At 39.5% G+C, this 144,179-nt stretch overlaps 3 protein-coding genes and 4 long non-coding RNA genes across 9 annotated transcripts; 3 read left to right on the top strand and 4 right to left on the bottom strand.

The window, feature by feature from the left end:
* Positions 1–39,363: 39,363 nt before the first annotated feature.
* Positions 39,364–42,818, top strand: LOC309505352. Of its 2 annotated transcripts, XR_014208396.1 has the most exons (4): positions 39,364–40,151; positions 41,299–41,402; positions 41,490–41,666; positions 42,710–42,818. It is a non-coding gene; the product is annotated as an uncharacterized lncRNA (long non-coding RNA). The 2 variants fall into 2 exon arrangements; XR_014208397.1 differs by having other exon boundaries at positions 41,299–41,666.
* A 29,331-nt stretch (positions 42,819–72,149) lies between these two features.
* Positions 72,150–88,489, top strand: LOC309504509 (uncharacterized protein). Of its 2 annotated transcripts, XM_082177659.1 has the most exons (15): positions 73,279–73,461; positions 81,427–81,549; positions 81,709–81,777; positions 81,848–81,916; positions 82,021–82,089; positions 82,170–82,542; positions 82,649–82,934; positions 83,008–83,031; positions 83,121–83,330; positions 83,403–83,494; positions 83,572–83,676; positions 87,048–87,235; positions 87,384–87,546; positions 87,620–87,863; positions 88,035–88,489. In XM_082177659.1, exons 1-13 carry the CDS (start codon positions 73,412–73,414, stop codon positions 87,454–87,456), a joined length of 1,731 nt encoding a protein of 576 aa, XP_082033785.1. In that variant the 5' UTR covers positions 73,279–73,411; the 3' UTR covers positions 87,457–87,546; positions 87,620–87,863; positions 88,035–88,489. The 2 variants fall into 2 exon arrangements, with proteins under 2 accessions (XP_082033786.1, XP_082033785.1); XM_082177660.1 differs by lacking the exons at positions 87,620–87,863; positions 88,035–88,489 and adding an exon at positions 72,150–72,651 and having other exon boundaries at positions 87,048–87,256; positions 87,384–87,466.
* Positions 76,360–77,873, bottom strand: LOC309504539. Its single transcript, XR_014208118.1, has 2 exons — positions 77,429–77,873; positions 76,360–76,858 (listed from the first exon to the last, which is right to left on the bottom strand). It is a non-coding gene; the product is annotated as an uncharacterized lncRNA (long non-coding RNA).
* LOC309504541 lies at positions 88,276–90,131 on the bottom strand. The gene is made up of 2 exons (XR_014208120.1): positions 90,054–90,131; positions 88,276–89,977 (listed from the first exon to the last, which is right to left on the bottom strand). It is a non-coding gene; the product is annotated as an uncharacterized lncRNA (long non-coding RNA).
* Positions 90,132–92,685: 2,554 nt separating this feature from the next.
* On the bottom strand, positions 92,686–113,888 carry LOC309505316 (uncharacterized protein; the record flags this gene model as incomplete). The annotated part of the gene is made up of 9 exons (XM_082178691.1): positions 113,297–113,888; positions 108,825–108,886; positions 95,231–95,576; positions 95,058–95,180; positions 93,993–94,152; positions 93,667–93,891; positions 93,492–93,583; positions 93,134–93,238; positions 92,686–92,697 (listed from the first exon to the last, which is right to left on the bottom strand). Exons 3-9 carry the CDS (start codon positions 95,573–95,575, stop codon positions 92,686–92,688), a joined length of 1,062 nt encoding a protein of 353 aa, XP_082034817.1. The 5' UTR covers position 95,576; positions 108,825–108,886; positions 113,297–113,888.
* On the bottom strand, positions 100,639–105,346 carry LOC309504685 (uncharacterized protein). Its single transcript, XM_082177899.1, has 2 exons — positions 103,138–105,346; positions 100,639–102,837 (listed from the first exon to the last, which is right to left on the bottom strand). The coding sequence occupies exons 1-2, from the start codon at positions 103,757–103,759 to the stop codon at positions 100,853–100,855; spliced, it is 2,607 nt and encodes an 868-aa protein (XP_082034025.1). The 5' UTR covers positions 103,760–105,346; the 3' UTR covers positions 100,639–100,852.
* Positions 113,889–141,519: 27,631 nt separating the features above from the next.
* On the top strand, positions 141,520–142,649 carry LOC309504828. The gene is made up of 2 exons (XR_014208189.1): positions 141,520–141,649; positions 142,407–142,649. It is a non-coding gene; the product is annotated as an uncharacterized lncRNA (long non-coding RNA).
* The last annotated feature ends 1,530 nt before the right edge of the window (positions 142,650–144,179 follow it).

Genomic DNA, 144,179 nt, shown 5'->3' with positions numbered 1-144,179 from the left:
CGCTTATCAAAAGTGTGAAGTTTGGCGCAGATTGGACATTGCCTTCTTGAGTAACAACAACATCCTGTTTCATTATATTAGCATGCTTTAGCACTTAGCTTAGTATTGCTAGCATGTTTTAACATGTTTCTAGCATGTTTAGAAGTCAATGGCATTTTTAACATGTTGCTAGAACGGCATCAACGTGTTAAACATGACACTTCCTGTCACCAGTAGGTGGCGCTATTACTATAACTGAATATTCTCATGTAGATGTGTTCAGGCCATGACTCTTATCAAATGTGTGAAGTTTGGGGCAGACTGGACATTCCGTGCCTGTGTTACAGCAAATTCCTATTTAATTGCAGTATTAGCATGCTTTAGCACTAAGCTAAGTGTTTGCTAGCATGTTTTAACATGTTTCTAGTATGTTGTTAGCATGTTTAGCACATGCTGGAACTTTTTTATATGTTATCAGGAGTCCACAACAGTGTTTAACATGTCACTTCCTGTTGCCAGCAGGTGGCGCTATGACTGTAACTGAATATGAGCATGGTCATGTGTTCAGGACAGAACGCTTATCAAAAGTGTGAAGTTTGGCGCAGATTGGACATTGCCTTCTTGAGTAACAACAACATCCTGTTTCATTGAATTAACATGCTTTAGCACTTAGCTAAGTTTTGCTAGCATGTTTTAACATGTTTCTAGCATGTTTAGAAGTCAATGGCATTTTTAACATGTTGCTAGAACGGCATCAACGTGTTAAACATGACACTTCCTGTCACCAGTAGGTGGCGCTATTACTATAACTCAATATTCTCATGTAGATGTGTTCAGGCCATGACTCTTATCAAACGTATGACGTTTGGGGCAGACTGGACATTCCGTGCCTGTGTTACAGCAAATTCCTATTTAATTGCAGTATTAGCATGCTTTAGCACTAAGCTAAGTGTTTGCTAGCATGTTTTAACATGTTTCTAGTATGTTGTTAGCATGTTTAGCACATGCTGGAACTTTTTAATATGTTATTAGGAGTCCACAACAGTGTTTAACATGTCACTTCCTGTTGCCAGCAGGTGGCGCTATGACTGTAACTGAATATGAGCATGGTCATGTGTTCAGGACAGAACGCTTATCAAACGTGTGAAGTTTGGGGCAGATTGGACATTCCATGCCTGAGTTTCAGCATCTTCCTGTTTCATGGCGAAACATCGAAATTTGTCAGGCCGCCGAGGACCCGCCCTTCGACGAAAACTCAAGATCTTCGCAATTTAACGTCGCAAAGGCCTTAAGATTACACTCACCAAATTTGAAGATGATCAGATTAAAACTGTAGGAGGAGTTCGTTAAAGTACGAGGCATGAAAATGGCAAAAACTGCACAAAAATCTGAGAGGAAGTTGAAAATGGCTGACTTCCTGTTGTGTTTAGGGCTACGCTCCAAGATACTTTTTTGTAGGTATTAGGTCCTTACATTTATGTACCGAATTTCATAAACGTACGTGGAACATAGCGGGAGGCGCACTCCGTTGAACTTTTATAGGTGGCGCTATCGAGCCATTTTGCCCCGCCCAATTCTGAAACCTATATCAGATGTAAATTTTCGCCAGTTCTGACGCGTGTGCAAAGTTTCGTGAGTTTTCGAGCATGTTTAGGCCCTCAAAAATGCGATTAAATGCGGAGAAGAATAATAATAATAATAAATATAGCTGCGAGCAGCGATTACGGGCCCAAGCCGGTGGCACCGCAACCCCGGTCCCTTTAGTTACCTAAAGGCACCGGGGTGGCGGTGCCGCCGGCTTTGGCCCTCCATCGCTGCTCGCAGCTATATTTATATATATATATCTATATCTATCTATCTATCTATCTATTTATATATCTATATCTATATCTATATCTATATATATATATATATATATATATATACACACACACACACACACACACACACATATATCTATCTATCTATCTATCTATCTATATATATATATATATATATATACACACACACACACACACACACACACACACACACATATATATATATATATATATATATATATATATATAAGACAGAAAATATTACTTGTCTTACCTTATTCTGATTTTATGATACACTCAAAATATTCCACTAAAAATCCTTTAAATTTAATGTAAAAATAAAAACGAAAGTAAGTGTTAGGCTCACGTAACCCTTTCATTAGAATCAAAATGTTTCAACAGTTGCGATGTATTTCGATGCTAAACTATTCTTTATTATAGGCTTTGTACTTCACTCGTGTTCCAATATCGACGGAAAAAATCATCCTCTTCACACGCGCAAAAATGTGCTTGGAAAAATCACAGTGGAGCAGTGCTTACTGTGAATGTACGAATTGTACTACTGACTATTTAAACAGAGCAGTGTGTATATGTTAGTTTTACTATTTTATTATATTTTATTAAGGCTATAATGAACAGGCTGCGATGTCAAGTTTGCAATGCTGGAATGTGTGTGTGATTTAACAGTAGACACATAAAAACATAATTGGCACATAATTTTGTTCATACAGGACATCATTCAAACTGCAAAGTGTTTAATTATATTTATATACACTCGCAATAAAACACACCATTGTGCTTTTGTAAAATAAATTCAAGCAATCCACCCCCCGAAATGGCGTTCATTTTAAAACTAAACTAAAAGCTCTTAGCTAAACAGGCATTCATAACTGTGAGCGCCCACGGCGAGGAACGAGCAGAACAGAGTGAACGTTTTTTAGTTAATTCCTACTTCCATAGGAATTCATTGAAAATGCTTGCTCTACTCAGCACCATTATTAAAGTCTGTGCAGACATCTGTATTTTACTTTAAGTTAGCGATTTAAAAGCCCCCAGCGGTGTCACACGTCGATTAACCGACATCCCTAATATATTTATATATATATACAATAGGCCTACCTGAAAGAGAATTTGGCTTGCCCGACCAGAGTAGCCTGATTTGAACATCAATGACAAAAAATAACTTGGGAATCACTAAAACGAGAGATTATTCTAATTTTATTACATTCATTTTAAGCTGCAATCAACAGTTGATAATAAATGTATTACTGATCAATGGTAACAAGGTTGCGCTGCTGAGGCTCGTGCAGCTTCTCCAGGAGAAACGTAAACAAATGAGCGCAGCACACAAAAAAGAAACCCAGTTAACAACATACTGACTATAAAAATTACAAATATGGAGTTTTTATATATTTTATAACCTATGATAGAGTTAAGCAACCTCACTTGACGAGTAGGCTACTGTTTCCTGAATACAATCACGATTGAAACTGTGACATTGATTTCATACAACAGGTTAATAAACAGTTATAATTAAGTCACTTACATTTTAGATGCAATATTGACTGTTTTTGTTCTGTTTCAGTAGCAAAAATAGTTCAACAAAGATCACAGCAGAACCGTTGCGCATCTCACGGCAACTTGTTTTCTCATTACTGAATGATTCAGCATTTTGAACGAATCGGTTGACTCAAAGATTCAATGATCAATCCATAAACATCTATCTCAATCATGAATGACTCAGTCATTCGAACGAATCGTTTGAACGAATGAATCAATGACTCGCTCATTAAGACGGTCGCCTGGCGACACCTAATGGCGGTTTAGTGTTATGTTTAAAAGTATCATTCTTTCCAACGTGTGTGCACCATTATCAATGTCCGTGCGGTCGTCCGAATTTTACTTTCACTTTTATATTAGCGATTTAAAAGCACCCGCTCGTGTCACACGTCGATTAACCGATGGGAAAATATCCTCACAGTCATATACCTAATACATTTATATTTAAATACAATATAGGCCTACCTACTAAAAAGTTTAATATACTATTTTTATATCCTTTTGGACACAAGAGGGCAGTATAGCCCTATGTTTGCTTTTTTGTTGAACCAAATAGCACTAAATAGCCTGTTTTTAACTTTTTTTATACTTCTTGAATTGCAAAAACAGAATAAAATGGGTTTAGTTCTAATATTTGTATAATTTTATATAAAAATAAACGGTGTATAATTACATTTGTAGAAGATATGAGATGTTTTCTGATTCCTTTTTTGACATTACTTTAATCCCTCGCCATATCAAAACCGTTTGAGATATTCAATATCCGTTCACAATTTAGCATCTTTAATGTATTTTCATCATGTTGAAAAAGTTTGGTGTGAATAAAATTAACCACTTACCAGGACTGGGTAAAAATTCAGAGGCTGATTTTGCAAAAAAATCCACATTCAGACCAAAATATCTGACTTCCTGATGGCCGGAGCTAATGAATGTAAATTAGAAAGTTGTCCGGCTTGATGAGTACAATATACAAACTATTTTTTTTTTACTGTAGTTAAAACTAACCCGCCCACTTTTGTCAAAAGCATGTTGAAAGTGACACACTTCCTGCTGCCAGTTGGTGGCGCTATAACTTTGACTCACAATAGTTACATCCATCTGATCGGCCTCTTACCACGAACACACTGCTGAAGTTTCATCAAGATCAGTTAATGTATGCAGAAGTTATTCCACTTCGTGTTTCTCTTTTCTCGCCATAAATTCGTTTCCTCGCCACGGCCAAACCGTTCGAGATATCAAAAATCCGTCCGCAATTTAGAATCCTCAATGTCTTGACTTCATGCACACCGAGTTTGGTGGGGATTGGATGAATTCTCTAGGAGGAGTACTTCGCATTCCACAGCAAGCGTTTTCCAAACAACCCATAATAGCCGACTTCCTGTTGGGCTGGCGCAAAACTTAGAGCACGAAAGTTGTTCGGCCCGATGAGATCTATGTGTGTGCCGAGTTTCATATTAATTCATGCAAGCTAGTTTGATCTATGGAGCAAGTTTTGGGACCCCATTCCAGGGGGCGCTGTTGAGCCCCCCTGCCACGCCCGGGTACCAGCTTCAGCCAGGCCCTGATGGCCGCAGGTTCCGACTTGTATGTAAAGTTTTAAGAGTTTTTGAGCACATTAAGGACCCCAAAAGCCCCTGAAACCTTGATTAACAATATAAAAGCAATAGTCAAATCCCCCCTCCCCTCACACACACAGAAACACAGAGAGAGGGAGAGAAAATTCTTCAGAAAATCCACATTCAAACCAAAATATCTCTCTTCCTGTTGGTCGGGGGTTGTTAATGTAAATTAGAAAGTTGTCCGTCTTGATGAGAACAATACACATACCAAGTTTTGTTGCTGTTGATAAAACTAACCCCCCCACTTATGACTAAAGGTGGCGCTACTGAGCCCCTCACCACGCCCGTTTCTGAAACTTTGCACATGTCTACGGGCTAATAAATGTGATGTGTCTGTCGAGTTTCATCCAATTTCAAGTATGTTAAGAGTCTCAAAAGCATCAAAAAAGAATATTAAAGTTTGAAGCGTTGCCATGGCAACAGTATTAAAGATATCAAAAATCCTTTCACAGGTCTACATCTGCCGTGTGTTTACATTATACACATAAAGTTTGAAGCAAATCGGGTATAAATAAGAGGGTGATTTCAAAGCATTTTGAAAGGGACACACTTCCTACTGCCAGTTGGTGGCGCTATAACTTTGACTCACAATAGTCACATCCATGTGATCGGCCTCTTACAACGAACACACTGCTGAAGTTTAATCAAGATCAGTTAATGTATGCAGAAGTTATAACACACTTCCTGTTTCCATTATTCGCCATAAATTTGCTTCCTCGCCACAGCCAAACCGTTCGAGATATCAAAAATCCGTCCGCAATTTATCATCCTCAATGTCTTGACTTCATGCTGACCGAGTTTGGAGGCGAATGGATGAATTCCCTAGGAGGAGTACATTAAATTCCACAGCATGCGTTTCCAAACAACCCATAATAGCCGACTTCCTGTTGGGCTGGCGTAAAAAGTAAAAGTACGAAAGTTGTTCGGCCCGATGAGATCTATATATGTACCGAGTTTCATATTATTACATGCAAGCGTGTCTGATGTATGGACCAAGTTTTCGGACCCCGTTCAAGGGGGCGCTGTCGAGCCCCCCTGCCACGCCCGGGTACCAGCTTCAGCCCGGCCCTGATGGCCGCGGGTTCTGACCCGTGTGCAAAGTTTCAAGAGTTTTTGAGCATGTTAAGGGCCCCAAAAGTGCCTGAATAGTCGTAAGAAAAATAATAATAATAATAATAATCCTACCGAAAACAATAGGGCCTTCGCCCTTTCAGGGCTTGGGCCCTAATAATAATAATAATAATAAACAGAGCAATTCCAAGAGGGTCCTCACACCATCGGTGCTCGGGCCCTAATAATAATAATAAATATAGCTGCGAGCAGCGATTACGGGCCCAAGCCGGTGTCACCGCCACCCCGGTGCCTTTAGTGCCGCCGGCTTTGGCCCTTCATCGCTGCTCGCAGCTATATTTATATATATATATATATATATATACACACGTACACATGTACATATATAAATAATGGATATATATATAAGGGACAAGACACAGAGAATTTTACTTGCCTGACCTGATTAGAACAAAAAAAAAAAAAAAAGATAACTAGGGAATCACTAAATCGAGAGAATTATTTTGATTATATGATACACTCAAATAATTCCACAAGGTTCTTCACAATAGTCACATCAATGTGATCGGCCTCTGACCACGAACACACTGCTGAAGTTTCATCAAGATCAGTCAATATATGCAGAAGTTATAACACACTTCCTGTTTCTCTTTTCTCGCCATAAATTCGTTTCCTCGCCACGGCCAAACCGTTTGAGATATCAAAAATCCGTCCGCAATTTAGCATCTTCAATGTCTTGACTTCATACACACCGAGTTTGGAGGGGACCGGGTGAATACTCTAGGAAAAGTACTTCACATTCCACAGCATGCGTTTTCCAAACAACCCATAATAGCCGACTTCCTGTTGGGTTGGCGTAAAACTTAGAGCACGAAAGATGTTCGGTCTGATGAGATCTATATGTGTACCGAGTTTCATGTTAATTCATGCAAGCGTGTTTGATCTATGGACCAAGTTTTCGAACCCCGTTCCAGGGGGCGCTGTCGAGCCCCCCTGCCACGCCCGGCTACCAGCTTCAGCCTGGCCCTGATGGCCGTGGGTTCTGACCTGTGTGCAAAGTTTCAAGAGTTTTCAAGCACGTTTAGGGACCCAAAAGCCCCAGAAACCTTGAAAAACAAATGAAAAAGTAAATCTCACTGAACAGACAAATCACCCCCACCCCTCACACACACAGAGACAGAGAGAGAGAGAGAAAATTCTCCAAAAAATCACATTCAAACAAAAATATCTGACTTCCTGTTGCTTTTAGCTAATGAGTGTAAATTAGAAAGTTGTCCGGCTCGATGAGAACAATATACGTAGCGAGTTTTGTGACTCTTTGTAAAACTAAGCCCCCATTTTTGACTAAAGGTGGCGCTACTGAGCCATTCCACCACGCCCGTTTCTGAAACTTTGCATATGTCTACTGGCTAATAAATGTGATGTGTCTGTTGAGTTTCATGCATTTTCAAGTCTGTGAAGAGTCTCAAAAGCATCCGAAAAGAATATTAAAGTTTGATGCGTTGCCACGGCAACATTATTAAAGATATCAATAATCCTTTCACAGGTCTACATCTGCCGTGTGTTTACATTATACACATACAGTTTGAAGCAAATCGGGTAAAAATAAGAGGGTGATTTCAAAGCATTTTGAAAGTGACACACTTCCTGCTGCCAGTTGGTGGCGCTATAACTTTGACTCACAATAGTCACATCCATGTGATCGGCCTCTTACAACGAACACACTGCTGAAGTTTAATCAAGATCAGTTAATGTATGCAGAAGTTATAACACACTTCCTGTTTCCATTATTCGCCATCAATTCGTTTCCTCGCCACGGCCAAACCGTTCGAGATATCAAAAATCCGTCCGCAATTTAGCATCCTCAATGTCTTGACTTCATGCTGACCGAGTTTGGAGCCGATTGGATGAATTCCCTAGGAGGAGTACATTAAATTCCACAGCATGCGTTTCCAAACAACCCATAATAGCCGACTTCCTGTTGGGCTGGCGTAAAACTTAGAGCACGAAAGTTGTTCGGCCCGATGAGATCTATATCTGTTCCGAGTTTCATATTATTACATGCAAGTGTGTTTGATTTATGGACAAGTGTTCGGATTCCGTTCCAGGGGGCGCTGTTGAGCCCCCCTGCCACGCCCGGGTACCAGCTTCAGCCCGGCCCTAATGGCCGCAGGTTCTGATCTGTGTGCAAAGTTTCATGAGTTTTTGAGCACGTTAAAGGCCCCAAAAGCCCCCGAACCCTTGAACAACAATAATAATAATAATAACAAATATATATATATATATATATATATATATATATGTTTGTATAATATATATATATATACACATATATAAATACATATATATATATATATATATATATATATATGTTTGTATAATATATATATATATATATATATATATATATATATTATATATATATATATATAAATATAGCTGCGAGCAGCGATTACGGGCCCAAGCCGGTGGCACCGCAACCCCGGTGCCTTTAGTTACCTAAAGGCACCGGGGGTGGCGGTACCGCCGGCTTTGGCCCTCCATCGCTGCTCGCAGCTATATTTATATATATATATATATATATATATATATATATATATATATTATACAAACATATATATATATATATATATATATATATGTATTTATATATGTGTATATATATATATATTATACAAACATATATATATATATATATATATATATATATATATGTATTTATATATGTGTATATATATAAATATTATACAAACATATATATATATATATATATATATATATATAAATATTATACAAACATATATATATATATATATATATATATATGTGTGTATATATATATATATACACCGTTCAAAAGTTTGGGGTCAGGAAGATTTTTTATGTTTTTAGGAGAAGTCTCTTCTGCTCACCAAGGCTGCATTTATTTGATTAAAAATACAAACAAAAACAGTAATATTGTGAAATATTATTCCAATTTACAACAGCTGTTTTCTATTTTAAAATATTTTACACTGTAATTAATTTATGTGATCAAAGCTGAGTTTTCAGCATCATTACTCCCGTCTTCAGTGTCACATGATCCTTCAGAAACCATTCTAATATGATGATTGATGGTCAATAAATATTAATTATTATTTTCAATGTTGAAAACAGTTGTGTACAGATTTTTTTTCAAAATGCGTTGATGAATGTAAAGTTCAAAAGAACAGCATTTATTTCAAATATAATTTTTTTAACATTATAAATGTCTGTACTGTAACTTTTAATCAGTTTAACTCATTCTCGATGAATAAAAGTATTGATTTATTTTATTTCTTTTCCCCAAAAATAAAATTAAAATTATTACTGACCCCAAACTTCTGAACGGTAGTGTTTAATGTTACAAAAGCTTTAGATTTCAGATAAATGCTGTTCTTTTGAACTTTCTATTCATCAAAGACTGTACACAACTGTTTTCGACATTTAAAATAATAATGAATGTTTCTTGAGCATCAATCATCATATTAGAATAATTTCTGAAGGATCATGTGACAGTGACGACAGGAGTAATGATGCTGAAAACTCAGCTTTGATCACAGGAATAAATAACAGTTTAAAATATATTAAAATAGAAAGCAGCTGTTTTAAATTGGAATAATATTTTACAATATTACTGTTTTTGTTTGTATTTTTAATCAAATAAATGCAGCCTTGGTGAGCAGAAGAAACTTCGCTTAAAAATCTTACTGACGCCAAATTTTTGAACAGTAGTGTATATATATTATATAAAAATGTAAGGGATAAGACACAGATAATTTTACTTGCCTGACCTGATTAGAACAATGAAAAAAACTTAAATGAAAAAATAACTTGGGAATCAATAAAACGGGGGCGCGATTGAACAGTGGACACATAAAAACATACTCTGTCATTTTGTTCAGAACATCATTCAAACTGCAAAGTGTTAACTTATATTTTTGTACAGTAGCAATAAAACACAACATTGTGCTTTTTTTAAATACATTCAAGCAATCCGCCCCGAAAATGAAACTAAAATGCTCACGGCTGCACAGGCATTCATAATGGTGCGCGTCCTCAGCGAGGAACGAGCAGAACAGAGTCAACGTTTTTTAGGTCATTCCTCCTTCCATAGGAATTTATTGAAAACGCTCGCTCTGCTCCGCACCATTATCAATGTCCGTGCGGACGAACATATTTTACTTTCGTTTTTAAGTTAGCGATTAAAAAGCCCCCAGCGGTGTCACACGTCAGTTAACCAGTGGTAAAATATTCTCACCGTCACATACCTAGTATATTTTTATATAGATATAATAGGCCTACCTGATTTTGAACACAAGAGGGCAGTATAGCACTATGTTTGACTTTATTTATTTATTGTTTAGACTAAACAACCATTCTGGCAGTTTTTAAACTTAAACATTCTTAAATTGAAAAAAAAGAATAAAATGAGTTAAGTTCTGATATTTGTATACTTTTATATAGTAATAAATGGTGTATAATTACATTTTTAGAATATATGAGCCTTTGAGTGTTTCCTTTTTAGACAATACTTTAATCCCTCGCCATAGCAAAACCGTTTGAGATATTTATTATCCGTTCACAATTTAGCATCATTAATATATTTTTATCATGTTGAAAAAGTTTGGTGGGAATAAAATAAACCACTTAGATAAAGGTGGCTAAAAATTCAGAGGCTGATTTAGCAAAAAAATCCACATTCAGACCAAAATATCTGACTTCCTGATGGTCAGAGCTAATGACTTTAAATTAGAAAGTTGTCCGGCTCGATGAGACCAATATACGTACTGATTTTTGTAATTGTGGGTAAAACTAACCCCCCCACTTTTGTCAAAAACATTTTGAAAGTGACACACTTCCTGCTGCCAGTTGGTGGCGCTATAACTTTGACTCACAATAGTTACATCCATCTGATCGGCCTCTTACCACAAACACACTGCTGAAGTTTCATCAAGATCAGTTAATGCATGCAGAAGTTATTCCACTTCGTGTTTCTCTTTTCTCGCCATAAATTCGATTCCTCGCCACGGCCAAACCGTTCGAGATATCAAAAATCCGTCCGCAATTTAGAATCCTCAATGTCTTGACTTCATGCACACCGAGTTTGGTGGGGATTGGATGAATTCTCTAGGAGGAGTACTTCGCATTCCACAGCAAGCGTTTTCCAAACAACCCATAATAGCCGACTTCCTGTTGGGCTGGCGTAAAACTTAGAGCACGAAAGTTGTTCGGCCCGATGATATCTATATGTGTACTGAGTTTCAAATTAATTCATGCAAGCGTGTTTGATCTATGGACCAAGTTTTGTGACCCCGTTCAAGGGGGCGCTGTTGAGCCCCCCTGCCACGCCCGGGTACCAGCTTCAACTCGTCCCTGATGGCAGGGGGTTCCGACTTGTATGTAAAGTTTCAAGAGTTTTTGAGCACGTTAAGGACCCCAAAAGCCCCTGAAACCTTGATTAACAATATAAAAGCAATAGTCAAATCCCCCCTCCCCTCACACACACAGAGACACAGAGAGAGGGAGAGAAAATTCTTCAGAAAATCCACATTCAAACCAAAATATCTCTCTTCCTGTTGGTCGGAGATCGTTAATGTAAATTAGAAAGTTGTCCGTCTTGATGAGAACAATACACATACCAAGTTTTGTTGTTGTTGATAAAACTAACCCCCCCACTTATGACTAAAGGTAGCGCTACTGAGCCCCTCACCACGCCCGTTTCTGAAACTTTGCACATGTCTACGGGCTAATAAATGTGATGTGTCTGTCGAGTTTCATCCAATTTCAAGTATGTTAAGAGTCTCAAAAGCATTAAAAAAGAATATTAAAGTTTGAAGCGTTGCCATGGCAACAGTATTAAAGATATCAAAAATCCTTTCACAGGTCTACATCTGCCGTGTGTTTACATTATACACATAAACTTTGAAGCAAATTGGGTAAAAATAAGAGGGTGATTTCAAAGCATTTTGAAAGGGACACACTTCCTGCTGCCAGTTGGTGGCGCTATAACTTTGACTCACAATAGTCACATCCATGTGATCGGCCTCTTACAACGAACACACTGCTGAAGTTTAATCAAGATCAGTTAATGTATGCAGAAGTTATAACACACTTCCTGTTTCCATTATTCGCCATCAATTCGTGTCCTCGCCACGGCCAAACCGTTCGAGATATCAAAAATCTGTCCGCAATTTAGCATCCTCAATGTCTTGACTTCATGCTGACTGAGTTTGGAGGCGAATGGATGAATTCCCTAGGAGGAGTACATTAAATTCCACAGCATGCGTTTCCAAACAACCCATAATAGCCGACTTCCTGTTGGGCTGGCGTAAAAAGTAAAAGTACGAAAGTTGTTCGGCCCGATGAGATCTATATGTGTACCGAGTTTCATATTATTACATGCAAGCGTGTCTGATTTATGGACCAAGTTTTCGGACCCCGTTCAAGGGGGCGCTGTCGAGCCCCCCTGCCACGCCCGGGTACCAGCTTCAGCCCGGCCCTGATGGCCGCGGGTTCTGACCCGTGTGCAAAGTTTCAAGAGTTTTCGAGCACGTTAAGGGTCTCAAAAGTGCCCGAAAGGTTGACAGAAAAATAAGAATAAGAAGAAGAATAATAATAAATATAGCTGCGAGCAGCGATTGCGGGCCCAAGCCGGTGGCACCGCAACCCCGGTGCCTTTAGTTACCTAAAGGCACCGGGGTGGCGGTGCCGCCGGCTTTGGCCCTCCATCGCTGCTCGCAGCTATATTTATATATATATATATATATATATATATATATATATATATATATATATATATATGCGCGCATCTCACGGCAACTTGTTTTCTCATTACTGAATGATTCAGCATTTTGAACGAATCGGTTGACTCAAAGATTCAATGATCAATCCATAAACATCTGTCTCAATCATGAATGACTCAGTCATTCGAACGAATCGTTTGAATGAATGAATCAATGACTCGCTCATTAAGACGGTCGCCTGGCGACACCTAATGGCGGTTTAGTGTTATGTTTAAAAGTATCATTCTTTCCAACGTGTGTGCACCATTATCAATGTCCGTGCGGACGTCCGAATTTTACTTTCACTTTTATATTAGCGATTTAAAAGCACCCGCTCGTGTCACACGTCGATTAACCGATGGGAAAATATCCTCACAGTCATATACCTAATACATTTATATTTAAATACAATATAGGCCTACCTAGTAAAAAGTTTAATATACTATTTGTATATCCTTTTGGACACAAGAGGGCAGAATAGCCCTATGTTTGCTTTTTTGTTGAACCAAATAGCACTAAATAGCCTGTTTTTAACTTTTTTTATACTTCTTGAATTGCAAAAACAGAATAAAATGGGTTTAGTTCTAATATTTGTATAATTTTATATAAAAATAAACGGTGTATAATTACATTTGTAGAAGATATGAGATGTTTTCTGATTCCTTTTTTGACATTACTTTAATCCCTCGCCATATCAAAACCGTTTGAGATATTCAATATCCGTTCACAATTTAGCATCTTTAATGTATTTTCATCATGTTGAAAAAGTTTGGTGTGAATAAAATAAACCACTTAGCAGGACTGGGTAAAAATTCAGAGGCTGATTTTGCAAAGAAATCCACATTCAAACCAAAATATCTGACTTCCTGATGGCCGGAGCTAATGAATGTAAATTAGAAAGTTGTCCGGCTTGATGAGTACAATATACAAACTATTTTTTTTTTACTGTAGTTAAAACTAACCCGCCCACTTTTGTCAAAAGCATGTTGAAAGTGACACACTTCCTGCTGCCAGTTGGTGGCGCTATAACTTTGACTCACAATAGTTACATCCATCTGATCGGCCTCTTACCACGAACACACTGCTGAAGTTTCATCAAGATCAGTTAATGTATGCAGAAGTTATTCCACTTCGTGTTTCTCTTTTCTCGCCATAAATTCGTTTCCTCGCCACGGCCAAACCGTTCGAGATATCAAAAATCCGTCCGCAATTTAGAATCCTCAATGTCTTTACTTCATGCACACCGAGTTTGGTGGGGATTGGATGAATTCTCTAGGAGGAGTACTTCGCATTCCACAGCAAGCGTTTTCCAAACAACCCATAATAGCCGACTTCCTGTTGGGCTGGCGTAAAACTTAGAGCACGAAAGTTGTTCGGCCCGATGAGATCTATATGTGTACCGAGTTTCATATCATTACATGCAAGTGTGTTTGATTTATGGACAAGTGTTCGGATCCCGTTCCAGGGGGCGCTGTTGAGCCCCCCTGCCACGCCCGGGTACCAGCTTCAGCCCGGCCCTGATGGCCGCACGTTCTGACCTGTGTGCAAAGTTTCAAGAGTTTTCGAGCACGTTTAAGGCCCCAAAAGCCCCTGAAACCTTGAAAAACAGGAATTTTAAACAAATCTCACTCAAAAGACAAATCCCCCCACCCCTCACACACACAGAGACGCAGAGGCAGAGAGAGAGAGGGAGAGAATTCTCCAAAAAATCCACATTCAAACCAAAATATCTCACTTCCTGTTGGTCACAGCTTATGACTATAAATTAGAAAGTTGTCCGGCTTGATGAGAACAATATACATAACGATTTTTGTGACTCTACTTAAAACTAAGCCCCCACTTATGACTAAAGGTGGCGCTACTGAGCCCCTCACCACGCCCGTTTCTGAAACTTTGCACATGTCTACGGGCTAATAAATGTGATGTGTCTGTCGAGTTTCATCCAATTTCAAGTATGTTAAGAGTCTCAAAAGCATCAAAAAAGAATATTAAAGTTTGAAGCGTTGCCATGGCAACAGTATTAAAGATATCAAAAATCCTTTCACAGGTCTACATCTGCTGTGTGTTTACATTATACACATAAAGTTTGAAGCAAATCGGGTAAAAATAAGAGGGTGATTTCAAAGCATTTTGAAAGGGACACACTTCCTGCTGCCAGTTGGTGGCGCTATAACTTTGACTCACAATAGTCACATCCATGTGATCGGCCTCTTACAACGAACACACTGCTGAAGTTTAATCAAGATCAGTTAATGTATGCAGAAGTTATAACACACTTCCTGTTTCCATTATTCGCCATCAATTCGTGTCCTCGCCACGGCCAAACCGTTCGAGATATCAAAAATCTGTCCGCAATTTAGCATCCTCAATGTCTTGACTTCATGCTGACTGAGTTTGGAGGCGAATGGATGAATTCCCTAGGAGGAGTACATTAAATTCCACAGCATGCGTTTCCAAACAACCCATAATAGCCGACTTCCTGTTGGGCTGGCGTAAAAAGTAAAAGTACGAAAGTTGTTCGGCCCGATGAGATCTATATGTGTACCAAGTTTCATATTATTACATGCAAGCGTGTCTGAATTATGGACCAAGTTTTCGGACCCCGTTCAAGGGGGCGCTGTCGAGCCCCCCTGCCACGCCCGGGTACCAGCTTCAGCCCGGCCCTGATGGCCGCGGGTTCTGACCCGTGTGCAAAGTTTCAAGAGTTTTCGAGCACGTTAAGGGTCTCAAAAGTGCCCGAAAGGTTGACAGAAAAATAAGAATAAGAAGAATAATAATAAATATAGCTGCGAGCAGCGATTGCGGGCCCAAGCCGGTGGCACCGCCACCCTGGTGCCTTTAGTTACACTAAAGGCACCAGGGTGGCGGTGTCACCGGCTTGGGCCCTCCATCGCTGCTCGCAGCTATATATATATATATATATATATATATATATATATATATATATATATATATATATATATATATATATATATATCAGACAAGTAGTATTCTCTGTCTTGTCACTTAAAAAAAAATAGATAGATAGATAAATTAATGAACATATATATATAATATATATATATATATATTTTGTTTTAAGTGTGTGTGTATATATATATATATATATATATATATATATATATATTTTTTTTTTTTTTTTTTTTTTTGGATGCTAAACTATTGTTTATTATAGGCTTTGTACTTCACTCACGTTCCAATATTGAAGGGAAAAATTATCCTCTTCACATGCGCAAAAATGTGCTTGGAAACATCACAGTTGAGCGGTGATTACTGTGAATAGTATGAATTGTACTACTGAATATTTAAACAGAGCAGTGTTTTTATATATTAGGTTGACTATTTTATTATTAAGGCTATAATGAACAGGCTGCGATGTCAAGATTGCAATGCTGGAATGCACAATATGTTGTTGTTGGTGTGTGTGTGTGTGAGTGTGTGTGTGTGTGTGTGTGTGTGTGTGTGTGTGTGTGTGTGTGTGTGGAGCAGTGTGTATATGTTAGGTTTACTATTTTATAATATTTTATTAAGGCTATAATGAACAGGCTGCGATGTCAAGTTTGCAATGCTGGAATGTGTGTGTGATTTAACAGTAGACACATAAAAACATAATTGGTACATAATTTTGTTCATACAGGACATCATTCAAACTGCAAAGTGTTTACTTATATTTATATACACTCGCAATAAAACACAACATTGTGCTTTTGTAAAATAAATTCAAGTAATCCACCCCCCGAAATGGCATTCATTTTAAAATTAAACTAAAAGCTCTTGGCTAAACAGGCATTCATAACTGTGAGCGCCCACGGCGAGGAACGAGCAGAACAGAGCAAACGTTTTTTAGTTAATTCCTACTTCCATAGGAATTCATTGAAAATGCTCGCTCTACTCAGCACCATTATTAAAGTCTGTGCAGACATCTGTATTTTACTTTAAGTTAGCGATTTAAAAGCCCCCAGCGGTGTCACACGTCGATTAACCGACATCCCTAATATATTTCTATATATATACAATAGGCCTACCTGAAAGAGAATTTGGCTTGCCCAACCAGAGTAGCCTGATTTGAACGTCAATGACAAAAAATAACTTGGGAATCACTAAAACGAGAGATTATTCTAATTTTATTACATTCATTTTAAGTTGCAATCAACAGTTGATAATAAATGTATTACTGATCAATGGTAACAAGGTTGCCCTGCTGAGGCTCGTGCAGCTTCTCCAGGAGAAACGTAAACAAATGAGCGCAGCACACAAAAAAGAAACCCAGTTAACAACATACTGACTATAACAATTACAAATATGGAGTTTTTATATATTTTATAACATAGAGTTAAGCAACCTCGCTTGACGAGTAGGCTACTATTTCCTGAATACAATCACGATTGAAACTGTGACATTGATTTCATACAACAGGTTAATAAACAGTTATAATTAAGTCACTTACATTTTAGATGCAATATTGACTGTTTTTGTTCTGTTTCAGCAGCTAAAATAGTTAAATATCACAGCAGAACCATCGCGCATCTCACAGCAACTTGTTTTCTCATTACTGAATGATTCAGCATTTTGAAACGAAACAGCATGTTGACTCAAAGATTCAATGGTCAATCCATAAAACTCTGTCTCAATCATGAATGACTCAGTCATTCGAACGAATCGTTTGAACGAATGAATCAATGACTCACTCATTAAGACGGTCGCCTGGCGACACCTAATGGCGGTTTAGTGTTATGTTTAAAAGTATCATTCTTTCCAACGTGCACCATTATCAATGTCCGTGCGGACGTCCGTTTTTTACTTTCACTTTTATATTAGCGATTTAAAAGCACCCGCTCGTGTCACACGTCGATTAACCGATGGGAAAATATCCTCACAGTCATACCTAATACATTTATATTTAAATACAATAGGCCTACCTAGTAAAACGTTTTATATACTATTTTGATTTCCTTTTGGACACAAGAGGGCAGTATAGCCCTATGTTTGCTTTTTTGTTGAACCAAATAGCACTAAATAGCCTGTTTTTAACTTTTTCATACTCCTTGAATAGCAAAAACAGAATAAAATGGGTTTAGTTCTAATATTTGTATAATTTTATATAAAAATAAATGGTGTATAATTACATTTTTAGAAGTTATGAGATGTTTCCTGCTTCCTTTTTGACATTAATTTAATCCCTCGCCATAGCAAAACCGTTTGAGATATTCAATATCCGTTTACAATTTAGCATCATTAATATATTTGTATCATGTTGAAAAAGTTTGGTGGGAATAAAATAAATAGTTTAAGAGGAGTGGCTAAAAATTCAGAGGCTGATTTTGCAAAAAAAATCCACATTCAGACCAAAATATCTGACTTCCTGATGGCCGGAGCTAATGAATGTAAATTAGAAAGTTGTCCGGCTTGATGAGTACAATATACAAACTATTTTTTTTTTTACTGTAGTTAAAACTAACCCGCCCACTTTTGTCAAAAGCATGTTGAAAGTGACACACTTCCTGCTGCCAGTTGGTGGCGCTATAACTTTGACTCACAATAGTTACATCCATCTGATCGGCCTCTTACCACGAACACACTGCTGAAGTTTCATCAAGATCAGTTAATGTATGCAGAAGTTATTCCACTTCGTGTTTCTCTTTTCTCGCCATAAATTCGTTTCCTCGCCACGGCCAAACCGTTCGAGATATCAAAAATCCGTCCGCAATTTAGAATCCTCAATGTCTTGACTTCATGCACACCGAGTTTGGTGGGGATTGGATGAATTCTCTAGGAGGAGTACTTCGCATTCCACAGCAAGCGTTTTCCAAACAACCCATAATAGCCGACTTCCTGTTGGGCTGGCGTAAAACTTAGAGCACGAAAGTTGTTCGGCCCGATGATATCTATATGTGTACTGAGTTTCAAATTAATTCATGCAAGCGTGTTTGATCTATGGACCAAGTTTTGGGACCCCGTTCAAGGGGGCGCTGTTGAGCCCCCCTGCCACGCCCGGGTACCAGCTTCAACCCGTCCCTGATGGCAGGGGGTTCCGACTTGTATGTAAAGTTTCAAGAGTTTTTGAGCACGTTAAGGACCCCAAAAGCCCCTGAAACCTTGATTAACAATATAAAAGCAATAGTCAAATCCCCCCTCCCCTCACACACACACAGAGACACAGAGAGAGGGAGAGAAAATTCTTCAGAAAATCCACATTCAAACCAAAATATCTCTCTTCCTGTTGGTCGGAGATCGTTAATGTAAATTAGAAAGTTGTCCGTCTTGATGAGAACAATACACATACCAAGTTTTGTTGTTGTTGATAAAACTAACCCCCCCACTTATGACTAAAGGTGGCGCTACTGAGCCCCTCACCACGCCCGTTTCTGAAACTTTGCACATGTCTACGGGCTAATAAATGTGATGTGTCTGTCGAGTTTCATCTAATTTCAAGTATGTTAAGAGTCTCAAAAGCATCAAAAAAGAATATTAAAGTTTGAAGCGTTGCCATGGCAACAGTATTAAAGATATCAGAAATCCTTTCACAGGTCTACATCTGCCGTGTGTTTACATTATACACATAAACTTTGAAGCAAATCGGGTAAAAATAAGAGGGTGATTTCAAAGCATTTTGAAAGGGACACACTTCCTGCTGCCAGTTGGTGGCGCTATAACTTTGACTCACAATAGTCACATCCATGTGATCGGCCTCTTACAACGAACACACTGCTGAAGTTTCATCAAGATCAGTTAATGTATGCAGAAGTTATAACACACTTCCTGTTTCCATTATTCGCCATCAATTCGTGTCCTCGCCACGGCCAAACCGTTCGAGATATCAAAAATCTGTCCGCAATTTAGCATCCTCAATGTCTTGACTTCATGCTGACTGAGTTTGGAGGCGAATGGATGAATTCCCTAGGAGGAGTACATTAAATTCCACAGCATGCGTTTCCAAACAACCCATAATAGCCGACTTCCTGTTGGGCTGGCGTAAAAAGTAAAAGTACGAAAGTTGTTCGGCCCCATGAGATCTATATGTGTACCGAGTTTCATATTATTACATGCAAGCGTGTCTGATTTATGGACCAAGTTTTCGGACCCCGTTCAAGGGGGCGCTGTCGAGCCCCCCTGCCACGCCCGGGTACCAGCTTCAGCCCGGCCCTGATGGCCGCGGGTTCTGACCCGTGTGCAAAGTTTCAAGAGTTTTCGAGCACGTTAAGGGTCTCAAAAGTGCCCGAAAGGTTGACAAAATAATAAGAATAAGAAGAATAATAATAAATAATTCTACCGAAAACAATAGGGCCTTCGCCCTTTCAGGGCTTGGGCCCTAAATAAATAATCCTACCGAAAACAATAGGGCCTTCGCCCTTTCAGGGCTTGGGCCCTAATAAATAATCCTACCGAAAACAATAGGGCCTTCGCCCTTTCAGGGCTTGGGCCCTAATAATAATAATAATAATCCTAACGAAAACAATAGGGCCTTCGCCCCTTCAGGGCTTGGGCCCTAATAAATAATCCTACCGAAAACAATAGGGCCTTCGCCCTTTCAGGGCTTGGGCCCTAATAATAAATAATCCTACCGAAAACAATAGGGCCTTCGCCCTTTCAGGGCTTGGGCCCTAATGATATTTTGGTGCCAAGTTCACCACTTAAACAGGAAATGTTCCCGGTTAAATTTTTTTGCAATCCTGTCACCTTGTGTTAGCTTGTAGTGTGATCAAACAGTTTGTGTGTTGACATGTACGTGATTAATCCTCTCGGAAGTGTTTAGCCATTAGGCTATATCTGTTGCTAAAGTGGAAGTTGTCTCAAGTTGTCCAGCAGAGGGCAGCGGATTCCTTTTTAAATGAGAAGTCCCGCTCCCTATTCTGTTCTCAGTTATGGCCTAAAGTTTATTATAGATGCAGAATATTAAAAATGATGGGGCACCGTGTCTGTCTGACAATCTTTAGGAATAGACAATATGATATGATATGATATGTTCAATCGACACCACTGTCCTTCAGTCTAAAATGAAATGCACCTGTGCTTATGTAGGCTACTATTTTAATTCGTTTTTTTCTCTTTTTTATTTTTTACTTTTTATATTTTTATGTTTCCTTTTCATGTAAAGCACTTTAAATTGCCATTGTGTATGACATGTGCTATATAAATAAACGAGCCTTGCCTTTGCTACGAGGGGGAAAACATCAGTGGCTCTGAAGAAGTGTCCACGAGTGTAAGTTCGAGATATTATATGGCCACCGCTACTCTACTAATTCCCATCCCCCTCTGTGACCTGTGACGTCTTACTGTCAATCAAACCTGTTGTTTTACACCGTGTGATCGATCTTCTGCTGATCAAGGTGACAATCTTTCCACTTTTTTAATCCCCTGAGGTCGGCTATCGCGCCGGCGCGATGGGCTCGTTTTTTTCCTTATCAGATCAAAAAAGAATCAAAATACTAATATTAATTTTTATCTTATATGTTTGTGTTTTACATCAAACGATCCTGTTAAGTGTTGCAAGTGTATTGCCGCATATTGCCTTTCCAAACAAAAAGTGTTTCACAAAATTTAAATCAATGTATCGTTTTATGTGAATGATTAGGTAGGATGATTTTCACATCATTTTGAAGAAAAAACTCTAGGCGACGACATCCATTAGTCAAAAGTCTTATTGACACATATTTAGTATGTGTTTTGTGGCCTTATTTCAGAAACTTTCATTTTTTGTTTTTTCAATAACCATGCATAAACATTATTCTCTCAAAAATGAAAACATGTACATACATGTTGTTCACATATTATGGTAGCCCTGTTTGTGCTAAATAGAGTGTAATTACACCTTTGCCATTAATATGTTTATAAGCAACTGAAAAAAGCACAAATGTCAGGGCATGTCAGAACATCTCAAGGACCCCAAAAACACCTGAGACCCCAGAGGGTTAATTATTTGCATGATATTTCAAGTTATGCCTGTACTTATGCAATCACGTGAGCGGTTTCGAAACTGGGCTACTGTGTGGATAAATAACAGTTTCATGTGTAGTAGTCTACAAATTGGCTTTGAAGTGATCGAGCGTTTATACACTGTGTTGTTACCTTGTAACACTTTTGCTACAGCATTTTTTTTTCTGCCATATATAATACCATTCGTACATTAACATTTTTACAAAAAAAATACCATGCTTGAACGTCATGTGGCGAAACAATGATTCATTTTGTAGTCTTTAGTATTCTCTTGTTTAAACGTTATTTTTGATTGTGTATTTATCAACATCTGTGGCTCTTTTTAATTTATACTTTTGTAACATGGACACTGAGGCGGCATTAGAATCCATATGCGGAAGTTTATTGAAAATATAAAACAACAAACACGTGGAAACAGGCAGAGGGTCGATAACAGTAAAGCAGTCCGATCTTTCGACAATCCAAGGAATAATCCAAGAGACGTTAGTGAGAAACCAGGCAGAGAAGTCAAACCTTGAGATCAGTCCACACAAGCAAACAATCCAGAAAGGGAAATCCGTAAAATCAATGGTTAGAGAACTAGGCAGAATCATACACATGCAGACAATCAGAATATCAGGAAAAATGCTTGGTAAGGCAGGTTAAACTGGCAATACTTTGCGATGTGAAAGCACATGGTCACAGCTTAAGTAGTCCTAAACAGGAAGTGAATGTAGAAGCAGCAGAGGGAGCGCTCAGTCAGTACTCGGGTGATGGCTCCCTCTGCTGGCTTGGCATTACAACTTTTTGAATGATGCTTATTTGTAGGTTTTCTAAAAAGAATCAATTATTGATTTTTGACGTGCGACAATGGAAGAAGGTAAGGCCCTATTCACTAGAAAACTGCCATGCAAAGTTTGGTCCCACTTCATCAAGTGTCTTTAAGGACGTCGTCAATGAATGAATGAATAACTTAATTACATTTATATAGAGAGAGAGATCAAATGATTCTATCCTCAAGTCCTTTTTTTAGACAATTGCTTTGAGTGATAACCATATGGAATAAGTTAGCACTGGGGCTTCTTGGACAATAACCCATCTCATAATTCACATTCATTATTTCTTTCTAGAGTCCGTGAGACACATCAGAAGGCAATACAAGGATGTAAGACGACATGTTGTCCAACTCATTAAAGATAGCAAGGAAGACATGAGGAGGCTAGAGCATCGTCTGCTGGATCTGGGCACATGTACAAACAGTAAAATATACATTCACATACGCTTTTTTAATATTATTTATATTTATTTTGTATAATGCAAGACACATTTAAAATTGTAGTTGTGTTGTCACCCTGAACTAAATAAACAAATAATCTATCACTGTGTTATCATCCACCTTTCCACAGCAGAAACTGTGTCAGAAACTCAAGTCAGCCCACGCACAGAACAGTGTAAGTTAGAAATATTGCGTCTGTGATAAACTATGGGAAGGTTCTTTGAAAAGTGACATTATACAGTCTGTATGTTTTTAAATACAGGCATTACAGATGCATGGAGAGGAAATAATGTTTGTGATGGTCTCCAAAATTGGGCCGTACAAAATCTTCTTTTCTGACCTTTATAGTACTTCTCCTGGGGCCTCATTTATAAACGTTGCGTACGCACAAAAGAAGGCGTACGCCGCTCTCTACGCAATAATTGGTATTTATAAAAAGCAAACTTGACGGGAAAATGTGCGGTCCTTCACGCAAGCTCTGACCCAGGCGTACGCACAAAAACGGGTGAAATGAGAAATGGCGACACCGTCGGCAGAGGGAAGAAACACGTGAAAGTGTGTGAAACTGTAAACCGTTGTGTAAAAGAAATGGCAATACTGCCTCTCATAAATAACATGAAGACTTCACAAAGCAAGTCTTACAATTAACAGCCTACATGAACACCCGTTTGATCGATCTGCAGTGTAAAATAAACAAAATCAAACGAAGATTACAACAGAAATGCAAATTAACACATATTTGCAAAAAGAAAAGTGAAATATGTTCTGCAATAATATTGGCATGTTAAGCAATTCATCCTCATAACACATCTGTAGCTTGTCAGATGCAATCAAATGGATGGTAATAAAATGCCATGATGCCATCACAATGCGTAATGACGCACAATGGCTGATCTTGCGCTCTTAGTTGAGTGAAGTCAGAGCCCATCTTCCTGTTAGACTTTCTCTGGTGGAGTTACGTTTCTTGGTTTTCCTCTCTGTGTTTGCCATGATTTCGCAATCTATGAATATTAACTTGTGGGCGTTTCACAGACTATTTATGGGCAACTATGGGCGTGACATGAAGCCGCAAAAGCTGCGCTACATTTAGAATTGATTGTGATTTATTAAGGGAAAACTGCGTAGGATGTGCGTGCGCACGGTTTTATAAATCCGAATATTTCTGTGCGTACACACGTCCTATGTTTCATCCGTACGCCACTTCTGACGCAAATCCTACGCAAAGTTTTATAAATGAGGCCCCTGGTCTGGAGCTCGAGAGTGAGGTACACAAACAAACAGTTGCTTGACTTTATTATTATGTATAATAAACACAACATGTATGCATCTTCATGTGAACCTCATTGTCAGAAGGTCATCAATGCCTTCATCTATCTGGAAATCCAGAAATTCAACATTCGGTCAGCAGAGCAGGCATTCTACATAGACAGCTTTGAAGGTTGGTTTTATTCAGTGTAAATACGATAAGGTCACAAAGGCTTTGAATTCTAACAACAACAAAAATATTTCCAGATTGACCCCTCAGTGTACCACTTCATCATTGGCATCACAAACAAGCACAACCACTGGACAGTTATGGTATAAGATGGAACTTGCTTTGTTTTTGAAATAAACCAAACTAAAATGGACCATTAGTGTGCATAACTACATCTCTCTATATTCTAAAAATCCTGAAAGGTTATCCTGCCATCACAGAAGAAGGCATTGTTTTTAGACCCAATGGGAGAAAGTCAAATCGATATAATGAAGTGCCAGAAGGTGACAAGGTATGAATAAATAAAATCAAAGGCTTTTTTCAGTAATGTATTTGAAACTACAATGCATAGCGCTGTCATTTGTTCAGGCATGAAAACAGGTCAGGGGTAAAAAAGGTGAGAAGGATGCGGCAGCAAAAAATCCAATCCAATCAACCTATAAATAAATATATATATATATAGTGCTTTTTAATGTTAAATTCATCAATCTGGTGCAAATTAAACAAAGAAAAATTATTTTAGTTACAGTGTCTGTCTACATTACTACTACATAATAATAGTTATAATATTAATCCCATGATAGTAATAGCCATATATTGTAAAACAAATGCACTGAAAAATAAAGGAAACTTTCATAATTAGTTTTGCACTAATTTCTATACTTGAAAGAGTATATTTCTATACTTCACATTAAAGGTGTGATTGGGATAACCCAGTGTCAATCAAGAAAATAACCAATGGGCCGCTGATCTACGTGTTTCATGGGGTGTCAGAAAAAAAACTAACGCTGACTTTTTATTGACTAATGCATTACACACTAATTACGCACTAACCCAGCAATTAAGCAAAACAAAACGAATGGGCCGCCGATGTACGAGTTTTATGGGCCGTTAAGACAAAAAACGAAACAAAAAAGTATGAGATGTATCGGCCCAAAAAGCACGTCGGCCCACCGGGAATCTCCCGGTAGTCCCGATGGCATTAGCCTACATGCCTGGACATCACACAAAACAAAATCCTACCTGTAGCCTTTCACCATCCACTTATTTAGCTGCTGTTGCAACAATTGACATGCCATCTCCTTTCCCCTCTTTCTTTTTCTATGTTTACCCCCCGACAGCTTTTTTGCATTATCCATCTTTTTCGACGACAATTAACTCACTACTCGTTCCTGCTCGCTCCGCGCTCACGGCGCCCGCTCGCGATATTATCCCGCCCTCTTCTATGTCAAAATTAAAAATAATGACATTGGCAACATCTCTGTCTGTATCTGACAGGACAGTTAACATTGTAAGCTAACTTACCTCAGGCTTGCTTTCCGACGTGCGGTTCTTTGTTCGGCAGTGTGTCATCAGACTCGCGGTGTTAAAGACTTTGAAAACAATTCTGCTCTACTCTGACTCGGATTGGCTGTCAGGTTTCGGCATTAGGAATGATGATTGGTTTTTTAAAGCTGCTAAGTTTATGGTAACTATAGAGATATAGCGGGTAAATGCTGGCCACGACCACGACCACGACCCCCCCCCCCCAATAAATATTTTCTCATCGGATCTGCACAAATCACGTAGGTGACCCATTTTGGTTTTAAAACGGCGAATTTCGCCGAAAGGTGAGGAGTTTTCATGCCTGTTTGTTACATTGTTGTTTGTCTATATAAGAGCATTGATGCTTCAGAGAGGATACGACACCTCAACCTGGATGTGCGAGACGGTTCCTCATCCCAAACAGAGGATTCCTCATCCTGTGGAGTTTTTGCACTGAAGGTATCAAAGGTGTACACTGTAAAAATCTGACAACTGCTCAACTTATTTTGATGAGTTAAAGTAATGTAAAAACATATGTTTTCCTGACTTATTGATCACATATACATATATATATATGGGTGTTTCTGCAACTACGGGCACTTTTAAGTCCGAGGAGTGAAATTTTAGATTTATGTTAAAATTTGTCATTTGATGTTTCATAAATATAAACGTAGTGTCAATGCACACCTTGACATAAATAATTATGAATAAATAATATGATTTAATGTAAAATTATGAAGCATTTATAGGTCCAAACACCATTTTTGCTCATGTCCCACACCCGTGGTTTCAATGTTGAGATACTTAAAATTAGCTCATTCTTTTACAATATGACATTATTTCAAAAATTCTTTGTATTATTTACTGATCATTTTTATGATTTTTTTAACTAAATGTGCCTGTCCCACACTTTTGAGTCCTTACCGCAACAATGAAAAAAAGCTTTTATTATGAAATTTTATCGAACACAAACAAGTCTAGTTTCTATGGAAACAGAAACTATCACTTGAGCACATTGCTGACAGACTGGACCACCACACTACCTCACTCACAAGATAACAAAAAAATAAGGTAAACATCATCTTTTCTGCTCTAGTATTTATTGTGCGTCCTTACCATTCAGCTTATTAATTGTGTATTTATAACTACATTTTAAAAATAAATGTATTTTACTGTTGAATTCATGTATATTAAGATGTTAAGATTCAAAACTAATGTGGTAGGCCTTGATAGCTGCCAATTAGCTAAAATATTAGCAAAAACGTAATTTCCGCAACATGTCTTTACCGCAGCAAATTTAGGTGTTGCGGTAAAGACCTTGTGTTGCGGTAGAGACAAATTCAAGGTGTACTGTATATTAAATGACAAATATTCAGTATATTATTAGTACTGAAGTATATATTTGTATATTTATTAGTATATATATATAAACATGCAATTTTTTACATTAAAAAAACCGACTCAAGATGTCATTACCGCAGCACTGCTCTATTTTCATTTTTTTTCACATTTTGATTTGCAAAAAAAATATTTTTACACTTAAGTTGAGATGATTAACACCTTGAAATTGCAACATCTGTCATAAAAAGTTAATTATGTTATCTTTTGTGTGTATGGAAACAATTGACATCTAAGGTTACTGTAAATTTTTTACATGGCATAGAAAAAAACATGAATTTCCCTATTTTGTATATTATTTTTTTATATCAGTATTTACAAAACTGCATCAAATTTGAAAAAGCTATTTAAATATGTAAAAAAATATATAGAAATTACTAAAGAAAAATTTATAAAATGAACGTTATTGTAACATTGCGGTAAGGACACTTTTTAAGAAGATGAGGAATCTCTTGACTATTTGTTGTTGGACATGCGTGGTTCCATTAAAGAATTTCAATAGTGTGCCATTGAAAGATTCAAAAGAAAATGTGGATGTAGCCCACAGAGGTCCCCAGTTTCTCACACTTGCAGAAATGTGTGTCATCAAGTGCACATTAAATGACATATTTTCCGTGCCATACAGTTTTTGAAATTCCATAACGAATTTCTTCAGTGCTTTTTCTGCATTATCAATATCAACCATTTGTATCTTTTCTTGAAGCAAAGTATAAATGCCAAAAACAAGAAGGAAGAGATGGTTCCAGTATTTATTAGAAAGAATACCACAAAGCACTGGTAAAGAATAGAATAGAAGAAAAGATCTCCATTCTGAGGCCTTCCAAAATTTGCGTTCTTTTACAGAACGTGGGACTCTAGTTAACTCTCTTGGAGGCTGGATTGCTAGTAACTGCTTATCAATTTCTTCGGTTTTTGTGCCCATGTACCATGGTTTATCATGGTTAGTGGAATCCAGCCATAATGTCATTAGCTGCCGAGTTACTCCTAGGCAAACACTGTGCTGGTATTCAGGAACAAACCCATTGATCATCTGAAAGTTTGCTAGTTTCATTAAAGGAGATGGTCCTTTCACTCCCATTACAGGCTGCTTAGGAGTACCAGCCATAGCATGTTGAAAATGCTCAGATTCACATCTGAGAAGAGGTTCAGGACTTATATAAGAGTATGAACCCCCTCCTTTATGGTAGCAAAAGTCACAGCCATATATGCCATTGAACTGTTTCGTGTTTCGAATTTGTGGACGAGCAACTGAATCTGAACTACAAATCAGTGCGTGCACTTTAGATGAATGTTGCTGGCTCTGTGTGTCTGACCATTTAATTCCATTTTGCTCCAGTTCTTGAAGCTCATCAACAAATGGAGTTAACAGAGTTGTCATATTGGGTTTCTTCTCTCCAAACCAAATACATGGTATGCAGATATTATTTTTGCGTTCTTTTGGGTCAAGTTCAATTATCTGACACTGAATTGGCCATAGCTGACAACTGGAGCTCTTGAAAACTGGGATACCATCACAGTTCCACAGTAAACTCACATCCTCTTCACTAATTTTACCACTCCTGATTAGTTTTTCATACTCTATTCCGGAATGTATGTCATTAATAATGCCATTACTTGACATTTTTCTTTCTAATGTATTCTTAGGATTTTCCAGAATGTCCTTAATTTGGCTAGATAATTTCAAAACCAGAAAATACAAACCATTTTTTAAATTTGTGTCAGCATCGAACAACATGTGACATACAGAACATTGTGTCTGACCATTAACCTTACCTATATAGTTGGTGCATCCAGAACAGTAAAAATGTGTTTCATATTGTCCATACTGCCCATAAGCTTTATGAAATAGGTAAGAAGTAGCTGGAACTGATCCTGGGAAAATGTTCATTAAACAATTTGAGGAGGTCTTCAAGAGCTGTCCCTGTGAGGTTGTGTCTCAAAATGAAGGACATCAAAAGAAGTAGACTCTGTCCTCTGGAGATAGGTGCTCCTGGGTAAATGAGTTCTTCTTCATCTGATTTCTACAGGAAGAAAATAAATAAAAAATAATATAATAAACAATTGAATAACTACATAAACAGGGCCTGGTTCACCAAAACGTTCTTATTGCTAAGTAGTTCTTAACCTATTCCTTAACCTCTCTCTTAACTTTATGGCATGATGACACTTTAGTACTCTTAAGTATATCTTCTGTACAACATGACATCATGTTTGCGTAAATATACACGCCACTTTTAAAGCCGAGTGACGTGTTATCTATATGCATTTCGAGCTATCCGCGTGTATGATGTGATTCCGCGTGTATGTCTATGCTGTTAAATGTTATAGCAAAATGTATATCTATATCTGGGGAGCGATATTTTTTTTTTCCTAGGATGGTAGGGGAAGAGTCATGAATGTTCTTAACCCCAGTGACGGTTAGGTTTAGGGACGGGGTTGGGGTAGGTCATATATATTTATAGTAATTTAATGTTAAGTCAATGGAGGCCAAACGGCGTTCATAAACATGCTAAAAAGCAATTGCCAATTATGTGTCTTGAAAACAAGCCACAAATGGAAATACGAATTGGCGTGTCATACATACGCTATATCATGAGATCAGTCTGCTTCTGTAAGTCACACTTTCATAAGGTTGGTTTGAACCATTCGTAAGCGCTCTCTTAGCGTTGTTTGAGCTCAAGACGCTATTCGCCGGCACTGTGAAGCAGTGTTTAGAAATCTGCGCAGTGGAGTACAAGTCAAACTATAATATGTTGACAATGTTGTGGCTCTAAAATGATTTTATGTTATGGACATTTTAAGACTAATAATAAAATATGTTTGCAATGGATAAAGGCCTATTTATGAAGTTGAATTTATTTGGTATCAGGTGACAATTAGTCTTGGCTATTTCGTAATGGCCCACTGCCAGGCCCAGTGATCTATCTCAAAGTTTTAAAATAAAATAATCTGAATTAAAACAAAGATTAGCCCATGCTCTACCTCTCTACCTTTTCTTTTTTTTCTAAGAAAACTTGCCGAGAGATGAAAAACACCAATGCAAATATTGCACATGCAACTTGCATTGACTCATGGTCCTTGGAAGAGCCAGCATGTAAATGCTACAAAGCTAGATAACTTTGTGTTTGATATAATTATAAATGTAATTTATTACATGGCTACTACTCATAGATGGCACACAAAGCCACACGATAAATACTTTATTACAATACCTGTGATGGATTTGAGTTTGGTCCATGATCAAGGTTAGGTATCTCTGGTTCTTGTTGCAAATCAGCATTGTGGTCAGGGCGTCCCTCACAAACAGGCTTATCTACAATTATCTGTTAAATATAGATGCATGTCTGAGTTCCCTTTCAAGGGAACTCCCGTTGCGTCGAGAAATGACGCTGTGGGAACGCTTTGCGTGATGACGTCTTGAAGCACATGTAAAATCAGTCCAATGGTGTGGCGGAACGTCAGAGGCGGGTGACGTCACGTACCAGGAAGCTATAAAAGCCGGCCCGAAACAGAAAACGAAAGCTTTCTGAGTCTTCAGTTGCGCTCTGTGTTGAATCTGTCCTTGTTATTTGGTGTTGTCTGTCTATATTATATATATATATTCAGTATGGCGAGCAAGCAGCAGTTTAGAGTGTGTGTCCATCCCTGCCCGCGTTATTTAACGGGAGGTGATACTCACACTCTTTGTGTTGTTTGTTTGGGTGAGGAGCATGCCCAGTCAGCACTCGAGGGTGGTGACTGTGTGCATTGCGACGCGCTTCCATTGCGTTCGCTCCGATCCCGCTTCCGATCCCGATCGCGTTCCCCAGGGCTCGGGTCCCGCCGCGGCTGAGGCTCGGCGGCGATCTCAGACCTGGGGTTCGCAAATGGATCTGTCAGTGGATGTTGAGACGGGCTCTGCCTTATCTCAGCATCAATCTGACAGATCCAGTGCCTCTCATCAGGGTGTGGAAGCACGCATTGCGGTTTCTTCCCCCCCGATAGAGGCACCAATACTGCAACTGTCCAGCTCTGAGGAGTTGGATGTTGTGAGTATTGAAGCTGAGTCTGAGGATTCGCCACCTCAGTCTCATGCGTTTGAGGAACTGCTCGATGTTATTACTAGAGCAGTTGACAGACTATCTATTGAGTGGCCAGAGGATAGGCAGGACGTTCGTTCGAAAAGTAAGCTCGACGAACGCTTCCTGCCATCTCGTACACAGCCTCAGCGAAGAAGCCTTCCGTTTTTCCCCGATCTCCACACCGAGGTGTCGAAATCGTGGGGAAAACCGGTTTCATACAGAGTGTATGCACCACAAACATCCCACTATTCTTCCATTCACAAATATAAAGAATATGGTTATGGGGAGATGCCGAAGGTGGAGGAGACGCTTGCGAGCTATCTCTCTCCAGCAACGGCATCTTCCCTGAAAGCTCCTTCACTTCCCTCTAAGCCAGTAAAATTCACATCATCTCTGGTTCATAAATCGTATGCAGCCGCTGGTCAAGCTGCAGCGTGTCTGCATACGATGTCTATTATGCAAGCCTATCAGGCAGAATTATTGGGGGATTTAGAGGAGGGCGGGGGAATTGGTCCTGACACAGTGGCTGAACTACGCAGAGCCACAGATCTGTCTCTCAGGGCCACCAAGGAGACCGCTAAATCAATCGGGCGGTCTATGGCAGCCCTGGTGGCCACTGAGAGGCATCTGTGGCTCAATTTGAGCGATATAAAAGAGAAAGAAAAGCACGTTCTCTTAGATGCTCCGGTTTCCACTGTTGGTTTATTTGGTGATGCAGTAAACAGTGCGGTAGCTAAATCTCAGGAAGCTGCTAAACAGGCAGCTGCATTACAAAAACTTCTCCCCCGCCGTTCTTTCATTGAGGCTGCTGAGCGGGAGCAGCCTCACTCCTCTAAAAAGAGCGCTGAACATCGTGCCACTCAAAAACAGAGTGTGTCCTCTCGTGCTCCCCCACAAAAATCTCGGGGACACGGAGGGCGCTCTCAAACCCAGCAGTCTTCGAGGGGTAAAACGGATCTGCGGACCGTTATTACCGCCAAGAAGGCTGCTGGGAAAAAGTCCTGATGTCTGAGGGCTCAGGACAAATGAGGGTAGTCCCCCCGAAGCAGAGCGGTTAACACCTCTTTTCACGGTGCCCGTCTCTCTTCGGTGCCCTCAGGGGACCGTTCTGCCAACCCTGCCACCTCTGGTGTTACAGGGCGCAGCGGTCTCCGGCGAGCACATATCTCAAGGTCCACCCGGAAACGTAGTGGCCTCGGGATGCCCGCCCCCTCTGAGGAGGGTGCTAGAGCAGTCTGTTTGGTCGTTCCCTGCCGGTGCGCCGTTACAGGGCGACGAACCGACTACTCAACAGCAGGAGAAAAATACGGTGCCGTCTCTCTTCGGTGCCCTCAGGGGACCGTTCTGCCAACCCTGCCGCCTCCGGTGTTACAGGGCGCAGCGGTCTCCGGCGAGCACATATCTCAAGGTCCACCCGGAAACGTAGTGGCCTCGGGATGCCCGCCCCCTCTGAGGAGGGTGCTGGAGCAGTCTGTTTGGTCGTTCCCTGCCGGTGCGCCGTTACAGGGCGACGAACCGACTACTCAACAGCAACAAAATCCAGAAACCAGTCTCGAGAGACTGGTACCTCTAGTAGAATCTTTGACAGCGTGGAAGCTACTGTCAAATGTTTCTCGTTGGGTCCTGCAGACCGTGGAAAAAGGGTATTAGATACAATTCTATTAACGCCCACCGCGGTTTATGGGGGTCCTGCCCACAATGGTGGGCCCCGAGCAGGTTCTGGTTATGGAACAGGAAGTAAACACTCTGTTAGAGAAAGGGGCCATAGAATATGTACCCCCCTCCAACAGGGAAACCGGGTTTTACAGCCGGTACTTCATAGTTCCAAAAAAGGACGGGGGATTGCGTCCCATTTTAGATCTTCGAGTTCTGTACGAGTCAGCCATGCAGCTCAAGTTCAAAATGTTAACCTTGAGACAAATCGTGCCACAGATCAGGTCCGAGGACTGGTTTGTCACGATAGACCTCAAGGACGCATATTTCCATCGGGGGCAAAGCATACCAATATCGAGTTCTTCCATTCGGCCTGGCTTTATCACCCCGCACTTTCACCAAATGCGTGGATGCAGCTCTGGCGCCTCTGCGCCTCCGGGGTATTCGCATCACGAACTACATCGACGATTGGTTGATTTTAGCTCAGTCGCATTAGATGGCGGTTCAACATCGAGATGTTGTTCTCGCCCATATGAAAGAGTTGGGGTTACGGCTGAACGCCAAGAAGAGTGTGCTTTCTCCATTTTAGAGGACCACTTTTTTAGGCGTGGTTTGGGATTCAGTGTCGATGCAGGCGCGCCTGTCATCGCCACGCTTCGATTCCATCCTGGCAGCTGTGAGAAGTGTAAAGCTAGGCCAGCTACTCACTGTCAAACAGTTCCAGAGACTGTTGGGTCTCATGGCAGCAGCTTCCAACGGGATACCTTTTGGACTGCTGCACATGAGGCCCCTGCAGTGGTGGCTCAGGACCAGAGGGTTTTTCCCCGAGGGGCAACCCATTTCGCACAATCAAGGTCACGCGGTGATGCCTACGTGCCTTGGTTATGTGGAAGAAACCTTGGTTCCTGTCCCAGGGCCCAGTGCTGGGAGCTCCTTGTCGTCGCAAACTGCTAACGACGGATGCTTCCCTCACGGGTTGGGGAGCGATCCTGAGGGTCGCTCATCTCAAGGTCTGTGGGAAGACCATCATCGTTCCTAGCATTCTATAGCCTAGAGATGTTAGCTGTCTTCCGGGCTCTGAGGAGCTTTATCACAGGTCTCAGGGGACACCATGTGTAGTACATACGGACAACACGTCGGTAGTCGCCTATATCAAGGGGGTTTGCGCTGGCATGCCATATCCTCTTGTGGTCCCAGGGGAAGTTGCTGTCACTCAAGGCAGCCTACATCCCCGGGGTCCAGAATATAGGAGCAGACACTCTGTCGAGACAGGGGCCGAGGCCCGGGGAATGGTGGCTCCACCCCCGAGGTGGTGGAGCTGATATGGAAATTATAAGTGGATCTGTTTGCGTCTCGAGAGACGTCTCACTGTCCACTTTGGTTCTCCTTCACGCATCCAGCTCCTCTGGGACTGGATGCTATGGTACAGACGTGGCCGAGGCTACGTCTGTACGCCTTTCCCCCAGTTGCTCTGCTCCCGGGAGTTCTGGAAAGAGTTCGCAGGGACCGGGTTTGCCTGCTTTTTATAGCCCCACGCTGGCCGGGCAGAGTATGGTTTCCCGATCTTGTGTCCCTCCTCGACGGGCATCCTCTGGAGTTACCCGTCAGGAGGGACCTTCTGTCCCAGGCAGAGGGCTCGATATTTCACCCTCGGCCAGAACTGTGGAACCTGTGGGCTTGGCCTCTGAGGGGGCCCAGCTCATAGAGTCAGGTCTCTCAACCGAGGTTGTTGAGACCATTCTACAGTCCAGAGCTCCCTCCACGAGGAAACTTTATGCCCTGAAGTGGAGAGTATTCACTTCTTGGTGTAGTGACCGTCGGTTGGACCCAGTCCACTGCCCAATTGGTACAGTGCTGGAGTTCCTGCAGGAACGGTTCACTGCAGGTCTGACCCCGTCCACTTTAAAGGTCTATGTGGCGGCCATAGGTGCTTACCACAGTCCTTTGGGTGGAATGTCTGTGGGGAAAGACCCCTTGGTATCTCGTTTCCTTCGTGGCACTTGGAGGTCCTCCTCCCTTTCGAAATCGGACCAGGAGGCGAATAATTTGCTTTGCCCTGTTCGGGCGTTAGACGCGTATGTCCACAGAGCTGCCCTGTGGCGTAAAAGTGACTTTTGCTCCCCTAACAAGGGAGGTCCAGAGTCTAAGCAAAGGATGAGCAAGTGGGTGGTTGAGACTATCTCACTGGCTTATGAGGCGGCTGGACAGCCTTCTCCTTTGGCTGTCCGGTCGCACTCGACGAGGAGTATGGCGGCCTCTAAGGCCCTTATTTCAGGAGTTTCTTTACAGGACGTCTGTGATGCGGCAGGCTGGTCCTCACCGCACACTTTCGTCAGGTTTTACTCTCTGGATCTAGACTCTGCTCCAGGGTCTCATGTTTTGTCTTCCTAGTGCTGCTCTACGGATTTCACACAGGACAGACATTTGTAGCTATGGAGGCGTTGGTATAGACGTTCCCACAGCGTCATTTCTCGACGCAACGGGAGTTCCCTTGAAAGGGAACGCCTCGGTTACGACTGTAACCTCGGTTCCCTGAAGAGGGAACGAGCGTTGCGTCGCCTTGCCATATCTCCTTCATGCCTGTCAGCGCGACTTCAGACTTTACGAAGCTTTCGTTTTCTGTTTCGGGCCGGCTTTTATAGCTTCCTGGTACGTGACGTCACCCGCCTCTGACGTTCCGCCACACCATTGGACTGATTTTACATGTGCTTCAAGACGTCATCACGCAAAGCGTTCCCACAGCGTCATTTCTCGACGCAACGCTCGTTCCCTCTTCAGGGAACCGAGGTTACAGTCGTAACCGAGGCGTTTTTCAAGCATCAACTTTTGTGTTGAACAATTTAAATTAACACTTTTAAAATACTGATATTAGTTATATTATTGCTTCACAACAGCCTCCCTCAGCTGTTAGAATTATGACTGTACTCAGCTGTCCCCAGGGATGTAGTGGAGGCTAAACGCACGTAAACGCCGTTTACGCACCTCCCAAAATTCGGAAATAGCGTTTGCCCACCTCCAAAATGCATTTATCCACCTCTAAATTTCACGTTATTTGAGCGGACTTTGCTTTTCCAGTGCGTGATCGCCGATCGGTACATGATTCAAGCATTTGGGCCGTTAAGGACAGAGCAGAACGCGCAGCGCAAACACGGAGCAGAACATTGAGCAGAGAGCGCAGCGCGCCGACACACACACACACACACACACACACACACACACGGAACAAGAGAACGGCGCACACACGTAGCAGAAAACACGCTCGTGAAGTTACTAGACAAGCTGCGCGAGAATGAAACTTGATCGCAGCCGCAACAGGAAATCATTAAAACGATGCAAAAAAGTTTTTTTTTACATTTTTATTCATTACAGGCAGCTGATTTAATGTAGGGAGCATGTCAACACCCAACTGTACAAGAGATTCAGAGGGAATCAAGCCTGCACCAGGTTAAAGACTTTTCCCATTTACAGGGAAACACTTATCCACATTTTTCTGATAGACCAAACAACTAATCAATTAATTGAGGAAATATTCAACAGATTAATCGACTATGAAAATAATCCCAAATCCCTAATCATTATGTAGGCTACAAGTGCGTTGCATTGGAAGCCCTGGATATAAGCCTCCCTCTCTATCTCTCTTAAATATTTTTGTTCTCTCTGTTTTGTCATTTAGTAGCCTAAACTTTATAGATTTCAACCATATTATTCCTTTTTGAGTCTCTTTAACAAGAACTTAGATTAATGTATGAATTGAATAGCCTAGTGATTGTGTGACCTATGATGAGGGAACAACCAGTGATACCCTTGGTAGTACCATCAAATGATAGCCTATAGCGATGTCATCAGGATACACATACACCGGTAGGCAGCTTACCGGTAGGCACCTTACCGGGTGACCACGTCATGGTCCACCAGAATTTATAGTTTACCCACCTCTTTTTTTTACCACTACATCACTGGCTGTCCCAGTTACTAATCTGTAACTGTTTAATACATACCATATATTAAGTGTCTGAATATATGAAAATATAAAAACAGTCTAAAGTAATTGCCCCAAAGGAATTAAAGCTCTAAACAAATAATAGATTAATACAATTAACTAATAATAATGATTGAATTTACAAAGAAAAATAAACATGTAACACTTTCACAATTATGATAAATTTTTTATTTTAAAATATTAATTTGTAACAGACAACAAAGGCATGAAATATATAATATTTTCATGATATGATATGACAGTATTGTCACATAAGCCATATGGCCACATATGCAAATTGTTAATGTGATAAATAAAAAAAAAATATTTACCTGAGAGTTAATGTTTGTTTGATGATGAATACTCTCAAGAGACTGGCACAAGTTGAACTGGTTAGGCTGCCCTCTTTTTTCAATGTTGTTCACATTAATACTCTAAAAAAAGATAAATGTAAATGTTCTGTATGAAAGATGAATGACTTCCTGATGGACATGCAATGTGTAAAAAAAAAAAAAATGTTTGGTATTAAGTCTGCGAAGTATGTAATAAATAGAATGAATATATAATTATATATTCATTCTATTATATATATATATATATATATATATATATATATATATATATATATATATATATATATATATATATATTCATTCTACATTTATTAATATATATATATTTATATTTCTTAGATAATTCACAGACTTAATACCAAAAATTATTTTTAATTTTATATAATAAACTGATGTTGACACAATATTTCATACTTACCCATTCAACTTTTTCCTGCACTTGGTCTTCCATTTTGTATCTCTTTGCTGGTCTTGGGCACGGAGAATTGTGGACACTGTCATTTTCCTTGGTTGCCTCATTGCTTTCGCAATTAACCGAAAGCTAAAATTCAACAAGTTGATGTTAACATTACTCTCCTTACAAGACTAAGTAAAAGACACTTAGGCTAATCATATAATAGTGGCGTCAGGATTATTATTAATTAATATTACTTCAAACCATACTGACGGAATAACAATTTTACCGGTGTTTTCCTTCTCCGGTATTTAGTTGTTTTTGGAAATTCAGCAACATTTATTGACATATAGTTCTTGTAACCATCATGGGATGAATTCTGAAAAGAAAGAAATGGCATAAAGATTTGTTTCAATTCCTGGAAGAAAAATAAAGCATTGTTGGAAACCTTTCCACTGCAGAAATACTATGCACATCTAATAATAAATAATTAATAGTGTTGTATTGAAACAGTGCAGGACAATTAAATGTTTAAAACAGCGATTAAAAATAAAAGTCATTTACCTCTTTATTTTTTGTATCCAGCTTCTTAAGGCGACGTTTTTCTGTCGTTTTTGGAATCTCTTCATCTTGTGTAATTAGGAAAGATTTGTATTTCTTCATTTCTTTGTATTTATACACTTCGGTACCAAATGCTATTTCACCAACAGATTTCGGTGTAATGTAAGACCAATGCGTCAAATTCAAATAAAAAATAATAATAATAATAATAAACTGTTATAGGCTGTAATTCGCAGTGCATTCATTTAGACCAATCAGAGCCAAGCATTTCAAACCAATCGTACAATCACACAACGCCATTTCAAAGTTCAAGTTGGCGCAATTTGGCAGGCGGGGCAACGGATAGGCCTACTGTAGGCTATGTATTACATTTCCAACTAGCCATATGGATACTTCAACATCAGGAATCATGTCTTTTCCAAACTATGCACTGTATTATTTCCCTGACTCTGACCTAGTGAAAGTGGATAGCACCGATATTATATTAAGAGAACACAGACGACAAGAAAACCAGGTCAACTCCCGCGAACAATTCGAAAGTGAAGACGGTTACATAGAGGTGCGCCTGCCAAGTCGAAGCCGACACGGACAGATCAAGATACTGCCTGCAAAAATCCTACTTCTTGGTGGTAAGTTTATAATTGTTAGTGATTAATATAAGTGGCTTTATTCAAATTTTGTGTTTAGAAAATATTTTCAGAAGTTGATGCCGATGCTATAGTCTATGAGATAGCCTATGGATAACTTTACAGCTAACTTGACACTGAAGAGAGCAACGTCTAGCTATCAATTTAGTAAATTGTTATTCTAGGCATTGACATAAAATAACTGTGCGAATATGGCACATTGTGTTTGCAAAAAACAAAATGGTTGTTAATTGTGATTATTACACCACATTAAGGTATGATCGATTGTCACTTAGACAATAAGTAACATCAACTTAACCCAGTGAACATAATACAATGTTGTCTTGTGTTGTAAATATACAGATTTATGATATTTAACTCTAGAAAATGTTAGGCTATTTGGTAATATTAGGCTGTCGATTTTCATGTCAATTTGACCGTTCGTAGGGAGCTTGATTGACAGGTGATCTGACCAATCATACTTCGCCATCCGCCATTTTTTCCGACAACTCATGGTGCGTTCAAGTCATCTCGTATAGATCGTATTTACGAGTTGAATGCACATGAACGCCACCACAATGTCGTAAATACCAGTGGGGAGCTCGGGATTTTCTTTAAGCCCCGATCTGTACGAGTTGGGGGCGTGTCAGTGAGAAGCATGGCGGAATCAATGAATGCAACGTCTGTAGTTGAGCAAAGTGATAGTAAAATATAGCCTATCACTTACAGGTTTAGCAGTGACATTGTAAGGCTTTTTCATTTATAACAAAGTAAGCTCTCTGCACAAAATATGATATAGCCTACTTGTAATATAACAATTAACTAATTATATAATGATACAGTTAATTTACATTGGCCTCATAAGTTAATTAAAAACATAAAAAGAAAAACACACCCGATGCGCATTCTTTGTTCTTCATTTTCTATAAGCAGAGTTAACAAAACTTGCTATATTTTCGTGTTATTCATTAAAAGAAGGTACACCACCATCTTGCTCCGACGAAACTGACTTGAACGCACCTCACGTCGTCAACACGACTTCCCACCTCGTACGTACGAAATTCCCAGGAGGACTTGAACGCACCATCAGTTAGACAAGATGGGAGATTAACATGGGAGGATTTAAACTTGAGAAACGGAGTGTACTACTAACGTCTTTCTGCGAATAAAACAACATCCCTTCTTATCTTATTTCATGTTTATTGAATGCTATAACTGAACTAGAAGGAAGAGATGATTGGTTCACGAGCAGCTTTATTTGATGCCCTACAGCGAGGTGACAGACACATTAAAGACCCACAAAACGGTATTTATTGTTTACATTTATTTTTAAAAATGTTCAAATATGAAAGGTTAGCTTTTGTTTAATATGTATACTATAAAAAGTAACCGAAAATTAAGCTGGTCTGTCCTGTCTGTTAGCGTGTTGTCAGTCTGCTCTCTGCTCCACGATGTATTTTCCCTGCATTAGAACATGGTGTGGGCATGAGAGCGGCGTAGCTTGTCGGGCGTAGCGACAGTAACTAAGGGGGGCGGGTCTTAGCGAACGTAGTCATCCACTGCTTTTACAAAAGTTTTGTAACAAAACCAATTAAATAACTTGTACTGTAAAATTAAAACGGAAATAAATATTGATATAAGAGTTTTATATATATATATATATATATATATATATAGTCACTATTGTAAAGTTTAAAAAAAAAAAATTATATTTAAACCGCCAGGTCATGTTAAGTCGAGTAAGTTAGTTGAGTCTCTTTGTTTATAACTTTTCGTTGGTGAAAAATAACAAACAACTATTTTTTTTCTACCTGTGTGAGTTGAAATCGTGATAATGTTGGATATAACAGATCCTTGAGATGTTTGTTAAGTTATTACATTTTAAAAATAAAAATATGATTCATTCATTATTATACTTTTTGGTTTACTTAATATTATTATTTTATCATTGAATGTTTTTAATCTACTTGTTAGGGCTAGTAAAAAATATTATTTTCTCGTATCCTTTCTGGAATTTATATAGAAAAGGCGTTTAAGGATGTATTTTAAAATTTTAAATTGAATAACAGAAATATGATTATTTTGGAAATTGTAAAAGTGTTATTTTACTCTTTTTTTTCTGTAACATGGTTCAATTCAGAGTTATGTCAAGTTAAATCCTCATATCTTCTCTATTCAAATACTATATTGTATTTCAAAAGTAGTAACTAATTATGAACAAAACATACAATAGCATCCTTAAAACTGGTGCGCAACCTAGATTAGAGTTTTCTAAAAGGGTAGCCCCCCCATCCCCCCCCCAAAAAAGGTCAACATTGTAATGAAATTTTTTTAAATACGATGAAAGAATAAATGACATGAGAGTGAATAAATGATGACAATGAGGAATTACTAACTTCACGTTGGATATCCCTTTATTGGTTTGTTTATATATATATATATTGTAATTACAGATGTTTACAAGGACTTAGTTGTAAAGAGAGATGCTTTTAAGAGAGGTGAAGACATCTGGAAGACCACCATTCTGAAAGGGCAAAAAACATCTGAGGCCGTAAAGGTTGTGGATTAACTTAACATTCAGGATAATTGTGTTTAAAATCGCTTGTCTGCCTTTTTATGTTAATTACAATGTGTTTTTTTTAAGAGTGCAAGTACATCTCAAAGTGCAGCTGCTGTTGCAATGGGAGACCAGTTGAAAAGAGACCTTCAGGATTTGAAAAGAAAAAAAGCAGCTCCTGTAACCTCCACTCCAATGTCAGATGATTCAGATAACACTGAAATTGACTTGTTTGAAAACATACCTAGACCAACAAAAAAGAGAGTAAGCATTGTTTCTGTTCCAACATTTCAGGTTTTTTTCCCCCTCTGATCTATTTCTAATTAAAGTAAAACATTGTGGCTCTAAATGTCAAGTTAACTTTGGATTCTTCAATCCTTATGGTTTAAAGGTGCTTTAAGTGATCTCACACCTTTTTTATGGCAAAAAAAATTTTTCACCAACCACAAACATCTCCTCACTATCCTCTAGTTGCCTGTCCCTAACACAGTCTCATCCCAAAACGGTGGTTAATGGTTAGGTTTAGGTATGGGTTAGGGGTACCGCTAGGAGGCGCTGCTGGTGCGCTTATGTCTCCGTCTCATATTGACGTTATAGTGGTACCCTTTGCGTCGTATGTTGCCGTATGGTCAAGACACGTAAGTATGTGACGTCTTGGGATGAGACCGGGTTGCTGTCCCCTGAACACACTGTAAAATGCTGTCTCTGCAGACAGCCTAGTCTCCACAAAGACAGAAAAAAAAAACATTTAAGCTACAAACAGAGTTAACCCGCAAGAACGAAACATAACAGACTATTCCAGACAGTCACCGGATGTGGGGTGGGGTTTGGGGTGTTATTGCGCGGATTAGGAGGAGGGGGTTTAGCTAGCCTCAGTTTTGTTTGATAATAATTCAAACAATACCAAGAACAGGCATGCTCAACTCCCAAACCGGTTATGGGTGCGGGTTTAAAGAGGTAATAATTCAAACATCAACAAGAGGTTACTTCAACCAAGAACAAACTTGTCTACACTTTGTCTTAGAAGGAGATTCCTAAAGCAGCAAAATGTTCTATTACAGATGTCTGATTTCTTAGTTTACAATCATTAAGACTGGAAACATATTTATTACTTGTAAAACATTTTCTAAAAATGTTTTCTCATTTCACTAAATCTGTTCAACAAATTTGAATAATGCAAATTTAGATTTGTATTTGAATTCCATAGAGTTATAATATACACATTAATTAGAAATGTAATTATGTTTAATTAAGCAAAATGTTTAATTGAGCCTCTTCTAACCTTGTGTCCAATGTATCAAATACAGGCTGTACTAGACAGTGACGATGAATATGGAGATAGAAGTCTTTTGCAGAATACATCTCCCCGGAAAACCAATGTTGAGCTTGATGCTGATGTTGTCAAAGCTTTGAAAGGTAAAGGTTTGTTATTTAAAACAAAATCTAACTTGTCGCAACGGACAAACAAATTTTATAGTATGAATTAAGGTGAAAAGCATGACCTATGCTAATTTGTAGTGATGCCTTCTTCCTTTTTTTATGTACGTGCATTACTATATACTCTTCATATGATTCAACAGTAGCTTGTAATTTAGTCCGTAACATTGATTTGTCTATAAGAAAGTAGAAAAGTTTAGCGTCTTTTTTAAAGCTTTCAATTTTAGATAATAAAATACTTTAAAAAACTACACAATTTTTTTAGCTGAAGCTAATATGATGCCTCATGGAGGTGTCTGTGTTTGATCAGTTAAAGGGAGCATGGGGAGGAAAAGTCATCACGGTGATTTTCTTAACAGCTATGGCCAAGTATTGCTTTAAGACAGACTGAAAAAAAAAAATGATTTTCTGATAATACAGATAATACAGTAGCATGTGTTATTTTCTCCAGATTTATGAAGCTTTTATAAACATGACTGTTATACATTTATATGCTTGTGCTTTTTTTTTTACATTTAATCAAGTCGTAGCATCAAGTGTACCAGCTGCCACCAACTTGTAATTTTTAATGGAATTTTCTGTCTTTATTAATATTGATTAATTACTGCAATAATAACATGGAAGTTACAGTAATGTTTCATTTCAAAATATGGTTACACTTTATTTTGATAGTCCACTTTAGACATTCTACTAACTATAAGTAACTTTTCAACTACATGTCAACTAACTCTCATTAGAGTATTTGTAGGCTGTAGTAGACTGTCAGTAGACTGTTAGGTTATGGTTAGGTGTTTGGGTAAGGAGAATAAGTTGACTTGTAGTTGCCAAGTTACTTATAGTCAGTAGTGTCTGTTGGGGAACCAACAAAACAAAATGTTAGCAGATATTAAGCAGACAGTCTACTAATACTCTATTGACAGTTAGTCGACATGTAGTTGCAAAGTTACTTATAGTTAGTAGAATGTCTAAAGTGGACTATCAAAATAAAGTGTTACCCAAAATATATGTCAGCATTTAAAAAAGAGACCAAGTACATGTACACAGGAAAAACATAAATTAGTGTTTGTCCTGCCCTTACTTTGTATAACGCATCTTAATTTTGTCTTGTAGATCTTCCAGGGATAGTAGCATCTCTCAAAGAGGTCCTAGAGTCCATGAAGAGAGGCCCACTCAGCTCAAGCCCAAATTCAAATGAGATGTGTCTTTCTGAAACCTCAGAAATGGTAAAATTCTTTATGATAAAGAAAAGTGGTATTTGTATCGTTTTATCTGTATTTTTGTGCATGAACACTTCAGTAAGTGATCTGAATCAAGTAAAAAAATTATACCTTTTTAATTGAATTATAAAGGAATATATTGATGTTTTTTTTTTATGTTTGTTTTTTAGATTTCCCTCTGTGATTCTGATGTAAAAATCCCTAAAAGAGTCTATGACAGACTGAATGTAATGCTGAGGCTGAGGCAGAGGGATCCATTTGCAAGACTTTATTAACACGGGTAGGAAATACAGGTAGGCAGACATACACTGAGAACAGCAGTAAACAAAGGGACAATCCAATACTCAAGGTCAGACACAGGCAGAGGTCGGGGCAGGCAGCAAAGTATCACAGAGTCCAGAGTACAGGCAAAGATCAAGGTTAAGGAATACACGGCAGTGGGAGAGTATGCTTGGAAATGTCCGCAGAGCAAAACAAGACTTCGCACAGAACAGCGGAAGACACAGTCCAGATAAAGGGGAAGATGATGATGATCAGGTGACAGTGATAATGGTGATCAGAGAAACTAGGCAGGGATGGAAGGTGATAATGACGGAGGGAGTGCTGGGAGATGTAGTACTAATATTCAGGGGAGAGAGAGCGAATGAAACCAGAGGGTGGCGTAAGTGAGCGTTCTGTGACCACAATACTGCCTCTCATAAATAACATGAAGCTTGCTTCACAAAGCAAGTCTTAAAAATAACAGCCTAACCCCCTTTTGATTGATCTGCAGTGTAAAACAAACAAAATCAAAAGAAGATTACCTAACAGAAATGCAAATTAACACATATTTGCAAAAGGATTGTTCTGCAATAATATTGGCATTATGCAATTTATTCTCATAAATAATATGGTAAACAGAACAAAATCAACTGATATTTTCGTCAATTTGTCCGTCTGGTGGAGCAAATAGGCCTAGATGCAATTATAGACAGATAGAAAATCTAAATAAAATTATAGAGAAAGATAATATAAATATAATTTCACTCAGCCTAGCCTATCACTTAAAGCAAATATATCCACAGCCACACCCTAAATGTCCTCACCAGCGGCCACGTTGGATCGTTTAGTGAAACTGACACATATCGGCAGATGAAGTAAAACCATAAGTCTTCAGTCATAATGATAAATGTTCACAATAACGCTTTAAATAAAATAATGAGCTAAATTGTTTTACTTCTATTTAAACATTTAGATTAATCTCATTAATGGAGTTATACACTTATACTATGAAATGTAGGCTACTGAAAAGATATAGGCTATATATATATATATATATATATATATATATATATATTTATATATATTAGGGATGTGCGGTATACCGGTACTGCAAAAATACTGGTATATATTATATTTCAAACGGTACAATATCATCATTTCGATATTTAATACCGAATATTTAATCATATTCGGTATTTTTGCTGAATTCGGTATTTAATGCGCTGCTGTTCCTAAGTGCGCTAGTTAAACTGACGCGGGTCACGCGAAACCGGCAAACATGACAACGAAGGAACACAATGGATCAAGCAGATGAAGCTCATTCTAATTTCTAGACGTCCGAAATTAATAAATAGGGCAGTATGAGTGAAATAAGGCATTACTTTGCCTACAAAAGTAATGAGAAAGTCAAAGCAACAGACCTCAATGCACCGCTCTGCAAACATTGCTTTAAATAATGTGTTTTGCCACGAGAGGAAACGCATCAAATCTGTCACTTGCTCATCCCGACTTGTTCAAAGAGTTCAGAGATCGACAGGTCAGTCCATCAGTAAACTGATTTAATGTAGGCTTTTATTCACAACACTGAACAGCGCACATACATAAGAGCTTATCAACTAAATGTGATACGGTAAACACGAAAGCTAAAATCTGCTCACATGACACGCTAGAACCAATTCAGTTTAGGTCTCATCATTTTTACACTTTGAAACAATCATATATTAATTGAATTTGAATGGATAGAGACAAGTAATATTAATTTTAGTAGTGATAGTAAAATGAATGGCATATTACTGCCGCTGTGGCAAACCCTAGATGAATAAACCAAAAGAGAGAGTTAAAATAGTCTGCTAGTTTGTCAACATCGATTAGGTAACCTGACCTAACAGTATTATAGCATTTATTAAGCTAGATCAATCAGTAATTATTATTTAAATATATTAATACATGTTTAGCATATTAACATTACTTTATGCAATCGATTAAACTAATATGAACCCAAACACAAACCAAATAGGATGAATAAATGCTATAAATGTTGATAATTCTGTTGACGCATGACAGCTAATGGTTTAAATGTCATTTCACTATGATATTATTATTCTAAATTAATCTATAATTATATATATATATATATATATATTAACTTATTTTAATGGTATAATTTTTTTTTTTTTTTTATCAAAGTTTAACCTACTGAATATATGTTCCCTGACTGTAGTGTTTTTTTTTTTTTTACATTTTGATACTTTTTTTTTGCACATTTGGTACTGGAGTTTAAAGCATTGTTTTTCAACCAAATTTTTCAATTAACTTAAATTGTGAGGCTGTTTTTTATGACCTGTGGTATCGATTAAGTATCGATACCGAGGTATTAGGTTCTGGTACCGTACCGAAGCAAAAATTGTGGTATCGGAACATATTATTGCCCCCTGGGGTCAGGAGAAGCACAGTACATTACACAACCCCTCACTCTCAATGTCGGACCACGGCACACGGAAAAAATTCAACTATACACAATCAACTCGCCTCATTACCCGGTGATTTTGGGATTTCCATGGCTAGAACGTCACAATCCACTCATTTCCTGGTCTGAGAGGAGGATTTCTCAATGGTCTCATTTCTGTCGGGAGAACTGCTTGCCTGCTGTCCAGAGTCCTGAAACGAGTCACGAATCTGTGAAAGAATCGGATCTTCAAGGATTACCAGTGATATACCATGATTTAGCCCTGGCTTTCAGCGAAAGTGAAGCTTCTCACTTACCTCCAACATCGAGCAGGAGACTGTGCCATCGAACTCTTACCTGGGGCTGTTCCACCGCGCGGGAGAGTGTATCCTTTATCTCAGCCGGAGACTGAAGCAATGAAGACTTACATCGAGGAACAGCTCGCTAAGGGTTTCATCACTCCTTCCACCTCACCCGCTTCAGCGGGATTCTTTTTTGTTAAGAAGAAGGACGGGGGGCTTCGGCCGTGCATTGATTTCCGAGGTCTTAATGAGGTGACTGTCAAGTATCGATATCCTCTGCCGTTAGTCCCCGCTGCCTTGGAGATGCTTCGCACAGCCCGGTACTTTACGAAGCTGGATTTACGGAATGCATACAACCTCGTCCGTATTCGTGAGGGGGACGAGTGGAAGACAGCTTTCTCCACAACTTCCGGTCACTATGAGTACCGGGTTATGCCGTTCGGACTGTCCAATAGTCCTTCCGTATTCCAGGCATTCGTCAATGAGATCTTCCGAGACATGCTTAACCATACAGTTATTGTCTACATTGATGATATCCTGATTTATTCTGAGACTCTAGAGGCACACATCAGGGATGTTCGAGCTGTCCTTCAGCGCTTAATTGACAACCAACTCTATGCCAAGATTCAGAAGTGCGAATTTCACCAGACCCGAATCGCTTTCCTGGGCTACATTATCAACGCAGATGGAGTTTTCATGGATGACAGCAAAGTACAAGCCGTGCTGAACTGGCCCCAACCCACATCTATTAAGGAATTACAGCGCTTTCTGGGATTTGCGAATTTCTATCGCAGATTTATTCGTAATTTCAGTGTGATTGTGGTCCCTCTCACATCCCTTCTCCGGGGGGGGGGGAGGCAATTCCGGTGGTCTCCTGAGTGCACTACGGCCTTTGAGCGGCTTAAGGCGAGTTTCACCACAGCGCCCATTCTGCATCACCCTGATCCGGAGAGGGAGTTTATCGTTGAAGTGGATGCTTCAAACACAGGAGTGGGTGCCATTCTCTCTCAACGTCACGGAAGTCCGGCCAAGATGTTTCCTTGCGCGTTCTTTTCCCGCAAACTCAATTCGGCTGAGCGAAATTATGATGTGGGTGACCGTGAGCTTCTGGCTATGAAGGCAGCTTTTGAGGAGTGGAGGCACTGGCTGGAGGGCGCGCGCCAACCTTTCATTGTACTCACTGACCACAAAAATCTGGAGTACATACGTTCTGCTAAGCGTCTGAATGGCCGTCAGGCGCGTTGGTCTCTGTTCTTCTCCAGATTTAACTTCAAGATCACTTACAGACCGGGATCCAAGAACGGGAAGGCAGATGCTTTGTCTCGTCAGTACGACAGTCCTAACGAGCTCTCCAGACCAGAATCTATTTTACCATCCTCGCTCATTGTTGCACCCGTACAGTGGGATATAATCACCGAAATCACTGCTTCACAACAGGAACATCCTGCTCCGCCTGAATGCCCCGCGGACCGCCTCTTTGTTCCTCCCAATCTCCGTCACCGTGTCCTACAATGGGTTCACTGCACCCCCAGCGCAGGACATCCGGGAATCACTGCAACTCATCAGCTAGTTTCCAACAGATTCTGGTGGCCGTCTCTACAATCTGACATCGTAACTTTCATCCACCAATGTATCACATGCAACACTATTAAGTCCTCTCATCAAAAACCTGCCGATCTTCTACAACCTTTACCAGTTCCTCAACGTCCCTGGTCACATGTTGCAGTGGATTTTATTACTGATTTACCACCCTCTCAGGGCTTCACCACCATACTCTCTGTAGTAGACCGGTTTTCTAAATCCTGCCGTTTCATTCCTCTGGCTGGGCTGCCCACTGCTCTACAAACTGCTGAAGCTCTCCTGAATCATGTGTTCCGCCTCTTTGGGCTCCCTGAGGATATTGTCTCTGACCGCGGACCTCAGTTTACATCTCGAGTCTGGAGGGAACTTTGCTCTAAGTTGCACATTAATGTGAGTCTCACCTCTGGCTATCATCCCCAGTCCAATGGGCAGGTAGAGAGACTCAATCAGGATCTCCTTCGTTTTCTTCGTGCCTATTGTCACCAGAATCAGCATGACTGGAGTCGCTTCTTGGTCTGGGCGGAATATGCGCAGAATTCTTTGGTAAAACCTGCCACTGGTCTAACCCCGTTCCAATGTGTTTTAGGATTTCAACCTCCCCTATTCCCATGGGCAGGAGAGCCTTCCAATCTCCCCACAGTGGATTCTTGGTTACAGCGAAGTGAGGCTACCTGGGACTCAGCTCACGTTCACTTACGACGGGCCATTCGTCACTACCAGCAGCACGCAGATCAAAGGAGGCGTGCCGGGCCTCAATACAGACCTGGTCAATGGGTGTGGTTGTCCACTCGAGACCTCCGCCTAAAACTCCCCAGCAAGAAACTTTCCCCCCGATTCGTTGGTCCCTTCAAGATACTCCGTCAGATCACTCCTGTCTCGTTCCGTTTGGATCTTCCTGTTCATTACCGCATCTCACCCACTTTTCATGTCTCTCTTTTTAGACCCGCTACGGCTCCCAGGAGAGAGGTGGTCCAGGAGGAGATCGCTCCCGTACAGGCTCCCCCTATTGAGGTCGGCGGTGCAGAGGCTTACCGGGTGCGAGAGGTGCTGGACTCCAGACGCCGCGGCGGGTTATTACAATATCTCATTGACTGGGAGGGATACGGTCCTGAGGAACGCTCTTGGGTCAGAACTCAAGATATTCTAGATCCCACGTTACTCACAACTTTCCATCGTGACCATCCTGACAGGCCTGCACCAAGACCCCGTGGTAGACCCCGTCGCGGGTCAGACCCTCGCTTCCGGAGCCGCTCGCAGGGGGGGGGCTCTGTCACAGAACGCTCACTTACGCCACCCTCTGGTTTCATTCGCTCTCTCTCCCCTGAATATTAGTACTACATCTCCCAGCACTCCCTCCGTCATTATCACCTTCCATCCCTGCCTAGTTTCTCTGATCACCATTATCACTGTCACCTGATCATCATCATCTTCCCCTTTATCTGGACTGTGTCTTCCGCTGTTCTGTGCGAAGTCTTGTTTTGCTCTGCGGACATTTCCAAGCATACTCTCCCACTGCCGTGTATTCCTTAACCTTGATCTTTGCCTGTACTCTGGACTCTGTGATACTTTGCTGCCTGCCCCGACCTCTGCCTGTGTCTGACCTTGAGTATTGGATTGTCCCTTTGTTTACTGCTGTTCTCAGTGTATGTCTGCCTACCTGTATTTCCTACCCGTGTTAATAAAGTCTTGCAAATGGATCCCTCTGCCTCAGCCTCAGCATTACAATTGTCATTTATTTTACACAACGGTCTACAGTTTCACACACTTTCACGTGTTTCTTCCATCTGCCAACGTTGTTGCAATTTCTCATTTCACCCGTTTTTGGGCGTACGCCTGGGTCAGAGTTTGCGTGAAGGGCCGCTCTTTTTCTTGTCAAGTTTGCTTTTTATAAATAATGTATTGCGTAGTATAAAGTATTTTTATAAATAAAGTATTGCGTAGAGAGCGGCGTACGCCTTCTTTTGTGTGTACGCAACATTTATAAATGAGGCTCTTGATGTTTGTTCTTTTTGAACTCCTTATTTGCATTATATTAACATTTTATATTGAATGTCTACTTTTAAAATATATGAACTAAGCATTACATGCCATATTAAAAAATTGTCTTTACGACTGTAACATTGGTTCCCTGAGAACAGCTGAGAAAAGCCATAAAATCACAGCAATTGAATTTGGTGACAACCAAAAACACTGTTAAGTATAAAGTATAAAAAAGAAGTATAAAAGGGGCGCCTATACACAGTGCAATTCCCTTTCGAAAGGGAACAGTTACATTTTACAGATGTTCATTTTGCATTAATATTTTAAAAAATAATAATAATCTTTTTCCCTTTTCAAAGATACTGTGATCAAACAGTTTCCGACACGACAGTGTCTGAGGTGAGAGCCTTAATCCGAAGAAAGTGCAACAATGAAGCCAACTCCAAGTTTAATAACTAAATTCTTAAATTCTAAATAAATTAAAACTTTATCTTTTTTTATATCACTTTGTTTGTTTGTTCTGTTATACAGATGCATTTTATGTTAATGTATTTTGTTTATTTTTCATGTACTAGTTCATTAAAGTTTACTATCTTTCAAAGTGTATTTGTGTTTTATACAAATATTTTTTTCTGTGTGTTTTTTAATATATATTTTAACTGTACTTTTAATACACTAAAATATATTAATTTCATAATGAATGGTTTAGCATAAAAAATATATTTTGAATGTACTAAAAGTGGGTCTTATAGTGTTTTACTAATACATTAATAATAAGCTAATATCATATTTAATATATATTGGGAACACATTAATATTTTAAGTATGTGTTTTTAAAACATATTTTTTTACTACTTTTAATACATTAGAATATATTAAATTCATAAAGAATGGGTTTGCAGAAAAAATACATTTTGAATGTACTAAAAGTGGGTCTTATATTGTTCTACTAATACATTAGTAATAAGCTGATATCATATTTAAAATATACTAGGAACACATTAATATAAAATTAAAAATATACTTAAATTGTATTTCTAAAGTAAATTTTAAATGTTTTAAAAATGCAATATAAAGAAATACTAATAAAATACACTAAATGTACTTAAAATAGGGCCATTTTAACACAATTAAGTATAATAAAATATATTACTATTATCTTAAAATTGAACTTAAATATATATTTTAGTACATTTAGTATACTTTAATAGGTTCCAAAATAACACAATTAAATATATATTTAATACAATACACTTAAAATGCATTAAATATATCAAAATAAACACAATTTAAATATATTTCCTTTTCACCTGGGTGTCTTTCCTGCCTGCGCCGGTACCACAGATCCTGTGTTCAGCCGTCCACCCTGGATACTTTCATCTGTGCGGCTTGCATTGAGGACCCATTCAAACATTGCATCAATTATTGTTTGTATTGTTTGGATGGACTATTCTGCAAAATGTATATGGGGGTGCTTATGCCTCTATGCCTTCTTGTTTTTAGACATTTTATTTATTAATAAATATCGTTGACTTTGTGTAGTTTCAACTCACACTTTGTTATTTATTTATTTTGAGGTTTCCAACTCTTTTGGGATGGGACACTCACTGTATATAGTGAATTGGAACATTGACTATGTTCCTCACCTATAAAGCTAAATAAAATTGGTCTAAAATATAAATTCACTTTAATGGAAGATAATCTTCTTATTGTTAGCTTTATTTATTTATAATTGCTTTTTTTAATCAAATAAAAGATAAAGAAAAAGCAATTAATTGCAAACAAAGTCCAAGCACTTTTGTTGGAGGGCACAGATTCAATTTACCATGAAGGACATTTCTAGAGGCCAAACATACGATGTCATGTGTTAATATGATGCATTCCGTACCTCTGCATTTGTCACAATTTATCTGGACCCACCTGAACACTGTCAGCTAATAACATATTCATTTTTAAATTCATTTATATTACATTTGTGCAAATATGTTTGGGTTTTTTTATGCAATATGGCATTATTTTCATACTCCACAACTCTAATTGAAGTAACCATAAGAGTTATAGAGTCAAAGTAGCTTTGTTGTCTTTGCAGCTCTATACGAAGCTCATATACAGTGAAATTAAGTGTTTTCCTGGCCTAAGGTGCTACATATAACAACATATAGGACAAACAAAAAAACAAAAAACACTGTACACAATTAAATTATAAAGCCAGAATGCTTCTGCACCTCCAGCTAGACGGCAGAAGGGTGTGTGTGGTCGTCCGCAACACTGATAACCTTGCGGGTACAGTGTGTGTCTGTGAGAGGGAAGAGGGACTCTGATGATCTATGTTACGATCCGGGATAGTGCACTTTCCAAAACCTACAGTGAAGCAGCTGCTCAGGATGCTCTCGATAGTCCCTCTGTAGAAAGTGTTGTGGATGGGGGGGACCTAAAAACTGTTGTTGTTGTTTAAAAAAAAATAAAAAAATCCATAACAAAAAAACAGGGCCTTCAAATCTTGGTTTTTCAACAACCAAATCAGTTATAAATGAACATTTAAATGACATGTTTGAAGAGTAGTACTTCTTTAAGTACTGCACCTACTTTGACTTGGTTTGCCTTGGGATGTTGCAACTTCATTTTGCCTTCTTCTGACCAAATGGAAGAGCACACATTCTATGGTCAAGGTCATTCAGACAGAGGTTAGGATCAGGTTGTTGACTGGGAGAGAACTCGTGCTCTGCAGCGTGATGAAAACAAGCCGTCTGTGGCATTACCTGTCAGCACTCTTCTGCATCATGTCCATTATAAGACATCAAACCCATCCAAGGTATAGAACGGAGAGATAATTTATCTAAAAGTCACTGTCATAAGTCGTCCACTAGAGGTCAGCAGATACGTTACAGTGCGACTCTGGTCTGTCAATCATCCGCTCCAGAATAATAGGGAGCCTGAAGAAAGTTTCGAGAACTAAATACTGGCTTTTATCACGAGGTGTCATTAGTAAGGTGGTGGTGATAATAGTGAAATAGTACAGTGTCGTTGTAAACTAGGCAACCTGTTTGTCTTCTGCTGGTCCGTCTCAAGAAGCGCACGTCACAGGAGCGGAGACGTCAGCTGTCAATCAAAGTGCAGTGGTTTATTCCGCCGCCTCATCTGCCCTATTCAGAGTGACACAGCCGATCAATCGACAATCAAGGTAAATAAATAAATCAATAAATAAAACGCACAAATAGCCTATCACTTATTTTTGGCAGCCTATCTGCATCGAAAGAAATAGCCATTTCACAACATGCACTTCGATGGGACATGAGCAGCTAAAGTAGTCAGTCGACAAGTGACAGGCTAACAGCAGGTGCTTTTATCCTGTTAGTCTTTATGTAGTTGGGCCTTGTTATATTTATTGCTGTGTAGACAATCAATCCTCTGTAACTTTTTTTGTTGTTGTCGTGTGCAGGGGCGGATGGTGTATAGGGGCGATTTGGGCGACGCACTACCAACTGCGAATTCATTGACGTGGAAAATTGCCCAAGCATTCTCCCATTGACTCTCATGTTAAACTTTATTTTTTTCGGAAAATGAGCCTTCAATGCATTTTCAATGAGGATTTGGGACTTGCACTTACGCGCTTGCGTCATACGTAACTGAGCAAAGAGAGCGAGGGGGATATCTTCGATCAAGTCACTTGCTACTTTCAAGATGGCTGCTAATGTGTGCAATTCCGTTGCGTCTCTGAAAGAAGTTCCTTTTAGTTTACGATCCAATTCAGACAAATTGGCATTAAAACAATCAGGACCTCCAAGACCAAAATTAATTATTAAACAAATTTCTATAAAGGCTGGAAAGTCCTACACCCGAGGATTTTCAACAAATTGGTATGTGAAAAAAAGCAGGCTAGCAGGTTGTGAAGAAGCTAACGCAGTCTTCTGCTACCCCTGCCTACTCTTCCACCCTGACGACAGACAGCACTGCTTGGGTTTCGACTGGTGTGACAGATATGCACCATCTGTCTGAGAAAATCAAGAAGCATGAGATGTCAAAGATCCACATGGATAGCTGCTTGAGATTTGCGACTATTGGGAGGGTGAACATTGCCACTCAACTGAATGAGGGATACAGGCTAGCTGTTCGTCGCCACAACGATGAGGTGAGCAAGAACCGACACATCCTCAACCGGCTCATCCAATGTGTGAAGTTTCGCAGAGTGTTCGAGTTGGCTTTGCGAGGCAAGGATGAGACGGAGGGCTCCACAAACCCAGGTATTTTTCTTGGATTGGTGAACTTCGTGGCAGAGTTAGATGTAGTTTTTGATGAGCACCTGAAAAATGCCACGGTGTTCAAGGGCACATCCAAGACGGTGCAGAACGAGCTTTTAGAATGTATGCTAGCGGTCGCTCGGGAAAGGATTGTGGAGGAGGTCAAGTCAGCTAGCTATCTGGCCATCCAAGCTGATGAAACTACGGACGTCTCCACGCAGACACAGCTGGTTCTTGTGCTTAGATACATTGATGACAACCATGCAGTGCAGGAACGTTTTTTTGAGTTTATACCCATCTCGGATTCAACGTCAGTTTCAATTGCCAGTGTACTTTTGGAGAGACTGAACCAGCAACGACAAAATTAAACTCGTTGAACAAGCTTACGATGGTGCCAGTGTGATGAGGGGAGAGAAGGCTGGTGTGCAGCTAAAGGTGCATGAACATTTTTAGAATGCCCATTATGTGCACTGCTATGCACATCAGCTTAATTTGATCATGCAGCAAGCTACCTCCCACATCAAAAAAGTTAACGTTTTCTTTTCCGATCTGAGCGGTATTGCGTCTTTCTTTTCCCGATCACCGAAACGGTGCAGCGTTCTGGACAAGACTGTTTCACGAAGACTGCCGAGAGCTTCATCTACAAGGTGGAATTTTAACAGCAGGATCGTCAACACTGTGTACGAGAACCGAGATGACCTCCTTGAATGTTTTGAAGCCATCAAGACGGGTTCACATGGTCCATTTGACCAGCTCAGTGTGAGAGAGGCATCAGAGGCTACGTGAGGATGCTACAGGATGAAGATTTTATTTTTATATATTTATTTATTTTATTTAAGTTTTTTTCACAAAATCATGCCCCACATCGACATTCTGTACCAGAAGCTCCAGAAGAAGGACATTGATGCAGTCTTCATCAAAAGGGCCCTCGAGAGCTTCACAAGCAGTGTGCAGACCATTAGGTAAGATAACATTTATATTATTCGATCCTTCTCAAAGCAGAGCTTTGTTATGAGAACAGATGCATGAAAGGAGACTGTATTTGTGTTCTTTTTTTATAATATATTGCCAGTGGTGTAATCTAGCTTGCTTTACTCTGTGCTGGACATCCTGGTTACAGATGGTAACCAACCAGAATGCCTATTACCGCCGCGGCAAAACTAAACCAGTCGCATTTCAAAGTCATTCGCGAAATGACCGCCAGGTGGCGCAAAGGGATATTGTGCAAAACAGCAGCAATTGCTGCATTTTTTTCAATAGCCGTAAGTGGGGTTAATGTCAACTAACAGTAAGGATGAAATACTACAACTATGGTAAACAGAATAGAACATTTTATAAGGCCAGAAAAATAGAATAACAAGTTCAAAATAGAGACGATAACAATATAACCTGTATTTCATATTGTAGGCCTAGACGTCGGTGAGCGACAAGCCTATTTCCCGGGGAGCAGTGCGATAAAAAACCACACACACAAAAAAAAAAAAACCCAAAAAATGTAATACCAAAAATAACAAACAAAAGTAAATTATGTGTAATGAAGCTGATTATTTGTACTATTCTATTGAGGAATGAGACGAATGTAAAGCGCTTCTCGCTCGTGTGAGCGAACACACATTGGAACGTTTGAGCATTTCGCAATGAGTAAAGTCATGGCTGAGTGGTAGAACTTACATTTAGATCATTTAGATGACACGGGTTCAAATCCTGAACCAACTTGGACTACTGTAATTTTTATATTAGCCTATTAATGCATTTTATAGCCTATTATTGATGCAGAGAGATTTGTCTAGTTCTAAAACTCTGTTACACCATAGTTTTTTGCTTAGCCTATATTTATAAAATAAAATTACCATGCATTTCCATTTTACACTAAGGAACAAATATTATACAATGACTTTACTTCTGTAGCCTATACACTGTAAAAAATGTCTAACCTCTCCAAGTCAAAATTTTCTAGTGACTGGTCACATCTAAATTTTTCAATTGGCCCAAGTGTAATTCTCAATGAGAAATAATACGTCAGACTAATTGAAAAATTTAGATGTAACCAGTCACTAGAAATTTTTGACTTGGGGATGTAATTTTTATTACAGTGTAATAATTCCAATCGTAATTTCAAAAGCAGTTCTGTAAAAAAAAAAAAAAAAAAAAATATATATATATATATATATATATATACACACTGTATATATATATATATATATATATATATATATATATTAGAGGTGGGCATAGATTAATTTTTTTAATCTAGATTAATCTAGATTAATTTTGAAATTAATCTAGATTAATCTAGATTAATTTTGAAATTAATCTAGATTAATCTAGATTAAAATGGCTCATTTGAATTCTGCCGAAGGCATTCAGAATATGTGTGCTACCCAAATGATGACTATAAAAGTAAGTCTTTGAGAACGGGTTTCTCATCTCCTGTTTCCAAAATGCATCACAAACTGCTTGAGAAAGCTGTTCTACTCATAGACTGTAAAAGGTTACTACTGTACTGTTACCGTCCGTAGGCAACATTAGGTAGGCCTATGTTATTATCAACTACTATAGGCTATCAATTAGGGATGGGCGATATGGCCTAAAATCTATATTGTGATATACATTGCAGCCTCTTGCGATAACGATATACAGTATATTATAATAAAACCATTTCAGAACAGATTACACAGACCCATGCTAAACAACTGCTAAATGTATTTTTTTTTTAAAGGGTGTATGTAGTTTTGAGAACATATATTGTGCAAAACTGCAAGTATACAACATAATTTTGCAGATAAATAAAATTTAAGTACACTAGCTGCAGTGTACTTAAATACACTGCAGTAGGTCTAATGTTTATTATGGCTTGGAGCTTATGAAACCCCAAATTTAAAATTAGAATATTGTCTAACTGATGTCTTTTCAGTTAAAAAGAAACACAACAACGATTCTTAAAATCGAGATTATGTGCTACACCACTAAGATATATTGGAGTGGGAATAATACGCGCGCGCTGGTATTCAGTGATATCATGTTTCGTTTTGAATTTGAAGCCGCCTTTCCACTGCGCACGACATTCGCATTCGATTGTCGCATTTTGCCCCCTGGTGTCAGTCGCACGGAACTTTGAAATTGGTCGTGATGCAACCGTTACCCTCCGCTGTTCACAATGGTAAAATTAATGATTTTAATGAATGTAATGCATGCATGAATATATCCACACAAAACAAATGACCCTCAATACATCTTATATATAAAAAACAGTCGATTTTATAGAGCTAATCAATATAAATATTGATTTAATAATGATACAAATATTTTTTTCAGCCATAATTATTAATAACCGTCATTTTGCAGGAATAGCGTTTACATTAAAGTATTAAAATATTGGTAATTCTAGCTTCGCGCTCATAGTTTTGATTAGAATACATCACATCCGGTCGACCGGTCGCATACGGTCTAGCCGCAGAAGTTCAGATATTTCAACGCATCCGAAGCTCAAATCGGATCCGAAATTTCCGCATACGCATATGATCGGAACTCCCCGCAGCTCCCGTACGTCTCTCCATAGGAAATGAATGACTTCCGGTCCGACGGCTGTCGTTTGTCGTCTGCAGTGGAAAGGCGGCTTGAGGTGGTCGAACGGATTAGTCGTGTGTTAACTTACCGAACTGTTACCCCACACACTCTGTATTTAGTTTGCTGCTGCTCGTCTGACGGCTTAAACCCGAACCAAGTCCAAATAATGGATGTTGCACCGATCTTTTTCACCAGCTTTCACTTTCAGCCGTGTTTACTTAAGATGACGACGAATATGATGCGTTGCAGCCGGGTTTACCTCGCGGCCGCGGGTAGATTGCGTCATCATAGCTTGTGTAGTATAGAGCCATCTCCCAACCCAACTTGGAGAATAGATTAACGGCGATATTTTTTTTATCGCGCGATAAGAGTCTCGCGTTAACGCAGCACGTTAACGCCGATAACGGCCCACCACTAATATATATATATATATCAATGCTAATTCAATAGACCATATAAAATATATAAAATAAAGATATGCAAGAGGCACGTTTAAACGACAAACAATAACATTATTCTGTCACGTTCATGGTTCCAGTGGCTGTAATGCATACACGGCTTTTCAAAATGTCACAAAGCGTTTTGAGATTGTTTTGAATGAAATACGGAAGTTTATAATTAAGTGTTTTGGCACACCACGACGAGTGGCACTATGCATTGTTCTAAAGCCAGGTTTTATTCTGGCATGTTGAATTAGTGTTCGACAGACGCGGCGGCGCGTTCATTTGGATTTTTTTTTCTCTTAACAGCTAAAATAACTTAATAGACTACTCTGTAGTTTTTCGGTCATACAGATAAGTGTAGAGTAGCTTACATCGTTCAAAACTGTAAAATGTATTCATATTAGGCTAACGACAAAAGTTTGTCTGCATGTCGTCTCTGTCTTCGGGAACTGCGCGTCACAAAAATGAACCGAAAGCCACTTGCCTCAGCTCAGTCACGATACGAAATTAATCGGCTATCTAAAGCCTGTCTGTATGTCTAAAGCCTGATTATGTAATCCATATGAAACGAGGTAGGCCTACAGATGATCTACTCAAAAATGTTTAGCTATCATGTGAGCGCTTCCCAATAAGGAAAGGACAAGGAAAGGGTGAAAATCTCGCTCTGATTAAATCTAGGCTAAATCGCCCTGAATTAAATTGCAAAAACAGATCAAATAAATGTATTTGTCAATGCTGCGATATTGTTTCATTTAAGTTCATTATTCTATAAATGGTATTTAGTTTATCAGCAGTACGAAGCTGTGGTTCGAGTTTTATTTGAATAATAAAAAAATAAAATAAACTTTTTTCACAAATCGCACCCTGGTTGTAAGGATTCAAAGATCCCTGTGGAATTTAATATTGAGTTGAAAATTTTGTTCATGACAACAAATGAACTTGCGTTTGAAGATTGTATTTAGGCTAGTTTTGCTTGTTGGAAAAAGCTGGCCCAAACTGAAGTAGCGTTTTAATTCTTCAATTATTGAAATAGGCCTAATTAAATATTTAGTAATAAACATTTATGACAGAAATATTACTACATAGCAGACATGGGGACTTGTGACTTGGTGACTTGGACTCGAGTCGACTCGAGTCTCTATTTTTATGACTTGTGACTTGACTTGACAAAAAATAAAATACTTGAGACTTGACTCGGACTTGGAAGTTAAAGACTCGGGACTTGACTTGACTTGAGACACGATGACTTGAATGACTTGAGTGTTAATCACATCATGTTTTCAGTTTGAATATAAAATATATAAATTATTTTAAAAAATCAAGTTGATTACCCAGCTGGAGCGCAGGCAGAGAATAGCGTTGTCATGACTGGATCACGACACTATCATCAGTCATGCCCTCTCGTACCTTACACACACCACGCCCACTTAGATCAGATATCACATCAACATGTCAGCCGGAGGGGTACCGAGGGTCATCGCTTTCATTTCATTTCATTTCATTTCATTTATTTGTTTATTTTACAGGGACAGTGCTCATTGATTAACAGTAAAATAACTGTAAATGAGCCAGAGTTAGCTCAACAGGCTAATTTGCATCTGTTGTCCCTGGCCAGTTATTATAAAGGGAACCTAAAATCAGCATAATAAAAAACATAAAATTACTTTTTACAGTCCACAAGTAATAACAACATAGAAAAGTAATAATAAAAAAACAGATACAACACACCACAATAAGTAACAAGCAACGTCAGCACACAATATAGGCTAAAATTTCAAAGTCTGACACAAGACAATCTGCTAACAAGCAACAATTCTCAGTAGACAGTCAGTAGTCTAATGTGCACATATCTGATTATCAATTAGCCAGTTCTTAAGCTGACCAGTAAAAGAACGATAAGTGTCTGTTTCTCTTTCTCTTTCGGCTTCAAGAATTATTCACAAGATGGCAAAAGACGAACAGCGCTTTGCAAGACATGCAACATTAAGAGCCATTCTGCCCAGTAAGTGCTTGTCAATTTGTTAATGTTATCTGGTTAGTTGGTAGTTAGCTAATGTAATAATAGCTAAAGTAGCCATTAAGGTTTTATCAGCGATTTCAGGCCCAAAAAAGGCCCAAATATAAATGATCACATTCATCTAATATTTCCTAACGATCCGCTAGCTGCCCGCCCCATAAGCAGGCGGTCAAAAAAACGCGTCTCTGTAGGCCCGCGTAAAAAAAAAAAAATGCGTGTGTGTGAGAGAGAGAGAGAGAGAGAGAGAGAGAGAGAGAGAGAGTGTGTGTGTGTGTGTGTGTGAGAGAGAGAGAGAGAGAGAGAGAGAGTGTGTGTGTGTGTGTGTGTGTGTGTGTGTGTGTGTGTGTGTGTGTGTGTGTGTGTGTGTGTGAGAGAGAGAGAGAGAGAGAGAGAGAGTGTGTGTGTATGTGTGTGAGAGAGAGAGAGAGAGAGAGAGAGAGAGAGAATGAGTGAGTGAGTGAGTGAGTGAGTGTGTGTGTGTGTGAGAGAGAGAGAGAGAGAGTGTGTGAGAGAGAGAGGAGAAATGTAACAAAGTTTAATGTTGTACGTAAACTGTGTTTGAGAGAGAGAGAGGGAGGTGTTCAGAGAGGAGTCTGTTGGATGTTAAGCTGTTATTTGTTTTATGGACTCAATGTTGACAATTTAAAACATTTCAAACACTGTTGGCAGAAGTGAAAAATAAAAAAATTTATGAAGTTACAATTTTGTTTGATTCCATGATGTATTTTACTGAACATGAGTATTTACAATGCAAATCCAAATTATTGTAATTTACTGACAGTTAGGCTACTTATATCTTGTCTTTTCACTTTATTAAGATCAGATTCTGCAGGTAAAATTACAATAATAAGGTGACTTGACTTGGACTTGACTTGACTTGACTTGACATAGCCTGTGACTTGACTTGACTTGACTTGCCCAAGAAAAAAATACTTGGGACTTACTTGAGACTTGAAGGTTAAAGGGGTGGTTGATTATGATTTCACTTTTCTAACTTTAGTTAGTGTGTAATGTTGCTGTTTGAGCATAAACAACATCTGCAAAGTTACAATGTTCAAAGTTCAAAGCAAAGGAAGCAAAGGAAAATAAAGAAATAATTTTTTAAGGACTACAACAAACGTCTGTTAGGGACTACACAACATTCCTCCCGGGTTAGTGACATCACTAACCCTAAAATTTACATAAACCCCGCCCCCTGAACACGATTTATAGATTATCAAGACAGAATATGCTAATCAATGACTAGAAGATAACTACACATACGCAACATAAATTCATCAACTAACCATTCAGAAACGTCCTGTTGCATTCTACATGCTGTCACTTCTTCTTGAGTTTCTCCATCATTGTCTGAATCCAGTTTGAACATAAAAGGCTAAAAGTTTTCAGTGCATGTCACGTCAGTGTGAGTGCAAGCTGTTGAAGCTCCACCCTCTGTGCCGGGAGCAGCAGCTCATTTGCATTTAAAGGAACAGACACAAAACGGTGCGTTTTTGCTCACCCTCAAAAAATGACAATTTTAACATGCTATATAAAAATATCTGTGGGGTATTTTGAGCTAAAACGACATCAGAGATTTATTTTACATCTTGTGAAAAGGGCATTATACCACCCCTTTAACTGGATCAGAGACTTTCTAAAGGATAGAACAATAGAAGTAAGAGTTGGGGTTAACTTCTCGAACATCTATTCAATAGAAAATGGAACACCTCAGGGTAGTGTATGCAGTCCAGTACTGTTTAACATTATGATTAATGATGTTTTTGATACAATAGATGACATTAGAATCAATAGAGCATTATATGCTGATGATGGAGCTCTGTGGATAAAAGGACGAAAAATTTAGAAAAATGGTAGAAAAATGGGCATGTGAGTGGGGTTTTCATTTGTCTGTAGAGAAGACTCAATTTATTTGTTTTTCAAGGAAAAGAGTAAGTCCCATACTAGAGCTTAAGCTGTATAACCAGTCCTTAAAGCAAGTTAATATTATTAGGTATTTGGGAGTGTGGTTTGATGTCAAACTAACATTTAAGGAACACATTCAGAAAATAATTGAGAAGTCCAAAAAAGGCATTAATGTTCTGAAATGTTTATCAGAATACAACTGGGGAGCTTCAGGGATGTCCCTTAAAATAATTTATACTGCATTGATAAGATCGGTTTTGGATTATGGATGTATTGTGTATCTTTCAGCATCTAAGACATTGCTTAGTGAAATCAATAGAATGCAGGCTAAAAGTTTGAGGATATGTTGCGGAGCATTTAGAACCTCTTCCATACCAGCGTTGCAAGTACAAACAGGAGAAATACCTTTAAGCCTCAGACGTCTTAAATTGAGTATGGCGTACTGGATTAATTTAAATGGACATGATGAATCACACCCTACTAAGAAAGTTCTTAATGAGTGTTGGGAGTATGGTAGAACCCAGATTTGTAGCTTTGGTTGGGTTGGAAATAAACTAGCAAATCAAATGGAAATAGATTATATCATTTGTAGTAAGACAGTACCCCTGGTATCAACTCCACCTTGGCTGTTCTGCTCCCCTATGGTGAACATGGAAACCAGAGAGATATATATATATATATAGAGAGGAGTGTATCAGAACATAGAGCAATATTTAGAAAGTAGGTACTATAATACAACACAGATTTATACAGATGCATCTAAAGATTCAGAGGGTAAAACGGGTATTGCAGCTTACATCCCTGATTATAAAATCTCAATTAAAAAAAGAACATCAGATCATTTGCAGCAGAAATGACAGCCATTAATATTGCATTGCATTGGATAGAAGAAGTTAGGCCCCCTAAGGCAGTTATTTATTCTGATTCTATGTCATCTCTCACATCCATTCAAAATGGAGAATCATCATGCCGACAGGACTTACTGAATGAAATTAATAATATCATATTTGCAATTAGTCAACAGGGAATATTAATCCAGTTTGTATGGGTTCCTGCCCATAAAGGAGTTGGTGGTAATGAGGAAGCAGACAGGCTGGCAAAAGAGGCCACTAAAGAAGAGGAAGTTCAATTAAGCATTCCACTCAGTAAATCAGAAGTTAAAGTACTCATTAAACACAAAGTTAATAAAATATGGCAAGCTGAATGGGATAAGGATAAAAAAAGGTAGACACTTATACAATATACAAAAATATATCTCAAGTTGCAAATATAGTTATTCAAACAGACAGGAAGAGGTTTGGTTTACAAGACTGAGAATAGGCCATACTGGTTTAAATAACAGCTTATACATTTTACACAAACATCCATCTGGGAAATGTGAGAATTGTGGAGTGAGAGAGGATGTAGATCATGTTCTTTTAAGGTGCATAAGATTTTCCAGACAAAGAGAGAAACTGAAGAGGGAAGTGAATGCAGTAAATAAAACCTTTTCTTTAGAAACTTTATTATGTGAGCCTAGATCAGAAAACATCACTAATGCTATGATAACATTTATCAAAGAAACACAACTAGCAAATAGGATTTCTTTTTTTTTTTTTTTTTTTTTTTTTGTGTGTGAATGACATCCATTTGATTGCACCTCAGTCCAGTAGATGGCGGTAATACACTTTGACTGTAAACTGCCATAAAACTTAACAGAAGAAGAAGAACTGTGCAGGACAGTCGATCGGCAGTGCTGCGTTCCAGTCCAAGGGTGCTTCTCAATATCCCTCCTCGTCTCCTCTCTCCTCAGTCCTCCATCCTATGATCCGGAAACCGATTGAGCTCAGCCATCTTGAAGGACATCTCAATTCTCTAATTGCACCGCGAGGATCGAGGAGTGAGGAGGCTTCCAGAGGAGTCATGAGCGAGGATACACAGGTGTATCCTATGCGGAAGAGTTTTATCGACTAAACGTGACGCACGTCTAAATTCTCCTCCCCCTTCACATCGGTCACAATCATTTTAATTTATACTTTACCTTTGCAGTTTATATAAACCACACATCTCACATATTTCAACAGGGTATCTTGCTTTATTATTATTTATTATGAATTTCTTAAATAAACAAACTTCAACAACATAAGGGCAGATCCTTTGAGCGCTGCTGATGACGCGATGAAGTGACGCTTGAGTGATCAAGTATTCCAATGTATAAAAAAAGCTTTCATTCGATCCCTCCGTCCTCGCGTCTTTTCCTTGCAGCCTTCCCTCGCATCCTACAGGGGGCGGAGCTGAGACGCGAGGAAAGGAAGCGAGGAAAGGAAACGAGGATGCACAAATTAATTAATATATCATAGAGTTGTCTGTGTGGTGGTGATTAGTCGAGATATGTGGTGACGTCACAATCGTACTGCATTGTGGGACATATAGGTGCCTGAAGTGTACATATGAAGTAGACTCGCTCCCTCGGTCAAAATCGAGGGAACGAGGGTCTGTCCATATAAACTTCCCTCGTCCACTTCACGAAGTGGAACGCACTTCAAAATGGCGGCAGGGATTCCCCAGAGGGGAAGTGCTTAGGGAAGTTCGCAAGTGCGTGTCTAAAAGTGGACTGGAACGCAGCACAGGAGCAGGGTTGGGCACCCCTGATTTAGGGTGTAATTTATTTCAAGAACTTGATCATTATCTATATTTTATCATTATCTATATTTTAGAAATAAAAAATGTATGCAGGGTTGAGGATTGATTAATCACGTGTAATGAAACTATGCTATTAAATGACAGAATTAATGTAATAGTATTTAGTTGTATTACTGAGGTGTCCACCAGGGGTCAGTGTTGGGGCCAATTCTTTTTATTCTCTACATAAATTACTTGTGAAAAACATCAGAATTTCTTAAATTTGTCTTATTTGCAGATGATACAAATATATATTTTTAAATGTATACATTTCTTTTATTTATAAATAAATAAATGTCAAAAAAATTATTTAAAAAAAACAACAACAAAAAAAACCCCATCCAATTCATGAGTCAGAGACAGAATTCAGAATTTTGCACAAGCATAATAATTATATAATTACAAGAATTACATAAGTAGATCAAAAAAAAGTTTGTAGGCAAACTTTAAGTTGGTTTGAAAAACACTGCATGAAAAGACTAAAATCCAGCAAAATATGGGCATGGTAAACTCCTGTGTAATTTGATGTTTGCCGGATGTATGTGGGAAAAAGCGGACCAGAGTAACATGGCACAGTATATTTCCAGACAAACCCGGAAACCTCACATATGCGGTCATATACAGGAATCCCTGCTGGGTGTGAGAGGACTGACGACTGTTAGGGGTAAAGACCTTCATATGCTAATGACTGACACTAACACAGTGCTGGCTGTTCTCAGAGGGAGGACTTCAGGGGCCCGTTCTTCGTACGTTGCTTAAAACATCCAAGATCAAATTACACATCCAAGATGAAATCATTGGCCTAATCATGATCTGGCTAATTAGGTTCTTCGAACACACCTGCCGGTTATGATTAGTATAGCTGGATTGAGTTATCTGAGATAATTGCGTGTTCATGCGCTGGTTTAAAAGGGGATATGTATCGATAGTAGAAACATTGATCAGCAACGCTTGGCTGATCATCATGGCCAAAGAGAGGGCTCAGTTTTTCTCCTCAGCAGAGCAAGAGTTATTGCTTGAAGGTTATGCAGAATATGAAACCTTAATTAAAACGCCAGGGAACACCTCAAAGTGTGCAAAAGCCAGGAGAGAGGGCTGGCAAAAAGTAGCAGACAAATTAGATGCGTAAGTGCTCACCATGTTATGGTTCTATCACTTATTACAGTATATTCTTGTATTTTAATAATTTCACAATTGCTTAATGTCAGAGCCACCTCAGGACCCACTAGAACATGGGAATAAGTAAAAGTGAAGTACAAGAATATTCTTCAAAATGGTAATATTTTCTACTTCTACTGTTCTTTGTCTCTTTTACAAAAGAAAAACACAGTTAAATGATGTGTTTGTCTGTTTATAACAGCAACCAAGAAAAAGGCGGAGCAGAAAAAAACAGGTGGTGGTCCTGCACCCCCACATTAACCCCAGCAGAAGAGCTGGCCCTGGGGTTAAATGTGAACCGACCCACTGTGGAGGGCATCTCTGGGTGCTTCTCAATTCTTATTTGTGTATCCTCGCTTCCTTTCCTCGCGTCTCAGCTCCGCCCCCTGTAGGATGCGAGGGAAGGCTGCAAGGAAAAGACGCGAGGACGGAGGGATCGAATGAAAGCTTTTTTTATACATTGGAATCCTTGATCACTCAAGCGTCACTTCACCGCGTCATCAGCAGCGCTCAAAGGATCTGCCCTTATGTTGTTGAAATTTGTTTATTTAAGAAATTCATAATAAATAATAATAAAGAAAGATACCCTGTTGAAATATGTGAGGTGTGTGGTTTATAGAAACTGCAAAAGTAAAGTATAAATCAAAATGATTGTGACCGATGTGAAGGGGGAGGACAATTTATACGTGCGTCACGTTTTAGTCCATAAAACTCTTCCGCATAGGATACACCTGTGTATCCTCGCTCATGACTCCTCAGGAAGCCTCCTCACTCCTCGATCCTCGACTCCTCGCGGTGCAATTAGAGAATTGAGATGTCCTTCAAGATGGCTGTGCTCGATCGGTTTCCGGGTCAAAGGATGGAGGACGGAGGAGAGAGGATACGAGGAGGGATATTGAGAAGCACCCCCTGTGTTCAGCTCTTCCTCAGACCCACAGCCAGGGTCCAGTAGCAGCCAGTAGCAGCAATTTTTTGCTGCATTAAATTAAGTATGTCTATAATCCAAATGGCTGGTACAGTAATTTCAACTGTTAAATATTGAGTAGTGATCAATTGCTTTGACTTGTGAAGGTGAAAACTGCTGAACTTAATGTAAGAATATTTTGCCATGAGTTATTGATCACATTTGTTGTATAGTGTAGTTCATATAGTGTACTACACATATAGTGTAGTTCATATAGTGTACTACACATATAGTGTAGTTCATTGTAATGCCATTGTGTTTCCTCTTTTGTGCAGTTTTACACAATACACCTACACTTTTACCTGTTCCCAAGAAAGTGGTGGCTGAAATATGTGCAGTAATTGGACTTTTTCTAACTTTACATCAAAAGGGAAGAAAGTGCAACACTTTGTAATGCCCATTTGTTTCCATTGCACAGTACAGTGAAGAAACCCTCTCAGATGACTGTCCTCTGGAGGAAGTACTTGTAAGTGCATAAATAACTTTACTTAATTTATAGTTGTGTATTATTTCTGACTGCAATATGAGTTGCAGGAGGAAAGGCCTACAGCACAAAGTGCTAAATACAGTATTTCACACAGAGTACTATTGCTGACCTTGGATAACAATATATCTTATTGCAGGCAAAAGATGACCATCACTGGCTTTTCTTGACAAAGAATAATTGAAATAAAACTCAAGGAACTAAGCATGTTGTCTTGTCTTCTATTCATTTAATGAAGGTTTTTATTTGTAAAAAAAAAAAAAAAAATCAAAAATGGTGTTCCACAATTCTGTCCCGTGCAGCTCTGCCACTAGGTTGGTCCAAGTGCACTGGCTGGAGGTCATCATCAAGCTGCACCTCCACCACAGGGATCCTCTCCTTTCTAATGGTGGCAATATTGTGGAGGATGGCACATGCAACAATAATGTCACAGGCCCTGTCAGGTGCAACCCTCAGACCCTTCAGACACTGAAATCTTCCCTTTAGTTGCCCAAAGTTCATTTCAATGCGTGCCCTTGTCCTGGATAGAGCTGCATTGAAACGGGTTTGTGGTCATGCAGAGAACCAGGCCATTTTGCTTCCCCATTTGTGATGTAGTACATGGAGTCACACACCATCTAAGATATTTTTAATCAGTCAACTGTATACTTTTTGATTACATTACTTTTTGTATTATTAGATATATTACTAATCTGGAATATTAAGAATCATAATAGTAATTTACCTGCACATTTACACTGTGAAATCCCTTTCGGTTCACAAAATCCCCTTCATTGGGGCCAGATGGGGCCTTGATGGGGACGTGTGTGCAGTCTATGGCACCAATCACGTTAGGGAAGCCTGGGGAACAAATACTATAAGTCCTACTTTTTGGCATGATCATGGTTGCATGATCTTCATTAACAATTATAATGTACCTGCAATGGCAAAAAAATTCTGCTTCACAACCTGTGGTCTTAAGTGGCTTGGAAATACCACAAACCCCCCTAAAAACTGCTTGAGTGCCAGATAAACTTTGCGAATGGCACGACAGACGGGCACTTTTCCCCAAGTTTTCTGCATCTCCAATAGTGTAAAGGAAAGTGCCACTCGATGCAATACAAACAGTTTGTGCCGTTGTTAAAGCCCGACTCCGTCGAGTCGAACATTTAATGTGTGGTTCCAACAAATTAATAATGTATATGACACCCTCACAAGAAAAACAATATCTTGATTATCGCGCTGCGCTAAAGGATCCTGTCTATCTCGCAAAACGTGATTCATTCGAAAAGTTCTTCGAATTATTCTGGCACCTTCAGCAACAGGTTCTTGTCGTAAAAACGGACAAGACAGGGCTGCGAAAGACTTCCCGTATCAGCTCCGCTTATAAAGCCGGGATCTAATCCTGTTAACATGAAATAAGCCTGCTCCCGAGCAGGTTTAAGCTTGCGCACCTGTTGCTATGACAGCAAGTCCAGGATGAGCGTCGAAGAACCAAACAATCCAAGATCATGCCAAATCACCAACAATCAAATCCAGCTAACAGAGTTAGCAACATACGAAGAATGGGCCCCTGTTTTTGTGCCTAGATGTTCTATCACTGTGAGTTCAGATTGTTGACTGGGTGTGACGGCTGAATAACCGTTTTAATAAAATGTCATACAAAGTCCAGACTAACCTCTGCAAACTAGACAAGTGAAGAGGTCCCTCACATTCCTGGATCGTTCTTCAGTCCGTACCAATGTTGATGGACCAGTTGACGTCAGATAAACCCTGATCAGCCAGGACAACCTCCTGGAGTTTCTGCATTACACCCCATTCCCCCCCATTTTTAATATAAATCTTGTATTTTTAAGCACACACAGGTAACTAGGGCTGCATTTGGTATAGTAATAGCAAAGAAAACACTTATAAGACAAGGCAAACTGATTTATAAAGCACATTTCATACACTATGGCAATTCAAAGTGCTTTACAGAAAGGAATTAAAATATTCACAATATAAAAGCAAGGAAAATTAAAACAGTTACAAAATAAATGAAAAGAGATATATGATACATTTATAAAATGAATTAAAAGAGTAAAAAGATGATAGATAGATAAACTTCTCATCTGTATCACATTTTCCACAAGTCCCAGTTTTACTGTGAGATTACCCCGTGGTGACACTGTGTCTGTGGTGTTCTTTCAGCGCCTGAGAAATCTACTGGACGTCTCCGATGGACACGATTCTCCTCCGAAACATGGCTTTCATGTTGACATAAACATGGCTTTCAATCAGTTTATGTTCCATCAGATCAGCTTTGCTCATTTGAGGCCTTTCTTTGCCTTTAACAGCACTGATGTCTCAACGCATGCGAGAACTGAGAAGGTATCTCCATTTCTGACAGGGAAATCAACATCTCGCAGTTGGCTGACGACACCACTCTTTTTTACATGATAAAAGTCAACTCTCCAGTGCCATTCAGATAGTTAAAGATGTTTGTGTGCTTCTGGGTTAAAGTTAAATATGTTTAAATGTGAGATAATGTCACTGTATAAATGCGATGACACGTTAATTGAGTTGTTTTAGGTATTGTTTAGGTATTCATTTAACAAAACATTTAGTAGCCAGACAACTTAATTTTTCTAGTCGGATTAAGAAAACCTAAAATATTTTAAATCTTTGGTTACACAGAGATCTATCTCTCTATGGCAGGGTTCTCCTGTCTGAAGCGGAAGGTCTCTCTCGCTTCGTGTGTCCATCACTTTCTCTATACGAGAACGACTGAACTGATAAAGCTGTCAATACAATGTTCCTTGACTTTATATGGAAAACTATAACTCATAAACTTAAAGCGGGGATTTCCAATTGTAGAAGTGATGGGGGACTAGAAGTGCTACATTTTCACAACATTATTAATGTGTTTACAACCAATTGGATTAGAAGATGTCTAATAAATTCTAATTCTATATGGTTTTTCATTCCTAATTACATCTTTAATAAAATTGGAGGCCTCCCTTTTATCTTGAAATACACAATTTCTCACCACATAAAACTCTTTTGTGGAATAATATGAATATAACTGTTAGAAACAAATCTCTCTTTGTTTGCCTTTCTTTATATCCTTTATTTATTTGACAATTCTGGTAACATCTTGTCTTCATGAATGCTTCATGACTATCCATGACTTCCCTATTAGTTTTAAAGTATACAATACTGTGCTTAAGGCTATTCCTACAGTTCTAGTGCAACTGGTTAAGAGCCACATATTATACAACCAAAAGGACAAACAATTACAAACAATTATTTTGTAAAGGCTCTGATGTTCAGGTTTAACCAGCTTTCTGTCATATATAGTTTTTTGTTTTGTTTTCTGATCTGTCTCTTGTTAGTATTGTTTCCCTGTGAAAATGTAGGGTACTTAATCTTTTATATTCTTCGTATCCTTTGTCTTTTGTTTTACCTATGTTTCACCTTTGGTGTCTGTCTGTATGTATGTATGGTTGTACTGCTGTCCTGGCCAGGACACTCTTGAATAAGAGATTTTTAATCTCAATGAGTCTCTTCCTGATTAAATAAAGGTAAAAATAAAATACATAAAAAAGTTAAAAAAAATGTTCTCCTCAATGTATTTGTATATTTGCATCTGCTTCTTGAATAAAAAAATTAAATAAATAAATAAATAAATAAATATATATATATATATATATATATATATAATACACAATCTCTCCCACACTCTCTATTTTGTTGCCCGTGCGCGCACACACACACACACACACACACAGGAAAAGAAAAACGAGGAAAAGAGAAAAGGAACTTCATTGGCCAAAGGTTATCAGTCTCGTCATCATGTGCCTTAGCAACATCTTCTGATTGGACAGTTGCCAGTTTAAGACCACGCCCCCTCTATGCTTTACTACTCAGTCTACTTTCTACAGTGAGTCACTTTTACTGCTCTACAAACTGTTTAAATGTTATAACTTCACAGCTACTGAAATACTTTCTTCCAATAAAAGGAAAGTGATAGGGCCGCTGTGACAGTGGCAGGACAGGCTGACAACAGAAGTTAGTCTGAGAGGAGTGTGTTTCTGACAGGAACGGGTATTTTCTCAAGTGTTTTTTTAAAGGCACAATATGTATTTTTTTTTTATTTAAAAATATAAAAAATCACTATATCTATGTTATATATTTTTTAAAGTTGTGTATTTACATTATCCCGACAGTTCCAATTAACTTCTAAATCCAGAGAAATTAATATTTTAATTCGAAGACACGGACCGTGTCTTTATTTCCGTTTTGTCGCCGTCAATGGCGTCATATCCGTGTTGTCTCTGGTTTCCGCTCGTGCTGCCATGGCAACCAGAGCTATGAACCAGGGCCCTCTGATAGTAACCAAACTGACGCGGACAACTGTGTAGTTCGCAATGTCTATTTGCACGCTGTTGTTGTTTCGTTCAAACATTATGGACCATGGCAAGCAGACTTTGGATAAAAAAGGAGAACTAAACCGAGAATCAATATCAGCGTGGTGTTTTCGAGATGTCGAGAGCTCCCATGGACACTATATAAACGAGAGCTCCACGTCCGAGACTTCGACAACTCCTACATGTACTTTATTAAACAGGTGAGCACATTTACATAAAACTAATCAAGGTTATATAGTTCAACAATGATAAAATGTTAGAATATGATCTGTATGTTATTCTAATGTTGATCTAGCTAGCTTACTGCTAGTCTCATACAGACAAACTAACGTTAACACATACATTTCAACACATTCAAATGCAGTTTAGTGTGATAGTGTAATGGTAGACCAAGTGAAACAGTGCTGCGTTACCTCTCAAGTTTAATTTGTCTAATAAACTGACCTGTGAGTAGTAATTCTGCGTGTAGTTCGGTAGAATGAAATGTCCATATTCCTTTTATATCCGCGGGACTCGCATCGCGTGTGGAGCTGATAGCTGTCTCTTAGCAATCCCGAACTGCTTCATATCACAGTCATGATAAAAGCATCGATGTATTCAGTAATCCATATACATTATTAGATCGGTCGGCTTGACGTTGACGACAAAATCCATAATTCATAGCAAATGTTGCGTCATCAATCTACGCCTTTGTTATTGTAAATAGGTTAGCGACCCCTAGTGGAGAAAAAATCCCATACTGTACGTTTAAAGCTACACTGTGTAGGAATTACTCCCATCTAGTGGTGATATTGTATATGACTACAAACTGATTATTACTTTCTCAGAGATCAGTTGATGTGACGGAGGTGCGAGGGAGAGCTAAAGGTAGAGGGAAAGGGAAAGGAAAAAATAAAAACAGGGCCGGTGCCAGTGGATTGCTGAGACCTCCCCCAAGGCAAAGAAAAGCACTTTCCAAAGATGAGGAGAGAGTGGAAGCCCTTCAAACACAAAGGAGAGAAGCAACGGAGGTTTGTGTTTATATTATAGTTATCTGTGCAGGATGAACAATGTCAATGAAACTAAAATTATCTCTTAGTATCTATATCGTTTTACACGCCGCTGTTCTGTCTGTATTCTAGTCTGTGTTACAACTGCATGACGTGAGTTGTCTGCCAGATAAATCACGATACATATGATTATTTGATGGACTATAGTTACACAACAACATTTCTAATTTTCATTGTCTGTACACATAGTATTCTTCATCATTTTGTGTAAACACTTGACAACTTATTGTAGTAATATTACTGTAGTAAAATTACTTAAAAAAAACATCATCTTCTAATCCATTGATGATGCATCAGCGCAGAAATGGCCTCCCCCCTCCTGTGCAAGATATACCATGGTGTACCTGTAAACATTGCCAACTGATCGTGAAAGAAAATGCTGTGGACAAAACCCAGCCAACTGTGTGTGAGCCTACTAATACAATTCAATCAGTACTGCCTTGATGAAGGTGTTCTCAGGATCCATAGGCAGTACAGGGAGGACATCACAGCATTAGGCCATATAAGAGAGCCAGGCGATGACAACCGGGAATTCAGATATGCTGCCTACAGTTCATCTTCTGGCATCATGGGTCTCTAGGGCAGGGTAATAGAAGAGTGATCCCTAGTTGCTGTGTGTGTAAGATAAATTCCCTGACCCTCAGGGACAGTACACCGGTTTCAACCCTGGAATTTAAATCATCTACCTAAAATGTGTTATTGTAAATAGTTATTTATTGGTGTTCTTGTATTTAATTGTCTAAATTAAATTGATTTTTCCACATTTCATATTTTAATTTGATAAAAATAAACCTTGATTTATTATTGATAAGACATTGTTTATGCTGTCTTTCTTATACATTACATATAATCATAAACTTATAATAAAAAATGGTGCTGTAGTAATTTTTCCATTATGAATCAAAAATTTATAGTGCCATGGTCAATAATGTTATTTGAAATATCTTTATTATTTACAGTATTTATCATTAATGCTATTTACACTCATTTACACACAAACCATACTTTTTTCATGCTGATTTTGAAGTAACAGTCTATGGATCAGTCTAACAGTCAGCAATAGGGATCATTCAAAATTTGCAGCCTCCTGGAAAGCTGATCCTGTGGAAGAAATGCAGTGTCATTTGAAATGCACACCATTTTATTGTTCAAAACACATTGTTAATCCACCTCGACTGAATACGCTGATTTCACGCAGCCGCCATTTTGAAATCGAAAGTGAGGCTCTGGTGGGAAGAACCCCGGAAGTAAAGATAAACAACAATGCCTTGGATTACCAACCTGAAGCTGCTGCCGCGATTTACACTATTGGATGTTAATATCCAATATAGGATATGTATATAGTTCATTCCTGCTTCTTTTTTTACATTCTAAATTATATAAAAAATTATTTATAAATGAATTTCACTGTATATAGTCTAAAGTATGAAAGAAATGTATGTACATTTTTAGAATTGACACAACATCATTAAACACAACAATACGCCATCGCATTCACGACTCTCCTGTGATTAAAGGCGACACTTCCGGTTTTCTTCCCACCGGAGCCTCGCTTTCGATTTCAAAATAACGGCTGCGTGAAATCAGCGTATTACAGACAAAGGTAATAAAGTTTAAATTTATGGCATGCACATGTGCATCACATACCAAGACCTCTGCTGACTTGTGTCTGCATCAGCTCTGATATGGGTGGTGGAGGTACAGGGGGAACGACACCATAGCTGTGTCCCAATGTTGAAGGCTGCATCCTTCGAAGGACTCAGACTTCAAGGATGCAGCCTATGCGTCCTCTGAAGGACGCTCCATGTAGCCTTCCTTGGATTTCCTAATTGCGCAGCCAGGTGTTCCCGATCACCGCTCCTGGCGCCAAGCAACAGTGCGAGAGGACAGCTACTATCCTGATCATTCATTTTGATACAGTAAACAGCTATGGAGCCAGAATTGGCTATTGTCATTCATTTTTATGTTTTATATTTTACTTGAGGACATGGTGAGGATGTTTTAGCCCCGGCGCTGCCAGGTCATGTATTTTCGGTTTAGCCCTGTTTGAATACAAAACCCAATTGAATATAAAAAGTCCAGTATTTCTCGCGCTCGTCATCGGCAGCTGTCACAGTTGCCAGGCGACAAGAACAGTCCTTCGTAGGCTAGACCGGTCTGAGCGCGTCAGATGCGCCCTTTGATATGGGACGCTGCTGTAGTGAGCAACAATTTGTTAATATTGTGACTAATTTTGTTACTTTAATTTTCGGAACTGCATATTTCGTTAAGTATTCACTTACAAATGTGAAGTAACCTACTGAAGTACTTTTTTCCTCACATCACAATATGATTACATTAAACTACACAAAAGTAGCTATATAATGTAACAACCAGATATTACTGTATATTGAAAATATACAGAAGTAAAATGCAACATATACGCAGTAATGCAGTAGTAGCCTAATATAAATGCAGTAGTTATTAAAAGTACTTTTTTCAGAAAGCCGTCGATTGAATCAGCCCTGCAAACCTGTTGGTAGACAACTTAGTGGATAGTGGAAATATGCACTCAAACGCTCTGGAGACCATCCCAGATGATGTCCCACCAGCAGGAGGCCTTAGGGGCAGCCCATCCCGGTCCAGCGGCTCAGCTCAATAGAGTCTACATCATTTTTTTTCTTATTTTATGTATTGTAAAATTAAATGTTTATGTTGATTTTGATATGTTTAACGTATTTTGTAAATAGTTGGAAAAAGTGCTTTAATGTAGCCTATAGAACAAATGATTTTCATTTACCAATTTTATTTGAAAAAATAAAAAGGTATAGAATTTGTTTCATGCAGAAAGTATTACTGTCATTACAAAAATAAACAATGTCCAGAACAATTCATTCTCTTTTATTTACACAATTAAAGTAGCATAAAAATAAATGTACATAATTTTTCTTTTAAAAAATAAAAGTGAAAAAAGTTAAACAAGAATATGTAGAACATTTTTCAATCATTCTCTCAAGAAGAGAAAACAGCCTGTCCATCCTCTCCCTTCTTTCCTGTGCACTCCTCGCCTCTGCCTCCCTCTGTAGTTGCATTTCTTCTCTGATCAAGTTCAAAAACCCGTCCTGTCTCGCCGCCTTCGTGCTGGTGCTCCTGCTGGTGCTACTGGTGGTGCTGGTGCTGCTGCCCCTGGCTCCTCCTCACCGTGGGCACCCACTACTGAACTCGGCCCTGGTGTGTCCTCAGGGATTGAGGCGATGAGGACAGGGGGGTTGGTGCAATGCATCTGTCCCAACACCTCATCCATGAGGACAAACCAGGGCCAAGTTTCAGCAGTGGGTTTCCCACTCACACTCTCACCTGTCCCAGGACACTTGCAATCCTAAAGGCAGAGCAAATGAACCATGGCTTGTTAACAAAAACAGGACAATACATTTCAGCAAAGATGTGTGTATTACTTTTCTTATATATATATATATATATATATATATATATATATAAACCCATTTTTTCCTGAATTGTTCTAAAAAAGCAGAAAAGGGTACTTAACACAGAGGAGCAATCTTAAGTGCATTGTTAACACTGCAAAATATGACACATCAAGACATGCATACAAAATACTTAAGAAATCATATTTCTGTATACTAAAATTTGGTTAAAACCAAATAGCATGACAGCACTACAAAAACACATAAAAGTGAAACCCCATTGCCTTATCTACTGCTTTTCTTATTGTTTTGGGCTTTATTGGGTGAGTGATATTTCTTATAATACACAAGTGCAAATATTACAAATAGGTCGTTAAACTAATAACGTTATTACCACAAGTTTTGCCTAAAACTACATGATAAATGTAGCCACGCAATGGTGACGAAGGAGTTAAGAAGAAGTTTATAAGAAATTTAACTCTGGTTTCGCTAGCTATTTGAGTAAATTAAAACATAATACTTACATTTAAATGTGAATTTGCTGTCCACCACCGATCTCTAGTCTCGGCCGCCTTTAAAAATAAATAAATAAATGCTGTCGTCAACGGCGCGCAATGACTTATGGGGTAGAATAGGCCGCTAAGTGTCCATTTATGTATCCTTCTTTTCACGGGGAAACGAAGGGTGCATTTGGCGTCGCTTTTGAATCAGGGAAGCCTTCGTCGCGGCGCGATGACGCAACCGGCCTTCAAATACGGACTTCGGAGGATGCAGAACTGAATTGGGACAGCCTTCATCGCGCCGCGTGACGCAATCGGCCTTCAAATGCGACCTTCCAAGGATGCAGCCTTTGAATTGGGACGTCCTTCGTCGCGCCGCGGTGACGCAATCGGCCTTCAAATACGGCCATCCGGCCTTCAAATACGGCCTTCGGAGGATGCAGCCTTCACTTTGGGACACAGCTCATGTGTTCTTGGGTCATTGGGCCGAAGGCTCCTCCTTCGAGGCATCCCAACTCCACTGGTGAGTCTCTTGTTTAGAATTTTCCCCTGCAGTTCTGATATGTATTTGTACGTTTTTTCCGATTTCAGGGCGTACAAGCTGTATCTTCTTGCATGTTTGTTGTACAGTCTTCGTAAACTGTAATGGAACAATGGAAAACTATTAAAAGTCAATTACTCATTACAACAACTGACAAACTTGAGAGCACTTATCAATCCCAAACTACTGTGTGCCTGTGTGTTTACAATACTATATATGTTAAACTTACATTTGTTTGCCCTCACACGTAGTACTTGTTGGTCTGTTGCGGTGGAAATTGTAATCAAGAGCTGCCAGCAGAACTCTTGCCTCATAAACTGGTGGAGTGAAAGCAAAGCGCTTGCTGGCATACATCAGTATATGATTCTGGAATGACTCCAGAGGGCTATTCCATAAAAAAAGATTAGAAAACAAGCCAGGCTTATTTTGGTTAGTCAGACTTATTGTCGGTGGATTCCGTTTCATAAAGCAAACTTAAAATAGTTCAAACTCAGTTACCCTGGCAACTTATGCTGGGAAACTAACTGTCAGGCTAAGCCTCAGTTGTTACACAGATCCTCTAACACTGACCAATAGGAACACAATGATATTACCACTGACACTCTCTCATACCATTATTGGACTTTATTAACCACTATTAGTCCAAAAATAAATACACAGTATACAGAAAATCAACTTAAAGGGTCATGAAACCCTAAACCAAATTTTCTGAGATTTTAACAGAGGTATGTGTGTTGAACACCATTGAAGACAATGTTAGCATCTGTTAGATTTAATAGTAAGGGGAAAATGGTTAAATTTTAGTTTTTTTCTGCTATTTTCATCTTCCGGGTTTAAAATCTTCATCGTGTCAACGTCACAGGCAGTGACGTGGCAGAGCACTATAGTACTTTGATGACTCATCGGTGTCTCATAATTATTCATGTACTGAGTTTTCTTATCCAATGAGAAGACACTTGCTCTTAATTATTCATGACACCACTTGGAACTTTCCAGTGACAGACATGTCAAACTGTGATATCGCGTAGTAGATGAGAGAGGCAATGATGGGACGCGCGTTTGTTTTCGTGGTGCAAAAGTTCCAGTGCATCTTTCCCCGCGATGCTGCCCGGGCTAGACTCTGACTGCGGGCGGTTGGTTGGCCATCAACCACGGACACATCTAAACTATGTATGTGTAGCAACCATTCAACTGGAGAATGGTGGACTTCGGCCTTGTACACCAATGCAGATTGCGTCTTGCGAGTGATGCGGTCCCGAGGACTTTTCTATCGCTTCAGAGGTGTGTGTGTGTGTGTGTGTGCGTGTGTGTGTCTAAAATGTAACCCTGACCGTTTTACATGCCTTTTGTTAATTAATCACTCGTTATTAAAATGTAGATATTTCGATAATACCTCAATTGTATGGAACGTATGCTTAGTTTGTGCAAATTTCTATGTCACTGTCCATCTTTATTATGTGGGTTTAGGGGGCGCGTAGATATAGGCTATGTACGGAACGTTTTTTTGTTGTTGTTAAGCGGAAAATGTATTACTTTCAAATATATGCATTTATAGTGTGTATATAAACAAATATTTATTTTATAATGACATAATTATACATATACATGTACATTTATATGTTTTAAATATAATTATGATTACTGTAGGCTAATATATGTAGCAGGGCATTCAGTTACTTTTGAAAGGACAAAAATAAGGTGTCCGTGTATTTCATTAGACTTTAACTTTGCCAGCTATAAAACAAATCTAGCATTTCCTCACGTTTTACCACTGATTTTTAGTGACAGTCGATATGCATGGGCCACTGGCGATGACAGTCCCCCCCCCCCCCTCCCTTCTCCCTTCTCCCCTGCCGTGCCATACCACACCCACTCCCTCCCTTCTTCTCACAGCCATCCACGCCCATTTAAGTTGCATTTTTCAAAAAGATTGTGAGCTAGACTTGAGCTGAAAGAGGGGGGTTTCATGACCCTTTAAATAAGGCTACAATGATAAATTAGACAATATAGACCTATATATATATATATATATAGGTCTATATTGTCTAATTTATATATATATATATATATTATGTACTTTATTATGTCTTTCAATTCAAACACATTCAACAGAATTATACAAATGGACAGTTCCTTTAAAGACATCATATTTTCCCCCAATAAATATTCCTTATTTTTCCTTCTACTTTTTTTCTTTTGTGATAATACCCACCAACACATAGCCTAAAAAACACATGATTAGAACAATAACCAAAAAGTACATAGTTAGACACTTTTACATATGATTTATGGGGGGAAAGACAAAAAACAATAAATAAATATTACTAAAAATTTAACATTCACATATTTATATCAAACTCTAATAATGACACATAATTCCTAATAGTTATTCAAGTAATATTATTTGAATATCAAATATTCAATATTAAATAAGTAAATAAATAAAATAACAAATAACTAGAAATAAAAGGGAGGGAGGGTTATATAAAAATGTAGTTAATGTAGGCTAATATATATTCCTTTATTTTATGGAATTTTCTTTGATTTTAGAGTTGCACATATCTTTTCGAAATGTATACATTTGCTCTTAATTTCATGTTATCCTCTCCATAATGTACTTTAGAAACTAAATCTACTCATTTAAAACTGGGGATTCTTGCTTTCTCCCAAAAATTAATGCATTAAAAGCTGTAATTCTCAGAATTCTAAATAAGTATACATCATCTTTATTAAAGGTGCATTAAGCAACTTTTTCATGTTAAAAATACCCGTTTTCTAACCCATACATGCTTAAACAATTGCCTGATGGGCTGAATGAGCCCTTCTCTGATCTATAATCCTGTAAAGTAAAATAAATAAGAGGGATTCGGGCCGGAATTTTAGACTGGGCGTGACGTCATGCGCGTTCACGGCACGCTCACATAGCTATGTCTGGCAGGTTTGTGTATTTGCCGGCATTCTCCGTAGAAGATGGATTGTAAGAGACCTGCTTGTAGTTCATTTCAAACACCAACGCAAACTCCACGCAAGATAAAAAAAAAGAAAACTTGTCTCTAGTGCAACCAAAAGGGCAAAATTGGACTCAGACAGGCGTCGGAATAAGACGAGAGTAAACATAGGGAAGGCTTTCAATAAATGGAGAGATCTCCGGTCTGCTCTAGGGCTCAAACGGGATGCTCAGTTGGCTTTTTTCTTGATAAAACGGTAAGATATATTCCATTCTCTAATGTCTGATACGGCATATATTTGACAATAAATGACGATGCGTAAAATGTGTAATGCTTTAGCGTAAGCTAGATAAATGTACAACCAGAATATGTTTTACTACCATCGTTTCTTGAGAGGCTAACTTTACTGGGTCTGGACCTGGTTCAGCCATGATTTAATCCTATTTTAGTTATTACTTTGATGTAATAATCAATATTATCTTTACATGTACTCATTGCATTCTGTATGGTAACAATGGCTTTCTTGTTTTCAGCTATGAGAAGACTGTAGCACCATCTACATCCACACCTCATCAGGCATCTAACGTTACTAGTACTGCAAATATATTGGGAATACCACATCCACCAAGTTCAGTCACGGCCGGAGAGTCTGATAGGTATCTTTGCTTCCAGAGACTATTTTAGAAATAAAACATGTCCCTTGCTCCTTCTGATGTTGAATTAACTTATATAATGGGTAGTGTTCTATTAGATACATTTATTTCGAATATGTGACAAACCATTTTGACTACTGGGTAATAATATTATGTCAACAGGGATGACTTCCTGGTTGCTGGAGTACAACCTTTGAGAGAAGATGAACGTTTGGAGCTATTGGAAGAAAGGTAAGCACATTTCTTTTCAAATGTGATGTGCATTGCCTTTGCATTAGATTTTTGCTGTGTTTTTCTGTAGTGTCAAGTCCATCGAGCTGCAGGATATCTCCGTAGATGACCAGGAAGTCAACAATCTGGAAAATAGTGTGTAAGTTGCTAAAAATCTCTTCTAATCTTTACTTTGTTTGGGGTCATCAGTTTATTTTTTTCAAATATTGTTGGCTAAGATACTGTATTTTTTCTTTTGTACAGGATAGAGTTCGAGCAAGAACTGGACACAGACCCATATGACTCAGATTATGTCCCCCCTATATCTTTGTGGTATGTTATGTCGTAATGCAAGTCCTACAGTCTTTTTCTGGTAAAGGTATAAATAAAATGCATATTTTTTTGTTGTACAGCACCGGTGTTCCTATGCAGAATCAATTGGATGACCTACCCATCATTGGACTAGAAGAAGCTGTCATGGATATTTGTGACCGGGATGAACCAGCGGATGAGACACCTGAAGTAGACCTTGAAGAAGATGCAGGGGATTCAGCATCAGGCATCTGCACCTTTCCAAGCCTTCTGCGTGTGGTTGCTGAGAGTGACCTAATTAACCAGCAGGCCTGTATTACATACACCAAAAACCTGATGCAAATGGCCACTTTTCTTCAGCTGCCTATTACCAAATGCAACTACAGTAACCACATCACAGGAGTGGAGTGTGACGGCCGTCCTCCTTTCACTGTCCAGTCGCGTGTGCGAGGCACTGCAGTTATATTGGAGTGGGTGAGTACTAAATGCCTATGCAATGTTTTATAAAAAGTAATGAACAACAGTATAAAATGTAATACAATTTAGGTGCATTTGTGATACTTATTCTTTATCTGCATAGTTTTGCCCACACGGACACAAGTTGTGGATCTGGAACAGCCAGCCTTTGCTCAAACATGGGATGCAAGGAGGGGACTTTATGCTTGCAACAAATGTGCTATTGTCTGGGAATAATTACACCAAGATTGCCCTCCTCTTCAAATATATGAACATCAAAATGGTGACATCTCCAACACACTATGGGATACAGCATTTCTACTGCGTACCAGCTGTAAGGGAGTTTTGGACAGAGAAGAGGGGTGCCATTATCAACCGATTACAGACTAAAGACAGTGTAGTTGCCCTTGGTAAGTAATATATTGCTTGTACCATATTTGCAAATTCTCAAATAGCTAACATGCATCTGTATTTGTATTTTAGCTGACGGACGAATGGACTCCCCAGGTATTTCAGTGGTTTATGTGATTTGTCTCAGAATTATTTTCTAGATATATATTGTATGTACATACATATGTTCGTTATTTTTCTATAAGGACACTCAGCCATGTGTTGCACATACACTACAATGGAGCTGGAGACCCGAGACATCATAAACGTTGTCACTGTTGATAAAAGACATGTTGGTAGGAAGAGCACGTCTATGGAGAAGGATGCCTTCATCAAAACATTTGATGTCCTTTTGAGGGAGTTGAACATCAAAGAAATAGTGACTGACGCACATGTGCAGATTGCTGCCCTCATGCGTAAGAATTTTTTTTTTGTATTTGAGATGTTGATGGTGGCTTTTTTTATGTAATGTTTGTGTTTCATAACAGATCCAGAAAAGGGGAGATACAAGGAGAAGGGAGTTTTACATTCCCTTGATGTCTGGCATGCTGCAAAGAATCTCACTAAGAGACTTCATGTTGTAAGTGACCTGATTTTCATGTTGAGAGTGACATGCAGTAATGAAACATGATTTTGAAATTAGAATTCTTTCAACAGGCTGGGATGATGTCGGGACAAAAACCAATACTTGGATGGATAAAAGATATTGTAAACCACTTTTGGTTTGCTTGTCAACATGCAAGTAACAGAGAGGAGTTTATGGTGAGTATGATCATTCAGAATCAGAATCAGAATCAGAAAGAGCTTTATTGCCAAGTATGCTTGCGCATACGAGGAATTTGTCTTGGTGACAGTAGCTTCCAGTACACATACAATATAAAGTGACAAGACAAGTGACAAGTAACATAGGTATAAATAAAAAATAGAAAAAATAAAAATAAAATAAAAATAAAAGATTATAAATTATAAATATATATAAAGTTATAAGGTGCTATAATGAAATGTCTGAGGGAAGTATTGCACATGTTTGTTCCACAGTAGGGGAACATTTAAGTGTTCATGAGGTAGATGGCCTGGGGAAAGAAACTTTTCCTGTGTCTGGTTGTTTTTGTGCTCGGTGCTCTGTAGCGTCGACCAGACGGTAACAGTTCAAACAGAAAGGGTGCTGGGTGTGACGGGTCCAGAGTGATTTTGCGAGCCCTTTTACTCACTCTGGATGAGTGCAGTACTTTGAGTGTGGGAAGGGTAGTGCCAGTGATTCGCTCAGCAGTCCGAACTATCCGCTGTAGTCTACGGAGGTCGGTTTTGGTAGCAGAGCCGAACCAGACGGTGATGGAAGTGCAGAGGATGGACTGGATGACAGCTGAGTAGAACTGTACGAGCAGCTCCTGTGGCAGGTTGAATTTCCTCAGCTGACGCAGGAAGTACAGTCTCTGTTGGGCTTTCTTCACAATAGAGTCTATGTGAGTGTCCCACTTCAGATCCTGAGAGATGGTGGTGCCCAGGAACCTGAATGACTCTACTGCAGTCACAGTGCTGTCCATGATGGTGAGTGAAGGGAGTGCAGGGGGGTTTCTCCTGAAGTCCACGATCATCTCCACTGTTTTGAGCGTGTTCAGCTCCAGGTTGTTATAACTGCACCAAAGAGCCAGCTGCTCCACCTCCTGTCTGTACGCAGACTCGTCACCGTTCCGGATGAGTCCGATAACAGTAGTGTCGTCCGCAAACTTCAGGAGCTTGACAGAGGTGTCTTTAGAGGTGCAGTCATTTGTGTACAGGGAGAAGAGCAGTGGTGAGAGAACACATCCCTGTGGAGCACCGGTGCTGATGGTGCGGCTGTCGGACGTGATTTTGCCCATTCTGACTAGCTGTTGTCTGTCTGTCAGAAAGCTGGTGATCCATTGACAGATGGAGCTAGGGACAGAGAGCTGGGTCAGTTTGGTCTGGAGCAGTGATGGGACGATGGTGTTGAAGGCAGAACTAAAGTCCACGAACAGAATCCTTGCATAGGTCCCTGGTTTGTCCAGATGTTGTAGGGTGTAATGCAGTCCCATATTGACCACATCATCCACAGACCGGTTTGCTCTGTAGGCAAACTGCAGGGGGTCCAGCAAGGGTCCAGTGATGTCCTTCAGATATGCTAACACCAGTCTTTCGAATGACTTCATGGCCACAGATGTTAAGGCAACAGGTCTGTAGTCATTGAGTCCTGTGATCTTTGGTTTCTTCGGGATTGGGATGATGGTGGAGCGTTTAAAGCAGAAAGGGACTTTGCACTGCTCCAGTGATCTGTTGAAGATCAGTGAGAAGATAGAGGCCAGCTGGTCAGCGCAGGTTTTCAGACAGGCTGGTGAAACACCGTCTGGGCCTGGTGCTTTCCTTCTCTTCTGTTTCCTGAAGATCTGACGCACATTATCCTCACTGATCTGAAGTGCAGGGGGGGAGGGGAGGGGGATGGCTGGAGGTGTTGATGGCTGTGTAGAGAGATGGTCAGGGCGGGTATGGGGTGTCTGATCGGGGGTCTCAAATCTACAGTAAAAGACATTCAGCTCGTTCGCAAGATGCTTGTTGCTGTCGATGCTGGGGGATGGTGTCTTGTAGTTGGTAATGTCTTTCAGACCTTTCCACACTGATGCAGGGTCGTTGGAGGAAAACTGGTTTTCCAGCTTTTTGGCATAGCTCTTCTTAGCCACTTCAATCTCCTTTGTCAATGTGTTCCTGGCCTGATTATACAAGATCCTATCCCCACTCCTGTAGGCATCTTCTTTGACCTGACGAAGCTGTCTGAGTTTTGGTGTGAACCATGGTTTATCATTGTTGAATGATAAGTAAGTCCTGGTAGGGATGCATAAATCCTCACAGAAACTGATGTATGATGTTACAGTCTCTGTGAGCTCGTCCAGATCGCTGGCAGCAGCTTCAAAAACACTCCAGTCAGTGCATTCAAAACAGGCTTGTAAGACCTGCTCTGTGTCGTTGGTCCATCTCTTTACAGTCCTTATTACTGGCTTAGCAGTTTTAAGTTTTTGCCTGTAAGTTGGTAGAAGATGAACCAGGCAGTGATCGGAAAGTCCTAGAGCTGCTCTGGCGACGGAGCGATATGCATCCTTTGTTGTGGTGTAGCAATGGTCCAAAATATTAATGTCTCTGGTGGGGCATGTAATGTGCTGTTTGAATTTAGGAAGTTCACGTGTGAGTTTTGCCTGATTAAAGTCTCCGAGAATGATAAGAACAGAGTCCGGGTGTCGTTGTTCTGTTTCTGTGATCAGATCAGCCAGCTGTTGCAGCGCCGTACTCACGTGTGCTTGCGGTGGAATGTAAACACTGATGAGAACGAGCGAGGAAAACTCCCGCGGCGAGTAGAACGGCTTACAGTTAATGAAAAGCACTTCCACATCAGGACAGCACATTTTCCTTAACACAGTTACATCAGTACACCACCTTCTGTTGATGTAAAAGCATGTCCCACCACCGCGCGTTTTCCCCGTTGACTCCATATCGCGGTCCGCTCTGATCAGCTGAAAGTCCGGTAGATGTAACGCGCTGTCCGGAATGGCTTCGTTCAGCCAGGTTTCCGTGAAACACAGAGCAGCAGAGTTGGTAAAGTCCTTGTTTTTGCGTGAGAGCAGAAGTAGTTCGTCCATTTTGTTAGGGAGAGAGCGGACATTCGCCAGATGGATGCTAGGCAGCGCCGTTCTGAATCCGCGCTGCCTGAGCTTCACGAGTGTGCCGGCTCGCTTCCCACGCCTGCGCGTCTTATACTGTTTCCACAGTGCAGCGGCGCAACCGACGACAATGTTCCGCAAAACGCCAGAAGAATCAAAAACTGGTTGGTGATCAGTTGGTGTGCACTGCCGAATGTTCAGCAGTTCGTCCCTGGTATAACTGATAGCGAATGACAAACATAAAACAGGACAAACTAACAAAAACAGTGTAACAACTGGAGAGCTCAACACCGAGGCAGCCATCCACGGCGCCATCTTGGATTGTGTATGCAAATCAAAGTGTATGCAAATTCAAAGTGTATGCAATAGTATTGTAAAGTACTGTAGTAATAGATGTCAATTTTCCTTATACTATTACATTATAGAGGTTCTGGGGTGTTTATGTAAAATACTTTTTTTGTATTTTAGGGTGTGTGGCGAGGTGTACTCCACCATGTCAGTGGAGTACATGAATGGGCCCTTGGCAGATGCCTCCATGGGCCTTTGGGTGATGAAAGAGAGGTCATACCCCCTGGATCTACAGCACATGTGGCTCTGTCACAAATTGTACTCAACCGCAGATGGCTGAAGGATATTGAGAAGTTTCTCACCTTCCGGTAAGATTGTTTATTTTGTAGGTATGGGCATCAGAATAATTGAATAAAAATTATGTTACTATAAACGGTAATAAAAACATTTTTAGGTTGTTCAATATGAATATTCATGACCATGACCCATTGTCATTTGATTTCATTATATTTCTAGGACAACTTCACAACTAGAATCCTTCCAAAACCACATACTAATGTATGCTGCCAAGGTTTGCCTTTTCATATGAAACCTATGAAGCCAGGACATTTCTTGCGGCGTTGGACTACAACCACCACAACCACCGACCAGTGCATGTCAACAACAAAGGCCAAGTGTCGTAAGTGATTGCTTTATTACTTTTCAATATAATGCATGTTTAGAGAACTAATGTCATATAATTTGTTCTGCAGGCAAAAACGACTATACAGCAAGAAATCACAGCGCTATCGGGTACAAACAGTGAAAGTGGCAAAAGACTATAGTTACATCCCGGACCTGCAGATCAAAATTGTAGGATTACGACTTCAGTCTGCAAGAGGACTCCCAAGAAAGCGAAGCTACAGACCAGATGACCCTAGGTTTCTGGGACCCCTGTCTGGCATTGTGCCCCCTCCTACAGCAGATCTGGTGCAGTCACAAGTCCACAGAGGGCAGGTATGTTGTGTTAAATGTACATTGTAGAACATTGAAAACAGTTTTTTCTTTTATATATACAAGATATCTATTTTCATTCATTCCTTTAGCCACATCACTTCAGTGTCGATTTTCTTTTCCATAGTAAACTATTCGAACAGTTCTAATACCATTCATGATTTGTTTTTCTAGGAGATGCCATCAGCTCCCTGAACAGACTCAAAGTCAAACATAGGCACTGCATATTTCTTTATTTTTGCAAATGTAACCTTTGGCTAAATATAAAAAAACCTGACTACGCCACCTAGGTTACTGCTCCACCTAGGAAAGTAAAAATAATAAAAATAACCGAAAAAGAGAATTAAACCAAAAAGAATTACAACAAAAGGAAGGACCCTGCTGGTTCGGATTGCACTGAAGACAGAGACGTGACTTTCCAAAAATATATCAAATTTGTTTATTACAGGGAAAAAATCATTCACTTAAAAACATCAAAATAGGTCTCAAATACAGCTTACCAATTAATACCGACAGAAACAAGAGACCCCAATTTGACCACTTTAACAGAAGGGAAAAACACAGCAAATCAGTGAATCAACCAAACATAAAACAAGTGTCACACCAAATAAAGAGAATATCAACAAAAATCAAATACACTCCCCCTTCTGTTAAGCCTCAATATCACCGTTCTAGCCACCAGCGGATATAACTGGCAAATGGATTTACCAAAAAAACTAACAAAAAAAAGAAAATAATTACACCACTCAGTCACAGTAACATCATATTTCACTTCTCAATTAAGACTAATGTTAATATTGTTTGTGCTGCTTTAAATGGACCAGGCTACCAGCATATCAGTTTACTATCACTTAATAGCCCATTGAACATACATTAGGCTACGTCAGTGTTTCAACACCTTTCTTACGAGCAGCTCGTTAAAGAGCTCGATCGTCAGCGGTTCAAAACCGCAATATCCGCTGCCATCCGTTGTACTAGGACCATGAAACAGTGACAAAATAAATATATAAAAAAACAGCAGCTAGCGCTCTTGGGCCGCACCTGCAATAAAAACACTAACAGTAAATACATTGATTAATTTCCCCCCTCCCAAAATAAGGCACCAATTATAACACTTCTTACCTCGTAGGGGAATTTAAGCTATAATAACCTTTATATTCCCTGCGCTCGTCACTTTACGCCCACGCATTCCTGATGGCAAACATAGGCTATATTTAGACCATGATCTGCGATTGCGATGGGAACATACGGAAAACAACTCACCAGAGAGGCAAAGCAACTAGAAATGGGTAGCCGGTTACTTTACACCGCACAGAGAAGAATAACAATCAACCAAACTTCAGGGTTTTTATAACGCCACTAGACACAGACGCACTCTCATGATTGCACCGCACAGGTGTACCCAATATCAACTGTGGCTCAACGCCGGTGGGCGTGTCTAGTCATTTGCAATATACCACCATTACAAGTTCCCCAATTCCAATGAGCAAAACTGAACGTTATATTATCAACCTGTCACACAAACATGAAAAAAAAAAATATTTACAATAAAGCCTGTTCTTCTCTAATTTGTTGCCATATTTTCTGATGTGCTCATTACTTGTTTATTGCCTGAATGGTGCTTCTTTATAACCAACATAATTTCCAAATGGGTCAGGATATTTTTCTCGGATTCTCGACACACAGCAGGATGGAATGACAACCCGATTTCCTGAGCCGAGCCGGCCATGTTGCCAGATTGTGAATTGCCGGTAGGCCGAGTATCGATACTCGCGATTGTCCGCTCCAGGGTCTTGGCTGTCATCCAGCGCAAGGATGTCGTTCCAGGTCTGTCGAGCCAGCCGCAGGATGCCCTCATCCAAAATGTAAAGTTCCATATGTGCACTTCTGCTGACACAGCCAGCTGGATCCTGTCTACAACATCTGTTCTCGATGTCAGTAGGCATCAATATGCAGTTGAGACAGGTGCACCAAGTAGGAGGACCACTGTTAGGTGGAGCTGGTCTGGGTGTAGCCTGCCTATAGTCCTTGATGTCAAAAAGGACACCTGGTAAACGAGTGACTACCATCTGGAGTACTTCATCCCTCTCTTCAAGTGTCAGTCGTTGTAACTGTACCTGCAATCAGAAGCAGACATTGATTGTAAAATTTGGACTGGATGTAGGTAATTGGATTGTGTACCGTGTGACCAACCTGCAATTCTGCTGTCCTGGCTGCAGACAGCTGAGCCACACGTCGTCTGTCCTCTTCACTGATCAATCTAGATCTTGATTGTCCTCTGCCCCTTCCCCGGCCTCCTCCCCTGCCCCTTCCCCCGCCTCCTCCCCTGCCCCCGCCTCCTCCCCTGCCCCTTCCCCCGCCTCCTCCCCTGCCCCTTCCCCCGCCTCCTCCCCTGCCCCTGCCCCTGCCACTAGTAGTTCTGCCTGTCCCCCTTGGTCTCCCTCTTGGTCTCCCTCGTGCTCTGCCCCTTTCACTGCTGTCACTGCTATCCTCAGTGCTTCTCTCCATATGAACATCAAATTGGTCAGAGCTCGTATTCTAAATGAAAACATAAAATATTTTGATATTGTGATAAAATACATGCTTTATTCTGAACATTGCAAGAAGGGAAATACAATGGTAAAGGGGTATTTATTTTACTTTCCTCATACTGTACAGCAGGCCTACTATTTACTGAATCAAAAAACTGTATATTCATCTTCATCACAATCAAATTTAATTTATTTGAACTGCATAACTTCCGGCTCATGCACTATTTTGCAAGAGCCATTGAGCTATTTCCATGTAAATGTTATCTTGTAGTGTGTGAACTAATTACATGTGTGTAGTTACCCTTTTTTTGTCTTATAAATGTATGAACTACTGTGACCTTGCCCAGGTCAAAGCAAAATATCTACTAAATAAATCTGCACTACATGTAGTTTAATGATTTGCTATTCGATTAAAACAGTTCAAATATCTTGAGTGTGATATAAAATGCTGATATATAAGTTAGATAATTAGACACAAATTTTGAACAAATTACTGCTTAATTAGGATGTATTGCTATTGGAATATGCTACTTAGCAGATCAATAAAACAGGCTAAACCCCCGCAAATCTTCGGCGGATTAGCCTGTTTAGCTTTTATGGTAACGTCATAGTGCCATTTAATTGTTTATTACCTTGAGACAATTGAGTGTACTTTTTTGACCGACTGTGCTTTGAGCTTTTACAAAGTAACAACTTATATTGTTCATGAACGTGTTTCCATAATAATACAATCATAAGTGGATACAGTAAACACATAACACAGTTCAACATGGAGATAGATGGAAATAAAAAACGAAGTTTTCTACTACCCCTGTTTTTCCCTCACACATAAGTGTGTAATTTATTCAATTGCCTTTCCTTTCACATATTTAAAATGACTTGCAGATTTATAACTTTATTACCTCTGAAGACATTATGATTGTACACAAAAGATTTGTGGCTGATGCTCCTTTGGTTATGAACAGCTTGTGCTCGTGCAAGCGTGCGTGTGCGTGTGGTCCATGAGCGTGCACATCTCTGGCTGCAGTTTCACTTGCCGCCAGAGGTGGCATAGTTCTGCAAAAACTCAGATTCTTGCTTAAAGGGGACATATCATGCTAAATGCACTTTTTTAGCCCTTAAATGCATTTTGTTGTATATTTGGAGTGTTTAGAAGTACAGAAAAGATGAAATTATTCTCTTCAGGTGCTTCGTTGATATCTTTATATTCTGTTTTGGTCATATTTTTCAACCGGTTCAGATTTTTCTGTTATCTATGATGTTTTTTGAACTATCATGTCACAGTATTTGCAGCGGAACTGCCAAATAAGGACATTGACTTCCGGCCCAACACTTCGAGCAATCCGCCATTATTATTTCTCGCTGCAATTTTGTAGTCCAAGCTAAAGGATGCAGAAGTTACGAGAGGGTAAGTTAAAATGTTCGGTTGTTGGATGTAGTAACCCACACGCTTCATTACACCGTCTAATTTAGATGAACTGCCGCGCTTGTGACAGGGCGCATGTTTAACTGAAAGAACGAGCAGAGAGAGAGACCTGGTCGCGTGCGCGCTCACTCTCTCTCTTCAGAGCCAGGCGAAAGTGTAAACAAGACATCACCGTCTCCAAACTAGACGCTGTCTTGCTCTCTCTCCCTCGGACATATTAATCAAAATAAATCGACACGGTGGTAAAAGGTCGGAAGACCAAAGTTTCATGTGTAAATGCAGTACACACCATTGCGATACAGCCATATGAAGACGTTGTTCTGCAGGTTCGTCGTCTTCATTTTCATCTCGCTCCGGCTCTGGCTCGAACATGTAAGACTGGCTGGACAAGTCTTCCGTTGTTGACATTTTGTTAATAACGTGTGTATAAAAGTTTCTGTGCGCTAGATAATCCTATCTCTGCTACCAGACTACAAAAATGGCCGAACGGGGTGGAGTTGAACCAAGTGTCACCGCTACAACCTGGAGAGGGGGCGGGGTATGAAGTGTCTCAATATTATTTAAAGAGACCGCACCAAAACGAGTTGCTTTCAGAAGCACATTAGAAAAGGGGTAGAAAAGGGGCCTGTGGAGCTATAATAATGAGGAATTCAGACCCAAGCATTGCAGTTCCGCTTTATATAGACTACAAATGTATGATTTATATGTAAAAAGGAACAATTTAAAAGCATGATATGTCTCCTTTAATGCACCTTTAAGTAGCATAGGTCCTATACCCAAAACTATATTTTGTATCTTTATATATTTAGTTTCTTAAAAAAAGTTCTGTTTACTGAAGTACTTCTGTTCGCTAGAAGTTCATTGCAACTTATCCAACATCCTAAAGATAAATGATTATAATTAGAAGATATTTCTAGTGTTATAAAATATTGCATATTAATTTTCCAAGCAAAATTATTGCACTCCTATTTGGCGCGCAAAAAAAAAAAATTATATATACATACATATATATATATATATATATATATATATATATAATATATATATATATATATATTATATATATATATATATATATATACATTATATATATATATATATATACACACACATTACAAAATATTTAATACATAAGAGTCAACATAGTACACATACTCAAACACACACACACATATATATATATATATATATATATATATATATATATATATATATATATATATATATATATATATATATATATATATAGTTAGAGAGAGACAGATATAGTATAAGATAGCAGCTACAATCTTTTCTAAATTAAAAATAATGCTTACAAGAAAATGCTCTTTGGTGTCAGCCGTCTTGCAACACCACCAAAAATGATTGATGATGTCCTTCAACCAGTGTAGGAGAATGGACTGTCCCTTCACCTTCGCTGCCTTTTGAAAATAAAAACAAAGTACTGAGGTATTCCTTTTCAAACATTGTCCATGTAGAGTTATTATGCTTATTTTTTCTCAATAATAGACTACAGCTATTGATTCCCATGAGTCTATGGAACTGAAGTTTCATATTTTGGATTGTAAAGATAACATTTATTATTCAACAAATAAATAGTGTTAATACGACCCCTAATGTATTATCTATTTACAGAAGACATATACACAGCAAAAATGAACCGCTTACACTTACAGCAGAATTTTTTTTAGCCAGATTCTTGGCACCGTGCCACATGTCCAGACTGTGATGAATCCCAAGGTCCTTGTATCGGCCTTTGTCTGGGTCTGTGGAGTTGGAAATCATTACATTTCCAAACATCTCTTTTTGCACTATTTGTATTCATACATTTTATCAGAGTAGTACTTACTCACAATCTGTATATGAGCATCTGTGCAGATCTCCACCAGCTTTAGCTCTCTGGAAAGCTTGTCCACAGTCTGGATAAATGCCTCCTTCTCCATGATGTTGGAGTTCCACGATGTCTGCCGCTTGTCTATTGTAGCTACATGAATTATCTCCTTGGTGTCGAGCTCCATCGTGGTGTAGCTGCAGTACTGGGCACAATGCCCTGGTGAATCATTTCTGCCATCCCCTGTAAAACACAGGCATATTTCTTAATAAGTTTATATACTAAAATATGTAATTGCTGCAAGTAATTTGTACATGTGCCATGTACAATTTTACAATACAAACCTAGCACCACAACGTCTTTCCCTTGAAGGCGACAGATGGACTCGGAATTCCTTTCTTCCCAGTATTCCTTTACTGCGTCAACACAGTATGTGTTCTGGATTGTGAAGAATGTGTTTTGGTTCACCATGCCCATGTTCATGAATTTAAATAAGAGTGAAACCTTCTGTTACGACCTTTGATGGAAATTTATTGTCTAGGAATTTTAAAAGGAGTAACATTGAGATGACCAAGGGAAAAAACTTAAGTATGTGGCAAGAGAAACACAAGACCATCAAATTAGCACCGCAAAAGATTTATTGCTCCCAAAACCATGAATATTTACAAACACTTAAGAAAACTAAAATAATAAACAGTAAGAAATTATGATACCAAGACAAACAGGAGAGGGAACTGAAAGTGGCGCTAGAAAATCAAAGAAATAAATAAAACAAAAAGAACTCCCACTGTCTCCTCCCGGTCCTCTAAATAAGAAAACAAAAATGAGAAAAGAAAAGTCTTCGGCGCAAATGCGCCCTGAACTTACTCTAACTAAAAAACACAAAAGTACATGTTTAGCGCACTTCACTATACCAGTGTATCTAATACATAAAACTCCTACGTGCAAAATATGTATGTCACGTGACTTACTAGGCTGTTCCACGTCTCCGTTGTCTGAAAGACAGCAGTTAGTTTAAGTGGAGCTTAAGCGGGCTAAAAGTGTCAAAGACACTCGTTCAACAAGAACACAGATGTCACCAATAACAACCCTTACACAGATCATTCTAACAACTCTCACGGAAGTCTCGTAAGCATTTCAAGTAGTAGCAGAACACAGACAAAACAACACAACAAGTGACACGCCAAGTCAAACAGCTCACTCTTCCAGTTGCCGCTTCCGTTTTAAATGCATCGGAGCAGATAGTGACTGGCGGAGATCCCACGACGTCACAGGCGACCAACGATGATTGACAGGCACATCCACCAATAGAGTTCCGAAAGTAGGCGGTACCTAGAAGTGCTAAAAGTGACAAAGAAAAATAGAACAAAAGAACATACACAAGGAAAACAGTGTACAGTTCGTAACACCTTCCCATAGTTATTCCCCGACAACAAAATGTTGGTTGAAAGAAGGAAATCCCCAGCTTGCATCCCAAACTTCATTACAGGCTGGGAATTCCATTTCCACAGGCTATGTCCGTTTGAACAAATCTAAAAGTCAGAGAAGATTGATAAATGGATTTGAAATATGCAACACTTACCCATTCAGCACTCATTGCTGTGCCCTTAGAAGTGATGTTAATGTGAAAGGGGGCAACACTGTCACACACCAGACCAGTCCTGAGAACACCTGTACATCTGTCCTCCGGCAGCTTCATTATTGTGAGAAGCTGCCTCAAGCAGGTCTCATACAACACTGCTGCTCGGACACTGATGATGTCATCTACACATTGGACCTTCAAAGGGTCTGGGGAATTGGGCAACTCAAGATTGGGCAAGGGCTCGTCAGTAGGGTCTTCATGAGCAGAAAGGTCATGCACAGTTTCATCAAGCCCAATTACTGGAAGATGGTCAACCGACTGCGCTGTCTTTAATGCTCCACCCATTCTGTGGAGACAGAACACACAGGCACAATTTAAAAATGCTTTCAAGGCAAGCACTTGTCCTCCACCCTTTCAATTAACACCGGGGCCCCCCAAGGGTGTGTGCTTAGCCCCTTGCTCTACACTATTCACACATGACTGCTCTGCTTCTCTTTGTTCCAATCTCATTGTTAAATTTGCCGATGACACATCAGTGCTCGGACTTATCAACAACAACAACAATGAAGCGGATTACCGGACTGAAGTGCAACATCTAGCCTCATGGTGTGTCAATAATAACTTGTCTTTGAATATCAAAAAGACCAAGGAGATCATTGTGGACTTCCGCAAAAGCAGACCCAATCACTCTCCTCTCTCTATTGGCAATGAGGTGGTAGAGAGGGTGCCACATTTTAAATTCTTGGGAGTATCTGTGACCGAGGACCTGTCCTGGGGAACCAACATCACCGCAGTGATAGGGAAGGCCCAGCAACGCCTCTACTACCTGAGGCAACTGAGGAGCGCCAGGATTCCAAAACAGCTGATGGTCAACTTTTACAACTGTGCCATCAGCAGTGTTTTGACATATGGTTTCTTAGTGTGGTATTCCAGCTGCACTAAGGCCCATCAGCAGGCACTCCAACGAGTGGTAAAAACAGCGGGTAAAATCATTGGGACCACTCTCCCAGAGATCAGTACCATCTATGATACCCGCTGTCTGAAGAGAGTGCACAACATCCTGCGGGACCGGCATTACCCGGCCCATCACCTGTTCCACCTGCTGCCCTCAGGGAGAAGGTACAGGTCCATTGGTGCTAGTAAAGCCAGACTGGCTAACAGCCTGTACCCTTACGCAGTGAGGCTGCTTAATGATGCCCTTTCCCCCCTCCCCCCCTCCCATGGACAGTAAACCATACCCCACTCTGGAATAACTGTGAACTGGACTTTGCATTGCTGCATTAACTACATCTATATCCAACTCTGACCATACTCTCTGTTATGGATGCCTTTTAAGTTGTTTTGTAAAGCCTCTTGCTGCTACCAAGAGTGAATGTCATTGGTTCTGTGCCTCAACAACCATATATTTTTGATGTGCCATGTTTACACAGGGGGTATTTATTATTTCACGAGTTCACACTTACAAATAAGTTAGATAGAATAAATGGTATGCATATTTGGCGTGCTGTCCGGGGAGAGGGCTCTGAGCTCGGATATTGGGCCCGAACCCAGAGTACCCCCCAAAAATTGCAAACTAATGCGGGACAGCCGCCAGAGATGATGTTGATTCCCCCCAAAAATTTGCAAAGGCGAAGCTAAAGTTGTGCCTATCGTATGGAGGGAATTTGGTAATTGGATCGGGAGGGTTTCTTGCATCATGGATGAGTTTTTTGAAGGTCATGGCGTCAGATGGGTGAGAACATCACTGCTAAGGGCAGTTGAGGAAATTTCCAGAGAACAGAGCTCCTGCGGGAGCGTGAGAGAACATCACTGCTGCGGCAGTGGGGGAAATTTCCAGAGAAACTGAGCTCCTGCGGGAGCGTGAGAGAACATCACTGCTGCGGCAGTGGGGAAATTTCCAGAGAAACGGAGCTCCTGCGGGAGCGTGAGAGAACATCACTGCTGCGGCAGTGGGGGAAATTTCCAGAGAAACTGAGCTCCTGCGGGAGCGTGAGAGAACATCACTGCTGCGGCAGTGGGGGAAATTTCCAGAGAAACTGCTGCGGGAGCGTGAGAGAACATCACTGCTGCGGCAGTGGGGGAAATTTCCAGAGAAACTGAGCTCCTGCGGGAGCGTGAGAGAACATCACTGCTGCGGCAGTGGGGAAATTTCCAGAGAAACGGAGCTCCTGCGGGAGCGTGAGAGAACATCACTGCTGCGGCAGTGGGGGGAATTTCCAGAGAAACTGAGCTCCTGCGGGAGCGTGAAAGAACATCACTGCGGCGGCAGTGGGGACATTTCCAGAGAAACTGAGCTCCTGCGGGAGCGGAAGGGACATCTCTGCTGTGGTGCTGGAATTGAATAGCCTCTACTTTGGTGGTTTGAGCTGGAAAAGATGGCTTGTGGGTTTGAGTGGGAGAACGAGCTGGAGCTGAAGTTTAGCTGATAAGTGTTTGTTGAGCTTCTTTGATATGGAAGCGGTTGGATCGGATGTAATTCTTGAAAGCTTCTGATGACCAGCGACCAAGCGTTTGAATCTGGTGCTGGGAGAGGCCTTTTTGTGCGGCTGTGGTTGCTGCTCCTATGCGGAAAGAATGACTGGAGAAGTGGTCAGCTGGAATGCCGGATTATGCCGGAATGCCGATGACAAGATATTTTTAAGGTGTTTTTGGAACCAAAAACGTGTGACAGGGCGGTTGGAGTCATCAACGAAGAGTGGGTCAGATGGCGATTCAGCCTGTGCGTTTCTTAAATGTAGATAGGCTGAGAGGGTTTGGTACGGCTGAATTGGTGCGGGCAGATTAAAGATGTAAATGAAATGGCCTTTTTTCATTTTGTCTGTTTTACTTTGTTTAATGAGGTAAGAGATGGTGTCGCCGTCTAGCACTGATAGATCTGTCATTGTGGGGTGGATTTTTGGATTGAAGCTGGACGTGATGGTGAGTTCTGAACATCTGAGAAAACCAAAGAAAGCAAGTATGAACATAGCGTCAAGAGTGCGTGCTGTATTGATGGAGTAGTAGCCTCGGCGGAGAGTGGAGATACATTTAGTGAGGAGGTCTAGCGTTATGGGTTTCCTGGTGTCCTGGCGGGTGGGTTGGGTTCTTTGGATGCCTTTGATGAGAAGAGATGTTTGTGAATTGGCTATTTCAGAAGATGGTGAGCCGAAAATAAGTTTATGGAAGAACTGTATTCCGCTTAGGTAGCCCTTAATGGAGCTGGCTTGGAGGTTTTTAAAGCCATTTAGATAAGATATGAATGAAGTAATGGTGAGGAGAGAGAAATCGGGAAAAGGCAGACTGTAAGTGAGGTGGAATGACTTAAAACATCTCCAAGCAGTCAAATATGATTGTAAGGTTCTGGGCGAGACAGCTTGAAGAATGTAGATGAGGGATGCGTCATGGAGCGTTTTCAGTGGGTGGTTTATGGGAATATCAACTCTGAATAACGAGGTACTGGGATTGGGAATGGGTCCACCTCTGGTGCCAATAACCTGAATTTCTGAGAGGATCTGTGTTCTGATGTTGTTGGCTACTGGGGTTGGTTCCAAGGCTGTAGCGTTTGGTGGGATGGGCATCGGTGTTGCGGAGTATAGAGAGAACGGCGTTTTTGCTTGTGGGGCAGTGTTAAGAGGAAGCTGGGCCGGGACCGAAGCCATTAGCGGAGGCAGCCTCACGCTCGGCTCGGCCCCTGGGGCCGGAGAAGGAACTGAGAGGTTTGAAAAAGATGGAAATTGCGGAGGGAAAAGATGCTCCTGAGCCTGCGCCGTTAGCGGAGGCAGCCTCTCGCTAGGGTTGGCCCCTGGAGAGGAACAGGGTAGTTAGAGAAAGAGGGAAATTGGTGGAAATTGGACGTCTGTGCCTGCACCGATAGCGGAGGCAGCCTCACGCTAGGATCTGATGGTGGGGCTGCAGGCCACGGACAAGGGAGAGGATTAGAGAAAGCTTGAGGAAGTGGTTGTGGTGGCTAGGCTCGTGCCACTAGCGGAGTCGTACTCCTTGTATCTAGGGGGGCTGAAATAGCCGATGGATGCGCCGTGCTGGGGAAAACTGCGATTCGTAGCTGGGTGGAAGGAAGAGGAGAGAGAGGCCTTGCAGCCGGAGAATCTGGGGCGCGGCCCAACCTTGCTGAAGTCCTGCGACCGCGGCCTGGCACTCGAGGGAGGCTCGGTCTAGTGAGGTGGGGAGACTGAGTTTTTTGAGAGCGCGAAGACTGGGCTTTGCCACTCGTGCTCGCTTTGTTGGCGATCTTGGATGGAGAAGTTGATTTTGGAGATGGAAAGGTTGGTTGAAAGGAGACATACAAGTCGTACAGTTGGGCTTTTGTTAACCTGTTAACCCTCACCAGTGCGTCGGCGCACTGAAGCGTTTTTTTATTTATTTAGTTCAAAGTTACTATTTTACCTTGACAAACTATACATCATTAAAAAGATATAAGACTCAAGTTTCAGTATTTGACAACTATTGTATTCTGAGAAACTTATAGTGACAGTTATGTCTTATTTTGTGTCAGGAGTTATGAAATGGAAAAATGCGTTGATACCTTTAATATGATTTATGAGCGTCAGCTGGTCCATTCAGAAAAAAAAACTCCGTGCTGTCGTCATGACAGCGATTCACAAAACAACGTCCCTCAGGGCTTTTAGCTCAAAAATGTGCAGACTTGGAGAAATATTGATATATTCTCATAGATTCACATCATATTTCTATAGACAGGAATAATATTTATTGAATTTATACCCAAATGCGTCGATGTAATCATTATGAGCGCTTCTTAGGGCGCTTTCACACTGGCAGTTTAGTGCGGACCGGGGCACGGTTCGCATGAAAAATCGCTAATGTGAACGCTGTCATCGGACCCGGGTGCGCACTAGAGTACCGAACCCGAGACTACCTGGAGGAGGTGGTCTGAGCTCGGTTGCTCCCGAACCGTGGCGCGGTTCGCGTTAATGTGCAAGCAACACGGTCTCGGGTGCGTGCTTGTTCAGGAAGTATAGTATCCCGCGCATGCGTATCACTGTCGCATCAGTGAAAAATCTTCTGCGAGCAGCAGAAACACGGCGTCCCCTGGATATGTGCTGAATTACACCATGTAATGAACATAAACGTAGTTGTCTCTCACTATGTTGTGCATAATAGCACCAAAAAAACAGACAAATTACAGCTATGCTCAGTCGAGTTGTATTCTCCATGCGTTTTCCGTGTGCGTTTGCGATGACGTAAGATCACTGCAAACGCACCTGGGTTCGATACAACTAATTGAGTGTGAAACCAGACCAACGCTGCGGGGGGCGCCGGGAACTAGCGCACTCGGGTTCGGACCGCAGCAAACGAACCCAGTGGAAAAACGCCCTTACTGAGATGTGCTGTGTTTTCAATTCATACCAATAGCCTGAGGGCGCTATATGCACAAAAATACTCCATATATTTACATTTACATTTACATTTAGTCATTTAGCAGACGCCTTTCTCCAAAGCGACTTACAAATTAGGACAAAATTCAGCGAGTCATCATAAAGAGGCAAAAGCAACAACAACGCAAGAAGTGCTCAAAGTACGAAGTTCAGGTATTATTCAGAGTAGCATAAGCCTGATAAGTGATGTTACAAAGGGAAAGGAAAACTTTTTTTTTTTTTTTTTTTTTTATAAGGTTAAGTGCTCACGGAAGAGATTGGTTTTCAGCTGCCTTTTGAACGTTGTCAGGGATTCTGCATTCCGGATGAGGGTGGGGAGAGCGTTCCACCAGCATGGAACTGTGAATGAGAATGTTCTGGAAAGTGATTTTGTGGCTTTCTGTGATGGAACCACGAGACGTCGCTCGTTGACCGATCGTAGGTGTCTGGTAGGGATGTAGACTCGTAGGAGTGAGTGAAAGTAGGAGGGAGCTGAGCCTGTGATAGTTCTGTAAGCAAGCGTCAGTGCCTTGAACTTGATGCGAGCAGCGAGAGGTAGCCAGTGCAGAGAGATGAACAGAGGAGTGACGTGGGCCCTCTTGGGCTCGTTGAAGATAAGACGAGCTGCAGCATTCTGGATCATCTGTAGGGTTTTGGTTGCACATGCTGGAAGTCCAGCCAGAAGAGCATTGCAGTAGTCAAGCCTAGAGATGACCAGGGCCTGGACGATGAGTTGTGTTGCATGCTCAGTTAGGAAAGGCCTGATTTTCCTGATGTTGTGCAGTGCAAACCTGCATGATCGAGCTGTCTTTGAAATGTGATCTGCGAAGGTTAGCTGGTCATCAAACGTTACTCCAAGATTTCTGACCGATCTTGATGGGGTGATTAATGATGACTCTAGCTGGATGGTGAAGTCGTGCTGTAGAGACGGATTGGCAGGGAGGACGAGAAGCTCAGTCTTTGCCAGGTTGAGCTGCAGGTGATGTTCCTTCATCCATGTGGAGATGTCCGCCAGACAGCTTGAGACCCGTGCAGCTACTGTGGGATCATCTGGTTGAAAGGAGAGGAAGAGCTGCGTGTCATCAGCATAGCAGTGGTAGGAAAAACCGTGTGCCTGTATGATGTGTCCCAGTGATGTGGTGTAGATGGAGAAGAGGAGGGGACCAAGAACTGAACCCTGGGGAACCCCTGTGGTCAGCTGATGTGCTCTGGATACCTCACCTCTCCATGCGACCTTGAAGGACCTACCTGTGAGATAGGACTCAAACCAGTGGAGTGAAGTTCCTGTGATGCCCAGTGATGAGAGGGTGGACATAAGGATCTGATGATTCACCGTGTCGAAGGCAGCAGACAGATCCAGGAGAATGAGGACTGAAGATTTGGAAGCAGCTTTTGCGATCCGTAGGGCTTCTGTGACTGACAGTAATGCAGTCTCAGTTGAATGTCCTTTCTTGAAGCCAGATTGGTTGACATCCAGCTGGTTGTTTAGAGACAAGAAGGATGTTAGTTGGTTGAAGACAGCTCTTTCAAGTGTCTTCGCAATGAATGGTAGGAGAGAGATAGGTCTGTAATTGTCTACAAATGATGTGTTTAGCGTTGGTTTTTTGAGCAGTGGAGTAACCCGAGCCTGCTTGAATGCTGTAGGGAAGGTGCCAGTATGGAGGGATGAGTTGATGATGTGTGTGAGTGATGGTAGAAGTGTGGGAGAGATGGCTTGTAGAAGGTGTGAGGGGATGGGGTCAAGCGGGCAGGTGGTAGGGTGACTGGAGAGGAGAAGTGTAGATACTTCTTCCTCGGTTAGCGAAGAAAAGGAGGACAGAGGGATATTGGCTGTGGAAGGGGTCGGTCTGGGTTCCTGTGTGTGTGGATCTGAGAATTGACTGCTGATAGCTGTTGTTTTCTTGGTGAAGAAGTGCGCAAAATCGTCAGCAGTTAAGGAGGAGGCGGGTGGTGGTGTAGGTGGACAGAGGAGAGAGTTGAATGTCTTGAAGAGTAGTCGTGTGTTGGAGGAGCTGTTGATCTTGTTGTGGAAGTATGAAGATTTTGCAGCATGAACATCGACAGAAAAGGAGGAGAGGAGAAATTGATACATACTCAGGTCAGATGCGTCTTTTGATTTGTGCCATTTCCTCTCCGCTGCCCTGAGTTCGGTCCGGTGTTCCCGAAGAACCTCAGATAACCAGGGGTTAGAGGGAGTAGCGCGTGCTGGCCTGGAGGAGAGGGGGCAGATAATGTCTAGAGAAGAGGTTAGAGTGGAGCATAAGGTGTCCGTTGCGGTATTCACATCCAGAGATGAGAATTGTGAGGGTGGGGGAAGAGAGGATGACACGGCAGAGGAAAGATGGGAGGGGGAAAGTGAGCGCAGGTTTCGTCTGAAAGTGACTGGTGGTGGGGGTGGTGGTGCAGGGGTAGAGAGTTGTAGACTGAAAGTAATGAGGAAATGATCTGAAACGTGGAGAGGTGTCACCAGGATGTTTTCTGTGGTGCAGTTGCGTGTGTAAACCAGGTCCAGTTGGTTGCCTGATTTGTGAGTACCTGTGGTGATGAGTCGTTTGAGATCGAAAGAGGCTAGGAGTGAGGTGAAGTCTGTTGCATGTGGCTTTTCGAGATGAATGTTGAAGTCACCGAAGACTAGAAGTGGGGTGCCGTCCTCAGGGAAAGTGGACAGCAGCACATCCAGCTCATCTACAAAGTTACCCAGCTGACCTGGGGGGCGATAAATGACTACAATATGGATTTTAATGGGAGTTGTAAGTGTAATAGCATGATATTCAAATGAGTTGTTGTTGCATAGAGAAGAGAGCGTGGAGTATTTGCAATTGTTAGAAACGAGAAGCCCTGTACCCCCACCTCTCCCAGACTGGCGCGGGGAGTGGGAGAAGGAGAAATTGCTAGAGAGAGCAGCAGGGGTTGCTGAGTCTTCTGGACGGATCCAGGTCTCAGTCAGCCCCAAGATACTAAGAGTAGAATGAGATGCAAAGGCTGGAATGAAGTCAGCTTTATTGACTGCTGACTGACAATTCCATAGACCCACGGAAAGAGAGAGAGGAGTGTGTGAGGATGTGAGGATGGGACGCAGATTGGCAGTATTGCGCTGTCTATTGCGCGTGATGAAAGGACGTTGCCGAGAGATAACAGGAATGTATTGAAAGCACATGTCGATGAAGGTGAACAATAAGATAAGTAGAGGGAAGAGAAAGGGAAGAGGAGATACTTAAGTGCCTTTCTGGTGTCCTTGCTCGGTGGAGTCGCGCAGGTAGAGTCGCTGGTCTTTACCCGAGTCGGTCTTCACACGAGGAGGCTGAACACGAGAGCTGAATGCTTCCGCTGACGCTTCCGCGGCAGCGTGCAAATTACACAGATATACAGATGATGCTCTCACCGCTTGAGTGAGTACAGCTGTTTCGTTCGGGCAATTAAGTCAATAACGGCAAAATGTGTCAAATCTAAAGTGCTAGGAGCAACGGCTTAAGTTACGTGCAAATTAGGTTGCTATAAACAGTTACATGTGTTTCGTTCGCGGCTATTTCTCTAAAGTGCCAATGCGTCTAACTGAAATACAGGATTATGTCAAATTAAAATTACAAAAGAACAAGAAAATCGAAGATGGCCTTACCTTGACTAAAATACAGCACTGAAAAATCAGGAGAACAAGGTATTCTAGAGAAAACCACTTGCGAGCTGCGTGCCTCTAGTATGCTGCCCGCTGGTCCTATTGAAGTGATCTGAAAGCCCTTCTATTTATATCTATCAATTCTCACAGATGCTGTTTCGTTCGGGCAATTAAGTCAATAACGGCAAAATGTGTCAAATCTAAAGTGCTAGGAGCAACGGCTTAAGTTACGTGCAAATTAGGTTGCTATAAACAGTTACATGTGTTTCGTTCGCGGCTATTTCTCTAAAGTGCCAATGCGTCTAACTGAAATACAGGATTATGTCAAATTAAAATTACAAAAGAACAAGAAAATCGAAGATGGCCTTACCTTGACTAAAATACAGCACTGAAAAATCAGGAGAACAAGGTATTCTAGAGAAAACCACTTGCGAGCTGCGTGCCTCTAGTATGCTGCCCGCTGGTCCTATTGAAGTGATCTGAAAGCCCTTCTATTTATATCTATCAATTCTCACAGATGCTGTTTCGTTCGGGCAATTAAGTCAATAACGGCAAAATGTGTCAAATCTAAAGTGCTAGGAGCAACGGCTTAAGTTACGTGCAAATTAGGTTGCTATAAACAGTTACATGTGTTTCGTTCGCGGCTATTTCTCTAAAGTGCCAATGCGTCTAACTGAAATACAGGATTATGTCAAATTAAAATTACAAAAGAACAAGAAAATCGAAGATGGCCTTACCTTGACTAAAATACAGCACTGAAAAATCAGGAGAACAAGGTATTCTAGAGAAAACCACTTGCGAGCTGCGTGCCTCTAGTATGCTGCCCGCTGGTCCTATTGAAGTGATCTGAAAGCCCTTCTATTTATATCTATCAATTCTCACAGATGCTGTTTCGTTCGGGCAATTAAGTCAATAACGGCAAAATGTGTCAAATCTAAAGTGCTAGGAGCAACGGCTTAAGTTACGTGCAAATTAGGTTGCTATAAACAGTTACATGTGTTTCGTTCGCGGCTATTTCTCTAAAGTGCCAATGCGTCTAACTGAAATACAGGATTATGTCAAATTAAAATTACAAAAGAACAAGAAAATCGAAGATGGCCTTACCTTGACTAAAATACAGCACTGAAAAATCAGGAGAACAAGGTATTCTAGAGAAAACCACTTGCGAGCTGCGTGCCTCTAGTATGCTGCCCGCTGGTCCTATATATGGAACATGAAGAAGAGACATAATCATGTGACCTTCAAGGACGTCACTGATAGCAGCTACACACAAAGCTAACACAGAGATCGCTGTAATATGCAGATACAGACGTTTTGAAGACAATAAACATGATTGCAAATGATATTTGATATTTGAGTGTTCTTCAAGCAATGCCAGGTATTTTTATAATAATAGATTATATTTATAATGTAATGCTAATCGATATAGACTTTATCATCATGCATACTATAAATAATATATTTTCTTTCTGATTTTTTTTTAATCTGAAGCCAAATTAGATCACAGAAGATTATTTAAAACAATCGACTTGCGTTATAAAATAAGTTTGAAGCACAAACATAGTTTTAATCTCATAAATGGTCGTGTATTGATGGTGTGCTAAGCTAACATGCTAGCTAGCTCAGGTGCACCTGTCACCTAGAAGTTATTCTTTTATGGGGTTTTTTTCTAAATAGTAATGCTTTTCTGAAATGTTTTAGTGCATTTGATACACTTTCAAATGTAAGTGAGAACTTTGATAAAATAAATTAGGGATTGAAACCCTATGAATAGCCTGTGAATAGCCAGTCGTTAGTAACTATAATGCAGACAAAAGATATGCATATTTAGATCCATAACCAGGCTGGAGAGGTGTGAATGTGTACTGGGGAGACTGAGACTGAATGGGGCTCGTTTGCACCACAAAACAATAGAGACAATAGACTGAATAGATGACTTAGATGATGACTAAACATCAGTAGCATTTTTAGAGTCTAATCAAAATAAAATCATTTGACATGATCTTGAAAAACATTTAACTAAATACAGAGTTTTAGACTTATCATTTTCAGATTTTAAATATAACATGGTCACACATATGGCTTTAGCTGCAGTGCATTTCTAGATTGCTCCAGGGCCCACTTCAATTTTATTTTCATGAAGATGTTTAATAAAAATAAATTTCTAATAACTTTACAAAACTTTGAAGCTATTTAAAAAATGTTTTTCATTATGACAATAATTAATTCTACATTTACAATAAACTACCAGGTGTCAGCTTTCAAATGAGATCATACTTGTGCTTTTAGTGCAAAGGGTTCATGAACTGTATCTGTTTCAGTTTGGGTGTCATTTCTGGGGATTTTTCAAAAGTGGCGTTGCAGCTTAACAGGTTAATCTCCTAGAAAAATGGACATCTGCGCTGATGAGCGCTTGTCTTAGACTTACTACTGTCCATTTCTCTATTGCAGGAATCGTTGGGTGGGCTGAGGCATAAGAGGACGCTGGAGATGCTGGTGGGTGTCTTGCTGGAGGAGGTGAGGGTAAGCCTCGGCGTCGTGGAGTACGGGAAGTGGCCCGAATAGGCCGACGTCCACGTAGTGGCTCCGGGGATTCCTCGGCGATGTCCGGTGGAGCGCGGGTGCTCCTGACATCGGTGGATTGAGGTGTAGAATCCTGGGAGAGCTGAATCTCTGACATTGTGGCAGTTTCATAGGACCAAATGCTGAAAACTGTCAAGGCACATTGGTGAGTCAAAAGAGCATATATATAGGTCTCCACTCATGCTGATTGGATAGACATGTTGATTACTGATTATTGACAGCTGGTTGGAATGATGTGATAATTGGATCAATTATTTGAACGTGCTCCTCCCGAACTTTGTTAATAAAACATCATTTATGTATTATTTGAAGGGGATCTGCACTGGTGTTAGTGCACTTTAATACACCATATACTGTTGTTGTATGATCCAACACAATTTCGTTGCTGTTCTTTTTGAATGACAATGACAATAAACGTGAAACGAAACGAAAGTAACAGAAATAAGCACAAATGTCAGAGCATGTCAGAACACCTCCAGGGCCAGAAAACAGCTCAGACCCCAGAGGGTTAAGACACAGATGTAAGTGTGGAAATAATTATGAATGTGAGATACTGACTTTGTATTTAGAGGATTGATACAAATACAGAAAACAAATTCTTTAATTACTAATTGATTACTTAGGCCATATATCTTGAAAATGAAAGATACAGTTTAATTTAATCAGAGAAAGCCGATTGACAAAGAGTATTGACATAGACACATCAGAAACACATTAAATAAAAGGCAACTTTACTTAAATTAAAAGTTACTATAATATTTAAAATGTTCAGTGATTGTTAATTAAAGATAAACATAAACATCTGTAAATGTCAGGCCTATTAAATAAATAAAAATCATGTTTACTGTATGCTGAATGACTAAAATTACAAATTTCATCCCCAGAAATTTTAATTTAAAAATTAGGAGATGCCGGACAGTCTGGTTGAAGAGCGAACCAGATCCCGAAAGGACAAAGGACCTCTCTGGAAATTAACATTCTAACTAGCCCTCGTGCATTATCAAGACGAAAGTCTCACCTCCGAATCATCCTAATCTACATCTCTTTCCCTCTCCCCTCACCCCCTCTCTCTCAGGCTCAGATGATCACCTGAATTCACCCAAGAAAATGTATAGTTTAATGTGAATGATTATCACAGAGTATTATACATATTTAGTATCATTTAAAATGTCACAGTGCGACTGGTACAAATGTCTCATTTCCAAATAAGTAAAACACAAGTTAATAAGGTTTTTAAGAGTTTAAAGATAACTGGCAGACAAAGAAAGGTGATCTCCTGACAAATGGTGTCACACCCCCAAAAGGTGTAACCTCTGAATGCAAATTTCTTTTGTTAGTACATGTTTCCATGTGAAAGGTTAGATATAATGAAATGCAGAAGGGAGATCGAGGCCTTTTCTGTAACTCAGATTCGCCTGTGAGGCTGAGAGAAAGACTCTCAGCCTCATGTATTTCTTAATGTTGGGTTCGCATCTCTTCTCTTTATTCCAGAGCATTTGATGTTTTGTATCGATTATCTTTGAACTGATTATGAAATTGGCATGATACATTTACCTGACATAATAAATTGTTACATTTGATTATTCTAACTGACTTTGACATTATTTTCATTGAAGAGTCAGAAGGAATAGTCAAACATTCGCTCACATTTAATGATGCACAGATATCATTAAAACCTTTTCATTTATGGAGTCAGATGAAATAACGAGGGAATACATATTCAAACGTATTGCATTTAATCAAAAAATACTTTGCCTCGAGAAAAGACAGTAACACGTTAAGATCTTCCGCGCTCGTCGGATGCCGGACTTTGGGCCGATCGAGCGCTAGCTTACACATTGTGGTGAGATCTGGTATTTATCTCATCCCCCTGAAGAACCCCTAAGTAGCTAGGTAGTCTTTTGCTGTCAGGTCAGAATAGCACTAGCTTGTTTAATTTATACCAGTAAATCTAGGTATGTCCCTACACCCTCGTAAACAATAACAGTCATTGACAACTAAGCATGTGGATCAAATTCATGCTTACCCTCCAGCAGAATCTTTCCTGGAACCGTTGTTGTCCTTGGTCTTGCAAAAATTATTATAATGCTCTGGGGTGCGTTCTCCGAAACTACCTTAACGCTACGTCGTTCTTAAGTTGTACCTTAAGAAGTACCTTATCGTTAATACGTGGTTTCCGAAACCTTCTTAGTTAAGTATACCTTCTGTAAGTCATACGTTCGTAAGGTTGGTCTGGAGCGCTCTTAGCTATACCTTATCGCTGCTGACGGTTCATACCGCTAGTGGCCACCACTACGCAAAAAGCTTTTTTACATCGCAGTTTAATTACACATAGAAAATTTTATATGAACATTTAATATAAAATCTGATTTAGTATTAAAATTACATTTTTACTTTACTTAAAAAATTTACACATAAAATACTTATGTTGTTATAGCCTACACCCAGTGTATGGAAGTGTTTTCATTAATAAAGTTTCCATACACTAATGGTTGTTAGCTTTTTTTAATTAGGCTACTATCCTAAGGCACATCAGCTGGCGAACCATTTGACAGAAAAGGCTTAGGAGTCTATATAAAGAAAGATGAGTTTACACAAACTTTATAGCTATGGCAGCGAGACAGCGAGTACTTGTTTTAAATCAAAGACGGCGCCGTCCGCGGAGCCAGTTAGTGTATGTCAACTACATGGCTGGTGGATAATCAGCATACGTTGTGGAGAACATTAACACACTTATGGCCGTGAGGGTTTGGGATTGCACACTTGCTAAATTATAAACACATACTCATATTTATTTCTGCATGTACATATTTCAATGAGCCCCGATAAATGCAGTTTGTACTATTTCTAAAACGCTTCTTTATAAAGAACATTGTTTTCTCAATACTTTACCTATACCGCTGTGAAGGAAAGAGCGCACAATCGATCATCGAGGCATCGATATCAACCTATTCAGCGCCTCCACCATGGACAGCACCTGCTAAGGTCGAACTTAAGAAGGTTTACCTTAACCCTTAAGGCCTCATTATACTTCTGCGTCGGACCTACGCCGGAGCCTATACGCCGTAGGCAACGTGTTGGTTTTAATTTATACTTCTGCGTTGTTGTCCGCGTTGACGCACCTAGGGAGCATGTGAAACCCCGAGGGAGGGGTTCTGGCAGACCAATCACAGCGCTTGTGTCCGCGTAGAATTGACGCGTTGTTACATTTTTGGAGAGGTGCACGTCAGGGTACGCCGAAGGGTACGCGCGCTACACACAGCCTACGACGTAGCTACGGCGGCAGTTCGACGCAGAAGTATAAATAGGCCTTTAGAGGTCGGAGATCACGCCGGCGTGATCTGCTCGCTTTTTTCCTTATGAGTTGAATTGAGACCCCAAATACTCTTTTGACTTTGATTTTACAAAACAAGTTTCATACATCAATCGATTCTGTTAAATGTGTATTATTTTTGTGTATACTCACAATAAAAACAAAGTGTTGTGCTTTTTGCCAAATAAAGAAAAATAAACACGAAGCGAGTTCTGCCTTCTCTCTGTCCGTGTAGTCCATTCTGAAACGCGTCCGAAAATGAACTGCAGCTCAGCAAATTAGGGCTGTACTGTCCCAGTCGATTAGTCGATTAATTGGTCGATACGTTCTGGTTCGACCAAAATTCTGATTGGTCGATTTTTTGCCGCGTTCATTTCATCTGTTTTGCCGCGCTGAGGCGCGCTCATTTCATCAGGTGGAAAGCACTAACTGCTAATGGGGGTGTTTTCAGAGTACCCTTGTTTCACTGTAACAGTCTGTCTTCAGAACACCCCCCTTGTTTTCACCTTTTTTGGATTAGCCCAACCCAAGAGAGAGCGATAACTATAGAAGGTTTGATGCTGAATATTATATTATTTATTTAATTGTGAGAGCGTTTAATACTAATAGTCAGTCCTCTTCTAACATGTCAACAACAAAGAAATCGACAGTGTGGCAGCATTTTGTTAAAATTGATAACAGGAAAAAGGTCGAATGCAAAGTTTGCAAGCAACAGTTTTCCACAGCTCGACGACAAACATGACATATCATCTAAAAGTGGTAAGCTCACTTGTCTGCGTTAGTTTGCCCTGTCTGTTTTGAGTAGGCTATATGAACATATCAGAATTTGCATATTTCAATGTTTTAGTGTGATAACCTAACTTTTTTATTTTTTATTTGAAGCCTAATGCGCAATTGCACTGTGCTGTTGTGTTAGTTTTGAGCCTAAGATGCTTTATTTTTCAGTTATGCACTTTATTTCGTTTCTGCTCTTGATCTGGTTTGTTTAATAAATATTCATTTTTTTATTAAAGTGGACGTGCCTTTTGTGTTTATTAAGAGTAAAAGCTTTAAGTTAATAGTCTATTGGTGTCTCAGCTGCGAAGCTGAGCTCATGTTCAGCCTCGCTCGGTGCGAGGACATGCACGGTGAAATGATAGTGTCTGACAGTTATAACTTATTATTATAACATATGACAAAAATAATTGTCTAAATTATGTTGCATATTCCTCAACAGTTCTTGTGATGATATCACTAGGTGACAACATAGTACTATTTTCGGAAATCATAAGCTATGATATTGCGCAGGTGCACGTGATGCAACGCTGTCAGAGCCGACAGACTGGAGTGTCAGACTCATTTCAGTGCAAAATAATTAGGTCAAAAACGATTTAATATACTGCAAATAGCCTACTAGTTTTTTATGTTTATTTATAATTCATTTAGGCGGACAACAAGGCTACCCAGTACTGCGCACAGTGCGCATCTAATTAATTTAACGTTTTTTTTTTTCTACCGTCATTTTTAGTCGATTTTAGTCGATTTTTAGTCGAAAATTTCAGGACTTCAGTCGACCAAGATTTTCTTTGGTTGAGTACAGCCCTACAGCAAATACTCAGTCAAACAGGCATTCAGACACACAGGCATGAAGCTTGAATTCTCTTCTTTTAAATGAAGTAATTTATATAAAAAACAAATATTCTCATCTTGTGAAATCTGTATTAAAAGAGAGCGATTCCAGTCGACCTCATTAGAGCTAATTCAAATGTAATGTGACTCCGCCCACGGAGAGCGCACGCTATTCAAACGCAAATGGCTGAGGTAATCCGCGCAATCCTGTGAACGCCCCCATCAGCTCGAGAAAACCAAAACACAAGTTTATTCAGAACATTACTTGCTTACACCGTCTCGCAGCGCTGTGAGCAATAATGAGGAATACGAGGAATACGAGCTGAGGAATACTAGTAAGTTTTTCCTTCTCGGGTTTCTGAATGAATGAACGGCATAGATGCGCGCTGTTTACCACAGCTGGCAAAAAACAATATTACGTGACAGTTCTCCATTATGGACGCGAGCGCTCTAAAAAAAAAAACGAAAAGACTTTCAAACTTTCACAGAGACCTCAAAACAGAAAGTACAAATCCTTTCTTTAAAACGAATTTCGTTTTGTATCAATTGTATCTTAATATTAATAATTTTTTTCATTAACAAATTTCCTGGATTTAAAGTAAATATAGGCTAGCAATCACAACAGCGTCTCGCAGCGCTGTGAGCAATAATGAGGAATACGAGGAATACGAGCTGAGGAATACTAGTAAGTTTTTCCTTCTCGGGTTTCTGAATGAATGAACGGCATAGATGCGCGCTGTTTACCACAGCTGGCAAAAAACAATATTACGTGACAGCTCTCCATTATGGACGCGAGCGCTCTAAAAAAAACCACTAAAAGACTTTCAAACTTTCACAGAGACCTCAAAACAGAAAGTACAAATCCTTTCTTTAAAACGAATACAAGATAGATGTAAGCAAAATCTTAAATGGTCAATATAAGTCTTCTTCTAAATATCTTTTGTCCTTGCATTGTGGCTCAGTCAGTGTCACACCTGAGTGAATGGCTCATCATTATGCAGAGTGGGTGGTAATTCAGGTGTAAACCACTCCTCGTTCACGCCCCCTCGCATATTGGCTTTCCAAGCAAAACCTGTTTTACATCAATTTAAATCAATGTATGGTTTTATTTGAACGATAAAGCAAGACTATTTTCACATAATTTTGAAGAAAAAACTATAGGCGACGACATCCATTAGTCAAAAGTCTTATTGACACATATTTACTATGTGTTTTGTGGCCTTATTTCAGAAATTTTTGTTTTTAGTTTTTTCAATATCCACGCATAAACATTATTCTCTCAAAAATGAAAACATGTACATACACGTGGCTCACATATTATGGTAGCCCTGTTTGTGCTATATAGAGTGAATTTACACCTTTGCCATTAATATGTTTATATGCAACTGAAAAAAGCACAAATGTCAGGGCATGTCAGAACATCTCAAGGGCCCAGAAAACCGCTCAGACTCCAGAGGGTTAAGCAACATCCTAAGGTATAGTTCGGAGAACACACGTAGGAAAGGTATACCTGTAGTTAAGGTGTACCTTTTGAGTCTTCGTAGCGCGCTAAGAGACAACATTATCGGAGAACGCACCCCTGTCTATTACTAATAGAACTGTCTTTGTAAGCTGAAGTAAAACTTAACAGTGTTTGTCTTTAGAAATAAAAATATATTTAAACAAAAGATAAAAATATTGGTTACACAATGATTAATATTCATAGCAAATCATCAAAAAGTTACAGGTTATAAAACTTCAGCTTATCCAATCTCAACAGGGCAGTCTTGTATGAGTGGATATTACACAGGCTATTTACCTTGTAAGCAGTTCAAGCAATAGGAGTAAAAAATAACTTGTTCTCATCCGAGGTTTTCAAGTTAAGATAATACAGCAGAGCAATATAAGCAAAAAGAATCTCAGTTAATCAACTGAGCTAGAAGAGAACTAATTTCTCCCCAGGGATGCACAACATCAAAATCAAAAATGCAACAACTAACAGTCAAACATGCAGTCATATTTATACGGAACTGGGTTACATTGTTCCTATGCAGTTTCTTGGTTTTTTTTCCAGAGGAACTAAAGCATGTGACATCAACCTTCTTCTTGTGTCGATATTGTTCCCCATATATGGGCATTCTTCCGTCCTTTCCGTCTTCTGTGCTTCAGGCCTCTGTGTAAGTGTGTGCGTGTGTATGTATCTGGAAGGGTATTTGTAGGTCCAAAATATCTATCAAAATTCAAATAGTTCACTACAACATGTAAAAGATCTGTCTTAATGTCTTTAGCTGCATTCATTTGGAGATTAAAATGAAATTGCACAATTTAATGTTGGGTGTGATTAATCTCAGTGTGTGGTTAATTCATTAATTTGTTTAATCGATTGACAGCAATAGTTTCTGCATATTTGATATGGTCAAAATATTATGTCATCACAGCGAGTCCATCTTAGCAGACCAGCTCAGACTAAACTGGTCCTGTCGGGTTGAGATGTCTGAACACTGAGATTCTGCCTGCAGACCAGCACACACACGAGAGGGTCTGAAATCAATCTCACACTCAACAAGAAACGAGGAATAAACCTAACATGAAGAGACTGAGGAAAAGAATGATTAAAGAATAAGAAAACATTGGGCAGTAAAAGCATCAGCAGAGTGAATATGAACACAACCCAAATATGACGATCTGGTTCTCTGGATGTGTGAGAGTGACGATCAGTACAACACAGAGCTAAACTAGATATTATCCATGTGATCACTGATATAATGAACACTAAAAGATCAAATAAATGATTAACTGGAGACAATAAAATATAACAGATAATGATACAGAGAAACACCAGTATGTAGAAAGTGATGAAACAGGGTGAAGAGAAAACCGAAGCAGTGTACAGTGGATATTTCACTGAGAGAATTCCCTCTAGCGCCACCAACTGGTTCAGGAGGAGACCACAGTGTCTTGATGAGGACCATAAAGATGCAGAAACTGGATATGTCCAATCTTCATTCCAGTCGAGCTCATTTAACCCTCTGGGGTCTAAGGTGTTTTTGGGGTCCTTGAGATGTTCTGACATGCCCTGACATTTGTGCTTTTTTCAGTTGCTTATAAACATATTAATGGCAAAGGTGTAATTATACTCTATTTAGCACAAACAGGGCTACCATAAAATGTGAGCAACATGCATGTACATGTTTGTATTTTTGAGAGAATAATGTTTATGCATGGTTATTGAAAAAACTAAAAATGAAAGTTTCTGAAATAAGGCCACAAAACACATACTAAATATGTGTCAATAAGACTTTTGACTAATGCATTTTGTCTCCTAGAGTTTTTTCTTCAAAATGATGTGAAAATCATCCTACCTAATCATTCACATAAAACAATACATTGATTTAAATTTTGTAAGACACTTTTTGTTTGGAAAGGCAATATGCGGGTGGGCGTGAACGATCCAACACCATCATGAATATTTAGTGGTTCACACCTGAGAAGTTCACACCCATAATTAGCCTTTCATTCAGGTGTGTCACTGAGCCACAAGAAAGAATGCAAGGACAAAATATATATATAAGAGTTCAGATGCAAAAGCCTCTAAATGCCATCTGAAATTTTCTTATAGAATGATCATTTTTATGAAGCTCGTATATTTAAATTCAATAATTTCACTTAAATGGCAATGACGATTACCTATTAATTATCATTTAAGTGAAATTACTGAACTTAAATATACAAGTTTGATAAAAATGATAATTCTATAAGAAAATTTCAGATGGCATTTAGAGGCTTTTGCATCTGAACTCTTCATATATATATATATATATATATATATACACTCACCTAAAGGATTATTAGGAACACCTGTTCAATTTCTCATTAATGCAATTATCTAATCAACCAATCACATGGCAGTTGCTTCAATGCATTGAGGGGTGTGGTCCTGGTCAAGACAATCTCCTGAACTCCAAACTCAATGTCAGAATGGGAAAGAAAGGTGATTTAAGCAATTTTGAGCGTGGCATGGTTGTTGGTGCCAGACGGGCCGGTCTGAGTATTTCACAATCTGCTCAGTTACTGTGATTTTGGCATCTTTTAAATGTCACGGCCTACCTGAGCATTGTTTCTGACCATGTCCATCCCTTTATGACCACCATGTACCCATCCTCTGATGGCTACTTCCAGCAGAATAATGCACCATGTCACAAAGCTCGAATCATTTCAAATTGGTTTCTTGAACATGACAATGAGTTCACTGTACTAAAATGGCCCCCACAGTCACCAGATCTCAACCCAATAGAGCATCTTTGGGATGTGGTGGAACGGGAGCTTCGTGCCCTGGATGTGCATCCCACAAATCTCCATCAACTGCAAGATGCTATCCTATCAATATGGGCCAACATTTCTAAAGAATGCTTTCAGCACCTTGTTGAATCATTGCCACGTAGAATTAAGGCAGTTCTGAAGGCGAAAGGGGGTCACAGTATTAGTATGGTGTTCCTAATAATCCTTTAGGTGAGTGTATATATATATATATATATATATATATATATATATATATATATATATATATATAAAAAATTAGTTCACAGTTGTTGTTTTTTTTTACAAATTGTGCTTGCAAATTGTATAATATCCAAGGTAAACATTTCTAGTAATAGTGCAGTTAATTGTTCTCACTGTATTTTCAGAAAGTTTTGGAATATATTATCTACCCAAATGTGTCACTAATAAAGCACAATAAAAATAATTTAAAGAGAAGGCTTATATTGACCTTTTAAGATTTTGTTTACATCTATCCTTGTATATATATATTTTTGCTATTTTATTAAAAAGGTTATACAATTACAACAACAATTAAAATGTTAACAATATTTCCAGTGTAATCTTTGTTTGTAAAAACTAAAGTATACATTTTATCATACGTACATCTCTGTATAGCAATAGAGTTTGGTAAAAGCTGTTCATTCATTCACACACAGAAACGCGATTCATATTTAAACAGTCTTTTGCGTGTACAGACACTTGCGATTAAAACAAAGCAAATATTAAACTGACCTATTGCTCAGCCGGACCCGTCGCTCCTCGAAATGAAACTTCCAGCACTTCTGAGGTAAATTTTCCAGGATTATTATTAAGAAAGTATTATTCCTCACAGCGTCGTAAAGTACATGAGTCTGTCTGACTCATGTACTTAACTTGCGAGCTGATGTGGGCTTTAGTCGTTAAGTACACGAGTCTGAAAGTGAACTCGCGGTGTGTGTTATTGTGACGAAGAGGCTGAGGCGGTCGGATCCATCTGCAGTATTTTATTAACACAGGTAAGCCAGCAGAGATAAACAGTCATAGAACTCAAGAGCACTAAGCAAGGCCAGTAGAAATAACTCAAAACAGCACACAGGTAAGGGCAATCCAAGAATCGTAACTCAAACAGGCATAGGTCAAGGGCTGGCAGCTTAGCTTCAAAAGCGAGATCAGAGTCAAAGTCAAAATCACAAGAGCAAACACGATAAATAAGCTGGAGACAGAGTTTGGGTAAATCAAGACTTCACAAATGAACAATGAGCAGAGCAGTCCAGATAAAGGGGAGCTGAGGGTACACAGGTGATAATAATGCAATGATAAGGAGACTAATCAGGAGATAATGAGCAGAGGTGAATAATGGGAAATGCAGTCCTAATATGCAGGAGAGAGGGATCTGGTGAAACCAGGAGGAGGCGTTGTCGAGCGTTCCGTGACAGTTATCCAGCTGATGTGGGCGTTTCACAGGTTTGCCTCAGATAATTTGCGTTTGAATAGCGCGCGCTCTCCGTGGGCGGAGTCACATTAAAACTTAATGAGATGAGATGAGAACGACTGACATCTCTCTCTTTTCATACATATTACATAAACTGTGAATATTTGTTTTTTATAAAAATTACTTCATTTAAAAGAAGAGAATTCAAGCTTCATGCCTGTGTGTCTGTATGCCTGTTTGACTGAGTATTCGCTGAGTTATAGTTCATTTTCGGACACGTTTCAGAATGGACTTCACTGACAGAGAGGAGGCAGAACTCACATCATGTTTATTTTTCTTTATTTGGCGAAAAGCACAACACTTTGTTTTTATTGTGAGTATACACAAAAAAAAATACACACTTAACAGGATCGATTGATGTATGAAACTTGTTTGTAAGATCAAAGTCAACAGAGTATTTTGAGTCTCTCTTGCACTGATAAGAAAAAAAGCCGACCCCAGGGGGTTAAACAAATTAATGAATTAACCACACACTGAGATTAATCGCACCCAACATTAAATTGCAATTTCCGACCTCAGGGGGTTAATGTCTTTAGCTGCATTCATTTGGAGATTCAAATGAAATTGCACTATTTAATGTTGGGTGCGATTAATCTCAGTGTGTGGTTAATTCATTAAAATTCATTTGTTTAATAGGTCGACAGCAATAGTTTCTGCATATTTGATATGGTCCAAACGAGTCCATCTTAGCAGACCAGCTCAGACTAAACTGGTCCTGTCGGGTTGAGATGTCTGAACACTGAGATTCTGCCTGCAGACCAGCACACACAAGAGAGGGTCTGAAATCAGTCTCACACTCAACAACAAATGTGGAATATGCCAAACATGAAGAGGCAGAGGAAGAGAAAGTTCAAAGAATAAGAAGAGACTGAGTAAAACATTGGGCAGTAAAAGCACCAGCAGAGTGAATATGAACACAACCCAAATATGACGATCTGGTTTTCTGGATGTGTGAGAGTGACGATCAGTAAAACACCAAGCTAAACTAGATATTATCCATGTGATCACTGATATAATGAACACTGAAAGATCAACCAAATAATAATATTTAAACAAATACAAAAACAAAAACAATAAAATCCAACCGATAATGATACAGAGAAACACCAGTATATAGAGAGTGATGAAACAGGGTGAAGAGAAAACCCAAGCAGTGTACAGTGGATATTTCACTGAGAGAATTCCCTCTAGCGTCACCAGCTGGTTCAGGAGGAGACCACAGAGTCTTGTTGAGAACCATAAAGATACAAAAACACGATATGTCCAATGTCCAATCAAGTGGAGCTCATTTAAGAGCAGTTTTAACAGTATGACGGGACTCAAGAAAATCTCAACACAGTCAGTGAGGAGGAGGAGGATGATGAAGGCTGAAATACGGTGAAACCAGTGGAAGAGCAACACATTCTCACTCTAAAGACGTCAAAAACTGAGACATGGTAAGTGCTTTGCACATCACTATTGTAGTTCAATAGGCAATTCAAACTAATTTACAATTCAGTCAGGGCCACTTTCGTCAAATGTATATTTATTATAATGATGCATACAGTTAGTGTTGGCGGTATGGTTCTGTTATGGGCAAAATCCACGCGCCGTCTATGCAGCCATGCCTGAACAGAGCGGCGAGAGCAGCAAGTAAAACCCCCTGGGGTAACTTAACACATCCAGAAATCATGCATACATAACTACAATCACAATTTATATGAGTGTTTACACAAGTTGGTCATATGTCTAATGCTTTCTTCTTCATAAAACGAGTCAGACATCATCACATTTTTGAATACATTTTTATTGCGAGATATAAAGTCAGAATTGCGTGTTATAAGGTCAGAATTGCGAGATATAAAGTCAGAATTGCGAGATATAAAGTCAGAATTGCGTGTTATAAGGTCAGAATTGCGAGATATAAAGTCAGAATTGTGTGTTATAAAGTCAGAATTGCGAGATATAAAGTCAGAATTGCGAGATATAAAGTCAGAATTGCGAGATATAAAGTCAGAATTGTGAGATATAAAGTCCAATTCTAAGGGGGGAAAAAATACGGACTCTTTTTTTTTTTTTTTTTACCTCAGAATAGTTTATATCTCCCAATTGCGTATTATAAAGTCAGAATTGCGAGATATAAAGTCAGAATTGCGTATTATAAAGTCAGAATTGCGTGATATAAAGTCGCAATTGCGAGAAAAAAAGTCAGAATTCTGACTTAACACGCAATTCTGACTTAATAACACGCAATTCTGACTTTATAATACGCAATTCTGACTTTATATCTCGCAATTCTGACTTTATAATACGCAATTCTGACTTTATATCTCGCAATTCTGACTTTATATCTCGCAATTCTGACTTTATTTCACGCAATTCTGACTTTATATCTCGCAATTCTGACTTTATAACATGCAATTGCGACTTTATTTCACGCAATTCTGACTTTATATCTCGCAATTCTGACTTTATATCTCGCAATTCTGAGAAATAAAGTCAGAATTGTGAGATGTAAACTCGCAATTGTGAGATAAAAAGTCGCAATTATCTTTTAAAATGTTTTATTCTGTGGCAGAAACAAGCTTCCATAGTTGACAGCAATAGTTTCTGCATATTTGATATGGTCAAAATATTATGTCATCACAACGAGTCCATCTTAGCAGACCAGCTCAGACTAAACTGGTCCTGTCGGGTTGAGATGTCTGAACACTGAGATTCTGCCTGCAGACCAGCACACACACGAGAGGGTCTGAAATCAGTCTCACACTCAACAACAAATGAGGAATAAGCCAAACATGAAGAGGAGGATCAAATAATGGAGTAAAGACTAAGCAGAGACTGAGTAAATCATGGGGCAGAAAAAGCATCAGCAGAGTGAATATGAACACAACCAAAATATGACGATCTGGTTTTCTGGATGTGTGACGATCAGTAAAACACGAAGCAAAACAAGATATTATCCATGTGATCACTGATGTAATGAACACTAAAATACCAATCAAAAAATAATATTCTATCAAATAGAAAAACCCAAACAAAAACAATAAAATGTCACCGATAATGATACAGAGAAACACCAGTATGTAGAATGTGATGAAAAAGGGTGAAGAGAAAACCGAAGCAGTGTACAGTGGATATTTCACTGAGAGAATTCCCCCTAGCGCCACCAGCTGGATCAGGACGAGACCACAGTCTCTTGAGGAGGACCATAAAGATACAGAAACACGAAATGTCCAATCTTCATTCCAGTTGAGCTCATTTAAGAACAGTTTTAACAGTATGACGGGACTCAAGAAAATCTCAACACAGTCAGTGAGGAGGAGGAGGATGATGAAGACTGAAATACGGTGTCCATTCTTTCTGTGATGAATTAGATCACTGGCAGACCAAACAAGAGCTGGTAGACCTGCACACACACCGATGATGATGAAGATGGACCATCTGAGCCTTATGTGTTGCGGGACAAGATCACAGTCATATGTATAATTTCCCATATTCCAGTCTGTCTTTGATCTGTTTGCGATATCCAGCTGAAAATATGTAATTAAATAAATGAAAAAGTGAAGAATTAGTATCTGCTGAATAAATGCTGAGCAACTTTCAGAAGTCACAAAGCTCATTCCAGCTAAACATACAACTGAAAATATTAATGCATTCTACCCTTATGAAACAAAAATATATGAGAATATACTGCAAAATATAATGCGATAAGTAAGGAATAATTGACGACAGGCCGTTGAATTATTAGAAAAATAATGCACACCCGAGGTGGTAATGCGGTCACGACGCGAAGCGGAGTGGCCGTTACACCTCGGGTGTGCATTATTTTTCTAATAATTCAACGGCCTGAAGTCAATTATTCCGCTTATACTACAGTTACCACACCTCGAAACATTGTTCAGATTATGTATTTCAATACGTTTGTAAAGTTTTTGTCATTAAAACGCTCTTGTATGTAGGACTAATTTCTTACGCATCTACTCCCATGCCTCCGTTGCTAATTCCAAAACGTCATTTCAGAGTTAGTAACGGAGGTTTGAGCCGCTGATAGCAGACTAATGCTGGGTTAGGGTTAGGGTTAGGTAGAGTTAGTAACGGAGGTTTGAGCCACTAATGCTGGGGACACACGACTCGCTGACACATTCTCTGACTGGTTTCATCGACTGCAGCAGATTTTAAACACCGACTTTGAACACAGACTGAACGCGCTGAACACGCGTTTGGTCATGATCAGTCATAAGTATCAAATTACATTCATAACCGGCCTTAAAGTGTGTTCCCGGCTTTATGCAGTTATTAATGCAGTTATTAGAGAGAGATGTTGCAATAATGAGACAGAAAAGCATGTGCGTCAATATTATAATTTATTAATTAATTCAATTCGTTTTAATTAATTCGTTAATTCTTTTTTTTCTTTCTATTATTGACAGATGACAGTAGACTAGCCAAATAAATGAAACCCAAAGCCCTTTTAACAAGTAGGCCTATCAATAATAATTTATTTGTTAAATTATCTGCAATAAAAATCCGTGCTGCAGGACTATCCATTTATTTAGCCTATATTCAGTTTAATTTTCTATTGATTATCGATAGGACTTTATAGTTTATTTATTCAAATTAAACTGCATGTTTCTATTGATTGTGAAGCTAGACATTGAACATTGCAGATCAAGCGCATGGGGCGAAATGCTTTTTCTTGTTATGAATTGTATCCTATTTTCCGTTATTACAGTTGACTACGCGAAGTGATATGGAACTGTAATGCGGTCCAGACCTGCCTGGAACTACTTTAGCCGTGCGTTTCCCTGAAAATAATGCACACCTTAGAACGTTCGTCAACCAATCAGATTCAAGCATTCAACGGCCCTGTAGTATAATATTACATAACACATTTCCATATATGGGAAACTAGTGCTTGTATTTTGCAATATGCTGCAATATATGCACTGACTGTGTGAAGACGAAAATAGCATTACATTTAATATTCACAAAGTTTTATCCTTTATTGTGTACAAATTGCACATACATGTTCCTAGATAAATATGAATTCATGTTCACACACACACACACACACACACACACACACACACACACACACACACACACACACACACACACACACACACACACACACACGCACACGTTCACAGAATGAGTTACAACAGATTTCTAGTTCCCAGCATGCTTTGCTTCTGACTGTTAAAGGAGAGCAAATGTTAAAATGAAGTGTTATTTAATGTTAAAAGGTTAATAGGATCTGTTAGTGTTTAATACTCTATTATTTTGGAGTTTAAAAGGTTTTCTGGTATGTGTGTGTGTTTGGGGTCATTGTGCTGAAGAGTAGAGCCTGTGGTTCGGTTGACGATTGGCCGAACATTATTAAGACTATAATTATTATATTTTAAAAGTAATGTCTGTGCTCTCTTCAACACAGTGATAGTCTCTTGGATAAATACTTTATTACATGCAGGTGTTCTGGTGCTTTTGAAAATATGAAACATTTATAATGTAAATAATAAAAAATATATATATTTCTCTATATGTGTGTTTATGTTGCATGAGTAAATAATATATTGGCAATATATATATTACACATGCAGTACCATATCTGATCACATATACATCTATGAAGTGTATTACTGAATATAAAATTACATACATTATGATATTAGTAAATAAATTGTCACATATTTTTCAATATATAAAAAGCAGCAATTTCTTATGTATTATTTAATATATTGTAATATATTAACAACATATTTCTCTGTATATTTGCAAATTTGCTGTTAAACCATTTAATATATTGATCATTCATATATAGGGAATTATATATGTTCATAAGGGTAGTCTGTATCACATCATGTCAGTTCATCTTTAATAACTAAAAGTGAAGTAAAATAAACAACCATGTCTTACCTAGATATATTCAGGAGATTTCTGCAGCGCTGTGCTCATGGCATAAGAACGTTTGCAGTCTTGCTTGATTTCTTCTCTCGTTCTGACTGTGTTTTTGCTCTTTCTTCTCTTTTCTACTGCTGGTTTCTGGTTTATCTGCTGGTTTCTGGTTTATCTGCTGGTTTCTGGTTTATCTGCTGGTTTCTGGTTTATCTGCTGCTTTGATCTCAGATCTCACATCTGAGCTCTGACTGTGGTTTCAGTAAGAAACACGGATAATATCTACTTAAACCATCTTTACTTAAATGTTTAAAAGCTTTAAGTGAAATTATATAGCACCTCTGTAAATGTAGTGTAGATAAATTAACTCTTTCCCCACGATTTTCTGTTATTTATTACGTTTTTTTCAATTGCTAACATCTCAGACACGTTAATGTTGTGATTAGTAATTAATTAGTAATTATTTATAATTTGTCATAATAACCTATTAGTTCTTAATGATGCCAATATCATTAGGTAATTATTGATTACCTAATAAGGAACTATCTTAGTCCTAAATTCCATATTACTTACTGATTAGTTAAGCTTGTTTCCATATTAGTTAACAGTGGTAGCTGAAGTGTTAATGTAGAACTACTCATTAGTCCTGCATTACTTCCTGCATAGTTACTTTTTAATGACGGACCATTATTCTAAAGTGTTACCAATTAACTCTTTCCCCACGATTTTCTGTTATTCATTAAGTTTTTTTATTTATTAAGTTTTATTATCATACTGGGAATTTGTCCTCTGCATTTAACCCATCCAAGTTAGTGCACACACATTAGGAGCAGTGAGTAGTGACATTACCTATCATTCTTGAGAATCAAACCTGCGACCTTTGGGTTACAAGTCTGACTCTCTAACCATTAGGCCCCCAATAGAGAAAATATCATATTAATATAATAGACACAGACTTGTAGTGGAAATAACATTAATTGACATACCTTTGACGTTTAATTGATGTAAAAAAGGCATACAGTTAGTGTTGGCGGTATGGTTCTGTTATGGGCAAAATCCACGCGCCCGTCTATGCAGCCATGCCTGAACAGAGCGGCGAGAGCAGCAAGTAAAACCCCCTGGGGTAACTTAAAGGTCCCCTATTATGCCCCTTTTCACAAGATGTAAAATAAGTCTCTGATGTCCCCAGAGTGTGTATGTGAAGTTTTAGCTCAAAATACCCAACAGATCATTTTTTACAGCATGTTTAAATTGTCATTTTTTGGGGCTCAGAAAAACGTGCTGTTTTAGTGTGTGCCCTTTAAATGCAAATGAGCTGCTGCTGGACGGCACAGGGGGCGGAGCTTCATGAGCTCGCGCTCAGTCTCAGGACAATCTCATCTCACGGAATGATGATAATATCAGAAACTCTCAGTAACGGTGTTCATTTCGACCCAGAGTCGGACAATAATGCCTACAGAGTCAGAGTGCTGTATGGAGATGGAACAGGTATAGTTTAGTAGTTTAATTACGGTTATAACGTATTTGTCATCTGCTTGTATGTATCCATTATTAATAGCCTACAAGTCTGCTGTTTCGGACCAGGTCCGAATGATGATCAAACATATACTGATGAGTTTAATAACGTTTATTGTACATCACACAAAAGATGAAGCGTCAGTTTTACTTCAGAAAATCACCGTAAGAGCTGAGTAAACACAGTAAGTTATAAGAAGTGCGCAAGTACATAAACGAATTTCGGTAGAGTTGAGGGAGCATTTTCTTTAAAAACAAAATAATTCCACCTCTTCTTCAGCGGCTGCCTCAGATTTCGGGAGAAAATAGAGAGAGCTATGTGGATTAATACATCCAGCCACACAACACCTACAACGCTTGGGAGACATTCTCGTCAGTGCAGCAGCTGTGAACTCCATCAGGGCGGGGCTATGTTAGAACGGCAGTGTCTGTCAACACTCGTGGGCGGGGCCTGTGGCTTTAGTGACGTCACTAAAGCCGCATTCTGAAAACAGGGCGTTGGGAGACATTAGCTGTGTCCCAATGTGAAGGCTGCATCCTCCGAAGGCCGTATTTGAAGGCCGACTGGCCGCATTTGAAGGCCGATTGCGTCACGCGGCTCGATGAAGGCTGTCCCAATTCAGTTCTGCATCCTCCGAAGTCCGTATTTGAAGGCCGGTTGCGTCATCGCGACGCGACGAAGGCTACCCTGATTCAAAAGCGACGCCAAATGCGTCCTTCGTTTCCCCGTGAAAGGAAGGATACATAAATGAACACTTAGCGGCCTATCCTACCCTATTCTACCCCATAACTCATTGCGCGCCGTTGACGACAGCATTTATTTATTTATTTTTAAAGGCGGTCGAGACTAGAGATCGGTGGTGGACAGCAAATTCACATTAAAATGTAAGTATTATGTTTTCATTTATTTAAATGGCTAGCGAAACCGAGTTAAAGTTTATTATAAACTTCATATTAACTCCTTCGTCACTATTGCGTGGCTTCATTTGTCAGGTAGTTTGAGGCAAAACTTGTGCTAATATTAGTTTAACGACCTATTTGTAATATTTGCACTAGTCTATCTCACTTGTGTATTAGGCTAAAAGAAATATGCTAAAGAAGTAAGCCCACAACAATAAGAAAAGCAGTTGATAAGGCAATGGGGTTTCACTTTTATGTGTTTTTGTAGTGCTGTCATGCAAGCTATGTGGTTTTAACCAAATTTGAGTATATAGAAATATGATTTCTTAAGTATTTTGTATGCATGTCTTGATGTGTCATATTTTGCAGTGTTAACAATGCACTTAAGATTGCACCCCTGTGTTAAGCTTTTTTAGAGCAATTCAGGAGAAAAAAAAACACGTCTGTAAGAGCCATATTTCATATTTCAAAATGTATATTTTCATATTTGTATTATGTAAATTTGATACAATTATTATTTATGTTAATTAGTCATTTCCTGTTGAATATACTTCTTTACTTTATATTTGTTCTTACTGCGCATGTTCAGTAACGTCCATTTTGTAGCACATGTAAAAAAAAAGTTTGAAGCTCATGCAATAAGTGCAGATGCTCGTTGGGAGAACACAAAGCTTTTGACCGTTTATTATAGCATAAATTGCCTTATAAGTATAGTATTTCTACAATCAAGTTGTTGAGAAGACATCGCTGCACAAGAGGATTATGCTGTATGTAAGAAACGTGATTCTTGTTGGTTTGGAAGAATAAACAGTGATAAACGAACTATATGGATTTCGAGTGTGAATACAAGGCAAGAAGATACGTGTCAAAACTTGTGGAATAAATAAAAGACATTCACATGTCCCATACATGTAAGTCAAAAGCTTTCTCCGTTGTTTAAGTTAAGAAGAGTTTTTTGTTTTTACAAGTGCGCACTTCAATGCACGTTAATGGAAGACCGTGTTTGAGGCGTCAGAAGGACTCGCTTCGCTTGTTATGGCCAACTAGTGCTGTGCAGGACATTGGAGTTATGAATGAATGAAGATCGATCATATTACCGCTTGCAAGAAGTGTTAGTTGTGTAACTTTGATTGTAAGTAAAATTGCACGTCTTGAAGTGTTATAAATGGCGGACAAAAAAGACGACGACGACGAAGATGTTGTTACGCGGTCTGAACGCAAGAGGGCGCTAACGGACAAGGGTTTGGAAGAGAAGCTTCACAACCAGATTAACGCCAGACGAGGCAAGTTGAGACAATTAACTGCAAAATCAAATGAGATTGAATTGCTTATGGAGAACATTTCCAACTTGAATGATGTTGAAAACAAGCAGTTTAAATTCTACAAACGGATGTTTGAAGAATTTATTGAAAGTAATGCAACAGTGTTGCTGTATTTGAAAGATGAAGAGCATGATGCTGATCAGGATTTCTGGTTTCAGCCAAAATTATTATGCTGCAAAAAGTTCATGGAGAAAGTGAAGTCATGGATTGAGGAAACTAAACAGTGCATTAAGATGTCTCAAATCTGTGATAATGAAGTCTCACCAATGGACAGTGTGTCAATGGTGTCATCCAGGACGGTCACGTCTAATAAGTCAGGAAGTGGTACAGCATCTGTTTCCAAAAAATCATCAATATCAACAGCATCATCAGCTCGTCTTAAGGAACAAGCTAACAGAGCAGCTTTGTTGGCTAAAGCAGCCGCTTTAAAAGAAAGGCAGGAGTTGGAAATGAAAGAAGCAAAGTTAAAGGCTGAAATGGAAAAGTTGGAAATAGAAACTGCTCTTGCAATGTCTAATGCTAAAATTAAAGTGTATAAAGATTGTGAAGAACAACTACAGTATGCAGATCAAAATGTGGCCATCCAAACAGCTGATGTAGTCATTCCAAAACAGGAGCATTATGAATATGATGAATACAGTGTAAGATCAAGGCATGGTAAAATGCTATCACGTCCTGAAGCAGTTCACTCAAGTATACCTGCAAGTGTCAGACCTAAGAAAAAAAACACTGCAAAGGAATGGTCAACACTAGTCAATGAAACATTGTGCGGTAACACTGATACATCAGAATTTCAAAAAGTGATGCAACGCCAGACAGACATCACAGCAATGCTTGTGAAGAACCAACAGATGTCTTGTTTACCTCAGCGTGAGGTAACTTTGTTTCATGGAGATCCACTTGAGTTCAGATCTTTTATGAAAGCGTTCGAACATGCTGTTGACTCCAGAGTTGACAGTAGTGCTGACAAGTTGTACTTTCTGGAGCAGTACACTAGAGGTGAGCCCAGAGACATTGTCAAAAGCTGCCAGCACATGCCAAATGATCGTGGTTATGCAGAAGCAATGAGACTCTTGCATGAGAAGTTTGGAAATGAGTTGAAAATTGCGACAGCCTTAATGCAAAAGGCATTCAAATGGCCTGAAATAAAGTCAGAGGATGGAAAATCTTTAAGTGCATTTTCATTGTTCCTGGTTACTTGTCGCAATGTAATGGAGGACATTGAATACATGGATGAGTTGGATAATCCTACCAACATGAGGATTATTATCTCAAAATTGCCCTACAAGTTGCGTGAAAGATGGAGAGCCCATGCTTACGAGTATGAGGAGCACAATAGAAGAAGAGCCAAGTTCATTCAGTTGGTTGAGTTTGTTGATCGCCAAGCAAAGGTAATGTCAAACCCACTTTTTGGAGATCTGGATGCTTTGGCAGGTGATAAAAAACACACCAACAAGTCTTTTCAAGGAGCTAAGCTGAAAAGAGAAGGAAAAGGAAGTAGTAGTTTTGCAACTGACTTAAAACAGGTTGGCGAAACTCAAAAAGACTTGACAATGATGAAAAGCAACAGTGCGCCAGTTATCAGTGCTTACACTAAACCTTGTGCATTCTGTGAGAAAAGCCATACATTGGAGCAATGTTATCAGTTTGGTGCTAAGCCATATAAAGACAAGTTTGACTTTTTAAGAAAGAATGGATTTTGCTTTGGATGCTTAGTCAAAGGACACTTAAGCAAAGATTGTAACAGAAGAAGCACATGTCAGCTGTGCTCAAAGAGACATCCTAGTATGTTACACTTAACCACACAAGACAAGATTCCTGAGAAGGAAATGGTAAAAGTTGATAAAACTGAAATTACCACTTTACCCACCACAATGAGTCATGAGACAAGTGCCTGCACTGGGGCTGGAGACGACTGTGTTCTTGCAATAGTACCTGTCAAGATAAAGTCCAAAAAAAGTGATAAGTGCGTGGAAGTGTATGCCTTTATGGACCCAGGCAGCTCTGCCACCTTTTGTACTGAGGCACTAGCAAGACAGTTGAATGTCCAAGGCAGAAAGATTGACATGATGCTAAGCACCATGAATTCAAGCAAACGAGTGGAAAGTTACATGCTCACTGACTTGGAAGTGAGTGGATTGGAAGAGAACAACTTCATTGAACTTTCCAAAGTGTTTACACAAAAGAGCATACCAGTTTCAATGGAAAACGTTCCACAACAACACGAAGTTGACAAATGGCCATACCTCAGTGAAGTGAAGTTGCCTCACATTGATGCTGGAGTGGAGATCCTCATAGGGAACAAGGAGTTCAAGCTTCTGGAACCATGGAGAGTAATAAATAGTAAGCACAATGGGCCATATGCAGTAAAGACTGCCCTTGGATGGATTTTGAATGGACCTCTTAGAGAACCTGAAGACAGCATGCATGGCTATGCACAAACAAGTGTTACAGTCAACAGAATTTCCCTGGAAAGTGTGGAACAAATGCTGATACAACAGTACAATCATGATTTTCCCGAAAGAAATTGTGATGACAAAGCTGAATTATCACAGATAGATCACCAGTTTTTGGAGTCTGTATCTAGTTCAGTGCAATTTTCTAATGGTCACTATTACATTGACCTTCCAATCAAGAAAACGGTTGTCCAAATGCCTAACAATCGAAGTGCAGCTGTCCAGCGAGTGTTAAATATCAAAAGGAAATTCCAAAAAAATCACTCCTTTCATGAAGAGTACAAAAACTTCATGAATGGCATGCTGAGCAAAGGTTACGCAGTCAAGGGGCCTTCATCACACTTAAGTCGTCAAGATGGTCAAGTCTGGTATATACCTCACCATGGGGTGTACCATCCTCAGAAGAAGAAGCTGAGGGTGGTGTTTGACTGTGCTGCAAGTTTCCAGGGAGTGTCTTTAAATAGTGAGCTATTACAGGGTCCAGACATGACAAATTCGCTCATTGGAGTGCTCACCCGCTTCAGACAAGAGTCAGTTGCCATGATGGCAGATGTCGAAGCTATGTATTACCAGGTGAGAGTTCCTGAAAAAGACAGTGACATGCTCCGCTTCTTATGGTGGCCAGATGGAGATGTAGATCAAACCTTGGAAGAGTACAAGATGGTTGTCCATCTCTTTGGAGCAAAATCATCGCCAAGTGTAGCTAATTTCGCTCTTAGGAAGACAGCAGAAGAAAATCGCAGCAAGTCATCTGTTGAAGCAGTCCACACAGTTCTTAAGAACTTTTATGTAGACGACTGCTTAAAGTCTGTTTCAAGTCATGTTGAAGCTATTGCCTTGTACAATGATCTCACAAAACTTTGTACGAGCGGAGGATTTCATCTTACAAAATGGGCAAGCAACAGTCGTGCATTGTTAGCCTCTGTTCCTGAAGGTGAGAGAGTTGAAGATGTAAGAGACTTGGATTTGAGCCGGGATGCACTTCCTGCTGAGAGAGCATTAGGGGTGTTATGGTGTGCCAATTCAGATGTGTTCAAATTCAAAATCAGTTTGAAAGAAAGACCTGTAACAAGAAGAGGAATCCTGTCAGTCACAAGTTCCATCTATGACCCCTTGGGCTTTCTCGCGCCTGTCATATTACCATCAAAGATTCTAATGCAGCAGTTGTGCAAAGAAAAGCTTGCATGGGACGACAACATTCCAGAACAATGTGCAGAAAAGTGGATTGCCTGGTTACGAGGGCTAAATCAATTGACTGACTTCAATGTGCCAAGATGTATAAAACCTGTTGACTTTGGAGTTTCAACTTCCGCACAACTACATCACTTCTCAGATGCTAGCGAAGTGGGATATGGAGTTGTGTCATACCTCAGATTGTTAAACACTGATGGACTCGCACATTGTGCCTTCATGATGGGGAGGTCGCGCGTGGCGCCGTTGAAGCAGACCACCATTCCACGTATGGAGTTGACTGCTGCAGTTGTTGCTGTTAACGCAGACAAAATGCTGAAAGCTGAACTGGAACTAGAATTGCTTGAATCTGTATTTTGGACTGATAGTACCACTGTTTTGAGATATATTGACAATGAAGGTCTGCGTTTCAAAACGTTTGTGGCCAACAGGATTGCCGTTATAAGGGAGTCGACCAGACCACAGCAGTGGAGGTACGTCAACACCTCAATGAACCCGGCTGATTGTGCATCCAGGGGACTTACTTGTGAAAAGTTCATGAAAAACATGAGTTGGATCCACTGTCCTTCTTTTCTCAAAGAACCAGAGAATAGGTGGCCTGAAACAAATCATGACCTATCAACAAAAGTGGATGACAGTGAGGTTAAACACTTAGCTTCAGTGAATCTTGTGTGTGCAGTGGATGGCACAGATGCTGTGAACAATTTGATCAATTATTACTCTGATTGGTACAAATTAAAGAGAGCTGTGGCATGGATCCTTCGTTTCAAGGAGATAATTATACAGCGCAGCAATCAAAAAACAGCCAAAGACAAAGAAGTTCAGAGTGGTGAGACAAAATCCACAGCAGAAAACGGCAAAGCTCTAACAATGCAAGACTTAACAAGGGCTGAAAATGAAATCATCAAATTCAGTCAAAGTCAAGTATTCAAAGAAGAAATTGCTTCATTGCAAAAAGGTAATCCATCTGTTAAAAAGAACAGTTGCCTTTCTAAACTGGATCCAATACTTCAGGATGGATTGCTGAGAGTTGGAGGTCGTCTTGGTAGATCTGCAATGCCTGAGCATGTGAAGCATCCTATCATTATACCCAAATATTCACATGTCACAACTTTAATCTTAAGAGACATTCATGAGAGAATTGGACATTGTGGAAGGAACTATATGCTTTCAAAGTTGCGACAAAAATTCTGGCTTCCTTCTGCAAACTCCATTGTCAGGAAGTTTCTCTCCAGATGTGTGACATGTAGAAAGATTAGAGCAAAGGCTGTAGAGCAGAAGATGTCAGAGCTGCCACACGACAGAATAATGCCAGATCAACCACCCTTCACCAATGTTGGGGTAGACTACTTTGGACCGTTTGAAGTCAGACAAGGTAGAAGTAATGTTAAAAGATATGGCGTATTGTTTACCTGCCTAACAACAAGAGCTGTGCATATTGAAGTTGCACATACGCTGGACACAGACTCGTGTTTAAATGCCATCCGACGCTTTGTGTGCAGGAGAGGGCAGGTGTCAATCATGAGAAGTGACAACGGGACTAATTTCATTGGTGCTGAGACTGAACTGCGTAAGGCCATTCAACAATGGAACCAATCAAAAATCGAAAGCACTCTCATGCAGAAAGGAATACAATGGATATTCAACCCACCTTCTGGATCTCATTTCGGTGGAGTATGGGAAAGACAGATAAAGACTGTTAGAAAAATCCTGAGATCTGTGCTGAAAGAACAAACACTTAATGATGAGAGCTTGCATACATTCCTGTGTGAAGTGGAAGCAATAATAAATGACAGACCACTTACCATTACAACCGATGATCCAACAGATCTTGAACCCTTGACACCTAATCACCTGTTATTAATGAAAAGGAAACCAGCCTTACCGCCTGGACTTTTCCAAAAACAAGATGTATATGCACGGCGCAAGTGGAAGCAAATTCAGGATCTTGCTGACCTATTCTGGAAGCGATGGGTGCGTGAATATTTGCCCTTACTCCAGGAGCGTCAAAAATGGAATCAAGTAAAGAAAAATCTTGCAGTTGGCGATGTCGTCCTGATAATAGATGACTCTTCACCAAGAAATTCATGGGTCTTTGGAAGAATCATGAAAGTGTTTCCAGATAACAAAGGACTGGTAAGACGTGTGTTGGTTAAAACTAAGACCAATACATTGGAAAGGCCTGTTGATAAGTTGTGCCTTATCTGTGAAATGGACTGTTAAATGCTCTTCAATATCAAGGACTGTTTCTATGCCACACAAAGAAATGGACAGTTCAAAATTGATAATGGGCACTTAAAGTTTCTAAAGTGATGTATAATGTAAATATTATTTCAGTATGGCTCCATTGTTTTGTTGAAAAGGTAATTGTCAGTCTGCCTGCCTGTCAATTAGGGGCCGGAAATGTAAGAGCCATATTTCATATTTCAAAATGTATATTTTCATATTTGTATTATGTAAATTTGATACAATTATTATTTATGTTAATTAGTCATTTCCTGTTGAATATACTTCTTTACTTTATATTTGTTCTTACTGCGCATGTTCAGTAACGTCCATTTTGTAGCACATGTAAAAAAAAAGTTTGAAGCTCATGCAATAAGTGCAGATGCTCGTTGGGAGAACACAAAGCTTTTGACCGTTTATTATAGCATAAATTGCCTTATAAGTATAGTATTTCTACAATCAAGTTGTTGAGAAGACATCGCTGCACAAGAGGATTATGCTGTATGTAAGAAACGTGATTCTTGTTGGTTTGGAAGAATAAACAGTGATAAACGAACTATATGGATTTCGAGTGTGAATACAAGGCAAGAAGATACGTGTCAAAACTTGTGGAATAAATAAAAGACATTCACATGTCCCATACAACGTCTTTGCTGAAACGTATTGTGCTGTTGTTGTTAACAAGCCATGGTTAATTTGCTCTGCCCTTAGGATTGCAAGTGTCCTGGGACAGGTGAGGGTGTGAGTGGGAAACCCACTGCCCACGGTGAGGAGGAGCCAGCACCAGCAGCACCAGCACCAGCACCAGCAGCACCAGCACCAGCAGCACCAGCACCAAGGCAGAGGCGAAGAGAGCAGGGAGAGGATGGACAGGCTGTTTTCTCTTCTTGAGAAAATGATTGAAAAATATATATTTTTTTCTACATATTCTTTAACTTTTTTCATTATTTTTTAAAAGGAAAGAAAATCTGTACATTATTTTTTTATGCAACTTTAAATGTGTAAATAAAAGAGAATGAATTGTTCTGGACATTGTTTATTTTTTTGACAGTCATAATTTCTACTTGAAACAAACTCTTGTATACCTTTTTTTTTTCAAATAAAATTGGTAAATGAAAATCATTTGTTCCATGGGCTACATTAAAGTACTTTTTCCAACTATTAACAACATACATTAAACATATCAAAATCAACAAACATTTACAGTACATAAAATAAGAAAAAATTATGTAGACTTTGATTAGAATTTATTAGAATAATAATTAGACTTTCAAAAAGAGTAATTTCTGAAAAAAGTACTTTTAATAAGTTTTTAGTATCAAGAGTAAAACTAGAGGTATGTATTCTGCCGGGGAAAAAACTCCTTGTCAGGGTTTTTATTATAGTTTGTATTTATATTATGACATGCATTTTACTTCTGAATATTTTCAAGGTTGTTACATTATATACTTTTGTGTAGTTTAATGTAAAATCATATGTGAGGGGAAAAAAGGTACTTCAGTAGGTTACTTCACATTTGTACGTGAATATTTAATGAAATATGCAGTTCCGAAAATTAAAGTCTCATATAAGTTTGATATATCCCATATCAAAGGGCGCATCTGAAGCGCTCGGACCGGTCTAGCCTACGGAGGATTGTTCTTGTCGCCTGGCAACCGTGACAGCTGCCGATGACGAGCGCGAGAAATACTGGACTTTTTTATATTCAATTGGGTTTTATATTCAAACAGGGCTAAACCAAAAATACATGACCTGGCAGCGCCGGGGCTGAAACATCTTCACCATGTCCTCCAGTAAAATATAAAACATAAAAATGACAATAGCCAATTCTGGCTCCATAGCTGTTTACTCAATTAGGCTATATCAAATGAATGATCAGGATGGCAGCTGTCCTCTCGCACCGTTGAGGAGCGGTGATCAGAAACACCTGGTTGCGCAATTAGGAAATCCTATGAAGGCTACATGGTGCGTCCTTGGGAGGACGCAAAGGCTGCATCCTTGAAGTCTTCAGTCCTTCGCAGGATGCAGCCTTCACATTGGGACACAGCTAGTGCTGATGATTTATGGGGATTAATAAAAAAGGAGTGAGTGGATTTTTATCACTATTGGGTGGTTGTGTACACACACTGCCAACACACATTTATGTCCAAACAGCATGCAAAAGTGAATTTTGCATAATAGGTCCCCTTTAACACATCCAGTAATCATCAGGGTTATTATAGTTTTGCATTTTTCATTAGTTTTTATTTTATTTCGTTTTGACTTTTTGTTTTCAAATTCAGTTTAGTTTTAATTAGTTTTTAAAGTGGGTTTGCTAGTTTATTTTATTTTTTATTTTTTGAAAATGCTTAGTTTTAGTTTAGTTTTTATTAGTTTTAGTGTTAGGTTTAGTCTTTTTTTGTAATTTGGGTTATTTGTCAGCGGCAAGATTCAAAAAGGTCAGAAAAAGTATTGTGTAATAATTCAACAAAAACATTATATTTATTCAACAATAACACCAGTACATAAAATGTACATATGGGCACAAATATGTATGTAAACAGTCTCAAGACTCCGCAGTAAGTGCAAAATGTGTAAGTGACGTGTGGCAAGAAAAAAACCAAATAGCCAACAGACTAAAGAAGACATACATGAACCGCATGCAATCAACCCATTTTTGAGCCACACAAGACATTTCTGTTAGATTGTCAGGGAGCTCATTCTGAGAAAAGAACATGACAAATAAAAATAAAAAATGAACTTGTGTCCCGACAAGTTCCAACTTCCAACATAGTAAATAAAAGAATGTAAGTCCCTTGCATTAATGAATCAGCAGTTTAAAATAAAATAAAATAGCTTTTCAATTTTTTTAGTGTGTGTGTATGTGCCATGGGTGTGTGCGTGAGTGAGTATGCATGGGTGAGAAAGAGAGAGATGGCTTTACTTCAGTCAAGCAATAATTTCTTATTGATCTTGAGAAAAACTCGTTGCTCCAGAGATGTAGTTGTTCTGTTTCTCAGGCCAGATGACAGCAGTCCACACAAAGAGAAGATACGCTCCACAAAGGCTTGTGAGGCAGGGGCACTAACGAGATCCAATGCCACAGGGGCAAGTTTTGGATACACAGCTTCTCTAGATCTCCAGAACTGCAATGGTGTCTCATTAAACACTCCCTGTTTGACCTCGCAGAAATACTTCTCCATTTCGATCAACAGACTATCGGTCAGATTAGGCTGATTTGTGGAGGACACGTTGACCTCTATACGGGATGCAAGGAAGCGGTATTTCTGAAGGACAGCAAGAGGGGCTCCTGTTGGAGTTTGAGTGGCCCTTGCAATAGCACCATCATACTGAGAAGCAGCTGGTTGATACTGACCTGCCAGGTTCTGCACAAAGGACTGTGCTGCCCTCTTCAGTGGCACTGTGTCTGGTGATTGAAGAACCAGCGAAACAATTGGATCCATTAGGCAGGCTCCTGCTGGTGTTGCATCAAACTGTATGGAATCAGGGCTAAGAATGCCAGCAAAACGTTCTTGCAAGGACTTCAGCAATACTTGAGCTAATTGCTTTCCAACAGCAGTCATCAGTAAGTGTGCCTCAAGGTTGAGCAGGCATGGCACTACTTGTGAGAGTGACTGACTGTCACTCTGAAGCTGGTCTGTGTGAACAGCAAAGGGCTCAAGCAGCTTGACAAGGTTCTCTAGTTTAGCCCAATCGCTTGTGAGGAGAGTGTCCATGCCAAAATTCTCAAGTAGATGTTTTAGTTCTGTTCTAGTCTCCAGCAGTCTTTTCAGCATATCAAAAGTGCTGTTCCAGCGTGTGCTACAATCCCGGACCAGAGTTTTGCCACATCTTTTGATCAATTCTTCATTAGCCGCTGACGATTTCCTCACACCATGTACTAGTTTCCTTGCTTTTGTTATGACTGAATGAACACTTGTGTGCTTCATAGCATCTTTAAGTGTTAAGCTGAAGAGTGTGGGCCAGGCATGGCATTCTCTGGAACTTGTTCTCCCCATCTTCTGGCAGGTCAAGTTCTTAGCAAAGCAAAAAGAGAAAACAATTAGATAATTTAAGCATTAAATATAAAATTCACAAAAAAATAGTCGTACATTTTTGTAATGATCCAACTTAAGCAGTTAAACACAATGGTTTTTCTCAATCACTTTAGTACATTTCTTGAATCATTAACATTTGCAAAGCAGTAAGTGCATTTCTGTTTCTCTCAAATGTAAATCTGAATGTCAGTGAACATGTCAGTGCATCAGAATGACAAGTCCTTGTGTCATTGTTTCCAAACAGTCAACATGTTCAGCATGTTGTAACACTGTATTTTGTAAGTATTTTCTGATATAAACTATGGCTAAGATTTGAATGACAATGATTAAAAATGCACAATGTTGCACCTTTTTCTGTATCAATTTCAGCAGTACAAAGTTATATATTGCAAGAGATTGGACATGTCACGTTACACTTTTACTGTTTGTACTGTAATTTGTTGACAGAGCATGCCATTGTGATGCAGAAAAGAAAAACTCAATGGATATCTTAATCCATTTCAGACATGTATAGAAAATGACGTTCAACCATTTTGCATGTAGTGATTTAGTAAGATTATTCAACAGAGAACCAGTAGAATACATTATGATCAACATGATAAGCAACTGATACTGCAGGAATCAGAAATGCAAATGATTATGTACAATGATTAATTGTACATAATCATTTGCATAAATGTGTCAAAGCATTTGATGTGTTCAAAAGAATAAGAACATTGCTTTTATTAAGTGCTCAAGTGACTACATGGTGTGGAAGTTGAACAAGTAGTTTTGAGAATTTCAATTCAGATCTGAGAAATGCACCAAAGTGACTGAGAAAAACTGCCAATTTACTGCCAATTTACTCACCAACGCCTCCAATCTCAGTCTCCTCCTCATCCTCCTCGTCTGACCCCTCCGAATCCATCCACAGTTCGTTCTGCTCGTCTCCTACACCTCTTGGCTGCGCCTGAGAGACAGCACCATCTGACTCACGGCTCTGCTCTCGCTTTTTATCCCTGAGAAGCCGCACAGCCTTGACAATGTTGGAGCCGTTATCTGTCACAATGAGCAGCATCTTGTCTTCTCTTATACCCCATGCATCTAATGACTGATCAATGCAGTGAGCAATGGACTCCCCTGTGTGAGGGTGCTCTAAGTGGTGCAAGTTAAGCAGAGCATGATGAACCTGGCCTCCGGGCGGATGGTAAAAACTCGACACACCCATAAAAGATGATGTTAATCCTTTCTTGCTCCAACCATCTACACATAGGGTCAGTTTCCTCACATCCTTAATGATCTCTTTTAATTTCTGCTTTGCCGTATCCATCTTAGCCCCAATAAGGCTGTTGACTCTTGCCGCTCCAGGTGTTTTGAACTTTGGTTCGAGTACATTGGCAAACTTTTTGAAGGCAATCGACTCACACAGTCGTGTAGACATCCCAGTATCAATAAACATATTAACCAATGCTTCCTCCCGCTTGTGGTGTTCCTGCGTATTAACTAACCAGTAGCTATCGGGTCGCCGGTGAAAGCTCTCATGTAGTGTTCTCTGTACTGCGGTTGTCTCCGTCATGCTGCCTGGCCCTGTAACGTTACCGGGGTTAGGTTCTGTTTCAGGGGAGGGGTTCTCGGTGTTCTCCTTTACCTTGTTGAGGTAAGCTAGGTTAGCCTCCTTGTGCACGCTTCTCAAATGTACTTTCAAATTTGTAGGATTTTTCCCTTTCATAAATTGTTCACATATTTTACCACCTTCCACTGCAAGGCACTTTCTTTTGTCTGACACACAGTCATATTCAAAGTAATCCCAAATAGGACTCTGCCGCCTTCTTCCAACTTTCGGTAACGCCATGATGCCATGAAATGTCGGAAGGGGGTGAGTGGGCAAATAATTCCTTCGTTAATAATTTGTTACACAGAACTTTATTATATTAAATATGATTCACACCTTCACAAAATACACATTTAACACCCTATACAAAATTCACACCCCATTGAAATTCCTTTACCTCTTACAAAATCCACACGCCATACCAAAAATCTACACATCTTCTATACAGAATTCACACCCTATACAAATACCACAGCTGTACAATTTTCACACCCTATACTAAATTTACCCCATACAGTCAATAGCCTACTCATCTGGATTGAAGCAGCAAACATTCAGTGTAAAAGTAAAAAAATGAATTTAATATTTGAATCACAGCTTGTATAACGTTAGTGTTTTGACATCGACAACCACATCCAAAAAGTGCATTTTACCTGAAACATGCGACTAGTTAACTTTCTAAAGAAGGCGCAATCGCTTCTCGTGTCGACATTAACACACGGACAAAATTATATTCAGAATTTAAAATATTTGTATACCACTTTTTTTTTTTCTTTTTTTTTTACATTTTTATTTAAATAAATGCACATCTTAATTGACTTTTGTTTCTTACAAACATAGAAGAACAACGGCAAATTCGGCAGTGTCTTACACAAAAAACAAAAACAAAAAAACAAACAAACAAAAAAAAAAACACAAAAATTAAGTCATCGTAAAATGTCAATCAGTATCCAAAATAACAATTACATCTTTTCAGTTAGATATTCCCATACCATACAATTATAGTGCAATATTCTTTATCTACATTTTACTGCATCTAAAAAAATAAAATAAAAAATAAATAAAAATACATTAAAATAAAAGTGCAAGAAAAATAAGCAAGAAAAGAAAATCCCCCTTCACTCACATTTTATTGTGTCCAGCCAAAATATTGAATAACCGGATCCGAAAGATCCTTAAACTGATCAACTTTCAAGTGAAGTTGGGCTGTGATTTTCTCCATACAGTATATCTCCTTTAACCCTTTCTGCCATTGTTCAAGTGTAGGGGGTTGGACCTTGAGCCAGGACTTAGTAATCATTTTTCTTGCCACTAAGAGTAATATCTGAATCAATTTAGTGTGATGTTTGTTAAGACCCTCTCTTGGGGCTACTCCTATTACACAGTGAATAAATTCTAATGACAGATTACAATTTAACATGACTTGAATTTCCTGCGTAACTCCCCCCCCAGAAGGGTTTCAGGATGGGGCAATCCCAAAAAATGTGAGTATGATTTCCAATTTGGTTACAATTTTTTATACCACTTTTTAATGTGTGATTGTGTAAAGGTGTTCACGAGATAGAGATACCAACCCTTTAGCGAACTTGCTTTCAATGTCGAACTCGTTCTCATGGAGACATGGTGTGCACGGAGGGGAGGGGCTGTGTGTGTGTGTGTGTGTGTGTGTGTGTGTGTGTGTGTGTGTGTGTGCGCACGCATGTGAGAGACGCATGAGTGACAGAGAGACGGAGGGAGAGCAGGGAAAGGAAATGCAGCTGAACGAATACGCTGCGTGTTTTAAATAGCGCGTTAAAAAATGAAAGACCTTGACAAAGACGAAAACTAAGGACATTTACTCTATAATTTTATTTTATTTTAGTTAGTTTTGCAAAACACACATTACAGTTTTAGTTAGTTATGGTTTTTTTGTAATGCCTCGTTTTTATTTTTATTTCAGTTAACGACAATGTTTTTTCCCACCTAGTTTTCGTTTTTCGTTCGTTTTCGTTAACGATTATAACCTTGGTAATCATGCATACATAATTACAATCACAATTTACATGTGTGTTGTAAACAAGCCAAAATACATGAAAGATGATACAATGAAATGATACTATGATAGTAATGAACATAATTGATTATATTACAGATTCAGCTAGGTGGAGCTGGGGATGGAGGGGGGAGTTAGATGCAGTGTGCAGATAAGCAATAGAGAGGCTGAATCAATGGGGATTTAACCCTTTGATGCACAACATGGGTCTAAGGCTACGTTTACACGTGGATGGCTATTTTCATAAACGGACATTTCACCCCTCTTCGTTTTCAAAAATAACATTGTGCACACGAACCTGTGTATATGCTATCAAGAGCATGCCAAACCTGTAGGTGGCAGTGTAACGAGAAGCTCAAGCCCACCTTAGCCAATCAGAATCCCGAAAATAGTCACATTCTGTGACGTCGCGGCCTAAAACTCAGTTTTTCTCAGTTTACATGCAAACGTGCAAACGAAGATTTTCAAAATCTCCACTCTGGCCGGAGTTTTTAGAAAGAATCGGTTTCATTGGCGAATCCTCCGTTTGCGTGTAAACGAAGGGCGCAAACGAAGGGAAATGTCTCCGTTTTTCTAAATAACCATGTACGTGTAAACGGGGCCTAAAAAGACCCGACTGAGTTTTCATTTTCTATATCTTTGCAAGAAATTTATTTAATCGTTCAGTATTCCAGCTATTCCTCAATTAACTTGTTTTAGATCATTACAAATCAATATTTAAATTTTTCCTTTCTTACTTTTCGAATAAAAATTGTTTTTGTGTCACTACCCCTCTAATGCGCAACATGGGTCTAAAAAGACCCGTATTCATGTTTCTTTGCTGAATCTTTGAAATAAATGTATTTTATCATTTGTTAATCCAGGTTTTCATTAAAGGCTTGATTGTGTTTGTGGGGTGCACTGTAACATGTGTTCATGCTTCGTTTTTAAAAATTTGCATTATTTTTCATATATTTAACCATTATTCTACACTGCTCTGTCCCTCCTTGTAAAAACGGTCGGATGATTTCCGCGTTCTATGAAGCCCCCCCCTTCAAAATACGCAATGGGCTCAGATTGGTTAGCTGGCCCAGTGTGTTGTGATTCGCTAACCGCCAAGTGCACGTTGTTCGGAAACGTCACGCCCCCTTATCTTTACCGGTAGTTTGTGCTTCAGTAAACAACGGCGTCAATATTGCCATACCAGTTTGAGCCCGAATCAGACCCAGAGAATGTTAGTGGAGAGGATCGAGCAGAACCTGTTCAAGAACGGCTGTTAAAGGACGTTTCAGAAAGGTATGTTTTTTAAGACTGCAGATCGCTATATGACACTGTTACTTTTGTATATTTAGAACGATTGTAGCTAAATATCTGTCGCCTGAACTATTAATCCAATGCGAACACTAAACATTGGCTTTACAACAGTAGCCAAATCAAACACAAAACCATGTTTAGCATGCCTGTGTAGATAAACAAGCATGTAGATAAACAATACATAAAAGCTATAATCAAAGAATAATTTACACTGATCACATAAACGACAACAACCACGAACATTCCAAGTTCGCTGCGCTGGTGATATTAAACAGAAGTTTGTATGTGTTTGTCGGATAAGTATGAATTAACGTTAGCATTTAACAAACTGGTTTGTGGAGCCAAACAGCGTTGTCCTTCGTTTACTTCCTTGCTACAACGTACAATTAACAATACAAACTATTACAGGAAAACACAACGACGAAAAATAAATCATACTTACAGGTTGTGGCCCGTAAACAGTTTCTGTTTTTAAAGTTGGAACTGCTCCATCTTTTTAGGACTAGCCGTTGTGCGAATCCTTCATCGGAGGAGGGGTTTATGTAAATATTGGGCTTAGTGATGTCAGCAAGCCCGCAGGAATGTCGTGTAGTCCCTACTGGCCGTTTTTTGTAGTTCTTAGAAATTGATTTCTTTAAAAGCAAATATCTCCCTTTGCTTTAAACTTTGAAAGTTGTAACTTTGCAGATGTTGTTTATGCTCAAACAGCAACATTACACACTAACTAAAGTTAGAAAAGTGAAATCGTGTTTTACCACCCCTTTAAATATCCTGTTTTTGATTTTCAAAAATCATTGTTTATTTTTCCTTTCTTACTTTATAAACAAATACGTTTTTTGTATTTCTACGTCCATTTTACACACATGGGTCAAAAATGACCCATATAGGAACCTTTGATATGTATAAATATATTTACTGCAGAAAACTATTCACCTGCCACACATTTCACAATTCAACACGGCTGCTTTTGTATTTTTCATGCATGTAAGTTTTATTTAAAGTCCCCGTGAACCGGAAGTTGCAAACGACTTTTCTCCAGTGTTGTGACGTATTTCCCAGTGAAACGGAATATTGAACAGAGGGCAGGGTTTTACTCTAGCGCTCCTCCTCTCCATCTTCTCATAGCAGACTAACGGGTTGAGGGGAGTGGTTAAGCGTTTTTCAACCCAAGCCGTCAAGCCTATGTCATCAGAGAGGGACCGCCATTCCAGACCGGAAGTAACTTTTCAGACTTTGATTAAAGATTACCACGCCAAACAATTTTTATGTGTATTAACTTGCACGGATTAATTGTTCACCACAAGACTAGTAATATGCACTAACAAAGTAAATAGGGTCAATTTTGATTTCACGGGGACTTTAAAACATTTTTTTTGTCACAGAAAAATATAGATATAGCCTCGTAGGCTAAGGTTACCTTGACCTTGAAAACCATTACTAGTGTGAAAGAGAAACATGTCCAATACCATTAGCTAGCTTGCGTCGACATATTCTATTTTATCTAATGTTAGCTAGGTCAATAAAATAAAATTTGCAATAGAAAGTTGTATATATTGTCGCTGTTGGGCAGAAACCTTGTACCGTTATTCATTTTTATTTGTGGTCATAAATCAATGCTATCGGTCACATAAGCCGGTGTGTGGTGGCGTTCTGGTGCACTATGGCTGCTGTCGCATCATCCAGGTGGATACTGCACATTGGTGGTGGTTGAGGAGATCCCCCTACAGTTGCACTACACTACAGTTCAATTTCAGTGTTATCGGTTAGGCATATGCGTGTTATGTGTGACAAAGTGGCCAATAAACATATTTCAAGTGTTACAGTAAATGTGTTGATCTAAACAACTGTGACATTGGTTATTTTAACAAAAAGTTTTCTTTATTCTTTTGTTTTATCACACTTGCATAGATGGGTCATTTTAGACCCATGTGTGTAAACTTGATGTTTTAACACAAAACGTATAAAAAAATATAAAAATGTGAATTTGTGATCATTGAAAAAAAAAATTGTAATATTCATAAATCATGAAATTAATAGATCATGAAATAGTAAATGCTCAAATAAAGTGATTTCAAAAGGTGAAACAAAAAAATGCCAAGCCATGCATGAAATAACATAGGAAATGAATACGGGTCTTTTTAGACCCATGTTGTGCATTAGAAGGGGTATCCATAGTGTGCGCATCAAAGGGTTAAAGGAAACGCTGTGATGAGTGTCACAACTGGATTGGTAAACGTCAGGAACTGCTTG

Source organism: Leuciscus leuciscus (genome assembly GCF_965113295.1).
Source record: "Leuciscus leuciscus genome assembly, chromosome: 8".
NCBI classification, from domain to species: Eukaryota; Metazoa; Chordata; class Actinopteri; order Cypriniformes; family Leuciscidae; genus Leuciscus; species Leuciscus leuciscus.
Note: the sequence above shows the minus strand (reverse complement) of the source record. Positions and strands in the feature narration are given on the sequence as shown.

What these genes read in the sequence shown, in the direction of transcription:
- LOC309504509 (XM_082177659.1), top strand. Translation starts at nt 73,412, where the DNA reads ATGAGGAGAGAGTGGAAGCCCTTCAAACACAAAGGAGAGAAGCAACGG. An exon ending in AAAGGAGAGAAGCAACGGAG is followed by an intron (nt 73,462 to 81,426) that starts GTTTGTGTTTAT and finishes TCTTGTTTTCAG; the next exon opens with CTATGAGAAGACTGTAGCAC. An exon ending in CTGCAGTTATATTGGAGTGG is followed by an intron (nt 82,543 to 82,648) that starts GTGAGTACTAAA and finishes TTATCTGCATAG; the next exon opens with TTTTGCCCACACGGACACAA.
- LOC309504685 (XM_082177899.1), bottom strand. Translation starts at nt 103,759, where the DNA reads ATGTGCTTTCAATACATTCCTGTTATCTCTCGGCAACGTCCTTTCATC. An exon ending in CAAACGACTCATCACCACAG is followed by an intron (nt 102,838 to 103,137) that starts GTACTCACAAAT and finishes CCTCTTCTCTAG; the next exon opens with ACATTATCTGCCCCCTCTCC.